Below are 126360 nucleotides of genomic sequence, written 5' to 3'. Positions count from 1 at the left end.
AGTGGGCAAATGGGAGATTTTTATGCGAAAATAGTTCTGCTTGCAATTGGCAGATTATTGGCGCTAAATTAGTTTCTCAAAGGATTATTGATGCATTTTCAGAATGGAGTTTGTCCATATTGGCTACTTTGCAATTGGTACCAGGTGTCCCTTGGAAATCTGGATCATGATGATGCAAGATGTATCATATGATAACATATATTTGAATTATAACGCAGAATGGTTGAAGTTCATTTGGAAGTGCGTCCATTTTTTAAATATTACTTTAGAAAAAGGAAATTATTTTAAAATATTCACCTGGTTAAAAATCACAAAGGGCTTTATATTCTTTACAATAAATGATTTGTGATGTAAAAGTTGCACTGAAAATATATTATTATATTCAATGTGCCTGATACACCATTCTGATAAAATCCTCTATAATCCTTTTAAAAATAATGCTGATTTGTAGGCACGCCTATTTTCGTAAAAATCTCACGTTTGAACATGATTCAAATTTCTCAGGAAAACTGGGACCGATTCCAAAGTGGCCAATACGGCACATTAGTCTTTTCCGAAATTGAGATCTTTTATCTCCATTTTTCAAATACAACTATTTTTGAAATGAATCTCTTATTTGACGGATTCCCCGGGGACACATGGAATCGATGCCAATACGGACAATCGTCTTTCTGGCCAATGCCATGTTTATTCTATTTCAAAATTGCGATTGTTTATCTCCATTTTGCGAGCAGAAATATTTCAAAAATTCTTCCTTTTGGTCATGATCCGGATTACCCGGGGACACATGGAATCGATGCCAAAATGGCCAATACGGTCAAACACTATTCTGACCATGTTCCGGATTCCCCGGGGACACATGGAATCGATTCCAAAGTGGCCAATACGGACAATCGTCTTTCTGGCCAATGCCATGTTTGTTCTTTTTCATAATTGAGATTGTTTATCTCCATTTTGCAAGCAGAAATATTTCAAAAATTCTTCCTTTTGGTCATGATCCGGATTACCCGGGGACACCAGGAATCGATTACAAAGTGGCCAATATAGTCAAACACCATTCTGAATTATGCCATGATTATTCTTTTTCAAAATTGAGTTTGTTTAGCTCCATTTTCGAGCACAACTATTTTTGCAATCAATCTCCCATTTGACCATGATCCGGATTCCACGGGGACACATGGAATCGATTCCAAAGTGGCCAATACGGACAATCGTCTTTCTGGCCAATGCCATGTTTGTTCTTTTTCATAATTGAGATTGTTTATCTCCATTTTGCAAGCAGAAATATTTCAAAAATTCTTCCTTTTGGTCATGATCCGGATTACCCGGGGACACCAGGAATCGATTACAAAGTGGCCAATATAGTCAAACACCATTCTGAATTATGCCATGATTATTCTTTTTCAAAATTGAGTTTGTTTAGCTCCATTTTCGAGCACAACTATTTTTGCAATCAATCTCCCATTTGACCATGATCCGGATTCCACGGGGACACATGGAATCGATTCCAAAGTGGCCAATACGGACAATCGTCTTTCTGGCCAATGCCATGTTTGTTCTTTTTCATAATTGAGATTGTTTATCTCCATTTTGCAAGCAGAAATATTTCAAAAATTCTTCCTTTTGGTCATGATCCGGATTACCCGGGGACACCAGGAATCGATTACAAAGTGGCCAATATAGTCAAACACCATTCTGAATTATGCCATGATTATTCTTTTTCAAAATTGAGTTTGTTTAGCTCCATTTTCGAGCACAACTATTTTTGCAATCAATCTCCCATTTGACCATGACCGGATTCCACGGGGACACATGGAATCGATTCCAAAGTGGCCAATACGGACAAACACCAATCTGAAAAATGCCATCATATTCTCTTTAAAATTTAGATTGTTTTTCTACATTTTTCAAGCACAACTATTTTTGCAAAACGTTTTTCCTTTTGATCATGTTCCGGATTCCCCGGGACACATGGAATCGATGCCAAAATGGAAAATACGGACGAACACTATTCTAAAAAATGTCACAATTATTCTTTTCCGAAATTGATATTGTTTTCCGCCATTTTTCAAGCACAACTAATTTAGAAACAAGTTTTCCCTTTTTACCATGTTCCGGATTCCCCGGGGACACCTGGAATTGATGCCAAAATGGCCAATACGGACAAACACTATTCTAAAAAATGTCACAATTATTTTTCCGAAATTGAGATTTATTATCTCCATTTTTCAAGTACAACTATTTTTGAAATGAATCTCCTTTTTGACCATGATCCGGATTATCCGGGGAAACTCGGAATCGATTACAAAGTGGTCAATACGGACAATCGTCTTTCTGGCCAATGCCATGATTATTCTTTTTCAAATTTGAGATTGTTTATCTCCATTTTGCAAGCAGAAATATTTCAAAAATTCTTCCTTTTGGTCATGATCCGGATTACCTGGGGACACCAGGAATCGATTCCAATGTGGTCGGTTTATTCAGAAGTCGGTTCTACCAATATTCTCTTTATAATTCTCAGTAAAATAATAATCCCGAAACTTTTGTTTTCGCCAGCATTGCACATCATTCGAATTTTGCCGTTATTTTTCGTTCTCTCTTTCCACCCGTGTCCGTGTGTGTCTGCTTGGTTGGTCGTCGTCGTCGTCGTCGCGACCAGTTTTGATGGACGATTTTTCTAAAAATTTCATTTATTTTGTACTAGAATCAAATAGTTTATATAAAACGTATATATTGCTATACATCATTGTCTTCGTTAGAATGTTGGCTACACCGACTTATATGTTTGGAATGCGGTTTTCGAAAAAATTGCAGTGTTTTTGCGAGTGGAAGAAAAAAAGTTCAGATTTTTTCCCTCGGGCGGGCAAATGAGGCCCACCTTAATAGCGGAAAACGGCAAAAGTGATGCGAATAGGTCGAACGGCTTAGAGTGATAAAATGGGTATATTTCCTCTATGATGTGATGAATTCGATTACACTGTTGAAAATATGATTCTAAGTTTATGAACCCCCCTTCTTCCTTCAGAACTAGCCAAAAATGTCGAATTGAAGATAACTACAAAAAGATGATTTTTTTGGTTTGAAAAAGTTGGTCGTTGTTGCTCATGACCGTTCACGGTCACCCACGACAGACACGGACGACAAAACATAGAGAAACGCAAAAAGTAACTTTTTCTAAACTTTTTTTCGTTAAATCGTGATAACTCGTAATGTTTATAAGTAAATCCCTTATGTTTATACATCAAAATTTTTGTAATTGTCTGCTCTACAACTTTGTGGAACATTGTTACACTCTAAAAAATAACCCAGCAAAGTTAGAAAAAAACACGAAATTTTAAAATGAAAATTTTTGTTCTAAATAAAAATAACCCTTCTGGGTCAATTTAGAGTAGAGTAAAGTACATTAAATTTCCCATAAAATGACATGTTCCAAAAAAAATTACAGCCGAGTAATGGAATTTTTTTTTTAAGTTTTTTCGATGGAAAATACGTTTTTTCGGGATTCTTAGTACTCCAATTTTACATAAATGTCCCTTTGACACCAAATTTCTATCTCACCACCGTTTCAGGCTGAAAATTGGCTCTTTTTCGCATGGTCACAAGATATCAAAAACGGACCTTGGATTCGTGGTTGGGGACAAAAGTTACCCTTTAGGACAAAGTTTCACGCAAATCGACAAAGGGTCGGGGTAACTGCTGTGTGAATTGGCGGAGAATTACCCAGATAATATTAAACCTTCTAAAATTCAACTTTTGTTGATCAACTAACAATGCATTTTTCTGCCTTTGTAATCAATGCAAGCTTGTAATGATTGTTCAAAAATATTTTAAATATTAGCGAAACCATGTTGACAGTCGAATACAAGCTGAATTTCGGTTAAACTTGCTGATTTTTACACAGTCGAAGCAAAGGAAAAACTTGATTTTATCTCGCAATAAGCAATACTTCACTTATGTATTTGAAACAGTCAGATTGTTAAGAGCTTGTATTTAAAACGTCAGAACAAGACTGGAGTTTTTTAAAGGTCAATAAACCAAATTTTCAGTTTTAGCTTTTGTTTGATTTTTAATAACCCTAACTCAAGGCGTTTTCAAAAACACCTAAAAGCAAAAGCTGGTAATTTGGTTTATTGGACCGTTTCAAAAAAAAAACTCCAGAAGTTTCTTAAAAGCATCCATTTCGGATCAATATAAGTAGAATATGCCCAATTTCGTAAAATAACATACGACTTTCGCCAAAATGTCTGAATGTTATGTTTTCCACATGATGAATTCCACCTAATTAGCTTTTTTAAAATGATTTCAATGAAATATTTCTCCATGGTTTGGCAGAAGCTAAATATTTTTAATCGAGATGCAGAAAATTGTGTTTTACTTGCCTGATTTACCTTCTGTCGCACAGGGTTTTTAACCTGTTTTTAAAATAGTAAATGGCTAAATTTGGGTCCAATATCTCTGGCATAGCTTTACTTTGGCCCACAAACATTGGATCTAAACAAAATTTAAAAATTTGAGTTGATGCACCAGTGATCTACTAGGAAGATTAGTAACTTTTTTACTGTACCGGCAAAAACTTATTCTCAAAAACAAAGATTTAATTGAAAATATTTATGTCAAATAGATAAAGGAAGTTTTCACTCTCTATCACATTATTTTCTTGCAATTTATTCATTGCTTAACTTCAAATTTAAACTTTTAAATGATGTTATTGCCACTTTGCTATTTTTCATATCTGACTGTTCTGACTGTTTAAAACTTATTTGTCACAAAACTGCTGATTTGAACGCACTTTGGCACAATCAGCCTTCAAGAATTTTTGTTCTCTTACTGCCCAATGGTGTTTTGGTGCACCATTTTGATAATGCTGTAAAAGTAATAAAACAAGTAAACATTTTAAATTCAATGTGCAAGGGCTGTTGAAAAGTTTCCAAATGACGCGTGAACATTCTTTTTTCATGGAAAATGCTTTTGTGACGGTTGTGCCCAAGTTGTGCCAGCTTGTTTGATTAATTTCCCAGAAATACTCGATTTTTGTTTACGTTTTGGTCTGCAAAAAATCTCGTACTTAATCAATGTTGGTAAAATGTTGTCAAAAGTAAGTTTATATGTTTCCACAGATAACATACGTTTTGGCTCGATTACTACGTTGAGTTAAAAACATGCAACGGTTTTTATCGAGAATGGCAAGCCATTCGTAGCGCTTTCGTCGCAGAGGAGATTTGACAACTCTCCCGCACTGCTCCCAAGTGTAAACAACAACATGGAAAAGTCCGTGGTTGGGCGTATTCTTTGATGAATCAGTTTTTTCAGCTACTTTGGAAATTATGAAAGCCATGACGTAACAGTAAATTCTTTTACACATTTTTCTATAACATCCTCAATATTGTGCATTTTTGAATATTCTTAACATTTTAATTCAGTTTTTAAGAAATTCACGATTTTTATAACTGTCCCAGCTTAGTTATAATAACTTTGAAGATATTGTTCTGATGACCCGAGAACTTTTATCTTTTTTCATTGATGAAACGGAGCTCCTCATTTCGCCACTTGCAGATGAAGTCGTTCAAGATTTGTTAAATTCTATGCGGTTGCTATATTCCAAGAATATAGAAAAGTGTTAAAACATGGAAAAGGAAGATTCACGCAGGATGTATGTTATTTCTGTTCAACTTCAGGCGGGTAAACGATTTAACACCTTTTTTCTCTAGTCACATAAGAAACCATTAGCAAATGTGCTGCGTTCTCCGAGAACAGGAACCAGTTAAATCTCGCTCGATGTTTACTATCGTAAGACTACACACAAAGAGGACTAGGCTAAGCCATAGAGAAGATAAACAAACTTTTGGAAATCGCGATCTTTAAAACATGCTCACAAACTTGAATAGAATGTATTCGATTTAGAGGAGAAGCGATTAAGTTAGTCGTGTATTTAGGCCGCTGGCTTCGAAGAGTATCTGTTATTATTACATGTGTATAGGCATTAGTGATATGAGCCAAAGCGAGTAGCTCGCCGAAGGAAAGAAATGAAGAAAAAATGTAGATTACGAATCTAAGTTTTTCGCGCTTTAACAATCTTATAATGGAATGTCGTAAGCAAAAGTATAAAAAATAAATGCAAGGTCAGGACCTGCTGGCAGAGCCAATGTTGTAGAGAATTCCGAGAGGAAGGATATTAAAAAGCTTCGATTCGATGCGCTGCCGTACACGAGGGATGTGCAGCAAGAAATAAAAATTGTTGTGTTAGCACTAGATTATGAAGTCGAGTGATTAAAGTTTTAATAAATATATGATCGATACAAAGCGTAGCTTTTTCTGTATTTAAACTGTGAAATATGATGGAAAATACGTTTTGAATCTCTTTCAGTCCAAATATATTTGAAAAAAGAGGATAAAAATAATAAAAAAAAACAAAAGATTCGTAATAAGTAAGTATTATTCTCAAGCGGCAGGTCCCTGAAAATTATAGATTGAAAGTTGAAATTTGTTAAATTAATTTATATCGGTCCAATAAAGGTACTTGGCTCAAAATAAACCATAACTCCAGAAGTGCACTGAGCCCACATCCCCAGTACAGGGATATTTTTAAAAACAATGGCAAAAACAAATTGCTTTAAGATCAGCGCTGATGAAATTGTACGATATTTTCTGGCATTTATTATGATCAATTGTATTTAAAGAGGATAAGTTGAGATTATCAGGAAATCTTAAATTAACTATCCTTACAATAGACAAAAATGTGGACTTTCCTGTCGCAAACGAATCAGATTTAATCAAGTTGGATTATTGATATATTCTTAAGTAGTATGTATTATCCAAAGCTGGGTAAGGCTAATTAGCACAACACTCTGACCGGAAAACAACAGCAAATTCCAACGGTTTCGCTTAATCCACCAGTTGTAAAATACCGTTGACTCATGCCGTCCTCCTCGATAAATGAAACAACGCCGCAAGCAAATTGAAACCACGCCAGCCATCACTTATCAGCACTGGACTTTGTTCTCGAGGTTGCACTGGCCCAGCCCGGCATCAAACAGCAGCCCCTCGGGGCACTCCCGGTCGGTGGCCACACCCAGGAAGCACTGCACAAACGCCCGGCAGGCCCCCTCGACGGCCACGTTCTTGAACCCACCCGGGGGACACTTGAGGCAACTGGCCTTACTGGGGTAATCGCACATCTGGGCAGCCTGGTTGAAGTGGAATCCAGCCGGACACTGGAACCGGGTGGCCACTCCGTTCGCGCAGGTTGCGTAGAAGCTACACCGAGCCGGGTCCGCCACAAAGCTTCCGTTGGGACGTCCTAAGCAGCTTTGGGCCGAGGTGGAACCGGCAAGGACCACGATGCTTACGAGCAGGAAAACTGGCAACACTGAAAAGAAGGTTTATTCCTTAACCACTTTGTTTTTAAAGCTTTTACTCAACTTACTCTTGATTTTTACGGCGAATCTTCAAACAAGTCCAGGACGTCCAACAACGGCAATTACAGTGTGATGAGGGTATGATACAGTTTGCAGCTTTTTGAGGAAAAACTAACAGGAAGTGGTATCACGCCGGGTGAGAAACATGCGAAAACTTTATCGCCCTGATAAAACTTGATAACGGGTACCTCGTACACGTGGTTTGACAAGTTACCAGACTGTTTTGGCGCCCTTATCATGTTTCGATAAGGGTCTAAACAGATTCCGAACAAATTAAAATGTATCGTCTTTGTGTTTTGAGCTATAACGTCATGAAATGAAATAAAATTGTGACAAACAGTTGAAGGAATGTCAAGTTTTGCAGAAATGTTACGGTTGCACAAAGGAAGGATTTCGCGTGAAAAGTCAGAATTGTCACTATCTTCACAAACCTCAATATTTGCTGTCAATTTACATTGTTTTAACACAAATTTATCAGACTTCCTGAAGATAAGTCGATAGTACAACGCACTTTTAAAATGAGATAAGGAATTTTCGATAAGATTTGATTAACAAGTCACGGGAACGGTTGTGATTTTACTTTTTGGCACCATCAATGGAACCGTATGTATTGCGCGTGAATAGATAAATTTTCATTCTGCTGCGAGTGTATCCCGCAGCTGCGAATATCGCAACGGCCTCTTAGTAGGCCTTTCTGAACATTCTTTAGCCCAGCTTCTATCAACAGCTGGAAGGTAATTTTCTCTATTTTTGGTATTTTTGTAGAGTTTTCAAAATAATATTTAAATTTTAGTGGCAAAATGTCCTAGATTTCTACTGCAGTTTGCAAGCAACATGCCTCAATTAGTACAGTGTACCACTGTTTTTACGGTTATTAATTTTTAGGACTAACGAAGATACTGCTGTCAAAGATTTATGCAAAATCCCATGTAACACGCGAACTGGATCAACTGAGAGGTCGTGCGTCGGCCACGCGTTTCCATGTTGTCCTTCCTGGGACAATCAAATCAAAAAATCAAACCGTCCTGGGACAGACTTGTTGAATCTTTAGTAAGGAAGGGACCTTCAATAGGCTTCAATTTTTTAATTGCTGCAGAACTCTGGCCAATCGAACTATATCCAGCACCCCCGTGTCAATTCCGTGTGTGTTTTAGATGGTTCCTGCATTCATTGCGACATGTCGATAATCTAATACATGCGATCGCTCGGAATTTACGTGATCTTTTTGCCAACTTATGCACCATTCTTCAACTCGGAACTTGTTAATTAAACTTTTTTTATTTGCTATCTGGAACAAATGAAATGTAAACAATCAAAGATGATCGATGTCAATGCAATCGATCACCTATTCGGCTAATGCAGCGGGGTATTCGGTTCCATTCATGGCAGTTATCATCTCTTCATGTGACGTTAACTGGCTCTCCAATGACTCGATCCTGTCTCCCATAGCCTTTACCAGCGCCAGGAGATTAGCGTTATCCTGCTTCAGTTGAGTCCGATGTTACGGATGCCTTCCGTTTTGGAGTTGATACCATTTTTCCGAAGTGTTTGACACTTGAACAACGTTTGCGGTTTTTTCAACTGCGCGATTTAGTCGCCGCCGCCTACAGTTCAGAACAGACGACCGCACATTGCATAGTAGCCAGAATCGCAAAATGTTAAGTTATCTTGCCACGCATAATACTTTGTGCGTAATCTACGCATAAACGCATGTGCGCTAAAATGAACTGATTTTGGCGGTTTTAAGGCTGTAAAACATTTCTACCTGTAAACTTTTATAAGCTTCGTTATGGCCAGCGCGTGTCGGTAGATAACATACACCAGACGTTTCGGTAAGCTTGTAAATTCTGAATTAGTCATATCCTTCTCTTGGAAAATCATGAGTTTTTTTTATAAAATTATGCTGAAATACCGTAAACTGGGGTCAATCGGGACACATGGGGCGAATTGGGACAGCAGTTTTAACCATGTTGGCGCACAATATTTTGATTTTTCTGGTTGGTTTCGGATAGAACAGACTCAGACCAACAAAATGTGTACATCCATTTCCAAATTTAAAAGCTTTAGGTGCTCTAAAAACGGCTGTCCCTATTCAGACTGTAGTCCCGATTCGCGCCAGATTACGGTACCTCAAAAATAGGGGATTTCCAGATTAGATTAAAACAATTCTTTTAGAATACGAGAACGCAATGGATAAAATTATTTTCAGGCTCTAGTTATTTATTATTAATCTTTGAATTTGTATTGCAGACACTGATATTTTTTTAATGTTTTGATATCGATTTGAACCGAACAAAAAGTACAAAATTGAAAAAAAATGTACTTGCAACATAAGAAATTAAAATGTTTGAGTTTTTTAAATCTTGAAATCGGCCAAATAATTACTGAGACATCGTCATTTGGTTACTTAACGGTGCACATCAACCAAAGCTTTTGCACCCAGTTTTTGGTCATAGACATTTTAGTATCTTCAAAACCACGGGTACTATCGAAATATTTTTATTCTTCCCTAAAGTACTGCCCACAAAGTAATTTACAACAAAGTTTGACAAATTTTACAATCTCATTATTGCAGGATTGGGTCCCTAAGTTTGACAATTTTGGAGTAAGAAGACAACAACTTCCTGCGTTGCTGTGTACCCTTAAACATACAACTTATCGGAGATTGCTAGGTATTACACTCATCCCTCATATTCGGAACAGTTTACAGATCGGCCAATGTTCAACAAATCATAGCAAATCGATAATTGAACACAACGATAAGCTTTTACCTTCATTTGAAAGCTATCCTTGCGATCATTCGAAAGCTGTATCGAACAGCTGCAAATTTTAACTTTTCTATCAAGTTTTTGAAGAAAAACATTAACCCATGAAAACCACAAATTCGGAACACTTTTTTCTTACGGATGTAAACAAACTTTGATTCTCTCTTGGAGTACATATTTTTTACAAAATAATGACTTCACTCACTGAAACCAATTAAACTCAAGCTTAGTGATGTTTTATGAATGGTCTGATAACTTTTTTTGTGAAAATATTAGTTTAATCCAGGTGTTCCACAATTGTGGGAGGCACAATAACATCCCACAATTATGGAACCGGCAATTTGGAAGCAGTGTTTTGCTGCTCTGAATAAAATAGTCTCGAAATGCAGTTTTTTGTCCAAAATGAACTACTTTTACTAGTGAAATAGCAAAAGAATGTCCAAATAAAGGTCCTTAAAATAGCAGGGGCAACAGAAAAAATGCATTTGGCATGCTATTGACAAATTATTACAAAAGTGTTCCGAATATGTGGGATGACTGTATCATGATTTTAAAAAGGTACATTTTATCAAAAAATAAAAAAAAACATAATTAATAATAATATGGAGTGTATAATAAAAAAAATCCAACAACCTTTGTTTTTATTATTTTTCCAAAATATAAAGAAATTTAAAGAAAGAAAGTAAAAAAAATGTAAACTTAATTTCATCCGAAAATTGGGCAGTATTTCACCCAAACCTAAGTAAGAATGCAGCAAAATGAAAGTTTTGCCGAAAAATGATTGTTTTTAATCATCAGCAGAGGTGACGTTTGCAAATGGCCAAGGGCTTAAAAGTATTATTTGGTTTGTTTTAAATGTTTACCATTTTTGTCAAGTCATCAACCCAATCAACATCACTAGGCTGTCCAATTTCGAGGTCATGTAGATTAATTCTTAAGTGACAGATTAAGATGTCAGTAACAATATTTTCTTCGACAAGAAAAATAATAAAATTCTTCACTTCAATTTATTTAAAAAGTTGCTTTTTTGAACAAATTTTCTAAACTCGCTCAGAATCAATACACAAATTGTTTCAATTAGATTTATATTGTCTTTATACGATAGGTTTTGTGCTAAGGTTAAGAAGCACAATATTTAAAAAATGCAAAAAATCAACTTAATTCCACCTGTGAGGAGCTATAACCTTAAATTTTGATCATATATTGATAGTGCATCCTGATCCTAAGACAAAACTGTATATGTAGTTATTATAGCAAAAGTGACCTTTGTAAGTAAATCAAAGAGGAGGTTTTGAGAAAGTATTTTATTATGTTTTCATGCCAATAATTTTATAAACAAAACGAGTTTTAAAAACTCAGGCAAAATTACGACTTTTTAACAATTTTTCCTAAAATTTAAATGTAAAAAAAGCTTATAAACTTAGTTAACTAAATAAAAACATTGATTTTCTTCTTTAAAGCTATATCAGCTACTTTAGTGATGGTACATTAAACGTACAAATAAAGTTTGAACATCTTAAATATGATTTCGACAAGAAAAATTATGACTATCAAAGTCACCCCGGAATTTAAACAAAGAATTTTTAACGTTACTGTTTTTCTAAACACTATTAAAAACTTTTTTTCAAAATAGTGCATGGACTTTGTGTGGCCTACCCTAGTACATGTTTTAAAAATAATAATCTTGAGAGAAACCTCACCTGTTGGAAAATATTCCAAAAACAAATTGAAATCCTATCAAAGTCACCCCGGTTTACGGTAATTGATACTAACAGATGCCCTGATGTGACTTTTAGCAGTATAGAGCTGTTGGGCACCCTTTAGAGCCATTAACAAATGTTATAAGTTACACTACTCGACAAAACAAAACTTGTGTCAAGGGATTGACGATATCTCATCGGTTCCTCAGAGAAAAGGCATCCCCGAATCCGATGCAATCGACAGAATTTGATTTTATGTCCACGCGGACTGACGAGAAGCTGGTAAATTTTTTAACATAAAAAAATCGAACAATTTAAAAAAAACTTGCGTCTCCTCCCAACTATATGAGCCATCTACAAAAATATGGAGGCGCCTGGTGCATAGCCATTTCCTTTAAGCACAACGGAAACAACCAATACAAATGTATAAAAAGTTGTCAAGTTCGGGGGGTCCACAGCTAGCATTTTTTGTACGATTATAAAAATAAATATTAAAAGTTTAAAATTAAAATATTTGAAAAACATTTTTTTTAAATATATTTGTTTACTAAAATTTTATGTTTCTCAAAGGTCTATGGGTACTTCGGGATGTCCATGGTAATCCAAGGACTCTCTAGAGTTAAGATCTATGAGTCTACCACCGTAACAAGCAAGAGGTCGTCGGATTTTGACCCCGGATCTTGTGCGTATAGCATCAGTGGATATGGTAGACTACTATATGAATGTGTTGGGATGTCCATGGTCATCCAAGGACTCCCTGGAGTTAAGATCTACGAGTCTACCGCCGTAACAAGCAAGAGGTCGTCGGATTTTGACCCCGGATCATGTGAGTATAGCATCAGTGGATATGGTAGACTACTATATGAATGTGTTGGGATGTACATGGTCATCCAAGGACTCCCTGGAGTTAAGATCTACGAGTCTACCGCCGTAACAAGCAAGAGGTCGTCGGATTTTGACCCCGGATCATGTGAGTATAGCATCAGTGGATATGGTAGACTACTATATGAATGTGTTGGGATGTACATGGTCATCCAAGGACTCCCTGGAGTTAAGATCTACGAGTCTACCGCCGTAACAAGCAAGAGGTCGTCGGATTTTGACCACGGATTATGTGCGTATAGCATCAGTGGATATGGTAGACTACTATATGAATGTAATGGGATGTCCATGGTCATCCAAGGACTCCCTGGAGTTAAGATCTATGAGTCTACCGCCGTAACAAGCAAGAGGTCGTCGGATTTTGACCCCGGATCATGTGCGTATAGCATCAGTGGATATGGTAGACTACTATATGAATGTGTTGGGATGTCCATGGTCATCCAAGGACTCCCTGGAGTTAAGATCTACGAGTCTACCGCCGTAACAAGCAAGAGGTCGTCGGATTTTGACCACGGATTATGTGCGTATAGCATCAGTGGATATGGTAGACTACTATATGAATGTAATGGGATGTCCATGGTCATCCAAGGACTCCCTGGAGTTAAGATCTATGAGTCTACCGCCGTAACAAGCAAGAGGTCGTCGGATTTTGACCCCGGATCATGTGCGTATAGCATCAGTGGATATGGTAGACTACTATATGAATGTGTTGGGATGTCCATGGTCATCCAAGGACTCCCTGGAGTTAAGATCTACGAGTCTACCACCGTAACAAGCAAGAGGTCGTCGGATTTTGACCACGGATCATGTGCGTATAGCATCAGTGGATATGGTAGACAACTATATGAATGTGTTGGGATGTACATGGTCATCCAAGGACTCCCTGGAGTTAAGATCTACGAGTCTACCGCCGTAACAAGCAAGAGGTCGTCGGATTTTGACCCCGGATCATGTGCGTATAGCATCAGTGGATATGGTAGACTACTATATGAATGTGTTGGGATGTCCATGGTCATCCAAGGACTCCCTGGAGTTAAGATCTACGAGTCTACCGCCGTAACAAGCAAGAGGTCGTCGGATTTTGACCCCGGATCATGTGAGTATAGCATCAGTGGATATGGTAGACTACTATATGAATGTGTTGGGATGTATATGGTTATCCAAGGACTCCCTGGAGTTAAGATCTACGAGTCTACCGCCGTAACAAGCAAGAGGTCGTCGGATTTTGACCCCGGATCATGTGAGTATAGCATCAGTGGATATGGTAGACTACTATATGAATGTGTTGGGATGTATATGGTCATCCAAGGACTCCCTGGAGTTAAGATCTACGAGTCTACCGCCGTAACAAGCAAGAGGTCGTCGGATTTTGACCACGGATTATGTGCGTATAGCATCAGTGGATATGGTAGACTACTATATGAATGTAATGGGATGTCCATGGTCATCCAAGGACTCCCTGGAGTTAAGATCTATGAGTCTACCGCCGTAACAAGCAAGAGGTCGTCGGATTTTGACCCCGGATCATGTGCGTATAGCATCAGTGGATATGGTAGACTACTATATGAATGTGTTGGGGTGTCCATGGTCATCCAAGGACTCCCTGGAGTTAAGATCTACGAGTCTACCACCGTAACAAGCAAGAGGTCATCGGATTTTGACCCCGGATCATGTGAGTATAGCATCAGTGGATATGGTAGACTACTATACAGCAATTCCCCACGAAAACAGCATGATTCGAAAAAAAAGTTCTCCGATCGGGCTCAAAATTTTTCTGGGGGATCCTTGGCTGAAATAATTAGACCCGTATTTTTTTGTTTGGCCATTAGGGTGACCTACGCCGTGTTAGGGTGGTCCGAAAAATGGCAATTTTCGTCGATTTTCGCAAAAACCACTTTTTAAAATCATATCTCCGCGCCATTTCATCCGATTTTAGCTGTCCTAGACGCAAAAGAAAGGTGATTAGTTTGGCTATTTGGGAAAAATAGTAAGAAGTTTCAAAATCTAGCTTAACATTTGAAAAGGTCATATGAAAACTTAAAATGCTGTTTTGAAGGTCTCGGGACCAAAGAGCCTATGTCTGAAAATATTTTTATCGGATTCCTCGGAAAATTTCACATAACATATCAAAAAATGGTGAAGTTATGTTTTCGATACTCTGAGTTACGATTTTTTGAAAATAAAAACTGTGTTTTTCGACGCGCCACGCGCAAAAATTGGAAAATGACGAAAACGGGGAAAAATCGACTTTTTTCACTAAAACTGCGATAACTTTAAAATTTCAGCGATGACCTATAGATGTTATGGTACCAAAAGTTGCGTCTTTTAATTACGAAAATTTTAGTACCCTAACATGTATAAGTCATCGCTGAAATTTTAAAGTTATCGCAGTTTTAGTGAAAAAAGTCGATTTTTTCCCGTTTTCGTCATTTTCCATTTTTTGCGCGTGGCGCGTCGAAAAACACAGTTTTTATTTTAAAAAAATCGTAACTCAGAGTATCGAAAACATAACTTCACCATTTTTTGATATGTTATGTGAAATTTTCCGAGGAATCCGATAGAAATATTTTCAGACATAGGCTTTGGTCCCGAGACTTCAAAACAGCATTTTAACCTTTTCAAATGTTAAGCTAGATTTTCGAAACTTCTTACTATACTTCCCAAATAGCCAAACTAATCACCTTTCTTTGCGTCTAGGACAGCTAAAATCGGATGAAATGATATGATTTTTGAAAAAGTAGTTTTTGCGAAAATCGACGAAAATTGCCATTTTTCGGACCACCCTAACACGGCGTAGGTCACCCTAATGGCCAAACAAAAAAATACGGGTCTAATTATTTCGGCCAAGGATCCCCCAGAAAAATTTTGAGCCCGATCGGAGAATTTTTTTTTCGAATCATGCTGTTTTCGTGGGGAATTAATGTATATAAATGTGTTGGGCTCCCTGGAGTTAAGATCTACGAGTCTACCGCCGTAACAAAAAAGAGGTCGCCGTTTGGCTAAAGTGGTAAGCAAGGACTTTTGTTCATCGTTCAAACTTAAATATTTCGATAACTTCACATCGATTGTAGATCTTAACTCCAGGGAGTCCTTGGATGACCATGTACATCCCATTACATTCATATAGTAGTCTACCATATCCACTGATGCTATACGCACATAATCCGTGGTCAAAATCCGACGACCTCTTGCTTGTTACGGCGGTAGACTCATAGATCTTAACTCCAGGGAGTCCTTGGATGACCATGGACATCCCATTACATTCATATAGTAGTTTACCATATCCACTGATGCTATACGCACATAATCCGTGGTCAAAATCCGACGACCTCTTGCTTGTTACGGCGGTAGACTCATAGATCTTAACTCCAGGGAGTCCTTGGATGACCATGGACATCCCATTACATTCATATAGTAGTCTACCATATCCACTGATGCTATACGCACATAATCCGTGGTCAAAATCCGACGACCTCTTGCTTGTTACGGCGGTAGACTCGTAGATCTTAACTCCAGGGAGTCCTTGGATGACCATGGACATCCCAACACATTCATATAGTAGTCTACCATATCCACTGATGCTATACGCACATGATCCGGGGTCAAAATCCGACGACCTCTTGCTTGTTACGGCGGTAGACTCGTAGATCTTAACTCCAGGGAGTCCTTGGATGACCATGTACATCCCATTACATTCATATAGTAGTCTACCATATCCACTGATGCTATACTCACATGATCCGGGGTCAAAATCCGACGACCTCTTGCTTGTTACGGCGGTAGACTCATAGATCTTAACTCCAGGGAGTCCTTGGATGACCATGGACATCCCATTACATTCATATAGTAGTCTACCATATCCACTGATGCTATACTCACATGATCCGGGGTCAAAATCCGACGACCTCTTGCTTTTTACGGCGGTAGACTCGTAGATCTTAACTCCAGGGAGTCCTTGGATGACCATGGACATCCCAACACATTCATATAGTAGTCTACCATATCCACTGATGCTATACTCACATGATCCGGGGTCAAAATCCGATGACCTCTTGCTTGTTACGGTGGTAGACTCGTAGATCTTAACTCCAGGGAGTCCTTGGATGACCATGGACATCCCAACACATTCATATAGTAGTCTACCATATCCACTGATGCTATACGCACATGATCCGGGGTCAAAATCCGACGACCTCTTGCTTGTTACGGCGGTAGACTCATAGATCTTAACTCCAGGGAGTCCTTGGATGACCATGGACATCCCATTACATTCATATAGTAGTCTACCATATCCACTGATGCTATACGCACATAATCCGTGGTCAAAATCCGACGACCTCTTGCTTGTTACGGCGGTAGACTCGTAGATCTTAACTCCAGGGAGTCCTTGGATGACCATGTACATCCCAACACATTCATATAGTAGTCTACCATATCCACTGATGCTATACTCACATGATCCGGGGTCAAAATCCGACGACCTCTTGCTTGTTACGGCGGTAGACTCGTAGATCTTAACTCCAGGGAGTCCTTGGATGACCATGGACATCCCAACACATTCATATAGTAGTCTACCATATCCACTGATGCTATACGCACAAGATCCGGGGTCAAAATCCGACGACCTCTTGCTTGTTACGGTGGTAGACTCATAGATCTTAACTCTAGAGAGTCCTTGGATTACCATGGACATCCCGAAGTACCCATAGACCTTTGAGAAACATAAAATTTTAGTAAACAAATATATTTAAAAAAAATGTTTTTCAAATATTTTAATTTTAAACTTTTAATATTTATTTTTATAATCGTACAAAAATGCTAGCTGTGGACCCCGAACTTGACAACTTTTTATACATTTGTATTGGTTGTTTCCGTTGTGCTTAAAGGAAATGGCTATGCACCAGGCGCCTCCATATTTTTGTAGATGGCTCATATAGTTGGGAGGAGACGCAAGTTTTTTTAAATTGTTCGATTTTTTATGTTAAAAAATTTACCAGCTTCTCGTCAGTCCGCGTGGACATAAAATCAAATTCTGTCGATTGCATCGGATTCGGGGATGCCTTTTCTCTGAGGAACCGATGAGATATCGTCAATCCCTTGACACAAGTTTTGTTTTGTCGAGTAGTGTTATTGATTTATTTTGACAGAATCACACAAAATAATATCAAAAAATAGCATTTTCACTGAAATGGTCAATTTTAGCAAAATTTTATTTATTAGGCGTATTCAAGAGGGACTTCCATCGATGATTTTGGCACAGGGTTGGATATTTTGAACTGTTTCCTTTTCAAGATAGAATGTTTTCAATTAAGGTAAATATTATTCCAAAAATACATCCATCATTGCAGCCCGCCTGTTCTCAATTATGGCGAACTGCAAAAAAGCATGAAACTTTCTTCTAAACATACTAAACTAAAACTATACTAAGTAAAAACTCAGTTTGTTTACCTAATACACTTTAGAAAAGCACCACTATTCTATGATATGTCGTATTTTTTGGGTCATACTGTAGAACAGCAAACTCAGCAAATTAGAAGGACTCACAAAGTTTTGCTCATGAATTTAACCTACCAGCAAGGAATGTATAAGTGGGTTATGTCACGTGACTGCTTCAGCGTTAAATACATTATTATTTTGTATATTGTGGCAAAATGTGACGCAGGAAACGGGGAAAAGAGATCGTCTAGCTTAAGCGTACACCTGATAAAAGCTAGAAAGCTGCGACTCTGTTTCGTCCGAAGATTGTAAAAGATGTGGTACAGCTTATCACGACTTATCGAAGGTCGATTAGATTACAGTATTCGTGTACCAGTTAAATTTTCGGAAATAATTACCGGGCCCCAGTACTTCGTAGATCGTTCGCAAAGATGGGTAAAATTTTCCAGCTGTTAGCCTCCATATGGTTGATAAACTACGCGCACGCTAAACTCCCCGAGGTCATAGATTGCTTCAGCTCATTAGTGGACACCTGGGAGCTTCGACCTCATCCCGCGGATTGCAACGCGTATATTTCCTGCATGAACAACATTGGCGTTGTGTTTCGGTGTCCTGAAGGTCTGTTCTACGATGCATTTAGGGTAATTTGTGATGTACCGGAAAAGGTGTCCTGCATGGCACCTCCTACGACAATTACCACCACCACGACTGAGGATGATACTACGCCAGCTCCGGTGGAACCAGCTAATCCGTGTAATTCGCTTTCTGAAGAGGGAGGAGAGGTGCCCCACTCCAAGCAATGTGGGTGGTTCGTCAACTGTGTTGATCAAAGCGAGGGGTTGACTTCGTTCTGTCCAGAAAACCTCCACTTTAATGCTTTGATGCAAGTTTGTGATATTCCCGAAAGAGCCCAATGTTTGCTGAAAGTTTGTAATGATCAACCGGATGGATTACTGGCCAGTAAAAACAGTTGTAAACAGTGAGTTGAACGTATTCCTAACAGATAACAAAACTTACTAATACAAAAATTTGTTCCAGATACATCGAGTGTCAATCGTCGAAAGCAACTCTACGGTCCTGCCGAGAGAGTGAAGTGTTTGATGAGCCCACGAAAATGTGTGTACCCGAAGACGATGCGAACCGTTGCCAGCCCCAGTTGATTCCTCCGGTTCCACTGGAGGTGCGAAACGCGTGCACTACAGAAGTGCGATCTCAAATGATAGGACATCCGGAGTACTGTGATGTGTACTACCGGTGCATAAAAGGAGGGCTTTCTGTTCGGAAGTGCCAAAGTGGGCTGTACTTCGATCAGGATAAAAGCGTTTGCGTGTTGATGGGAGAGCATGAATGTTTTATTTTTGGTGATAATGCAGATAGTTTAGTAGAATGATCGAATTTAGAATATCATAGGGTACATAATTCTTTGTCGTAAACTTAAATCAATAAGTCTGTATTATGATTTTTTTAAATAAATCATGACATAAAAAATGTCGAAAGTCTTTTAATAAAGATTTAGTAACGACTTGACTTGACTTGTTATTCAGCAAGGCTTCCGAATTGATCACATCCTTCATTTACTTATGCTGAGAAGTAAAATAGTAAGTGAGTGGAAAATGCCGACCAAAATGCTTTGGTCGTTGCACTCAGTATCATATTATCGTGATAGTGCTACCCTTTCAAGCCTATGACTTAAAAATCAAAAGTTACCAAACTAGCCTATAATTTTCGTACTGTCATTAGAATCATATTCGCATCATTAACCAAGAATTTTTTGAAAGGGTTAAAGAAATGGCATTTTAGGCTAAATTGAGGGAAGGATCTTTTGCAAAAAAGTTATGAGATTTTAAAGAAAAATATAGGGGTCAAATAACTACCCGAGCGTTTGAGTGTTAATTGTAAAAGTAGTCCATATCTCTGTTTAGAATAGCAACATCCCACAAGTAATGCGTGAACAGCAACGTATATACCACACCATGCAGGAATTTTGTAAGGCATTAGCTACTAAGTAAGTTGCTCTCGTGTGATTCATGGAGAGTTTGGCTTAAAGAAAGAGCAATCACTGGCTCACGATTCGTCTGGGCTAAAAGATTTAGAAGATTCTATGTACACTGGGCGAGTAATTAGTACGCAATTAATCGAAAGTGGAATTTATTTATCATTACACCGAAAAAAGTCAATTCTCGTAATCGTTAATTAAGTTCACGAATGTGAGAACCACGAAGGCATTTACTCATGAGTAGTGCGTCCATCCCGGGAATTCCCGGGACAAAAATCCCGAGATTTTTCCAAAACCGGGAATTCCCGAATCCCAGGATTTTTTAATAATTTGTCCCGAAAATTGGGTCCTAAAATGAAGCTTAGATTGCTGATATTATTGTTTACAGCGATTGAGCTTATTTTTCTGAGTACAATGACCCTTTGTACGACCACAAAGTATTTAAAATGGATTTTTAAATCAATTTTGAAAAATTAACCTCGCGGTCCTTCTTGACAGAAAAGCTCCTACTTGACAGCTCGTTCAAAGGGGACCATAGTTGATCCATCGAAAAAATGTTGTCTTGAAAAAAAAAAAAAAAAAACATTAAAATGAAAAAAAGTGATCAGAAATTGTTTTTAATCGTGTTTTTTACCGTTGTACATAAAAATTGAGATAGGGCTTTAGTACCCAATTCCAGAAATTGAAAAAAATCAAATTTTGCCCGGAATTTTTTTTTTTTTTGTAGAAATACAATAATAGTTGAACACATAACAATTTAAAAGCATTAAAATTTGTATTCGGCATATATCAGCAAAAATTTGGCTTATTAGTGAAAATTGTTAAATTTAAGTTTACAAATTCACAAAGTTCACGAATGTGAGAATCACGAAGGCATTTACTCATGAGTAGTGTTTTAAATTTTTTTTATTTATCTCTCTATATTTTTAAAAGACTGGTTATTATATTTATGAATATAAATAATTTCAAAAAATGAAAAAATAAATTATACAAAGCAGAATAAAAACAAAAAATATAAATTTTTAATTTGTTTTAAGGGGTTACATGCATCTAGAAAATGAAAAAAAACTTATTATAGAAAATTTATTACTTGAAAGATGATCACTCCTGAAAGCTTCATGAAGATATTTTATTATTAAGAGACGCCATGCGCAAAGCAAACTGTCAAATTTTGTGAACATTTTTTCCTCAAGATAGGATGGACCAAATTGGCAGAAATTGGGGAGAAGACTCACAAGACCACCCGTGTGCATGACGATGCCCGATTTTTGAATTTTGCATATTTGAAAAATGCAAGAATCAAAAGCTCTCTAGCTTTTATATGAAAAATAAAAACAAATATTTTTATCTTATTTAAAAATAAACTTTTTTAAATATCGGCCTTATTCAGGCACAAGAAACCCGTTTAACGAGTGTTCACCAAAATTAGGAGCCGATTTGGTCAAAGAAGTGTTGAGATATCGTGGCACCCATTTTTAAACTGCCAACTTCAACTTGTTATATCTCGGCAATGGTACAACCAAAAGTTTTCAATTTTTTTTGTTGATAGATGAAAATACATATTTTAATGTCTTGAAAATAGATTTGAAAAAGTTTAAATGTGTTCTCATACCAAACTCTGACATTTATGCCGATTTAAATTTATGTAACCCCTAAGCTATTTAGAAGCTGTCGTATATGTTTAGATTGAAGTGTAGATTGTCACCAATATAATTGAGCTGATTCTATGATTTTAATCTTGAAAACCAAACAAATAACATGAAAATATAGATTTTATGAATGTTTAAAAAAAATCCCGGGATCCCGGGAATTCCCGGGATTTCAAAAATATTTTCCCGTTTCCCGGGAAATTCAAAATCCGGGAAAATTGGACGCCCTATTCATGAGTATGGTGCATTTGCACTATAAACGTGAATATATTTTTTCATATTTTTTCGTGATTCTCGCATTCGTGAATTTAATTCACGATTTTGAGAATTGAATTTTTTTGGGTGATATTTGAAACGATTTTTATGTACTTACACACACTATCAAACAATGATTTAGAAATGTACAGATGTCCATTTAATATCCTCAAACTTAGTAAAGTTTGTTTGTATCTGAATCCAAACTACATAAAAGTAACTGAAATCCTGCGCAAATAACCAAAGCGGACTTGTTTTTATTGATTCTGGAAAGATTCCAGCTTATCAAGCCTGGTCCAGGAATTGATTAGATTACAGACAATTTGGAGCAGTTGATAGGTGGTTCAACCACGTCTGGTAGGTTAGTTTCTAGTAAATCGCCATCTACAATGGTTAAGTTGTTGTTAATAGTGTTTAGCGTATGCCTCACAGCATACGCAAAGAGCTCCGAACCTCCCAGAACCGTAGAATGCGTTAGCGAGCAGGTCGATGTCTGGGAGTTCCGACCATATCCGGCCGACTGCAATCTGTACATCATCTGCATGAACGGTGTTGGTATAGTGTTACAATGTCCAGACGAGCTGTACTTTGACCCGGAATCGGAGCTTTGCGATCTGCCGGAGAACGTGGATTGCGTGGCCGTGACGGACAGTCCACCGGAAACGGAGGAACCACCGACGCCACCTCCTACGGAAGAGCCTGGCTGTAATGACCGTTGTGTATTGCAGTCTTCAATTTGGGGTGGAGAGGTGCCCGACGCCAACGACTGTAGCCGATTCGTCAACTGCATGGACAACTGCAAAGGTGCAACCTTAACCTGTCCTGTGGGTTTGTACTTTAACCACCTACTGTCGGTGTGTGATTTGCCGGAACGATCCGAGTGCTTGCTGGAAGTGTGCGTCGATCAACCGATTGGACTTCTAGCTAGTGTGAACAGTTGTGGACAGTATGTAGAAGGTTCAAGTAGTTGTTTAAATCGAAATTTCTTAAAAATTAATATTGTTTCAGCTTCTTCCTGTGTCAATCGTCTACTGCAAGAGTTTTTACGTGCAGTCGCAATGAGATATTTTATCCAGTTCATGGATGCCTTCCTGGAGATCCGGCTCAATGCGAGGTTTGTTTAGGACACATTTGACTACCTTAAAACGGCAATATATATATTTCCCCTTTGTTTTCCAGCATCCTCTGCAGTCCCAAAGCATTCCGGATGCTCCCAAGGAAGTGCAAGAGAAGTGTGATTCGCAAGGCAGCAAATTCATAAGGCACCCCGAGCGGTGCGATGTGTTCTACCGATGCGCCAAGGGACAGTTGTTTGGCCGAATGTGTCAGCAAGGACTACTGTTTGACGAAACCGTAGGACTTTGCAATCTAGCCGATGAGGTCGATTGTGTTGAGGTGTAATGAAAATTGAAAAACAGAATCACATATTTTTATTCAATAATGTCTGGTTTTGTACGACCGAATATGAGGAAAGAAATGTAAAAACAGTATTACTGAATAATATTTGAAGAGTTATTACATAATCCGAACTCCATCCTTCCAGATCATTGGTGTAGATTTATAATTTGTTAATATAAATTTAACCATATTCAGTGCCATGCATTTTGCCTTCCTCACTGAGGCAAGGCTATAATCCTGCTCTAAAATTGAACTTTTTATTTAAAGCTCGAAAACCCACCTTGATGTATACATATCGACTCAGAATCGAAAACTGAACAAATGTCTGTGTGTATGTGTGTGTGTATGTGACCAATAATGTCACGCAGTTTTCTCAGCACTGGCTGAACCGATTTTGACCAAACCAGTTGCATTCGACTTGGTTTAGGGTCCCATACGGTGCTATTGAATTGTTTGAAGTAGTTTCGATAAGTAGTTCAAAAGTTATGTATAAAAATGTGTTTTCGCATATTTTCGGAAGTTGAATCAATGTTAGTAAACTGAACCAAACATCATCATGTTATACATTGTTAGTTAGGTAATTGAAAGACCTTTCCAACGAGTCCAAAACATTGATAATCTGGCAACCCTGTCTCGAGTTATAACCACTTAAGTGATAATTATGTACTTTTTTGTAGCCGGATCTCACTTAAATGTATGTAAACAATGTCCGAATCAATCATCCAACCCATCGTTGCTAAGGTAATCGAAAGACCTTTCCAACGTGTTTAAAACATTGAAGATCTAGCAACCCTGCCTCAAGCTATGACCATTAAACAATGCTGTTAATCGTTGAAATCAACGGCGTTTATATCATCGATGCCGTTGATCGTTGATTTAAACGTAATCGTAATCGCAGCCATCGTTGATTTATGGCCTATCTACAATCTCTTAACTTAGAAAATTTCACTTAGCTTAGGAGTTTGAATCAATGGAAATGAATCTGATCTTCTACAATGAAAAGGAATAAAATTAGAAACTTGACGTATGGTTTGGAAAATTTCAAAATCTACGGTAAGTTGACGTTTCCATATCAAAGGTAAACAAACAACTGCATAGCAACGTATATCAGCCCAGCAAATTTTCTAAGTTGATTGTGGATGACGGCCGTAAGTTGTGTACATTTTCTAAGTTTTACTTTACTTAACTATTCTAAGCTAAGTGATTGTAGATAGGTCATTAATCGTCAACGTCAACGGAGTCGTTGATTTATACGGCGTTGATCAACGCGTTAATTATCGATAATCAACGCGTTGATCAACGGCGTTCTTTTATAGTTTTCAAGAGTTTTATGAGGAAAGAACGATTTTTTCATAAATGTATTGATTGGGAAACATTCTTAAATAGATGTGACATGGTTGTTCGGAGATCCGGGTGTACCAAGAGAACCGAAGTGACCGGATTTTAAACGTAATTTAAGCGCTAGCTAATTGCTGGTCACTTCCATCTCCACTTTGGTTCCCAAGTCCAACCAGGATTTTTCTTATGTAAGTGAACCGAGGACGGACTATTGGGAACCGAGATATGGTCGGAATTACACCGGAATTATTGTTCCGGCGGGTTCAGTAAGAGTCTCGCGAGGCTAAATAACGACAGAATTTGTTTTTCTATGATACAATACTAAATTGACACCCATGTTCCAGAACCCAGATTGAGATCGGTCAAGATGTCAAACTTCATGACAGACCGGAGTAGCTTCCTGTAGTATTCAAAGAGTAAACAAAATATTTATGACCTACTGCGGTCGGTTTTCGGCACCACACGGAAGATTTATCTCTTGGGGTTGCTATCGAAACTCATTGATCACCCTCAGTAGGCTACTCCGGTCTGTCATGAAGTTTGACATCTTGACCGATCTCAATCTGGGTTCTGGAACATGGGTCATGTGGTCAATTCAGTATTGCATCACAGAAAAACAAATTCTGTCGTTATTTAGTCACGCGAGACTCTCACTGAACTGGCCGGAACTATAATTCCGGTGTTAATCCGACCATATCTCGGTTCCAAATTGTCCATCCTCGGTGTCATTTATATAAGAAAAATCCTGGTTGGACTTGGGAACCAAAGTGGAGATGGAAGTGACCAGCAATTAGCTAGGGCTTAAATTACGTTTAAAATCCGGTCCCCGAACAACCATGTCACATCTATTTAAGAATGTTTCCCAAACATTTATGAAAAAATCGTTCTTTCCTCATAAAACACTAGAAAACTATAAAAGAACGCCGTTGATCAACGCGTTGATTATCGATAATCAACGCGTTGATCAACGCCGTTTAAATCAACGACTACGTTGACGTTGACGATTAAATCAACGATGGCTGCGATTACGATTACGTTTAAATCAACGATCAACGACATCGATGACGTTGATTCAACGATTAACAGCATTGCCACTTAAGATGCCACTTATGAGCCCTTGAGTGATATGTGTGTTTTTTGTAATCCGGAACTTAACGAAATCAGACGAAATTTGTGTCCAAACCCATCATATCACATATCACCCATTGTTGGAAAAGAGTGAGGAAGGCACCAACCACATAGGTGGATTAAGTTAGTTTTTTCGAAATATCTTGAATAGAATATAGAGGTAATTTTCTACAAAATGTGTAGTTTTGGAGCTTTAGTGTGATTTTTCGAAAATTGTACAGTACCCCAAAAACTTTTTTTCTCGCTAAAATTAGATTTTCGTCAAATCTTACATGTTTGAAAACAAATGATAGCAAGTCCTTCTCTTGCCGAAATTCATTGTTAGAATATCCAATTACATCAAAATTAACTATAGTACAAAGAATAGTTGGAAGGAACTCCAAATCTCTATTAGGTTATAAGAAGTACGAAACTGTGAATTGATTATTTAGTAATACAATAAATTGAATTGAAATTGAAAAATGATTGCAAATCAAGTGAACTAATTTTATACACTTGTTATTTCGATTTTATCATTTATTTTCGTTTTTTTGCCTCCCCCCTCGACCTCAGGCAAGGCCGAGTGGCAAAAACCTTAAACATCAGATTCTTTAAATTATTAAACTCATCATGGTTTTCTCCTCCTCTCCAAAGCTTGACCAATAAAAAAAAAAACGAAACTATTGGCACTACGCCCCCCGGGGCATGGCCTTCCTCTAACGTGGGATTTCTGCTCCAGCGCCTCTGACGAGACAGGAGAAACCGGGACCGACGTTTTACTTCACCATCCGATAGAAGCTCAGTGGATAAGGCGGGAATCGAACCCGCGTCTCATAGCATCATCGGGATCGGCAGCCGAAGCCGCTACCCCTGCGCCACGAGACCCACCAAAGCTTGACCAATATCATATATTAATTAATGTCGGTTGCATCCATTGGTCATTGGTCGGATTGCAGCGGAATAATGATGATCTTATCTTTGAGTTAATATGGGTATCCGGCGCCGTCGCTCCGTGCCGTACTCAAACACTTAGGAGCCCAGGGCGGCGAAGTCCTTGTATTTAAAAGGAAGACACTGGTGGTTGGTATTAGCAATAGTGACCGACAGCTATAAAGTCAACTTCATTTTCATCTCTGAGTTGGTCGTATCCCCAGCACTGGCTGAAGGAATCTTGTCCACAACTTGTCCGGTAACTCTTTCAACGGATTTCTATCCGTGCAGATTAGTGTCATTCGATTTGTCATGGGGTATAGTTAGCCTCTATTGAAAACTATAAGGTTAAGTTACAGTGAGTCAAATATTTGTCCGTACCCCCCCGTACGGGAAATGTTTGTGATATAAAAGTACATAAAATTCGACTAAAGTGCCATGTTTTATACATCAATCGACGCGGCAGAATGTCCTCTTTAAGACACTGTCATTGGATTTGCAAAAAACTTTTTCTTGAAAAATACAAAAATTGTTTACTGAAAAAGTCAAAAAGAGGTCAAATAATTGTCCGTACCTAGTAAAAGTACCAAATCTGATCGATTTAAGTGAATTCATTTATGAAATGTTGTTTCAGTGTCAAATACTAGTACCTTTAGCCAGTTTGTGACAACTTTGAACTTCTGATAAGTTTGTTTAGTTAATTTATATTAAAATTGATTAAATTTAGTTTTTAAAGTAAAACTTGTCAAAACATTAGTTTATAAACAACTATTTTTATAAAATTGCTATTTTGTGTTGTAAGAGTCTCTATTGAACAAGTTTCAACAATATTTGTTCAAAATATACATTGATTTCATCTTTTTATTGACATTTTTCGACCAAAAATACTGTTTCGGAACAATACCGTTAAACAATCCGGATTGTCCCGGAACCGGTTCAACCTCGGAGAAATTTTGTGGTGATCAGATAGAGGACAAAAACCCACCTCTTGCAATTTGAAGCATCAATTTCGTCCACTACAGCCCGATTACGATTCCCTAGTCTGAAATTTGAAATTTTCAAATTCCCCAAGCAAAACATTCTGACCCAGAACGGTACAGAAATTCTCAGCACGGAAAGTGAAAATTTAAATTTTCAGACTAGGGACTCGTAATCGGGCTGTAGTGGACGAAATTGGATGCTTCAAATTGCAAGAGGTGGGTTTTTTTTTGTCCTCTATCTGATCACCACAAAATTTCCCACCGAGGGGTTATACCGGTTCCGGGACAATCCGGATTGTTTAACGGTATTGTTCCGAAACAGTATTTTTGATCGAAAAATGTCAATAAAAAGATGAAAACAATGTATATTTTGAACAAATATTGTTGAAACTTGTTCAATAGAGACTCTTACAACACAAAATAGCAATTTTATAAAAATAGTTGTTTATAAACTAATGTTTTGATAAGTTTTACTTTAAAAACTAAATTTAATCCAATTTTAATATAAATTAACTAAACAAACTTATCAGAAGTTCAAAGTTGTCACAAACTGGCTAAAGGTACTAGTATTTGACACTGAAACAACATTTCATAAATGAATTCACTTAAATCGATCAGATTTTGTACTTTTACTAGGGGTACGGACAATTATTTGACCTCTTTTTAAATTTTTCAGTAAACAATTTTTGTATTTTTCAAGAAAAGTTTTTGCAAATCCAATGACAATGTCTTAAAGAGGACATTTTGCCGCGTCGATTGATGTATAAAACATGGCACTTTAGTCGAATTTTATGTACTTTTATATCACAAACATTTCCCGTACGGGGGGGTACGGACAAATATTTGACTCACTGTAAGCCCTTTGAATTGTTACGCTCTCAAACAATCTTGAAGGTTGCTGATAGCGTAGATTTTTAGATAACTTGAAATGCTCATGACTGGGGCTGCAAATAATCGACGTGACATTAATTCAGTAATTCAGTTACTTAAAATACCTAAGTTACTAATATGTTGCAGTACGGAGCTTCAAAGTGAAGCTTTATCCAAGTCGTAAAGTGAACTGAACATAAAGTTTGCCATAAGGTTGGCACCAACCACTCACAGGTGGATTAAGTAACGTTTTATTAAGAATATTCAACAGAGAATCTTTTGCATGACAATGAACTCTATAATTAGAAATATATTACAATTGGCAACTGGATACCGTTTATCATTTATCATCCAAGGTTGGAATTAAAACCTTTTATCTGTTTCGTTGAAAATCCTCTGAGATAGCCAAAAAAATCTGTCATCGTTGCTCAAGTGCAAAAATGTTGCCTTGTGGTCAGTAATTTCCGAAATTCAAACCCATCCACTGGTGCCAAAATGACTGCAAAATTGATGTTAATTTTCGTAATAACTATCCTAGTATCTCTGGTAAAAGCTCAAAATTCCTGCGTCGGCCGACCGGATGGATCCCACGTGAACGATTTCACGGCCTGCGATGGGTTCTTCACGTGTGTCCGTGGCATGGCCGTCCCGGGCCGTTGTCCGGCTGGGTTCTACTTTCACGAGGAGAAACAAAAGTGTGATTTTCCGTGGAATGTGGTGTGCCTTTTGTGTGTTGATACGGAAGATGGCGGTGGTGAGGGATCTGGAGATGAGCCTGGTCCCGGTCAGAATCCGGATGGCCCGATGAGCTTCCCGATCCAAGGTGAATGTCAACGGTACACTTTGTGCATTAACGGACGAGGCTTCCTGCAGGAGTGCGGAATTGGGCTGCAGTTCAATCCGGTGGCCAGGAGTTGTGACTTGGAGGAAAATGTGCGCTGCGTGCCGAAGATTTGTCCCAATCATATCAATCCGAATGTGGCCACGTTTGTTCCACACCCGCAAGATTGTGCCAAGTACTACGTGTGTCTGTTTGGGGATGTCGTTGGAGATGGTCCTCAGCGTTGCGCTGGAGATCTGCTGTTTAACCCGGCTACCGGATGGTGCGATCTACCTCAAAACGTGGATTGTGGGGTAAGTGTGCAGAGGTGAACTTCTTCATTAAACGATTTCGATCAACATCCAACATCTTTCAAACAGAACAAAACTCCTCCCCCGCCGATTGCCGAGTGTCGACCAGACGAGGTGCACTACATTCCGTCGATGGATTCATGCTCGAAACACTACATCTGCTTCCAGGGCACCAAGATTGGCCCTGTGCAGTGTGCGACGGGGCTCATCTTTGACATCGTCACCATGACCTGTCAGATCGAATCGGACCGCACCGAGTGCATCCTGGACGGAGGGTCGATGCTGATGGATCAGTTTGTGTTTTGAAGTGAATTTAATGTTTGATATGATTGTGGTTAAGTACATTCATTTTCAATCCTAAGTGGCATAAATAAAAAAGCAAGGAATTTTTTTTTATTTAAATCCACTTATTTTTGCAAAATAAATAAGATAAACAAGTTAAATAAGAGTTTGTTGATACAGTTATCTGAAGAGAAAATCAGTCAGATCCAGTGTTGAAAATGAGTGACTGAAACTCTTCTTTATTTCCTCGACTATACGCTCTCACCGCTGAGTCTCTCAATCTCTCCGAAAACTGCAATGAATGAACACGAGACGGTGATTAGGCGACGAAAAGGAGAATGTCAAACGCGAGTGTGTAAACACAAAAGCGTGTTCGGTTTTGTTCTGCGTTGAAAATATTGCGTTGAAACTCATGGCGAGCGGGGGGGGGGAGAAGGGGTACGATTTCAAGTGTGCAAATATTTGGTGTGCAGTTATGATTTGCAAGGGTGGAGAATTTGGTGCAAAGTGTACAATATAACATTGAAGAAATTCAAAGAAATTCAAAGAAATTCAAAAGAATTCAAAGAAATTCAAAGAAATTCAAAGAAATTCGAAGAAATTCAAAAAAATTCAAAGAAATTCAAAGAAATTCAAAGAAATTCAAAGAAATTCAAAGAAATTCTAAAAAAACCAACAAAATTCTAAGAAATGCAAAGAAGTTCAAAAAAGTTCACAGAAATTTACTGTTTGGCATATTTCGAAAAATCGGTCCCAGTAAAATCAAATGGCATCTCGGGCGTCGCGAGATGCGACGCATACCTTTTTTCGCTGGGGCTAATTTTTTGAAAAAATGCTGAACTTTGAAGGTCTGGCCTACACGCCAGTGATGTTGAAAATAAACGCTTCAGTGGCCAAAGTGCCTCAAAAATTCCCATTTTTGAAAAAATCTTTTTGACGTGTTAAATCCCATTTAAAATTCAAATGCAAAGCGCCAGCTCCTGTTACGTCCAATCAAGCTCATATTTGGGATTTGGGCTCAGTATGCGCACCGAAACAAACCCCTGAATGTCCGTCCCTGAAGTTGCTATTTCTACAGATGCGGGAGATTGAGTAGGAGTCAGCTAATTTTCAATCACAATTTTGTATGGAAGTTTTTGTTGAAGTCAAAATCATAGAGTTGGGTCGTCTGGACGAATTAAGTTGCTTTCATATGCCTGTTTCAAACTCCTTTTCTAGTAAATCAAAGTTTTTTTACATGCAAAGGTACTCTTTATTCGATATTGATAATAATAATAAATCCTTACATAACGATCTACAGTCTCACAGGTGGTGTATCCGACGGAATTATACACTCCACTCCCTCGAGATCCTCCCGCTGGCACCTCATAGTGTTGATATCGAAGATTAGACCGGCCGCGCACGAAACCGGCCCCAGTTTAGTACCGTCGCTGCAGATGAAGTGCTCCGAGCAGGAGTCTAACGACGGAATGTTGTGCAGCCCGGTGGGGTTACACTCGAGTATGGACGGCGGACGCACATCGGTTTCACACTCCACATCATCGGGGAAGTTACAGCGGAGCAGGACTGGATCGAACAGCAGATCTCCGGCACATCGGGTAGACTCCTGAACAATCTGCCCACCGAAGCACATGAAGTAACTGGCGCAGTCATCCGGATCGGGAACCGCTTGTGGAATGTTGGGATTGAAATGGTTCCGGCAGACGCTCTGCTCACAGTCTGCCGTTTCTGCAGGTACGCACTGTTTCAGGGTTCTGTCGAACAGCAGGTTCTCACCGCACATCTGCAGATGACCCCGGCCGTTGATGCAGAGGGTGTACTTGGCGCACTCGTTTTCAATCGGGAAGAACTCTACACCTTCCAGGTTCCGGCTGATCGATCGTGCAGCTAGAGGTGGCTCCTCCAGATCAACCGGTTCTTCTGGTGTAGTATCAGGTCCCGTGCAAAGCAGACAAATGACGTTCCACGGGTGATCGCACATCTGGCGTTCCTCGTTGAAGAAGAATGCCGGCTCACACCGGCCCGGAACCGGCATGTTGCGGACGCATGTGTAAAACGCCTCGCAAGCTGTGAAGTCGTTGACGAATCGTCCATCGGGCTGGTTGGCACAGGGATTCTGCGCACTGACCAGCGACACCAAAAAGCCAACGGCAAGCACAGCCGCTAGCGAACTACTTGAACTTTTCCACATTTTAATTTTTCACTCGCCACACCTCTGAATCCCTTCGATTTTAGACTAGTAATGAGCAACTCGAACCGGCGATCAACCATTTAATGCATGTTGATTAGAGAACGGAAAGCTACCGCAAATCAATCGGTAGTAAATCAATTTGACCAGTAATCCTTCACAAAAACTCAATGATAAGAACTCGTGCGACTCGTGGCTTCAAACTTTTCAATAACACACACTGCGTGATATCTGGCCTAATTGCCTGCCAGTTAATACCGATTGTAATTAATTTCATTCAATATTCTCGAGCGGGAAGTCCACTGCTTTGGGGACCGGAAGGATGACGAGATTTCATTCGTGCTCAGATGATACGTTATCTAAACGTTAGATTGCAAATTTACAAATTTTGATATTTTTGATTGAAAAAGGAAATCAATAAATTTGTGTCAAATTAAGGTATTTTGAATGCTCAGAAATGAAAAAAAAAACTCTCTTGCGACACAAGTTTTAAATCATTTTAAAATATTGCAACATGGATTGAATTTATAAATTAGACAAAAATAAAATATTGAAAAGCACAGAAAGTTTCTCACAAATTTAATTTCCATGTTGGAAAATCAAACCAATAGTAACTATTGATGCAAGTTAGCAGTTTTTTACAAAATCAGCTAATTTCAAAGAAGCCATTTTGTTTCATTGGTTCACCCATTCAAGGACTCATACAATTTTGGCAAAAATCTGTATCTGTTGAAGGCATTTACTGATCGGTTTGGTGTCTTCAGCAAAGTTGTAGGTTTTAATGTTTAATCAAATTTGCAATCGCAATATACATTATAGAATGTTTGCACATTTCAAAACGCAGCCACCAGAAATATAATTTCAATTCCGATATTTAGTATTTTTGCCTTCCTCACTGAGGTAAGGCTATAATCCTGCTCGAAAAATGAACTTTTGAAAAACAGCTCGTCCCGATTTATGACCACTTCTGTGATATTTATGAACTTTTTTTGTAGCCGGATCCCACTTATTTGTATATAAACTTTGTCCGGATCCACCATCCGACCCATCGTTGGTTCAAAAAATCAAATTATTCGCTTTACAGCATTGCCTTGGCCATCTCGATTGCGAGATTTCTACTCGAAACTAGGTGTCCGAAGGCTTGAATGTTGAGGCAATCGCAAACCTCTTTTTACACCTTAGTTTCCATCCACCCCGGGATTCGAACTGACGACCTTTGGATTGTGAGTCCAACTACCAGCAACTCCACCAAGAGAGGACCCAGGGGGACGACTCCTACACCTGGACTGAGCTAACGACCTAACCTTTTTAGGTTAGTCCGAGGCCAACATTTACTTCCCGTCCGATGGAAGACTTGATCAGACAAATCTCGCCCCAAAATTTGCCACCGGGACCTTCTGGGATCGAACCCAGGCCGACTGGGTGAGAGGCAATCACGCTTACCCCTACACCACGGTCCCGGTCGAAAAACCTTTCCAACGAGTCCAAAACATTGAAGATCTGACAACCCTGTCTCGAGATATGTCCACTTAAGTGATATTTATGTATTATTTGGAAGCTGGATCTCAATTAAATGTATGTAAACTTTGTCCGGATCCACCATCGTTGGATAGGTTATCGAAAGACCTTTTCAACGAGTCCAAAACATTGAAGATCTGACAACCCTGTCTCGAGATATGACAACTTTAACCCACCGCACAGTGGGCGGAATCGGACTTAATTGATCAATTAGGTCTGATTTTGGGTCCAATAGTTTTACTCAATTATGTTGGCTTTAATAATAAATAAATAAAAATTATGTTAACGGCAGTTTACTTTGCACCTGGGAAAATTGGTTCTTCAAACATTTTATTTATTTCAAACTTTCGAGTGCAAATAGTCATTCTTATGTAAAATTGCCTGATGTTTACGATCAAATTAGTTACAAATTTTTAAAATCTGACCAAACATTCGAAAACGTCCTTAAACGATTTTATAGCAAAATTAGGGGTTAAATGGACCCTAGATGATTTTTGCGGTGCAAGTGGTTATTTATACTGGATTCCTGGGACATTTTCACATAATTTACGAGCATTTTGGATGGCCGCATAAAGCCTCCGCTCTAAATATAGAGCTATTTTCAAGAATTTTTTTTTAATGGGGAATTGGGGCAAAATGGACCCTTTGCGCTTCGTGCGGTGGATGAAACCATCACCAATCGATTCCCCGATTTTTTTTTTCGAAAGTTTGGAAAAAAGAAAAAAAAACTAGAATGAAATAGCCCAAGAAGCATGGAGATTGGACCTTCGGTTTCTGAAATACAGCAAAGAAAAAAAAACAAAAAGATACTTTAGAATGGAAGTTTTCCAAGTCTCATTCAAACATCTTTGATTTTTCTTGTAAAAATATCTCAGAAACTAATGGTCGTACAGTCATCCCTCATATTCGGAACAGTTTACAGATCGGCCAATGTTCAACAAATCATAGCAAATCTATAATTGAAAGTAATGATTCGCTTTTACCTTCATTTGAAAGCTTTTCATGCGATCTTTCGAATGCTGTATCAAATAACTGCAAATTTTAACTTTTATATCAAGTTTTGGAAGAAAAACTTTGACCCTTGAGATCCACAAATTCGGAACACTTTCTTCTTACGGATGTAAACAAACTTTGAATCTCTCCATGAGTATATAAATTTAACAAAATAATGACTTCACCCACTGAAACCATTTTTGAGGCAGTGTTTTGCTTCTCAGGATAAAATAGTCTTGAAATGAAGTTTTTTGTTCAAAAAGTACTACTTTTACTAGTGAGACAGCAAGAAAATGTCCAAATAGAGGTCCTAAAAATAGCAGGGTCAAGAGAAAAGCTGCATTTGGCATGCTATTGACAAATTATCACAAAAGTGTTCCAAATTTGTGGGTGTTCCGAATATGTGGAATGACTGTATTGTAAATGTCGAAATTGAAACAGTTGTGAGTGTAGTTGATTTCTGATCCTTTTGAAAAAAAAAAAAATAAATCTAAAATTTTGGAATCAAGACAAACATTTCAAAAAGACATATGCTCAATAATAGGCCCTTTCAAAATGTTAGAGTTTATTTCAAACACATGTTTTCGAATCGATTAGAAAACTTTACAAATCATCGTGGTCGTGATATTTTAATGCACTATCGTGCTATCATACTATACTCCCTGAAAATTGCTGTAAGTGTGACAATTGGTCAAAGGGATTTTAGTCAGAACGCGTTCGACACAAGTGCATGCCCGATTGCTATAAATCTTTTAATAATAACTCGGGACTTTCAATAGCTATGAGAAAACGAAGTTCCAAGATACATATGTTGCTTTGAAGTGCTACTATTGATAGAAATTATAGGATTTTTAATGTTTGTCGATGTATGTGCGGGGACCGTGGTGTAGGGGTAAGCGTGATTGCCTCTCACCCAGTCGGCCTGGGTTCGATCCCAGCAGGTCCCGGTGGCAAATTTTGAGAAGAGATTTGTCTGATCACGCCTTCCGTCGGACGGGAAGTAAATGTTGTCCCCGGACTAACCTAAAAAAAAAACAAAAAAAAAAAGGTTAGGTCGTTAGCTCAGTCCAGGTGTAGGAGTCATCTCCCTGGGTCCTGTCCTGGTGGAGTCGCTGGTAGGCAGTTGGACTTACAATCCAAAGATCATCAGTTCGAATCCCGGGGTGGATGGAAGCTAAGGTGTAAAAAGAGGTTTGCAATTGCCTTCGGACACCTAGTTTCGAGTAGGAATCTCGCAATCAAGAACGCCAAGGCAATGCTGTAGAGCGAATAATTTGATTTTTGAATGTTTGTCGAATCACAATTACCGTTTTAGTCCTTTGTACAGATAAACAAACGGTAAAGGATTCATCCAAATCGGGCAGCTTGATATGACCCCCAAAATAAAGTTGGCAATACAATAAAAAAGGCCAATTAAGTTGCGTTTGATTTGATTTTTTATAGAATTGAGATGACTAAACCATCTTTATGTTTGAAATATACCTCTCGACGAAATAAATTACTGTTGTAACGCACATACAAATTAAACTCATTGATTAATTATTTGTATTAACCTTCAAAACGGGTACGCAAAAAAAAAGTAGATTTTCCAATAAATTCAGTCTGCAGCAGGACTGTGCTATTATCTCAGGTTGGATTTTAAAATCTTATCAACTAATGCGCAGAAAAAAGCGGGAAGCAAGGGATCACCGGTCCCGCAGATTTCGCTGATAAAACTCGATAACGAAAGCCAGCCCGAAACTGGCCACCGATAATTGTTCGCATTCTTCTAGGGAGGAGGGGGACTTGTTTATCCGAGTTTTTTCGGAAGGCGAAAAAAAAGGTTACATGCCGTAGCGTACGCGTTCGCAATCTAGATATTTCTTGCGCGATGTTCGCGTATAAATGAATTGCTTTATCGCTGGTGGCCAGTTACTCCAGAACATCCACTCGAACCAGCACAACAGCAGAACATAGATTGGGTGATTTTAGGTTTTTGATTGCGGAAATTTTTGAGGATTTTTTTTTGCCAGTGTGAAACAAAATGATCAGTGAGTAGTTTGGGCTGAGGTTAGGTTTTGGGGGTCGTGCTGAAAGTATGATTTCTTGCAGAGTACCTTGTTGCAGTGTGCATCCTTGGGGGGATGCAGTTGGTGAACGCCCAGACGAATCCCTGCGAAGGAAAGGCCAGTGGTTTTGTGGCTCATCCTGTGGACTGTACCCGGTACTTCTCATGTGTCAACAATGTCGCCTACGAACGTCAGTGTCCCACAGTGTATCCGATTTTCAGAGCTGATACGCAGATGTGTGACTCGGGAAATCCAGCAGAGTGTGTCACTTGTCCTCCGGTGGGCATCCAACGGTTCCCAATAACTGGATCTTGTACGCGATTCGTGCTATGCCTGAATGGAGCTCAACATTTCAGCGAATGTCAGAATGGGTTGGTGTTCGATGCTACCTTAAGCCAGTGTAACCTTCCGGAAAATGCTCCGGTATGCCTGGATGTGCAGTGTCCCACCGTGGATGATCCCACCAATCCGGTGTTTATCCGTCATCCCACAAACTGTGCGATCTACTTTATCTGCTTGGCTGGTAGTCCCATTGAACAGAATTGTCCAACGGGAACCGCATTCAACACAGTCACAAACGTTTGCGATAGGGAAACCAGTGTCACGTGCCCGGCATCTTGGGTAAATTTGCAATAAACTAAGCTATAAATGTTGTGGTATTCAACGAATCATCACTACTTAAAGATACAATCTAACGAAGCAATCCCATAGACCGTCCCATTTTAACCCCTTAATCCTTTCCTCTCCTTCCCAAGCTACCCAAGGCCAGTTCCCTTATCCTAGCTCCCGAAAAAACTGCGAAAGCCAACGATCGGTGCGCTGGTAGATCGGGCATTTCCTATCTCCCAGATCCGGACAATTGTTCGCGTTACTACATGTGCCTGAACGGCAAAGAATTTAATGCAGCGTGCAGCTCTGGCTTGATTTTCGACACCATAAGCTCAAAGTGTAGTAAACCGGAAGAGTCCACCTGCGTGCGTGACAATCCCTGCTCAAACGCCGTCGGCGTTGAGTACAAACCCCACCAGACCGACTGTAATGCGTACTACATGTGCATGGGCCAATCGTTGTTCAAGCTTACCTGCTCCCCTGGAAACAGCTTCGACGTAACCACCCGAAAGTGTCAATCCCAAGCGAGAGCCACCTGCTACGGGCAGACCCCCCAGAACAACCTTGTCTGCGTAGGCATTTCCGGAGTCGGTTCCGTACCCGATCCTAATGATTGCACCCGTTACTACTTGTGCATTAACGGCCAAGGACACGCCCAACAGTGTGTCCCCGGGCTGATCTTTGACGTCGTAACATCCCAGTGCAACCGTCCGGAGGTTTCCGTCTGCGTCAATGAAGTAGTTTCCCCTCCAACCGCTGCACCAGCCGTCCAGATCCCACCAGTAACGCCTCCACCCTACGTTCCGGCACCGATTCCTGCTCCGATGCCCGCTCCGATCCCGGCACCCGTCCCCGTTCCCTCGTATCCCGGCACACCGTACTGCACCCCCGGTCAAGAATACTATCGCTCGCATCCGGACTGCCGGAAGTTTTACTGGTGCGTCTATGGAACGTTGCACGAGAAGAACTGCCCGCCCAACCAGCATTGGAACCCGGAGCGCGAGTACTGTGACTACGTGTGGAACGCCAGGTGCTCGGCCTATTGATTTGTGAATCAACCCAAAACGTTAGAATTCCCTTCCCGTAATGAGCTTTGTTGGCATTGTCAATACGTGAATAAACTAGAATAGTGAAGCATCCCAAAGCCAAAACAGATTATGACTTAAACAATCCTAGAAATATCATTCAGTGCAAATTCAGTAGAAACGATACGCAGATCTGTACAATAAATATCCACGAAACAAGCTATTGAATCTACAATCAATAAATCAAGCAGTCCATTCTCGTTTCTGGTGCTAAATCTACGACATTAAAACACATAGCTGTGATTGAAATTCTACATTTCTAAAATTTGGATGTCAAAGCTGGAAATAGTTTTCAAACCACCGTGAAAAAATAATAATGAAGATTTTGATTTGACATTGGAATTGACCTCGTTTCGTAGACAAATTCGGAATTTGCACGGAAAGATAACAAAACAACCAAATTCGCAAGTGTCAGTTAGCGATGTCTTCATCAGTCACCGTGATTGGCATGATTGTCTATTAAACGTCATGTAATATGACAACTGATAAGCTATGGTTGGGGATGGTGACGAATCAAACCTTCATACAATTTTATTTGTTTTTTAACTTTGTTCCGTAAACTGGGACGAAACGGGACACATGGGGCGAATAGAGACAGCCTTGTTACTGCACAATATTTGGATACTTCTTAATAGTTTCGGATAAAACAGACACAGAACAACAAAAATAGTGCATCATTGTAGCTCACAAGTGCTCTAAAACTGCTGTCCCTATTCAGACCGCAGTCCCAATTTACCATAGTTTACGGTAGTATTTGCAGTTTCTTGACTTGTACTCGGTATGAATATTTTAATACGAAATTAGTTTTTAAAACACATTCAGTTGTTTGTTTTAAACTCATTTTGCTCATAAAGGATAAAATGAAAGCTTTGTTTCCTGATTTAAGGCCTCGGAATACTACTGGAAGTTTTACGTGACATATCGATGCCGGTGTTCGATACATTGATCGAATTTAATGGACCATGCTTATTCATGAAAATGAGCTCTCAGTATATTTTGCTGGAGACGCACGGTGCACCGTGGATTTAAATTGGGAAATGGAATTTCGTCCATATCTCGGAACGCTGCTTGTTTCCCAAGTCCAAACAAGTATTTTTTATGTGTAACCGTTGGACACAGTTCAGTGACATTTACTTTTCAATATATTTCCGTAAATAGAACATCACACGACACAAGCAGTAAAGGGTTATCCGTACTGCTGCAAACACGCAGATCCTGACAGCGCTAAGTCAGGACTGCACGCAAAGTGGGAGGGAAAGAAAATGGTGGGGTTTCCCACCCAAATGAGAAGGTAATGTTTATCTCAGCCGTTTTAGCGTTTGTTACAAGTGTCGGAATAAAGTGTGTAAAGTGCACATACGCAACTGCCTGTGTGAAAAAAAAAAACTGGGAAAACTAGCACACTGTATTACAAAAATATTTTTTTTTGCATATTAACATCAACTTATCTAATCAGTCAGTTTATTAGTTTTTTTTACACTTGGTTACACTACAAAAAAAATATTTGTCCACAATTAAGCAAAATCACCTTCACCAATCTGGTTCCGTTCCCGGATAACACTGCACTTCTGTCTTGAACAAACACCGTCCCACAAACATATCGAAATAGTGCAGAAAGGGACACTGCTGAATCCGTACCACCGAGTCCCGACAGTAGAAATAAAGCGAGCAGTCAAAATCGTGAACCCGGAAAGCCGTCCCAATCTGGGGACACTGCTGGTTTGGTAGCAGGACCGAAACCGAGCCGGAAGTTGACAAATCTGGTGTGACCGTGGTTGTCGTTGTCGGTGGTGATGAACCAGCCGTTGTACTCGTTGGACTGTCGTAACAGATGTAATCTTCATCGCACAGCTCGGTTTTTGGATTATAATTTTCATTCTCTCGACACTCCAGTAGCGTTGCGAATCCGTTTGAACAGAAATAAAACAGTTTGCACTTTAGTCCAGGTATGAAGGCCAGTCCTTCCGGAGGACAGTTCACGTTCCGTTCGGTTGTAGATCCAATGGAAGCTCCAGTTGTGGAGTAATAAGTGCAGCTTACTGATAGCACCAACAAAATAGTTTGCTTTATTTTGATTAACATTTTCTTGAATAATTTCCTTATAATGTGCGATAAGGTTGAAGGCCTAACTTTCTTTAAGCCGTTCCACGAGCAGTTTAGTGGTTTTATATTTTCTGCGTGTTTTTAACCCAACCGGTTGTTATCAAAAACAAGGTTCAAATACTCCAGAAATACCTCAATGATTGATTCGACGCGTTCCAGCCAAGTGATTTTTGCACTTAGAAGAATTGCATATTTGGACCTTGATCGATTATGTTAGAAATTGTCTGCGGTCAGCTCAAGAGTGTTCATTGGAAAGTGTTATGAATCAGCGTTGCAAAAATAAAGAAGCACGTTTAAATTAAATCGTAGATGGAATAAGTGAATTTCAAAAGTAAATCAACCTAACTTGCAATATGTGATTTTATTGATTATCTATACATCTATAAAAAATCCTGAACTTATCAAGAATATTTCAATATTGATTCCTCTCTCTCAAATATTACAAAATAGTGGTCCTACAGAATAAAAAAAAGGAATAAAAATCATATTATATTGGTCTGCATTTTCAGAACACAAAGCAAAAAAAGTAACATATTATCCAAGAACTTCACAAGCGAACATTTGCTTCATTGGTTAGGGGGAAGCAGCTAACCAAGATTCGCCTATCAATATGCAATATCAGTTTTGTTGATTCGAACAGTTTTATTTGCTGAACAAACTTTAAATTGATAACAACCGTGACCATATAGATTTTTAACGAAGCAAAATGTTTCGTTTTTCTTTAAACTCAATTGTTGAAATTTTAAAGATTTAGTTTGCCATTTTGATAAGTGAGCACTTTCAGCTCAAATCAGGATTTTTTCTGGTACTTTTGTACCCGACCCTCTCCGATTTCAATGAAACTTTATAGACATGTTATCCTAGGCCTAAATAAGCAATTTTTATGTATATGGAGCTGATAGCACTCGAAAATAACATTTTAGAAGGGCGTAAGTTATTCAAAGATTTTTGTATTTTGCAATTTAAAAATTACTGTATCTCGAAGCCGTTGCATCCTATTAAAATGAAGTCAAAGACAAACTTATAGGAAATTGGACTGGCAATCTGGAAAAAATACACGGAAACAAAAATATATGCCCCTTCTATAAGAAGTTTTATTTACTTTAATGTTTAAAAGTTAAATTTTAAGGTAATGTCACGATTTTATTTTCGTTCAAAATTTTTAAGGAAATAGCCTAAGATGCGACAAAAAGACTGACGAAAAATGCAGGGTGGTATGTATCTCCTTAAAAATGGTCTTAACGACAAAATTTTAAAAAAACCGATAGTGGGAATCGATTCCCCAGACAATTTTACATAAAAGTTTCCATATTGTCCTAAGTCCAATCCATAGGAAGATACAGCGATTTTAAAAATAAAAATGTTGAAAAAATAGGTTTTTGGTGGTTTTTGCAATTTCTATATGCCAGACTTGATTTATAAGTATCGTGAATATTTTTACCAGAAAGTTTGTCCAATTTCCCATAAGTTTGCCTCTGACATTTTTTTTTTTAATTTGACTCGTTTAAATATTTACGTAAGCTTATTTACTATCCAGGTTTCTTTCTTTCACACTGAAAAAAATATTCTATTTTCAGTTATGAGCAACGTAATCAAACTTATATCTGTAAGCCCATACATACAATCGAAAAGCTTTTAACGGCAAACTTATGGGAAATTGGACGAGCTTTTTGGTTAAAATATTTACGAGACTGAAAAATCTAGTCTGTCATATAGAAATTGCAAAAAACCACCAAAAAACCTATTTTTTCAACAATTTTATTTTTAAAACCACTGTATCTTCCCATAGATTGGACTTGGGACAGTGATAAATATTGAAACTTTTATGTAAAATTGTCTGGGGAATCGATTCCCACTATCGGTTTTTAAAAATTTGGACGTTTAGACCACTTTTCAAAAAAAAACAGCTTTAGTAAATAATTTTTGAATTTTTTTAGGAGATACATACCATCCTGCATTTTTCGTCAGTCTTTTTGTCGCATCTTAGGCTATTTCCTCAAAAATTTTGAACAAAAAAAATTGTGATATACTCCTTGAAATTAAACTTTTTAACTTAAAAATTAAAAAAATCTCATAGAAGTGGCATATATTTTTGTTTCAGTGTATTTTTTCCAGATTGCCAGTCCAATTTCCTGTAAGTTTGTCTTTGACCACATTTTGATACGATGCAACGGCTTCGAGATACAGTAATTTTTAAATTGCAAAATACAAAAATATTTAAATAACTTACGCCCTTCTCAAATGTTATTTTCGAGTACTATCGGCTCCATGTGCATAAAAATTGCTTATTTAGGCCTAGGATAACATGTCTATAAAGTTTCATTGAAATCGGAGAGGGTCGGGTACAAAAGTACCAGAAAAATCCTAATTTGAGCTGGAATTGCTCATGTGTTGATTTCACATGTACTCATTTTTTTCTGCACATTCTCAATTCGAAGGGAAAGGGAAATGTTGACGTTTTCCAAATTATAAATTTAGGACTGAATAGACTCTAAGAACAGTTTGTTTGAAATAAATATGAGAATTTCAATTACTTCAGAAATTTCTTTTTATATTTTTTTAAGCTCGTTGAAGTCAACTGTTTACAACTGGTGCTGTAGAATGGATTTCGTTGAGAAAATGTTAAAACATTGTTTTAAATTACATGAGGGATTTGAGTATATATCAACCAAATGTTACAGGCAAAATCTTGATTGATAGTATCGTTTTTGAGAAACAGATTGAACTTATCAAATGTTTTCGAAGTATTTTGCTTAATGAAATGATTAAAATTGGGATTTCAAGGTATTTTCAGAAAATAGACAAAAATCAGAATTACAAAGAACCATCAATTTCAAATAACAACAGTTTTATACACTACAATTATTGGTGATCGTAATGAAAACCCATTAAAAATTAAAAATAATTTGAATACATAGAATTGTTTACAAAATGTGTTTGTTTAAATAAAGTTTTAAAATCGTTGCTTTTAGTATAGTAAATAGTAAAAACTTGTAACGGAACTGCACCAATTGTAACTGATTTATGACATCGAAAGTTATTAAATGAATGTTTGATTTAGTTATTCAACGTAATTATTTTTTGAAACCTCATGTCTAATTTTGAACTTTTGTTAATTTGACCTTCTGTTTTCAAAAGTTGTGGTACTCATCTAATGAGGGTATGAGCTCTCATGTAATAAAAATAGGATGTTACTACTGCAAAATAAAACGAATCAGGCAGTTATTTCAATTTATGTTAGGATTGATTCTTAAAAATCCTAAGAGTTGGCTTTAAAATGTGATAGAAAACTGATCTCGTTAAGATTTTACCAAAATATTTTTATTTTTTGACTTATTTGTTTTAAATTTTGACGTTGTTAATTGTTCAAACAATTCAATTAACATTCAGCTCGTCCCCGGAAAACATGTCGCTTGATTCCTCCGAACACAACGTCCCGTAAACATATCAAACTGATCGAATCCACACGACTGCAGACGCTCTACCCCGTCTCGACAGTAGTAGTACAGGGAGCAGTCCTGTTCGTGCATCCGAAAGGCCGTTCCCCGCTCTGGACAGGGCTGAGCCGGCGTCAAAACTCGAACGTTTTCCGAGATGGCCGACTCCTGGCACTGGTAGTTCTCCTCACACGATCCACCATACGGCTCGAGCTGCACCGGATTGTAGCTCCATCCTGGGCCACATTCCAAGATCACGGGATCATCAGCTCCACAGAAGTAGAACCGATTGCACGATCCCATGCCCGCTGTAAATGCTCCTTCCGGGCATTGGAAGCCGTTACAATCGTAGCTAGTGGTACATGTGCCGTAGTATGGATCGAAGTTTGTTCCATCGGGGCACTTTTTTTGCTCTGGGGTTCCATTGAGACACAGGACGAACTCGTTGCACACCGTTGAAGCTACCATCAGTGAACCGCTCGGTGGACAAACCGCCATTGTTTCTTCACCACAGTGGAAGAATGGGTCACAAAATCCAGTCTCTGGGGCGGGATTGAAGTTCATGTTGCTCGTGCATCTCACAGGAATTCGTGCTGCATCTTGTCTCGCGTCAGCTTTACACTGTATAAAGAAATCTTGGCCGCAGCTTTCCCCTGGTACAGCTTCTATGGAGCCCGAGGCGCAGTCTAGAATCGTTTCCAACATTCGCCATCCGTTACTGTTTCCTGGCAGAGTATTGGTGACGTTTAGTGAGACTTCATTGAGCTGATGTAGGGTTGCGGCTTGTATTCCCAAATATAAGCACATAGAGACAAATCCTTTTAAAAGAGTTGGATGAGCAACTAGTCTGATTTGTATGTTGAAAGTTCTTACCAAAGAGTTGCCAGTCCATGGCGCGATTTTTTCAGCAGGTCAGTTCAGTGAAGACTAATGACACAAAGCTTATGCTTGTTTTACTCTTCCTACGTTTGCTTATCTCGGTATCAAGTCTGGCTTGAAATGATTAGCAAAATGTGATTGATTACAAAATAATTTGTTAGTTTGTAGGGTTCATGGTCCGTAAAACAGTTTAAAATGAAAAGTTTTTTTAAATCTGTCAGATTTACATTAATGCGTCAGAATGAATTGAAAGTTACATACAGTATAATTTTAATATAATAAATATGATAGTTGAATTTATAGTATTTCGGTAAATTGCCCAATAAATTTGTATCAATACGAAAAATCAGAATCAAATTATTCGCTCTACAGCATTGCCTTGGCGTTATCGCTGCGAGTTTCCCACTCGAAGGCAATTGAGGCAATTGCAAACCTCTTTTTACATTTTAGCTTCCATCCACCCCGGGATTTAAACTGACGACCTTTGGATCGTTAGTCCAACTGCCTGCCAGCGACTCCACCGAGACAGGCAGGGAGACGACTCTTACACCTGGACTGAGCCGGGGCCAACATTTACTATGTTGTTTGTTGTTTGTTGTTTGTTGTTTGTTGTTTGTTGTTTGTTGTTTGTTGTTTGTTGTTTGTTGTTTGTTGTTTGTTGTTTGTTTATATAAACAAATTTTCAATATAAATAAATATACCGTCATCAGGGGTGACATTGGGTCTGAAGGTGTGAGATTGGGTCATACAAATTTCAGCATTTTGGTATGACTCAATCTCACCCCCAGACTAAATGTCACCCCTTATGGCGGTAAACTAATTTTATGATTATCAAAATTTGAAAACAAAATGTAAAGCAAAATGCTTAAACATCATTATAACAGAATATCATCAAATCAAAAACCATGAAATAAATTTTGCAATGGTCTTACTAGTCCTAGATACTAGATTGAATAATTTCCCGGGTTCAGAATCTCGTTTTCAGAATTTTATTTACCTTTATCAAACTTTTATTTTTTGTTGTATGTATATATTAGGGTGTTTCACCCAAACAAAAAAGTTCTCAGAATCAGGCAAACCGAAGTTCCTCTTGTAGAGGATACCCATAGGGACTCTCATGCCAAATACCAGCCCATTTGGGGCGTCGTAATTTTCAGTTAGCCGTCATAGCATACTAAGGACAATGTGTACATTTGAAGGGTGAATCGTTGGTTTTGGAGACACCGGACTTCGATCCAATGCGCACCTTGGGGACAGAATGGACAAACCTAATTCCTTCTGGAATTTGTTCATTGGACCATCCCCTACACACCTGTCTTTATTCCGAGTGAATTCATGTTGTCCCCAGACCTATAGGAACGATTGAACGAAAAGCATTAAAATCCCATAGTAGTTTACATGTAAACTTTAAACCGCTGGGGACAGGCCAATTCTCAACCAAATGGGCTGATATTTGGCATGAGAGTCCCTATGGGTATCCTCTACAAGAGGAACTTCGGTTTGCCTGATTCTGAGAACTTTTTTGTTTGGATGAAACACCCTAGTATATATCAATTGACTAATTTAGGAGATTTTAAACATCTTTGTAGGATTTTAATACTACCGAATGTTAGAGAAAAAAATGGTATCATACATAAAACAATTAGTCGCAAATTAACAAAATATGATTACGTCCAGCACGCTACATTAAACACACACGTCTTCTTCTCAACGTCATACCCGTGGTACGGCGAGCATCCTTGAACCCGTGCAAAACCGTCCCGACAGTAGATGAACCTTCGACAGCCATCCGGATGGGGCAGAAAATCGATTCCGTCTTCTGGACAACCGTACACGTTGTGCTCCTAAAATGACACCATCAATCAAGAAATTTGAACAAAACTTTTAAAGAACACTCATTTTTCTTACAGGACACGTCACTTTCGTCGGATCGTCACAATCGTTGCTGAGTTTGTTCCACTGCAGTCCAGCTGGGCACTTTCGGAGAATTTCCCTTCCATGGAAGCACAGAATGTACGCAGCGCAATCATCCGCCACCGGCAAGAACACCGGTTCTTCCGGATCCTCCTCGGGGCACCGTTTCCGATCCGGTTGTTCCGTTGTAGGCAGGACCGTCGTTGGCCCCTCCGCTGGTGGTGTCTGGGTAGGTGCTTCGGTTTCAAAGCCAGGCGGAAGTGGAACATCACCACAGTTGACATTCGCCGGAATGTCACAGCCCGCAGGATCGGGATTGAACAGCAGTCCATCCGGGCACATGCCTTCGTTTTCGTCGATCATACCTCCCTCGCAAATGAAGAACATGTTGCACTGAAAGGGATTCCGGACCTGGGTTCCATCTGGTTTGTCTTGGCAAATTTCGGGGTTGAAATCTTCTCCGTGCGATATCGAAAGCGACAGAAGTGATATCACAAGCAGGTGGAAGGTTTTGGGACACATGTTGTCTAGGTATACCTAACGATAGTCGAACGAGTACTAAACAAAACGACGCGCCGAATGACGTTATAAATGGGCTTTCCCATGCGATCGTTGATTGCTTGTTTATCGGCAATGTTTTCTGGATGTTCTACTTTGCTTTGCCTCGACACGCCAAAGCGATATCTTTTTTTGGGTGATCTAATGGAGGTGAGTCAATAGTAGGATGCAGAAATTGGTGTGCACTTTTAGGGTATTTGGAGCATTGATAAGCAAAATTTCATGGAATATCATGTAAACCACTTAGGTTATTTATGCCATAAGAATGAAACATCAGAAAAAAAGGTGCAGGTGGTTATTAGCCCGGGTCAAAAAGATTAAAGTTGCTCAAATCAAAAATTATATGAGATTGCCCGAAAGAGTACTCAAAATGGTGGCTCAGGCCAAAATTTCAGCCCATTTGGTTGAAAACTGGCTTGCCTTGAGCAGGAACAAGTTTAAATGGGAATTAACCCGTAAAACTGGAGCATTTATGTAAATTGCTCTGTACAAATCAGCCGTTAACAAATCGTCGCCATCGTGCTAACTTGTCGTACGTGCATTTTGGGCCAAATTGAGTTAAGAACGCCATTTTGTGCAGCTCACAATGCCTCACATTTTGACCTTCACAGATCCCCAAAATTCGATTTCAATCCTGAGATATTCAACAAAAACCGAAAAAACTCCGTGCATTTTTGTCACTTTACATATAAAAGTAGTTTCAATCTTGTCGTGCTATCTTGTCACTCCATGAAAATTGATGTAAGTGCGACAAAAGGCCAAAGGGATTTCAGGCCAGAAAAGTCAGGATGCGTTTGTCGCACGTACAAGCTAGACTACCGTAAACATTTGTAATTATAACTCGGGACTCCAGCAACCAACTTCAACCAAACTTTGGGACAATGCACAGAATGGTGAGCCAAACAAAACGTGTTTGTTATTGTTTACATTGCGTGCTCTCGTTTTTGAATATTCAAGGTCAAACATTAAAACGCGTTTTTCTCGGAACGTCAAAATGGCGGGTGCGACATGATAGCACGACGACGTCGAAATGACGACTTTTGCATACCATGGGGTCCTAGGGGATGGTCTGGGGAACAATTCCTCCGAAGAGTGCAAGACGATCCGAGGCCCCAGGTCTTGCCTTGAGCCGGATTCATTCCGGCGTCGCAGAAATTCTCATGGTCCCAGCAAAATGTATAGGGAAAAATCAAAGCACACTAAGAAGGCTGCCTCGATCAGAGGACGCCACATGGCAATCAGCCACCACGTGGCAGGAGGGTATAATCAATTTTTGCTTTTAAAGTAGTTTTGTTATTCCTAGAACACTTTATTCAGCCATCTATTTGATCAAAAAAACATTAAAAACGCAAAATGTAATTTTGAACCCGAATTTGAAGTAATTTTCCTGCCACGTGGTGGCTGATTGCCATGTGGTGTCCTCTGATCGAGGCAGCCTTCTTAGTGTGCTTTGATTTTTCCCTATACATTTTGCTGGGACCATGAGAATTTCTGTGACGCCGGAATGAATCCGGCTCAAGGCAAGACCTGGGGCCTCGGATCGTCTTGCACCCTTCGGAGGAATTGTTCCCCAGACCATCCCCTAGGACCCCATGGTATGCAAAAGTCGTCATTTGTTAACGGCTGATTTGTACAGAGCAATTTACCTAAATGCTCCAGTTTTACGGGTTAATTCTCATTTAAACTTGTTCCTGCTCAAGGCAAGCCAGTTTTCAACCAAATGGGCTGAAATTTTGGCCTGAGCCACCATTTTGAGTTCTCTTTCGGGCAATCTCATATAATTTTTGATTTGAGCAACTTTAATTTTTTTGACCCGGGCTAGTGGTTATGCTCTACATGACCAATATGACAAAGAACTTTGTACAAAACTCAAAAAAAAATTCTATTTTATTTTATATTTTTAAAACATTGCCTATGTATTTAATCCTAAATAATTTATTCCTATAAAATGTTTTCAATCTTTGGCACCTATGTGGAAATAAATTGCCAAAACACGAAAATATTTCCAAAACAAGTATGGTTCGGAAAATGTCCCCCGGAAGAACCTCCCAGAAGGAACCGGCCACTCTAGGTTATGACCACCACAATCAAAATGGTAATTTTCATGTCCAGTATCAAAAACCATGAATTTTGATACCCATATTGCCCCAAGTCGTATGGTTCGATTAATGTCCCCCCGGTAGAACCTTCCCGAGGGCACTGGCCACTCCGGGTGTGGCCAATCCGGTCGAAATGGCCATTTTCATTACCAGTTTAAAAAACCATGAATTTTTATACCCATATTGCCCCAAGTCGTATGGTTCGATTAATGTCCCCCCGGTAGAACCTTCCCGAGGGAACTGGCCACTCCGGGTGTGGCCTATTCGGTCCGGGTGTGGCCAATCCGGTCAAAATGACCATTTTCATTACCAGTTTCAAAAACCATGAATTTTGATACCCATATTGCCCCAAGTCGTATGGTTCGATTAATGTCCCCCCGGTAGAACCTTCCCGAAGGCACTGGCCACCCCGGGTGTGGTCAATCCGGTCAAAATGGCCATTTTCATTACCAGTTTCAAAAACCATGAATTTTTATACCCATATTGCCCCAAGTCGTATGGTTCGATTAATGTCCCCCCGATAGAACCTTCCCGAGGGCACTGGCCACTCCGGTCAAAATGGCCATTTTCATTACCAGTTTCAAAAACCATGAATTTTGATACCCATATTGCCCCAAATCGTATGGTTCGATTAATGTCCTCACGGTAGAACCTTCCCGCGGGCACTGGGCACTCCGGGTGTGGCCAATCCGGTCAAAATGCCATTTTCATTACCAGTTTCAAAAACCATGAATTTTGATACCCATATTTCCCCAAGTCGTATGGTTCGATTAGTGTCCCCCCGGTAGAACCTTCCCCAGGGCACTGGCCACTCCGGGTGTGGCCAATATCCTATAAATGTGGCCCCAACCCCATTGCCCCAAATCATTCTGGTTTTCATGTGACCGTCCTTACAATCTTCATAAGAACAGAATTCCTCCCAATTTAGTGCACAAACTGTGTCTTTCAATCCGTCTTTGTCGAAACCACGTTAGGCACTGAAATTTTCTGAGGCTAAGTGCTAGCTTAAATAGTTCGCATGAAATGTGGCAACAGTGGTGCAACATTTTCGCGTGACAGTTCCACGAAAACAGGAGAGGAGGCGAAATTTGCTAAGTGCTCTCAACCAATCAGCAGCCGGGATTTTTCCTGCATTCATTTTTTATTTTCATCTTAACTTTTGAATACTTTAACAAAGTTTTATCAACTTTGTGAGGTAGTCTACTTGCAATTTAGGACTTCCCTTTCTTTTGGTGGATAAAGCATGCAGATTGCTTGAATTGGGTGGAAGATATAAGCGTTTAAACAATTACACAAATCGTTACACGTTCGCTTCGCGAAATTTTGGATTGACACCCGTGGACAGTGCCCTTAGGACAAAGTTCTTTGTCAAAATCTCAAAAGAAAATCGTTAATTTTAAAAATCAACTTTTTGATTAATGAGAAACTTTTTCCAAACTCCTAAAAGATAGGCGTCATACGCGCACCTTTAAGTAAAAAAAAAACTTTGAAGGCCTATCCAGCTCCATCTTGGATTAAAACATTTAAAATTACTTTAGAATAGTGTTCTTGTTGTTGTTTATGAATAAAAATAAGACAAAAAGTTCTTGAAACTTTTCCTAGATTTAATCGAGTCTGGACTGAAAGGACAATCAATTATCTATCAAGATTCGAAAAAATATATATATATTTTTGCACAGTTTTATGTATTTTTCTATAACTATTTAATACTTCAATAAGCGTACATTTGCAAACAAAATCAAAGTCTATTGATGCTGCTAGTTTATTAAAACTCAGTACTTCTGATTAATTTAGAAATTATCCACTCATCGCCTCCATCTCAAGGCGTTCCTGCTCCCTAAGATAGTCTTCCAGCCAGCGAGGATCAATGTCGCATGTTTCAGTGTTTCCATAGCCGCACACTCCAATCTGCGGATAGAAGATGAAATCCGGTGGGCAGCTGTCCACCGAGGGTTGTCCAAGAACGCACACCACAAACTGGGTACAATCGCCGGGGTGAGGCAGGATATCGATCACAATTCCTCGGCAAATGTCACTCGGGATGTCTTCGGGAACTGGCGGGCGCGTTGGTTCCAAAGTGGTTCCAGATCCTTCCGTGGTCGGTTCCGTAACTTCTGCCTCGTCTCCCCAGCAGACCACGTTCTCCGGATGGTCGCACACTCTACGATTATAGTCGAAGAGGGTTCCTTCGGGGACACAGGTGATTTCGTCACTCTTAACTCCGTTGCGGCAGATGTGGAAGTTCGTGCAAGTTTCAGAGGGAATTATGCTTCCGTCCTCCTCTAGCTCACAGCGATCTGGGTTGTAGCACTCGACATTCTCCGGGTGATCGCAGACTTCGCGAACGTGATCGAACTTCGTTCCCTCTGGGCGACACTCCAGCTCCATCTCCAAACCATCCTGGCAGGTCACGAAGTAGGAACAATCGTTCAACGATGGGAACAAGGTATCATCTGGAAGATCAGTGCAGCGATTCCTTGAAGGGATTGGCGTCGTAGATTCCGTCGAATTACACGGCGGTCTGGATGTTGTTGTACTATTTGTACTGTTAGTACGATAATGGTCAATATCACCAAAGAACGATGCGCTTGTAATTGCTCCTGTGCCTAACAGCAGACACACGGCGAATAAACCCCAAGAAGTCATGACTGGGAATTTCCTTGTTTAGGGCTGTACTGAATAGTACCTTTGAGGTTTTGTGGTTTTTATACAACCCAATAATCTCTTGCCTAGGCATAGTCCGATTGGCTTTCTGTTATCGTTAACGGAGTGATTGATTCTGGCGTTCTGCAAAATGTTCCGCGAATTCACGTCAACCAAGGGGGCCCCTTTACTACCTTGAGCTAGGTCGTAATGATATGCCAACGATGGCGATTAGATTACTTCTTAGCTAGCAACGGGTCAAACGCTTTTGCCACTTGCATCGCTATGAATTTCTCCTCTAGTAAGGAAGTTCTCACAACACCGAGCCATAAACATTCTCGATCATTGAAAAATTGACGTCAACATCGCAGCTTATACCATCCTCCCGATAACGCATTTAATTTATTGCACGCCCTATCTGTTCAATTAACTGGTTCAGCAGTCGACGACTTTCTAGTGGATCGTTCGCCACTGGTACATTGCAGATAAGTAAACAAACAAAGATTTGGGAGACCATAAAGATACAACATATCACAAGCTACAAAAAACGGTCACACGATTTGGCGCGATGCTCGTGCGGCTTGTAAGAAGTATACTGTATAGTAACGAAAGACGTCAGTACAGACGTCTGATTATCCGGAGATTTTTTTTTACAATGTTGATACCATTGTGTGTAGTGCCGCAGTTATCAAATTTCTTCGCCCACGTGAAGTTAATCTTCGCTTTATGAGAGTGTTTCCAAGGTAATTCTCGGAAAACAACAGTCCTGTTGATTACAAGTAGCACGGGATTGTATACTGTAAACTAGGACATTGTACATGGTATTGCTTTAAAAATATTGGTTTGTCAACATGGAACAACAAATCTCAAACGTTTGTTTTATATTGAAAATTGATAGAAGGTGTGAACTAACAGGCTCTTGTCGCAAATAAACAATCAATAACAATTGATTTTTTTTTCATTGATTCTTACGTAGGGTAGAGTAGTCATCAATGAGACACGGGGAACAATGATAATATGGCTCTCACAAGTCGTAGTTTCAACCATTAAGGCTCATATTTGGGGGAAAGGTGTGTCTACTGGATACACGTCTGTCATAATAGTGGCTATGGTTATGGATGCTCCCTTGCAAAGTTATTCATAAATGTTTGATTCTGTAGTTTAAAAGTAAATTATGGCCAAAAAAATTACTTCGCCCGTAGGCTGCCACTAACACCAAAACTAAAAAAAATCAGATTTCTTTCGTCGTTCCATAGGCGATAAGTTGAGCTACAATGTCCTTTCATCAGATTTGAATAAAATTTAGTATACCCAGAATCCAGGGCTGTTTCATTGTTCCTCACTCCTTTCAGCCCATGGGTAACAATGAGACACTTTGATTTTTCTTCGATATTTTCTGCAGTGAGATAGTTGAATAAATCTGGATCTAGAGGTCGGAACAATCTCATATTTTGGTCAATGTTAGAGCACATTAAAGGAAAGAAAATGCAACAAAAAGCTCATTAAAATATGCTGATGAAAAAATTACAAAAACCGTTGAAAGTTAAAAACCAAAAGTGTCTCATTGATGAATACTCTACCCTATTTCTCAGAATCTGTTCACATGTTTCAATGAAGACTTTGCATCCAGCCTCTCTAGATTTATTAACTCCAACTGGGTTGTGTCCGGGACCGTGGTGCAGGGGTAAGCGTGATTGCCTCTCACCCAGTCGGCTTGGGTTCGATCCCAGACGGTCCCGGTGGCATTTTTCGAGACGAGATTTGTCTGATCACGCCTTCCGTCGGAAGGGAAGTAAATGTTGGTCCCGGACTAACCTACAAAGGTTAGGTCGTTAGCTCAGTCCAGGTGTAGGAGTCGTCTCCCTGGGTCCTGTCTCGGTGGAGTCGCTGGTAGGCAGTTGGACTAACAATCCAATGGTCGTCAGTTCGAATCCCGGGGTAGATGGAAGCTAAGGTGTAAAAAGAGGTTTGCAATTGCCTCAACAATCAAGCCTTCGGACACCTAGTTTCGAGTAGGAATCTCGCAATCGAGAACGCCAAGGCAATGCTGTAGAGCGAATAATTTGATTTTTTTTTGGGTTGTGTAAACTCTGAATTGTATTTGAACCCTCGTCTTGGCAGGACTTGGCCATGACCACAGTATATTTCAACTGAGACGGAATGAATGTTTGATATTAAAATGTCCATGAATAGATATCACTTTTAGATTTTTTGATATGGGATTTAGTTTTTAATTAGATTGATGAAAAGGGCGATATAAGTACTAATTAATTGCTTATTTTCTAGACATTTCCTGAAATTCTTCAGCTTATCTTGATCATTGCCACGCGCTTGTGATTACAACTGACCCTTGCACATAAAGTGTTTTGAATTGTGCGTGATCTAATTGCAAATGAATATTATCAAAATCCTCCATTGAATACAAATTACCCCAGACAACGTTGTTATTCGAGTGATAACAGCTATCGGAAATCCAACTGTACACCACCTTTGATTTATCAAGATTTGCGACTTAAAGCTCGTATTAAACGCCGCTATTGCTTTATTCAGTTTCATTCGTCAAAATCAAGTCGAAGGTTAACAATGAAAACCATCGTGAGCCTTGCGATCCTCGTGGCCTTCGTAGCCACGGCCAGCGCAAATCGCTGTGCTAACGAACCGGAAGGAACCGTGCTACCATCGCGAGAGTGTCAATTCTACGTGCTGTGCCAGGGAGGTCGTGAACACCAAGTACGCTGCCAACCCATGGGAACGTTCTTCGACGTGCGTCGGTTCGAGTGCGACAGTCGTCCGAATGTCGAGTGCTGGGATGGTGGAGATATTTCGACCACCGAACGTCCTGGAAATGAAACATCGACACCAATCCCTTCAAGGAATCGCTGCACTGATCTTCCAGATGATACCTTGTTCCCATCGTTGAACGATTGTTCCTACTTCGTGACCTGCCAGGATGGTTTGGAGATGGAGCTGGAGTGTCGCCCAGAGGGAACGAAGTTCGATCACGTTCGCGAAGTCTGCGATCACCCGGAGAATGTCGAGTGCTACAACCCAGATCGCTGTGAGCTAGAGGAGGACGGAAGCATAATTCCCTCTGAAACTTGCACGAACTTCCACATCTGCCGCAACGGAGTTAAGAGTGACGAAATCACCTGTGTCCCCGAAGGAACCCTCTTCGACTATAATCGTAGAGTGTGCGACCATCCGGAGAACGTGGTCTGCTGGGGAGACGAGGCAGAAGTTACGGAACCGACCACGGAAGGATCTGGAACCACTTTGGAACCAACGCGCCCGCCAGTTCCCGAAGACATCCCGAGTGACATTTGCCGAGGAATTGTGATCGATATCCTGCCTCACCCCGGCGATTGTACCCAGTTTGTGGTGTGCGTTCTTGGACAACCCTCGGTGGACAGCTGCCCACCGGATTTCATCTTCTATCCGCAGATTGGAGTGTGCGGCTATGGAAACACTGAAACATGCGACATTGATCCTCGCTGGCTGGAAGACTATCTTAGGGAGCAGGAGCGTCTTGAGGCTTTGGCAATGAGTGGATGAACATGATGTTTTGTGTTTTTGGGTGTGAAAGAAGAAGAATCGATGTTGTTTATAGCAGGCCTGACCAACCTTTTTGGCTCAAATGTCACATTTTTGGTCGTCAAAAATATTTTTTTTATGGTTCATTTCATGGAATCGGTTCACAGATGACCTCTGAAATTAACATTGACAAAAGATTGAAAAAATATTTTTTCATGTTGTTTCTATGTAAGTTTTAAGTGGAAAATTACTTCGGCACGCGGGCCAGATTAATTTTTGACGTTAAATCTAGATAAAAACGACTTGTATACATATTTTTCAAACATTTGGAAAAGCTATGTTTACAGGGCATCTGAGAACCGATTCCATCAAATAAACCATAAAAAAATAAACAATTTTAATTTTGACAGTCAAAATGTGAAATTTGAGACAAAATGGTTGGGCAGGCCTGGTTTCTAGTATTATAATAACGTATGAGATAAGAAAAATCGATTTTGCCTAATGTATTACAATACAATGAACTGAAATATTTTAAATTAAGGTAGTATTTTAAAACGTTAAATCATAAATAAATCGGTAAAATCATACTAATTATTTTTAAATAAATTTAATCGTACCCTTGTATCTGCACTAGTTTTTAATCAACAAGTCCACTACATATTGTGGTTTGGTTGAGCGTTTTAGCAGAATGCATTACTGTACATACTCATACGATCTATTCAATATTACCTCGCCACATCTTCTAAGGAGATTATTAGCCGGAATTACAAAAAAGCACAAATAAATGAATGTTTTTTACTGAATACAAAATTATGTTTTGTTTAGTTTTACCTTGAAATGCTAATTTTAACCAATTTTTCAAATAAACTCACTAGAAAAATTTATGAGAAGTTTAAAATTGTCACAAACTAGCTTTAAGTACTTGTATTTGATACAGCAACAACATTTACTTAAATAATTCACTCAAATCGATCAAATTTCGTAGTTTCATTAGGAGTAGTCGATATGTATACATAAAGGTGGGTCTAGGAGATAACTCCTTCAAGCATCACGGGATTAGTTTTTTTGGGTTAGTAGGATAAGGCATTGGCTTTTCGATGCCTCCCGAGCTACGATGCTATGGGGAGGACTTACCTTATATGAGCAATTCTCGCTGAAACCGTCCCACTAGATGCACATGTTCTCAAATCGTTACGGCAATGTTCTCATTCGATTCAGCGCACCAGCAAACCATTAAAACAACCTTCGATCCAATGAAAATGTCAGCCGTTAGCCACCTGTAAATAAAAACTTGTATTGAACTATGGATTTTTTCGAAAAAATGCCCTAATTTGGAGAAATGATATCTCCCAAAATACATTACCAAACATCAAAAAGTTATATATCGTTGGAAAGGTAATCGCGAGGGCTTTCTATCGAACTTTGAAAAACATTACAAAAATTATTTTTTCAAGGGTAATTTTAAGGGTTTTTGAGAAACTTACTCTTAATTTTGAATTTTGACCGTGTTCGCAACCACTTATCATTACGCAACCATTTTCATTCGAAAGATTGGAAGATTTTGCATAAAATCAACTTGAGAAAAGTAGTGTAATGAAATAGTTTTCGTATAGTTATTAACGGATGAAAGAAATTAGTAAAATTTTAGTTAAAAATAACCAAAGCTCAGACTTCAGAAATGAACCTAATTTACAGTCAAAACAAAGCAGGATTGTTTTTGAGCCGAATGTACAGTCATCTGAGGCAAATCTGGACATATAGGATGAATAGGGACAGCTATATCAACTATACTTTCACTTATCAGATCATATTTTTAAATTGATTATGTAAAAACATACATAAACAAACAAGTTTCTAAATTTTATGCAATTAAGTACTCTGAAAACTTATGTCCTTACTTAGACTGTAGTCTCGATTCGCCACATTTCAATGAAGTAATATTTTATGTACAGAATTTGTTTTGGGAAGATCTGCTTTATTTGTATAACCTCAATCGTGCACAAAAAAGTGCAAATTTCAAATCAATATTTTTTGATCAAGTTAAAATTGTATGGAGCTGTTGATACCATAAAAAAAAGAAAAAAAACTCGATTTTCGTCCAAATTGGACTAGATCCTTTTATTTGACACCACCCCAAAGTTTCACTTTTCTGCAAACAATTTTAAAAACCTTCATTGACAAACTGCGATATCTCTGAAACCGCAAGCCGTACAATGTCGAGTCAGAACTAATTAGACGTGGAATTAATAAGTGTAGTCTGTTTTTCAATTAAAACATTTTTCAATGTTTTTATGTTGCACAAATAAAAATTTTAAATTTGGTTTTTATATTGAGAGTAATTAAAAATTAAACTTAAATGAATCCCAATTTTTTTTACATAGAATGGAGAAGACGCACCTAGTGACAATCATTTTGTCACCGATTACCATAAAATATTTTTGATTCGTTGTATATACCAAATTGTACCCTTATCACTTGCTTTCAAAACGTAGTACTAGAATTCACCTCAAATTGCTTTTATGTCGAGTACCAGGCAATTACCCTAAAAAATAAGTGCGTAGCTTTGCCCCGTGTGTAGGGTAAAGGGATTTTTAACTTTTTTTTGTTTTAATTTTAATTATTTTTTCATTCAGTTTTCAATTGGGGGCAGTTTTTAATCTCAAATTAAGGTAAATTTATCGTAAATTGACTTTTGTCTTATGAAAGGGCGTAGTCCAATTTGGACGAAAATCGAGTTTTTTTTCTTTTTTTTTTATGGTATCAACAGTTCCATACAATTTTAACTTGATCAAAAAATATTGATTTGAAATTTGCACTTTTTTGTGCACGATTGAGGTTATACAAATAAAGCAGATCTTCCCAAAACAAATTCTGTACATAAAATATTACTTCAGTGAAATGTGGCGAATCGAGACTACAGTCTAAGTAAGGACATAAGTTTTCAGAGTACTTAATTGCATAAAATTTAGAAACTTGTTTGTTTATGTATGTTTTTACATAATCAATTTAAAAATATGATCTGATGAGTGAAAGTATAGTTGATATAGCTGTCCCTATTCATCCTATATGTCCAGATTTGCCTCAGATGACTGTACATTCGGCTCAAAAACAATCCTGCTTTGTTTTGACTGTAAATTAGGTTCATTTCTGAAGTCTGAGCTTTGGTTATTTTTAACTAAAATTTTACTAATTTCTTTCATCCTTTAATAACTATACGAAAACTATTTCATTACACTACTTTTCTCAAGTTGATTTTATGCAAAATCTTCCAATCTTTCGAATGAAAATGGTTGCGTAATGATAAGTGGTTGCGAACACGGTCAAAATTCAAAATTAAGAGTAAGTTTCTCAAAACCCTTAAAATTACCCTTGAAAAATAATTTTTGAAATGTTTTTCAAAGTTCGATAGAAAGCCCTCGCGATTACCTTTCCAACGATATATAACTTTTTGATGTTTGGTAATGTATTTTGGGAGATATCATTTCTCCAAATCAGGGCATTTTTTCGAAAAAATCCATAGTTCAATACAAGTTTTTATTTACAGGTGGCTAACGGCTGACATTTTCATTGGATCGAAGGTTGTTTTAATGGTTTTTTGGTGCGCTGAATCGAATGAGAACATTGCCGTAACGATTTGAGAACATGTGCATCTAGTGGGACGGTTTCAGCGAGAATTGCTCATATACAGTATGTAAAACAAGTATTTACACTCCTTGGGCACTATGCACATTTTGTGATGAAACGTGTAAACAATTTAAAGTTTGACAGAAACCTAGTACTACGTTCAGTTCAGAAACTCTTACCGAACATTTTGCTTTAAAAAGCTCACGAAAAGATGATTTCTATAAAAAGTTATATATTTAACAAATACTATTAGGGTAATTCTCTACCAACTCACACGAAATCGGGAAAAGTTGCCCCGACCCCTCTTCGATTTGCGTGAAACTTTGTCCTAAGGGGTAACTTTTGTCCCTAATCACGAATCCGAGGTCCGTTTTTTGATATCTCGTGACGGAGGGGCGGTACGACCCCTTCCATTTTTGAACATGCGAAAAAAGAGGTGTTTTTCAATAATTTGCAGCCTGAAACGGTGATGAGATAGAAATTTGGCATCAAAGGGACTTTTATGTAAAATTAGACGCCCGATTTGATGACGTACTCAGAATTCCGAAAAAACGTATTTTTCATCGAAAAAAACAATAAAAAAGTTTTAAAAATTCTCCCATTTTCCGACCTGGCTGAAGTTATCCTGGACGGTTATCCTACGGCCGCTAACGGCGGCCATCTTTATGGCATCCAGGATAACTTCTGGTTATCCTACGGCCGATTATGAAAAATAAAAATGATTAAAGGAAGTAAACATTATTTAAACAATTGCAAGGCTCAGTGTTAAAAAAATATTAAAATGAAAAACAAATAAAGATTAATGATGCAAAATTCAAATTTACAAAAAAAATCTGAAAAACCTAAATGCTCCCAAAAAGAAAAATGAATGAATGAAAATAAAAATTCAAATCCTCGTTTGGCCAGCTATGAGGGGTTAATACAATTATTTTAATAATGCAGAACATTATTACCTAGTTCTACAAGCATGTTTTTCAATTCGGCATGCTTGCCAAGTAATTTAAAAAATGTTTTCCGAACATATTTTAATAAATTTGGAATAAATTCAAAGAAATTCTCAAAGAACCTCGTAGGGCTAGCTATGGGGAGTTGATAAAATTATTCTAAAAATGTAGAACATTATTTCCAAGTCCTACAAGCATGTTTTTCAATTCGGCATGCTTGCCAAGTAATTTTAAAAATGTTTTCAGAACATATTATAAACAATTTGGAATAAATTCAAAGAAATTCTCAAAGAGCCTCGTAGGGCCAGCTATGGGGAGTTGATAAAATTATTCTAAAAATGTAGAACATTATTTCCAAGTCCTACAAGCATGTTTTTCAATTCGGCATGGTTGCCAAGTATTTTTTTAAATGTTTTCTGAACATATTTTAATAAAATTTGGAATGAATTCAAAGAAAATCTCAAAGAACCTCGTAGGGCCAGCTTTGGGGAGTTGATAAAATTATTCTAAAAATGTAGAACATTATTTCCAAGTCCTACAAGCATGTTTTTCAATTCGGCATGCTTGCCAAGTAATTTTAAAAATGTTTTCAGAACAAATTATAATAAAATTTGGAATAAATTCAAAGAAATTCTCACAGAACCTCGTAGGGCCAGCTATGGGGAGTTGATAAAATTATTCTAAAAATGTAGAACATTATTTCCAAGTCCTACAAGCATGTTTTTCAATTCGGCATGCTTGCCAAGTAATTTTAAAAATATTTTCAGAACATATTATAATAAATTTGGAATAAATTCAAAGAAATTCTCAAAGAGCCTCGTAGGGCCAGCTATGGGGAGTTGATAAAATTATTCTAAAAATGTAGAACATTATTTCCAAGTCCTACAAGCATGTTTTTCAATTCGGCATGGTTGCCAAGTATTTTTTTAAATGTTTTCTGAACATATTTTAATAAAATTTGGAATGAATTCAAAGAAATTCTCAAAGAACCTCGTAGGGCCAGCTTTGGGGAGTTGATAAAATTATTCTAAAAATGTAGAACATTATTTCCAAGTCCTACAAGCATGTTTTTCAATTCGGCATGCTTGCCAAGTAATTTTAAAAATGTTTTCAGAACATATTATAATAAATTTGGAATAAATTCAAAGAAATTCTCAAAGAACCTCGCAGGGCCAGCTATGGGGAGTTGATAAAATTATTCTAAAAATGTAGAACATTATTTCCAAGTCCTACAAGCATGTTTTTCAATTCGGCATGCTTGCCAAGTAATTTTAAAAATGTTTTCAGAACATATTATAATAAATTTGGAATAAATTCAAAGAAATTCTCAAAGAACCTCGCAGGGCCAGCTATGGGGAGTTGATAAAATTATTCTAAAAATGTAGAACATTATTTCCAAGTCCTACAAGCATGTTTTTCAATTCGGCATGCTTGCCAAGTAATTTAAAAATATTTTCAGAACATATTATAATAAATTTGGAATAAATTCAAAGAAATTCTCAAAGAGCCTCGTAGGGCCAGCTATGGGGAGTTGATAAAATTATTCTAAAATGTAGAACATTATTTCCAAGTCCTACAAGCATGTTTTCAATTCGGCATGCTTGCCAAGTAATTCAAAATGTTTTCAGAACATATTATAATAAATTTGGAATAAATTCAAAGAAATTCTCAAAGAACCTCGTAGGGCCAGCTATGGGAGTTGATAAAATTATTCTAAAAATGTAGAACATTATTTCCAAGTCCTACAAGCATGGTTTTCAATTCGGCATGCTTGCCAAGTAATTTTAAAAATGTTTTCAGAACATATTATAATAAATTTGGAATAAATTCAAAGAAATTCTCAAAGAACCTCGTAGGGCCAGCTATGAGAAGTTGATAAAATTATTCTAAAAATGTAGAACATAATTTCCAAGTCCTACAAGCATGGTTTTCAATTCGGCATGCTTGCCAAGTAATTTTAAAAATGTTTTCAGAACATATTATAATAAATTTGGAATAAATTCAAAGAAATTCTCAAAGAGCCTCGTAGGGCCAGCTATGGGAAGTTGATAAAATTATTCTAAAAATGTAGAACATTATTTCCAAGTCCTACAAGCATGGTTTTCAATTCGGCATGCTTGCCAAGTAATTTTAAAAATGTTTTCAGAACATATTATAATAAATTTGGAATAAATTCAAAGAAATTCTCAAAGAGCCTCGTAGGGCCAGCTATGGGAAGTTGATAAAATTATTCTAAAAATGTAGAACATTATTTCCAAGTCTTACAAGCATGTTTTTCAATTCGGCATGCTTGCCAAGTAATTTTCAAAATGTTTCCTGAACATATTATAATAAAATTTGGAATAAATTCAAAGAAATTCTCAAAGAACCTCGTAGGGCCAGCTATGAGAAGTTGATAAAATTATTCTAAAAATGTAGAACATTATTTCCAAGTCCTTCAAGCATGGTTTTCAATTCGGCATGGTTGCCAAGTATTTTTTTATATGTTTTCTGAACATATTTTAATAAAATTTGGAATGAATTCAAAGAAATTCTTAAAGAACCTCGTAGGGCCAGCTTTGGGGAGTTGATAAAATTATTCTTAAAATGTAGAACATTATTTCCAAGTCCTACAAGCATGGTTCTCAATTCGGCATGCTTGCCAAGTATTTTTAAAAATGTTTCCTGAACATATTATAATAAAATTTGGAATAAATTCAAAGAAACTCTCAAAAAACCTCTTTAAGCCAGCTATAAGGAGTTGATAAAATTATTTTAAAATAAAGAACACACTGTTGAAGTTCTATTAGCATGTACTTTTATTCGGCATGCTTAATTTCCTAGTAAATTGAAATATATTTTAAGAAAATGTTTAATAAAAATAATTTTGTTTTTCATTTTTAAATTAAGTTATCAACTTCTTATAGCTGGTCTCACGATTTTTTGTTTTGAATTTCATTGAATTTATTCAACATTTTAAAATATGTTCTGAAAACATTTTTAAAATTACTTGGCAAGCATGTCGAATTGAAAAACATGCTTGTAGGACTTGGAAATAATGTTCTACATTTTTAGAATAATTTTATCAACTCCCCATAGCTGGCCCTACGAGGCTCTTTGAGAATTTCTTTGAATTTATTCCAAATTTATTATAATATGTTCTGTAAACATTTTTAAAATAACTTGGCAAGCATGCCGAATTGAAAAACATGCTTGAAAGACTTGGAAATAATGTTCTACATTTTTAGAATAATTTTATCAACTTCCCATAGCTGGCCCTACGAGGTTCTTTGAGAATTTCTTTGAATTTATTCCAAATTTTATTATAATATGTTCAGGAAACATTTTGAAAATTACTTGGCAAGCATGCCGAATTGAAAAACATGCTTGTAGGACTTGGAAATAATGTTCTACATTTTTAGAATAATTTTATCAACTCCCCATAGCTGGCCCTACGAGGCTCTTTGAGAATTTCTTTGAATTTATTCCAAATTTATTATAATATGTTCTGAAAACATTTTTAAAATTACTTGGCAAGCATGCCGAATTGAAAAACATGCTTGAAAGACTTGGAAATAATGTTCTACATTTTTAGAATAATTTTATCAACTTCCCATAGCTGGCCCTACGAGGTTCTTTGAGAATTTCTTTGAATTTATTTTAAATTTTATTATAATATGTTCAGGAAACATTTAAAAAAATACTTGGCAACCATGCCGAATTGAAAAACATGCTTGTAGGACTTGGAAATAATGTTCTACATTTTTAGAATAATTTTATCAACTTCCCATAGCTGGCCCTACGAGGTTCTTTGAGAATTTCTTTGAATTTATTTCAAATTTTATTATAATATGTTCAGGAAACATTTTGAAAATTACTTGGCAAGCATGCCGAATTGAAAAACATGCTTGTAGGACTTGGAAATAATGTTCTACATTTTAGAATAATTTTATCAACTCCCCATAGCTGGCCCTACGAGGCTCTTTGAGAATTTCTTTGAATTTATTCCAAATTTATTATAATATGTTCTGAAAACATTTTTAAATTACTTGGCAAGCATGCCGAATTGAAAACATGCTTGAAAGACTTGGAAATAATGTTCTACATTTTTAGAATAATTTTATCAACTTCCCATAGCTGGCCCTACGAGGTTCTTTGAGAATTTCTTTGAATTTATTTTAAATTTTATTATAATATGTTCAGGAAACATTTAAAAAAATACTTGGCAACCATGCCGAATTGAAAAACATGCTTGTAGGACTTGGAAATAATGTTCTACATTTTTAGAATAATTTTATCAACTTCCCATAGCTGGCCCTACGAGGTTCTTTGAGAATTTCTTTGAATTTATTTCAAATTTTATTATAATATGTTCAGGAAACATTTTGAAAATTACTTGGCAAGCATGCCGAACTGAAAAACATGCTTGTAGGACTTGGAAATAATGTTCTACATTTTTAGAATAATTTTATCAACTCCCCATAGCTGGCCCTAGGAGGTTTTGACTGTTCAGTTAAATCCTTTCATTTATTTCTGAGGAGCCTTGGGATTTTTCAGAATGTTTGAATTTATTTAATTTTGAATCCGTTAGCTAAATTATTCACCTTTTTTAAGATTTTGGAAAACCAAACTATGTTATTGTTTAAACAGTGTTTAATTTCTTGAATCATATTTATTTTTCATAATCTGTCGTAGGATAACCTAAAGTTATCCTGGATGACATAAAGATGGCCGTCGTTTTTAGCCGTAGGATAACCTCCCAGGATAACTTCCCATCTAAGAAAAAGATGGGAAGTTATCCTTTGACAGTTATCCTACGGCCTACAGCCGCCATCTTTATGGCGTCCAGGATAACTTCCCCGGGATAACTTCCACGATCTCATTTTCCGTTACTCGACTGTAAAAAATTTTGGAACATGTCATTTTATGGGAAATTTAATGTACTTTTCGAATCTACATTGTCCCAGAAGGGTCATTTTTTCATTTAGAACAATTTTTTTCATTTTAAAATTTCGTGTTTTTTCTAACTTTGCAGGGTTATTTTTTAGAGTGTAACAATGTTCTACAAAGTTGTAGAGCAGACAATTACAAAAATTTTGATATATAGACATTAGGGGTTTGCTTATAAACATCACAAGTTATCGCGATTTTACGAAAAAAAAGTTTTGAAAAAGTTACTTTTTGTGTTTCTCTTTGTTTCGTCGTCCGTGTCTGTCGCGGGTGACCATGAACGGCCATGATCGATGACGACCAACTTTTTCAAAACTTTTTTTCGTAAAATCGTGATAACTTGTGATGTTTATAAGCAAACCCTTATGTATATATATCAAAATTTTTGTAATTGTCTGCTCTACAACTTTGTAGAACATTGTTACACTCTAAAAATAACCCTGCAAAGTTAGAAAAACACGAAATTTTAAAATGAAAATTTTGTTCTAAATGAAAAATGACCCTTCTGGGACAATGTAGATTCGAAAAGTACATTAAATTTCCCATAAAATGACATGTTCCAAAATTTTTACAGTCGAGTAACGGAAAATGGAAGAATTTTAAAACTTTTTAGTGTTTTTTCGATGAAAATACGTTTTTTCGGAATTCTGATTACGCCATCAAATCGGGCGTCTAATTTTACATAAAAGTCCCTTTGACACCAAATTTCTATCTCATCACCGTTTCAGGCTGCAAATTATTGAAAAACACCTCTTTTTTCGCATGTGCAAAAATGGAAGGGGTCGTACCGCCCCTCCGTCACGAGATATCAAAAAACGGACCTCGGATTCGTGATCACGGACAAAAGTTACCCCTTAGGACAAAGTTTCACGCAAATCGAAGAGGGGTCGGGGCAACTGCTGTGTGAGTTGGCGGAGAATTACCCATTATAAAAATCAAAAATGGTGCAAAAAAAAAGTTTGTACACCTTTCGAAAAACTAACATAAATAATGTTATTTGCAATTGCAAATGAAACATTTTGAAGTTGGTATAACATTGTTTTGGGGATCTTTGTATCGATAGAATAGATTTTCCGTTGGAGTTTCGTACCAACCCGGAATTACGTCGTCGGAAAATCCACCGGCATCATAACCGGTCCACGATTCACAAGTCAACCTATGTGGCATCGGAAAGAGCATAAAATTTACGATCTTTTGATACCCAGACATCTAGGTGTTCTATAAAACCCACGGACCCACGGAATTACTCCGGGTTGGTACGAAATTCCAAAGAAAAATCTATTCTATCGATACAAAGATCCCCAAAACAATGTTATACCAACTTCAAAATGTTTCATTTGCAATTGTATGGTAATATATTGACATTTAATTGAATTAAAAGTTTTCAAAATTAAGTATAGATAAGTTTTAAATAGAATTTCCAGAGTTTTATAAGTTTTTATGCTAAGTAGTTCGTAAACTTTAAATTGAATCCAAATGATGTTTTTAATCAGTCAAAAATGCCTATTTGGAGTTCGTAGACTGGATTTATGGTGATTTGTCAGAATTTCATTTGATAAACGAGTTCTTTACCGTGAAAATTTTATTAATTATTCGAAAAGTTAATGCACAATTTACCCGATGCCGTGCCTCCTGATCAACGATGATACAGGAAGGGATTTTAAAATCACAATCAATGCAATCTTAATTAAAGCACAAAAAAATACAATCACTGAATATGACGTTCGTAACATGAATAATCCTGCAAGGCAGGCGCGCTTCTCCACCGTCCAATATCGACTGAAGCAGGCAGCACAATTAACACTAATCACTGAAAAAAATACTTAGAGAAGTTTGCCATAAATAATCAATCTTATTTTTTAATGTTTTACGTAACGTTTCGTTGATTATATAGCCTCTTAAATTTTGATTGACCTTTTCAGGCTGCAACATTCTTGATAAACCTGTCTTTTTTGCATGTTCAAAAATGGAAGGGGTCGTTCCACCCCTCCGTCACGAGATTTCAAAAACGGACCTCAGATTCGTGATCAGGGACAAAAGTTCACGCAAACTGAAGAGGGGTCGGGGTAACTTTTTCCGATTTTGTGTGAGTTGGTAGAGAATTACCCATGCATAATGTTTTTAAAAATGTTTTACCTGTTCAGTTGGTTTGCAATTATTAGTTTCCAATATTTCTTTATTTTTAGTTGATTTCAACTGATATTTTCAACGTATATTTCCATTGAAATATTGAAGTTTAAAAAAAATAGTTTTTTGTCCCCTTACATAAACTTTGATAAATATTTGCAACGGCCTTACTTGTTTCCAAGAGTACAGAGAAAAAAAGGTCATAAATTTTAGTTTCAGGTTCAAAAAGAATTGTCATCCAAAGACTAGCCGAGAGTACTCTCTGAAAGATTTCTGCAAGGATTTTTGGTTGCACAAAAAACAAAATACGCCCTGAAATAGTAAATCAAAACAAACTGTTCTCTAGCGGAACCATTTTCATTTTAAGCATTATTGAAATTTTTCTAAATACCGTCACATTGTGACGGCGACACATTATGTCTAGGGGATGAGATTGGGTCATACTCCTCAGACCTAATGTCACCCCTGTACACCGAGTTGAATGAATAATCAGTACTCATGATACAAAGAGAAAAAAGAATTCCCAAAATCGTGAACAAGCGTTCATGAAAATGGGAACCATGAACAAAGTGTTCAAATGCCATGGTACGTTTTTGAAAATCGTACAATGGGATTTGAAAACCTTCTTCGTGGTTCCCATTTTCATGAACGCTTGTTCACGATTTTGGGAACTCTTTTTCCCCCTGTATACTTTTTAATATATATTTTTGAAGATAATCTTGTAAAATCACTCAAAAGTTCAAATGCTGACTTACCAATTGTCAAGCTCAGTACACTTTGGTAAAGCTCTTTATGATGTGTTTGGATTGATTGTACGGATCAAACGCAGATTTGCTGGCTTTGTATCTGACGAGGTTGAAAATCTTATCTGCCGAACAAGATGAATGCTCATGGTGCGATAGACCAGGAAAAATGTTAGCGCGTGCAGCTTTATGAATGTTTCAATTTTTACAGCCGATATGAGTTATCACGAGCTGGGAAATCCAGTCTTGCGTTGGGATGTTTTTCTCAGAAATCATGAGGGATTTTCGAACAATATTTAAGAGAAGCATTTTTTTGTGGTAGGTATCATTTCAATTCAGTTCTTTAAACGATCATCATGAAAACGATTGTGTGCTTGCTTGCGTTGGCCTTCGTGGCTTCAGTCAGTGCTCTCCCGAGATCAACGAACCGTTGTGCGAACGAACCAAGTGGAACTATCCTGCCATCCCTTCAGTGCCAGTTCTACGTCGTCTGTCAGAATGGTCAAGAACACCAAGTGCGCTGCCAACCCATGGGAACCTTCTTCGACGTTAACCGCATGGTCTGCGACAGCCGTCCAAGTGTCACCTGCTGGGATGGAGTGGTCACTACGACGACGACCACCACCACTACGACTGAGGCTCCGGTGACCACCGAGGAATCAACCACTGTCGAACCGACTACCGAAGTAACCGAAACCACCGCTGAAGAAATCGTTACTGAAGAAGCCACCACCGAGGAAATCATTACGGAAGAAGCCACCACTGAGGAAGTCCCGGAGGAAACCACCGTGGAGGAAATCGTCACGGAGGAATCTACCACCGGTGAACCTGCCACGACTGCTGCTCCACCAAACTTTACCGAAATGTGCCGCGGGGTCGTCGTTGACATTTTGCCCCACCCAACGGATTGTACGCAGTTTGTGGTCTGCGTTATGGGCCGTTATCAGCTGGAGCAGTGCGATGAGGGTCAAATTTTCTACCCGATGGTGCGCGTTTGTGGGGTTGGAAACCCAGACCTGTGCGAAGCATAAGATCTCTTCAGTAAATTAAGTTCGCAGTTTTTAAATAAAATTAAAAATCATATTATAACATCTGGTTTTCTTTTTCAATGCTACTATTTTCATTAAAAAGTTATGATGCAATATTTGATATGATATAATATTATAATATTTAATACGTTTGGTATAATTTCACAACTCTTAATGCTGTATTGGCCAAAGTTTTATTTTTATCATAAATTGTTACATTTCTCTTGACCTCCTGATCATTTTGATCAACTTTTGTAATATGTACGTCCACGTGGTTTACAAATGGCCCCTGAAGTTTTGGATGCATTCAACAGGTATTTTTCCATATTCATAAGTACAAGCATAGGGCACCCAAGAGTCAATACCGTTGGAATTGATGAAGTTTTAGGGAAATGCAAGCAATTTAGAGATTTTTTATGTTTTTTTTAACCTCAAACTTCAAAGCCCGTTTACCCCACTTCCACTTTGTCGTAGAGGGCTCATATTTGGCATGAGTTCATCTCATGTATAGACAAACAAACGCTGAAAGTTTCATCTAAATCTGAGCACCTCGATACGACCTCTATAACAAACCGAGCAAAATCAAATACTGCCTCTTTAGTAACTCCTACTCAATCAGAAAAAAAGAACGTGGCCCCGCTACCCGCTATCATCTCAAGCATGTGAAACAAAAAAAAAACACATGAAAAATAAGTTTTCATTCTAGTGCGTCCATCCCGGGAATTCCCGGGACAAAAATCCCGGGATGTTTCCAAAACCGGGAATTCCCGAATCCCGGGACTTTTTAAATTTTGTCCCGAGAATTCCCGAAATTAGATGAATAGTTCAATACTTAGACTCGATAAGAATTTTATTTATTTATTTATTTATTTATTTATTTATTTATTTATTTATTTATTTATTTATTTATTTATTTATTTATTTATTTATTTATTTATTTATCTTCGTCTTGGTAAAGCATTCATATTTGTATTCGGCATGTATCAGCATTAATTTGGCTTGTTAGGGAAAATTGATGAAAATTTAGTTTACAGATTCGCCTTGCGCTTTTAATATTTTCTATTGAATTTTATTTATTTAATGTTCTGATTGTTTTGATTGATTTTAGTTACAACAGGAATATTACAAAACAATTAGTACACCGATTTCCAAATTTATTGCTCTAAAATCTCCTGTATCTATTCAGACTGCAGTCCCGATTATCTCCAGTTGGCGGTAGTGACTTAGGGATAATTTTTAAAATAAGTTTTAATATATAACATAAAATTCTAAACTTATCTAAAGTGTTGTTGTTTTAGACAGTTTCAATGTAATTGTTTAAGCTTTTGTAGTCATGTTATATAAATAAATAAAAAAGAAATATATATAAAATTGCGGTTCATTCAAATTCCAAAGCACATCAAAAAGCGATTTTAATGTGTTTTAAGCTATCTTAAAAACTGCTGTCCTTGTTAAGATTGAAGTGTAAATTATCACCAATTAACAGTATTGAGTTAATTCTGTAATTTTAGGCTTGAAAAACATAACAAATATAATGAAAACATAGATTTTATTACTGCTTCAAAAATTTCCCGGGATCCCGGGAATTCCAGGGATTCCAAAAATATTTATCCCGTTTCCCGGGAATTTCAAAACCCGGGAAAATTGGACGCCCTATTTCATTCCGATTTTTTCAACCACGTGCTCCCATTGCTAATAAGTTCCAGTGACAGGAGACATGTTTATTCCGGGAATCCGAAATATTCGAAAAATTCGAAAAATTCCGATAACCATTCTCGGAGTGGTCAGGTTAGACTAGAAAAAAAAATACAAATTGTCATATCATTCAATTACTGAAGTTCGATATGCAACATGATGGGTTATCTTGAAAAATTCAAGAGGGCCCTTCTTTGGATAAGCAAGACCCGCTCTAATTATTCTTTTACTTTTATTGCTCATACAACCTCCGGGCTATGAGCTGTCTCCAGATGCGCTGCCACTCTCCAATTCCGCTGCAGAATTGCAATTGCAGATGATTTCCAAGGGGTGCGCATGGTCGCTTCAGATAATTTCATAGCATTTATAAACGAAATTCATAATTTTTTTTGAGTAGGAACTTTGCACTGATTTAACTCTGTCTAATAAAGCGAGTTCAGGGATCCCAAATCTAAAAAAGTTTACTGGTTGATATCAAAGGTGTCGAGTTGTGAAACTGATCAAAATTTTCAATTTAAATTGGTATTTCTTGCACATCTTAAAGCTTTAGTAAAATAATTGAGCGAGTGTATTTGGGTGTCAAGCTGGTAGTTCAATAAACCTTAAATCATGCAATGTCCAACTTTGGAATTTTTAAACAATAATATAGCAATAATTCAACAACAATCCGTGCGTCTCATACGTTTGTACTTGTCCATCTCAAACTTTTATTCATATCTTAATTTATTTTTCGTCATATTCGAAAATAATGTTTCACTTTGCGCCTGTTTTTCACTCAAATAGATACTTTTTATGACTCATTCAAATTGTCAAGTGAATCATGTGATGTCAGTAGCTATAAGGTCCTCTGATTGATTGTATGGATTGATGAAGGATTTGTTTGTTTACTTATCTTTTGATTTGGAGCACCTTATCAGGTTGCCACGAGCCATGAACACTAGGGTGACAAGAAGACATTTTTGGGAGTTGGGAGAAAAAAAATATTTCTGAAATTTTAATAAAATTAAATAGCTTATAGAGTGGAAAAGCACTGTTAACTAATATTGCAATTTCTTATTATAAATATGCTAGTCCTCAACAGTGGTCTTATATTATTAAGTATTACGAGGCTTGTTTGTAGCTGCCCTTGGATTTTAAATGGGATAAAACTCGTGAAAATCGTGTAACATTTTTAGGGCTTAGACTCTAACTACAAACCTTTTCCAAACCAAATGTATAGCAAAAACTAACATAATCCACCTATGTGGTTGATGCCTTCCTCACTTTTTACCAACAATGGGTAATATGAGTGGTTTGGACACATATTTCAGCTTTTTTTAGATCCAGAAAAATAAGTAGACAGATTCAACTTAAGTGGTCATAACTCGAAACAGGGTTGCCAGATCTTCACTTTTGAGGACTCGTTGGAATGGTCTCTCGATTACCTAACCAAAGATGGGTCGGATGACGGATCCGGACATCGTTTGCATACATTTAATTGAGATCCGGCTTCAAAAAAGTACATAAATATCACTTAAGTGGTCATAACTTGAGACAGGGTTGCCAGATCTTCAATGTTGTAAGATCGTTGGAAAGGTCTCTCAATTACTAACCAACGATGGATCGGATGACGGATCCGGACAACGTTTGTATACATTTAATTGAGATCCGGCTTCACAAAAGTACATAAATATCACTTAAGTGGTCATAACTTGAGACAGGGTTGCCAGATCTTCAATGTTGTGGACTCAATGGAAAGGTCTTTTGATTACCTAACCAACGATGATGGATCCGGACATCGTTTACATGCATATAAATGAGATCCGGATTTATGTGAAAACACATTTTTATGCGTAACTTTTGAACTAGTTATCGAAACTTCAAACAATTCAATAGCGATGTATGGGACTCTAAACCAAGTCGATTGCAACTGGTTTGGTCCAAATCGGTTCAGCCAGTGCTGAGAAAACTCAGTGAGAATTTTGGTCACATACATACATACAAACACATTCACACACACACAGACATTTGTTCAGTTTTCGATTCTGAGTCGATATGTATACATGCAGGTGGGTCTTCGAGCTTTTAATAAAAAGTTCAGTTTTAGAGCAGGATTATAGCCTTACCTCAGTGAGGAAGGCAAAATCTAACCTACGCGTATAAGGAATCGTTCGCAAAAATTACCAAACTGCCAAATATATTGCAATCACTGGCGGTAGCAGGAGGGAAGTACGCTCAATTCAACATATTTCTAAATGTTTGCAGTGAAGTAAATGCGCAATTTTGGGCATAAATTTCCTTTTTTTTCTAGTCACTCTAATATGAACGAGGAGATGTACCATAGAAATACCGGCGCGTGCAGATTCCTTCGTCCAAATTTTACAACCGATACGAGTTATCACCGGATGAATGGGCTCGGATCAATATTTAAGGAGGAGATTCCCTCCAACAGCTACTGTTTGCTTCCAGCTTTTCAAAAGTGTAATATGAAACTCCTCGTGTGCTTCCTTGCGTTGGCCTTCGTGGCCACGGTTAGTGCCGTGCCAAGATCAACTGACCGCTGTGCGGACGTACCGAACGGAACCGTCTTGCCGTCAGTCCAGTGTCAGTACTTTGTCGTTTGCCGAAGAGGATTTGAGCACCAAGTGCGATGCACTCCCATGGGAACCTTCTTCGATGTCAACCGGATGGTGTGCGATAGTCAGTCGGATGTCACGTGCTGGGATGGAGAAGAGGCAACAACGGAAGGATCGGAGACCACCGAGGGAACCACTACCGATTCCAAGTCCTCGTCGGAAGAAACTTCGGAAGAAACGTCGGAGGAATCAAAATCTTCTTCTTCATCATCGTCATCATCTTCTTCTTCATCATCTTCTTCCTCTTCTTCCTCTTCTTCATCGTCTTCGGAAGAGTCAGATGAAACCTTCTCCCACGTTCAGCAAATCGCGTAAAACTAAGTTTTTCAAAATAAATCATCAATCTTTGATGTTTTGTTTACCCAAATATACTTCAATGAGTTTAATTGATTTCTGGTATCTAATTGCATTTGAGATGACAGTCAAGATTCTGGACTTCAGAAGTTAGTGAATTTGTATTTCAATTTAGTTTAGCTCCCAAGGGTCGAACTTTGTTGGCAAAACGAAACCTTCTATTCAAAATCCTCCAAGTATGTATTAGCGTACTATTATGTTTCTGAAGATTCGAATGGGAAGAGCATGTATTCGCATGTATTTTTATCCTTGGATTTAGTGTATAAGCGAGTGACGGAGGGGCGGTATGACCCCTTTCATTTTTGAGCGTGCGAAAAAAAGGGGTGTTTTTCAATATTTTGCCGTCTGAAACTGTGATGAGCTAGAAATTTGGTGTCAAAGGAACTTTTATGTAAAATAAGACGCCCGATTTAATGGCGTACTCAGAATTCCGAAAAAAACGTATTCTTCATCGAAAAACACTAAACAAGTTTTAAAAACTCTGCCATTTTCCGTTACTTGACTGTAAAAAGTTTTGGAACATGTCATTTTAAGGTAAATTTAATGTACTTTTCGAATCTACATTGACCCAGAAGGGTCATTTTTTCATTTAGAATAAAAATTTTCATTTTAATGTTTCGTGTTTTTTCTAACTTTGCAGAGTTATTTTTAAGAGTGTAATAATGTTCTACAAAGTTGTAGAGCAGACAATTACTAAAATTTTGATTTAACGCGATTTTACGAAAAAAAGTTTTGAAAAACATCTCTTTTTTCGCATGTTCAAAATGGAAGGGGTCGTTCCGTCCCTTCATCACGAGATATCAATAAACGGACCTCGGATCTGGTTCAGGGACAAAAGTTACCCCATATGACAAAGTTTCACGCAAATTGAAAAGGGGTCGGGTCAACTGCTGTCTGAGTTGGCGGAGAATTACCCACATGTTCTATTTTATTATGTCAGATCAAATTCCAAAAATATTAATTATGATGAAAATAAGTAAATAAACATAGATAAGCTCGCAAAATTAACAATTTTGTTGGTTTTCACAGGTTCATTCCTAGAACTGGATGATAACCTATGATAACCGAGCAACGAGTTTGCGCGTGCAATTTTTTTTAACTGAAAAGATTTATTATCAAACGAACAATGAGTCGCAAAGCAGATGAATTTTCTTAGAAATAAAAAATGTGTTGGGATAAATATATAAGAGCAAGATTTCTGACGTTGAGTATCACTTGAATCTAGTGACCGAAACGTTCAAGATGAGATCTTTTGTGTTAATCCTTGCCCTAGCCCTTGTGGCTACAGTCAGTGCCGCGCCGAAATCAACTAACCGTTGTAAGGATGTCGCGAGTGGAACCATCATGCCATCCCTCGATTGCCAGTTCTACGTCGTCTGCCAGCAGGGTCGAGAAATGAAGGTGCGCTGTCAACCCATGGGAACCTTCTTCGACGTCAACCGCCAGGTTTGCGACAAACGCCCAAGAGTCACCTGCTGGGATGGGTCTGAGTCATCCGAGAGTACGGAGGAGACAACCGTTGCGGAGCAAACTACCACTGAAGATGCTACGACGACGGCAGCTTCGAAGGAATCATCCAAGGAGTCCTCCAAGGAATCGTCCAAGGAATCGTCCAAGGAATCGTCTAAGGAGTCATCTAAGGAATCTTCCAAGGAATCTTCCAAGGAAACATCTGGAGAAAACTCGGACGAAACTACTACGACTGGCACCGATGAGACAACTTCAGAGTCTGCCCAAACCGAAATCGTTACGGAGGAGGCAACCACCGGGGAACCTGCCACGACTGAGGTGGCCACGACTGAGGTAGCCACGACTGAGGTAGCCACGACTGCCGCCCCGCCAACCGTTGCCGAGTTGTGCCGTGGTATCGTAATAGATATTCTGCCTCACCCAACGAACCCCAAGCAGTTTGTGATCTGTGTCATGGGCCGTTTCCAGGTGCAGCAGTGCAACGAAGGTCAAATTTTCAAAGCACTTGTGCGTGCTTGTGGCGTTTGAGTCGTTGATTGATTTTCGAGAAATGAACACATTTCGTGTTATTCAGTTACATGATGCAAAATGATCACAATGAATTTTTGAAAAGAAAAAATCAAAATCGAATATTGTAGTGGATTTGGTCATTTAAACAAATAAAAATTACATGCAAAGATAAGAGAAATTGTTCTACATTTTGGGGACACTTATACACCACGTGGAATGGGGAGAGGGGTTTAGCGATTGTCCACGCTTCATACAGCAAATATTTGTTTTATAAAATTACCGAGAAAGTGTCCTTGTGATTTTTGTTGGCTCTAACAATCGTTTTACAAAATATCGATTGCTGCTAACAGCTCGTTTGAGACTTTAAAAATGCCGTTAACTAAAATTTTTGTCTATGTTTGAGCGATTCTCAAGCTAAAAACGAGTTTCGGAAATTAGAATCAGCCTTTATTAGGGTTCGGGATGCGAAGCACAATACGCCATTTTGATTTTAAAATACCTTAATTTTTTTTTAAACATGACGACAGTCATAAACGAATATGCTGCCTCACTTTGATGACAATTTAAATTTTTGACTATTTTGAACCAGCTTAGGGCTACAATAACAAAAATTACTTGTTTGCGCTTTTCTCACAAATTCGAACTTTAATTAAATTTATACTTTCCTTTAAAATTATTTTTTCATAAATATTGACTTCCAAAAATTTTTTGAACATTATTTTTGAATTATGCTTCTGATGTTTTTTAAATAATCTGTTTTGAAGCAATACAAATTTGTGCAGCTTCAATAGGGCCTTTGCAGAATCACGAAACATGAACCTTAGTTAAGTACACTTGATACAATGTTTTGATTACAAACTGAGAAGAATTAATTTAAAAGATACCGTCAGTAGGGGTGACATTCGGTCTGGGGGTGATTTTTTTACGGATTTTACCATTTCTCAGGTTCTTCTCAATGAAACTGAATTCTGTTAAAAGGTTTGTGTAGCGGACATTTTAAGATGACTTCGCTGAAAAAATCTTGCTTCTATAACAAATCCTGTTATTTTGGCAGCTGTCTAAAGTTGAGGTACGTTTTTGGCCAAAACTGACCTCTCAAAAATCATTTTTCTAATATTTTCTAATTTTTGTTGGAATTGCTCGAAAACTACCCAAATGTTTGAAAATATCCACTTCAAACATTGTTGCATGTCAATAACGTCATGATTCAAATTCCCGGACGCTTCGAAACCCGGACACTTCAACTTATTTTATCAATTATTTGGATATAAGTTCGCATTATGAATGTCAAAACTGTGTTCTTTGATGCATTCTAACATCAACTTTCATTTAAAGTTTGTTTGAACGCTGTAGTTAATGCAAAAACAATTAAATAAAATAAAATTAAAAGTTTACCAAAAATGCGAAACATTTCACGTGAAATATTTCATAGGCGTCCGAAGCACCGGGTTGGCAAAGCAGAAATTAATGTTTTTGATTTGCTTAAATTCTAGCGATTTTTTATATAAACTATCGATTGTTTTGATGTTAAAAGCTTATTTGAGACCTAAAGAATGCCATTCACTAACATTTCACTCCAAATTTGTGCGATTCATAAGCAAAATCGAGTGTCTGGAATTCGAAGCAAAAGTGTCCGGGATTCAAAGAACAACAAGTCATTTTTAATTTTCAAATTCTGATGAAAAATTGTTAGAAAAGACATATTTTGCATGCATTCCCTTAAAAATAAATCCTGATGATATTTATACATTTCCAACTTATTACATGATTTTTTGCCAGCTATAACAAAAATAATATAGTACTAAGTGTTCGGATTTCGAATCATGACGTTACGATACCCTCGAACAAGAAACACTGTTGGATGACCTGTTTTTACAATATCGTTGTATTTGAGCATCATTTTAGTTTCATTTGACCCAATGTCACCCCCTCTAAGGGGTGAGATTGGGTCAATTTTCAAACTATTGGAATTTAAGGTAGTGTTCATCAAAATCCACCATATTTTGGGAAAATGTTAGTAAACTATCGAAGAACCAATCTACGTTGAAAGATATTCGATATTATTTAAATTGTTTTTGTTATTAAGAAATTACGAGAGGTGTATCATTTTTGACCCATAGTCACCCCCACTGACGGTACTAATAATTCTCATACAGCAATTCCCCACGAAAACAGCTTGATTTGAAAAAAAAGTTCTCCGATCGGTCTTAAAAATTTTCTGGGGGTTCTTTGTCCAAAATAATTAGACCGGTAATTTTTTTTGTTTGGCCATTAGGGTGACCTACACCGTGTTAGGGTGGTCCGAAAATGGCAATTTTCGTCAATTTTTGAAAATAAACACATTTTTAAAAAAAAATTCAACCGATTTTAGCTGTCTTGAGCACAAACGAAAGGGTATATGAAAACTTAAAATGCTCTTTTAAAGGTCTCGGGACCATAGAGCCTATGTTTGAAAGTATTTTTATCAGATTCCTCGGAAAATTTTACATAATATATAAAAAAATGGGGCAGTTATGTTTTCAATACTCTGAGATACGATTTTTTTTAAATTAAAACTGGGAATTTCGACGCGCCGCGTGTTAGAAACCCCCAGGAAAAAAATTGAGACCGATTGGAGAACTTTTTTCGAATCATGCTGTTTTCGTGGGGAATTGCTGCATATTAATAACATTGAGGGAGACTGTAGAGCAATTCTACATTTCTGAAACAAACGAGTTTTTGTGCACGATCATAAGAAAACAACACTTTATTTTTTTTTGTTTATTTGTGTATTTTTTTCTGCCATTAAATCATATGTTTGTGGTCATTTGGTTTAACATTTCTGATTCAATTATTTGATGTCACTTTTGGTTTCTGAAGCTGCATAAAAAGTAGTTGACCATTCAAACAGCACAAGCGCGCACCAATGTTTTGAAAATTTGACCTTCTGGGCACTGCTGCAACTGGTAACGACCGAATATGCACACAACAAACTGATTGGAATCCGTTGGGTGGGGCAGAACATCAACCAGGACACCACGGCACATTTCGGCAAAGTTTGGCGGAGCCGCAGTTGTGGCTGCTTCAGTCGTGGTAGATTCCTCCGTGATGATTTCCTCAGTGGTGACTTCCTCCGTAACTGCTTCCGTAACTGGCGTAGTCGTAGTCAATTCCTCGGTGGTTACCGGAGCCTCGGTTGTAGTCGCTTCAGTTGTAGTAGTGGTAGTGGTGGTCGTCGTCGTAGTTGTGGTTGTAGTGAGTTCCGAGCAGCTAGTACTGGGACGTTTGTCACAAACCATTCGGTTGATATCAAAGAAGGTTCCAAGGGGTTGGCAGCGCACCTGAACTTCTTGACCTCTCTGGCAGACGACGTAGAACTGACATTGACGCGACGACAGGATGGTTCCGCTTGGTACGTCCTTGCAACGGTTAGTGTTTTTCGTTTCACCAGAGCTTTCTCCCGATTCATTCGATGAATCCGTAACGGTGGTCTTTTCCGTACTTTCGGCAGACTCAGTTGAAGTGTTGCCATCCCAGCAGGTGACCTTTGGACGTTTATCACAAACCTGGCGATTCACGTCGAAGAATGTTCCAACTGGTTGGCAACGCACCTTCATTTCCTGACCCCGTTGACATACGACGTAGAACTGGCAATCGATGGATGGCAGGACAGTTCCGCTCGGGACATCCGCACAACGGTTTAGGGATTTTGGCGCGGCACTGACTGTTGCCACGAAGGCTAATGCGAGGATGCTCACAATATAATTCATGTTAAACGATTAAGAAACAGGAATAAAATGATACTCTTCCGGAGGAATCTCGCTCTTAAATGATAATCCGAGATCTCTCCTTTAATCTCAGAAGTATACCAGCAGGTCTGCGACATTCATCAACTGATAAATCTTCTCACAGTTTTGTTTATCATAACACGTTGATTCATTCCTTTGACCAGATAAAATTATCTAGAAAAGACTTGCGCATTTTGTTTATGTTTGCTCATTTACCACCAAAAAGTACGTGATTTCAACAACCTTCAACTGCCCACATTTTTATATTCCCAAGAATCCCAAGAACTTTTCTTGAACAGGTCTTGCTTATTTTTGCTTGTTGATCACATTGATTTCAACTGAACCATTATTTTAAAATTTGCTTAAAGTAAGTTAAACAATAGTCTCTGGGTGATACCAATTCTTTTCCAAAAATATTAAATTTTCCTAAACATCTGCAAAATCATATGGAACAAGTTAAAAACTTCTAAACTCATGAATGCTTTTGAAAATATGATTTTTCATGGATTTTGTTTAAAGAATCCTGCTCAGATGCGGATTCACAGAGAGTTTACAATTTCTGTTCGGATTAATTTTCAAAGTGACGTTACAGTCATTTTGAGTCTTGTTAGAATTAGTTTGCAAATTTGATAAAAAAAATTAATCACAAGCCAACGTTACAACATTTCGATGAAAAAAGTGTTTTAAAATGCATTTAACAACAATCCAGTTGTTTTGCAATCATTAGTTTTCAATAAATTTAGGGTGAGTACGGATTTTGAAAAGTTCTCAGATCAAGTTCTGGTGTGGTTTCCCTTGTAAGGCATACCCAAAGGGACTCTCACGCCAAATTTTAGCTCATTTGGATGAACCTGGGTTGTCTCAAGCGAGTTCTAGTTAACAAATTTTGAAATTTTGAATTTTTGTTCAATCACTCCTACAGGCGTGGGAAAAAAAGGTAGAAACTTCTAGGATGGCCAGAAATGAGCGGAATCGTCGGGAAAACAACTTTCCGAAGAGACAAGGTCGATTCGTGCAACCCTCATGGGGCTCAATGGCAATACATCCAGGGTTTTCGGAACTAACAGGTTTCTTAAAATTTTCCTTTGCATGCTGTGCATGCTTGTTGAACACCGCGACGCCACATGTCAAAAATCTACCACGTGATTGTAAAATTTGCACCATAACAGTTATTTTTCTTATTTTGAGGTTTAGAATACAGCTTGTATCAGGATTACCATAAATGATAATTGTAGTCCAAAAAGTAATAAAAAGTCATATTTTATAGGCAAGCCAGTTTTCAACCAAATGAGTGAGCATTGAGCCTGTACTAAAAAACTGCAAATCTGGCATGCCTGGTATAGACAGACTCTTTTGTTCACGTAAATAAACATTAATTTTGCGGGGCTGTACATTGGAATTTCAAAAAAATTCAATATATTTTAGAAGGATTTTTAACGTGCTAAATGTAGACATAATCACAGGTAAATGCATTTCAAATGATTTTCAGTTGATTCATCTTCTATTTCCATTGTAATTTTTGAAGTTTTTCGAAAAAATGCTTTTGCCTCCCGATTTTTCGGAGCAATTTGAGGAAGTGTGGCGGTGGCAAAAACTTTGAATAATATTTTGCAACGGACTAAGGAAAAACAATCACATAACATTTAAAAAATTAAAACAGAGGCATTTTTGAGTTTTTCGGTTTTTAAAAATCATATTGTTTAAAAAAATTGCAACACCATCAGTCAAAATTTGATAAAAATGACACTTTTTGCAATCTTGATTTTTTGAATAAGGATAATGACAAATGAATATTATTTATACAATTTCATCTTGAGTTTTTCGCTTTTTTTAAGGAACCGATTTTTGATAGCATTGTTGTAAAAAAAGTTGTCACAATTGTTTTAAGAAATATATAATTGAGCCAATGATGTAAAATGGCACTCACAAAGTTTGAGCCTGACCAATATTTAAATGACTATCGTTGTTTTACATTCACATTTTTTTACATATCAAAATTGCGCATATTGCAGCAAATAAAAATAACTTAAATTGTTTTTTTTTGTTAATTCTCAGCTAGGAAACTGACATCATCAATTCAAAATGTTTCAAAGCAGCATGTTAAACAACCCAAATCAATAGGAAATGAAATAATATCAACCCCATAAGTTTATCTCGAAGTTTGAGATTACAATTTACGACCCATTTAATAAGCTAATCAGGCCAAAACAATGAATGAACGTGATGCGATAAACTAGAAAAGGTTTAACGCGTGAAAAATTTCTACTGATAAACTTATCACCAATGGGAAAATCCTTTTATTGCTTTAGAAGATATTCATCTGAAATTTCGAGAGATTTCTGAACAATATTTAAGAGTTAGGTTTGTTCTGTTAGAGATTATTTGAATTCAGTGCCACAATCATTCAACATGAAATACACTCTGCTGCTCATTGCGCTGGCCTGTTTGGCTACGGCCAATGCCATGCCAAGATCATGGGATGGCGAGGAGACCGAAATCACCGGTTTTAAAAAGGGCAGTTCTTCCGAGGAGTCATCGGAGGAGTCTTCAAGCTCGTCAGAGGAAAACTCCTCAGAAGAAAACTCATCTGGCAAAACCACAACCACAAGCGCTACCTCCGCTACGGAGGAACAGGAGTCTACCACCGGTGAACCGACCACAACTATAGCCCCACCAAATTATACCGCAATGTGCCGAGGTATCGTTGTCGACCTTCTGCCGAATCCAGTGGATTGTACTCAGTTTGTGCTCTGTGTCATGGGACGGTTTGAGGTAAACCAGTGCGAAGATGGTCACATTTTCTATCCCTCGGTGCGCGTTTGTGGAATTGGAAGTCCTGACGAGTGTGAAATTTGAACTTTCTAAAATAGGAAAATACGTGCCTATTTTATTGTGAAATTCATCCGCTTCATATAAACTTTAAATACATTTTTCATGATACAATTGAAACAATAAAAAAGGGATTTTTATTACAAAAGAATTATGTCACTTGAAAAGCAAATCGATTATTTTTGGGATATATTCAATAATACCCTGTTTCAGACTTTCCGTTCACCCTTCACAATCTTTGTTGCATAAGTTCCGTCCGGCAATCGATGGTTCATAAAGTTTACAGCGTGAGTCTTCAGTATCAAAAAGGCCGCCTTGCCAATAAACCCCTTTGGTCAATGCGTCGGAACCAAATTATGGCCGGAATTAGATTGGTGGTCACCGAAAAAGCTGCAGTCACGCAATGATATTGCTGCTTAAAAGCGCGGTTTCGGTGTAACTGCAAAACATTTGTCACCTGCGGTTCGAACGTCAGGATGAAGAGTAAGTTTGTGTCAATTAGAATCTTCGTATTACTTACTAAGTTCAGGAAATCTCTCAGGATCTATAGTACAACTACTAGCTTTGCTGGTGCTATCAGTATCGTTCGTAACCGCCCAAAGCAGAGGCTACGATGAAGTTTGCTTAGGCGCCAACACCACGTACGTGGCAAGTCCGATCTCGTGCGAGTATTACTATCTTTGTCTGGATGGAACCGCGTACGGATACAGCTGCGATGACGGCAAGTGGTTCTCGACGGAACTCCAGGCTTGCGTTTCTCCCGAAGAGTCAGACTGTGAAATCGAGCAAGCACCGGAACTTCCCACCGCTCCACCACCAACGCCTTCTCCAGTGTGTGACGGTGTTCCTAGTTACACATATGTCCGATCCATGGAAACCTGCCAGTACTATTACATGTGCATTGATCAGGTTGCGTACCTGCTGTCCTGCCCTAAGGGATTCTGGTTCAACGTAAGTTTTAGTTAAGTTCATAGTGAAAAAAACTCTGGTTTTACAAAACTCAAATCTTCCAGCAAGAAGCTCAACGCTGTGGAAACCGCTACGAGTTCGAATGCGACCTGGAACCATCAACGCCGACGCCACCTCCTCCACCACCAAATCCATGCGCCGACCAGCCAAACTTTGGCTTTATCCAGGATCCCAGCTACTGTTACCGTTTCTCGATGTGCATGAACGGCTATCCCTTCCCGATGGTCTGCTGGGATGGACTCTGGTTCGACTACGAAGCCCAGACCTGCGTTGATCCGTCCGAGACGGAGTGTGGTGCCACTACTCCTCCACCGAATCCACCCCCACCAGCTCCGGAGATTTGCCGTGACGTAGAGGACGGCCTCCGGGTGCTTCATTACAGATTCTGCAACGAATACTTTACCTGCAACGGTGAGGTAGGAACACCGACCATTTGTCCCGACGGCGATTGGTTCGACGAGCAGAGTCAGGCTTGCGTGCACCCGATGGACGCGTACTGTCCCCACGGCGGCCAGCAGAGACCTCCGACGCCGAACGTGTGCCGTGGTGTGGACGATGGGGATCTGGTTCCGGCACCGGACAGCTGTTCGTACTATTACGTCTGCGCCAACGAGGAGGGCTACCGCGTGGCGTGTCCGCCGGATCAGTACTTTGATGTGTACCGTCAGTCGTGCGAGTACAGTGCCATCTGTAATTTGTGAATATAGGTTCAATCAATGTGAAGTTGTATGACAATAAATGCTTGGTTCTATGTAATCAGTTGAATTTGGATTCCAGCAAAAAGTTTGAAGACAATTTGATCCTGCCGCGGCCCAAACTGCTTTGCTGAAACTATTCTGAAATGCTCTTGTATGTAAAATATTTAGCATTTAGCAAGGTTCGCGTATGACCTAACTGGGTAGATCCACACAGGCAATCATTAAAAAATTACATTCATACTCAAATTTAGTTCTCGGCTTTTCAGTCCCAGTAGCAAGTAATACGAAATTTTGTTTTTAATGCCGATGATTTCATTCATAAATTACGTAAATTGGAGTCGGGCATTTTGGGGACGTGGGTCGGAGTCGTCAAAACTTGAATAGCTGGCGTCGGAGTCAGAGTCGGCTAAATTTCAAGAGCTGGAGTCAAGGTCGCAGTCGAAAATTACCAAAATTTGTTAGGGACCATCCATAAACCACGCGATTGTCTATATGTCTATACGATCCATACAAAAAAGTTTTTTTGTATGAACAATTGCCCACGAGGGAGGGGGGGGGGGTGGTTATAAATTCCCAAAAAAAAAGTTCACGTGGTTTACCCAAATTTTCACGAAAAATAAACTTTTTATTATTGATCACTAATTTTTTTTCAAAGCAGCTCAATTTACAAAACTTCATGACTATTTTATTTTTTTTTTTCAGTCTCGTTTAATTTGTTGACATTTTTCAATTTAATTTATATTATGGTTCAAGAGATTTAACAAACGCATGTTTGGAATAATTAAAAATTAATAAACAAGTTTTTGTTTCGCAAAACAATTTTTTTCGTCAGATCTGACATTTTATGAAAACTAATGATAGCATTTCACCTGTACGGGTGAAAAGTGCATTTTCCAATGGTTTTATCATTTAAATGTTGAAATTCTGCCTTGAAATTTTAATTATCAACAATCCCATTTGCAAAAAGCCTTAACCGAAAAAAATCTGGGGTTTTTAGCCGATACAATTAGACCCGTATTTTTTCATTGGACGTTAGGGTGACCCATTAGGGTTTTATATGATTGTATGGAAAAAATAAAGTTGTTCAAATTTAGCGAGCACAGCAACTTTAAGTTCCTTTTGAGGTCCTTAACAACTCCCCAAAGTATAGGAACGATTGGTTAAGTCCTCACTTTGCTTAAAGCGATTCAATTTTCTATGGGAATTTGTATGGGACACCCCATTCTTTTGGATTTTGATATTCATAAAATCCACGTTTCACGCTGTACTAAAACCAGATTCATATTCGGATGCTTTGGAAGGTGCTCCTCGTGGCGCGGTGGTTAGCGGCTTCAGCTGCCGATCCCTAAGTTGCTATCGGGCGCGGGTTCGATTCCCGCCTTATCCTCCTGGCTTTCTTCTATCGGATGGGGAAGTAACACGTCGGTCCATTTGCGTAAAAGAGGTTTTGGGTGACTCACCACACATAACTTTCGTTAAAGTGGATTGCTTTTTTTTGGAAGGTGCTCCACAACTTTTCCCAAGAGAGTATGGTGCTAACTTGCTCCTAAAAAAGATACAGCGTGTTCAAAACTCGTCTAAAACGTGTATTTTGCTCGGAAATCACGTTTTAGACGAGGACCTCGATACGACCTCTAGAACAGGGGTGACCAAAATGAGTTTCAAATTTGGCTCAAAAACTTTGAGTGCCCCTGCTCTAGAACAAACCGAGCAAAATCTACAAAATTATGAAATTGTATACTGCAGTTTGTAAACTGCCTTTTAACCAATCGTTCCAAAACTTTGGAGAGTTGTTTAGGACCCCAAAAGGAATTGAAAAAGTGCTGTGCTGGAAAATCGATTTTGATATTACACCCTAATGACCCATACTGTGCCAAGGTGGTCCCAAAATCGGCCATTTTCGTAAATTTTCGCAAAAACCATTTTTTTCAAAAAATCATTACTCCGTGCCGTTTCAACCGATTTTAGTTGTTCTGACCATAAAAAAAATACGGGTCTAACTATTTTGGCTACCCTTAGAAAAAATTTGAGTCCGATCGGAGAACTTTTTTTCGTTTTAAACCCTTTTCAAATGGAATTAAATACATTTTGAATGTTTGCATCGGCTTTATTATGAAGATGATCCAATACTAAGAGGGTGTCGGAGTCGGATTCGACCATTTATTTGAGATCTGAAATCGGAGTCGTTTGAAATAGCAGCCCTGGTTGCCGATTCAAATATAGGGGAAAGTGGTGTGACTTGATCCCCGGGGACACTTGATCCCAAGCCTGTATCTCGTAAGCATGTGGGTAAAACAATTAGCTTTGTTCTAATAGGTTGTGCGAAATTGAGTAAAACTCATTGTAGAAAACAAAGAAAAAAATTAAAAAATGTTTAGATTGAGTTACACTCATTTTTCTAAAAAGTGCTGCAAAAAACTTCCAAGAGACTTTCTTTGTTTTGATAAGTATAGAAAACACTCAATAATTATTCAAAAAAATAGTTTTTATACATGACTATTTTAACAATCAATTGTTTAAAAAAGTGCGTTTAAGGAGACTTGATCCCTGCATTTTTACAGTCACTGGAATCAGCCTCAAGATTAATTAATTGGGCTGGGTTTTCGTACATAGTTTCCTTTAGTATAGTTGTACATAACTTTCTGCAGTTTGAACCATTTTTCAAAAGTTTTGTAAACAAAAATTACCAACTTTTGCAAACATGCCCAATTTTGTCTTAAAAGAAAATTTTAGGTTTTTAAATATTTTGCATGCTAAACTTAGGCCGATGCAAATATTAAAAAAGTTTTGTCCCTCGGCCCTAGCCGAGGTAAAGGGGGGGGGGGGGCAAAAAAAAATATAAAAATTTAAATAACAAGCCATAGTCTTCACATTTAAATGAAAAAAGTGTTTTAAAATGCATTTTGCACTAGTTCAGCTGTTTTGCAATCATTAGTTTTCAAAAAATCTAAGATCTGACAAAAACAAAAATTGTATCGAAAAATAAGGTTTTGCATCGAAAATTTTCAAAAAATCTTAAGATTTTTTAATAAACCCAAACATGCTAAAAATGATTTTAAACGCAGAAGAATGTATTTTAATTTGATTTCAGCTGGTTGCACTTGAATTTTCATTGAAATTTTGAAGTTTATTGTAAAAATATTTTTTTTGCCCCCTGATTTATCGGGCCAATTTTGAAGGGGGGGGGTGACAAAAACTTTTAAAAATATTTGTACCAGTAGCGTGTCCCAAAAAAACACGAAGTCGAGGAATTCAATGTGCTCAGTTCTCAAATGATAGAAAATCATGTTAGAAACAACTCTCTCATACATGAAAACTTTCGGAAAAATCGTTTACCACGTTCCCTGGGCATTTTTTTGAAAAAAGTCAGTTTTTTCGACAATTTCACAAAATCTGCTTAGAAAAAATGGAAAATTTTAAAATTTCAAATAGCCTATACCATTAAATGATGGTCTGTGGTCCAATAAACAAGTTATTGTATCGATTTGGCCTTTTAAAACCTTTTTTTCACTTTCCCGGTAGCTTTTATGTCGAAAAATACGAGTTTTTGCTTTACTTTTTTTCAATCTTTTCCTCGGTATTGAACACAAAAATTTCCTCATATGTGAAAATACATGCATCTTGTAGGAAATTTTCCGCCGAAGATTTTCGTCTAAGCAACTTTGAAGTTTCATCAACTCTGAGCTGAGATATTCCAGTTTTTGTGAAGAAAGAATATTGAATATTTGAAAATGTTGATATTAATCATCATTGGCATACAATATTAGGGATAATTTAAGCCTAATTTGAAGTGCGGCTGTATCGCATAACTCATATTTAGAGCATTTTGCATTTAAACCAATCGATGCACGTTTGCTGTGTTTCCATGGATACAAATAAACAAATAACAAATCGATGCATCTGTGCTCTCTTATGCTATCTAGATAGGAAAACCAGTAAGCTTAGTACAAGAGCACAGAGGCATCGAAATATATGGTTCGATTGTACGGGGTTGGCAATTGTCCACGCTCCAACCAAAAAAGTTTTTTTATGGACAATTGACCATGAGAAGGGAGGAGCTGAGATTTAAAAAAAATGTCTACGTGATTAATGGATGGATCCCTATAGAATAAATTCCAAATATTAGTGATATTTTTAATTTACCTGAACATCGGATTTATCAACAGGAGTTATAAGAAGGGAGTGTAAACGTTACGTTGTGGTTCAGATCACGGAAATGCGTACAATTGAACCTTATATTTGTTATTTGTTTATTTGTATCCATGGAAACACAGCAAACGTGCATCGATTGGTTTAAATGCCAAATGCTCTAAATATGAGTTATTTGCTAAAAGTAATTCATTCATTTAGCACGTAGTGTGCCATGAGAAAACAAAACCAGGTGGCCCTTAGTATTGAAGGATGAACCAATCATGTTTAAAAACAGATGCGATACAGCCGCACTTCAAATTAGGCTTAAATTATCCCTAATATTGTATGCCAATGATGATTAATATCAACATTTTCAAATATTCAATATTCTTTCTTCACAAAAACTGGAATATCTCAGCTCAGAGTTGATGAAACTTCAAAGTTGCTTAGACGAAAATCTTCGGCGGAAAATTTCCTACAAGATGCATGTATTTTCACATATGAGGAAATTTTTGTGTTCAATACCGAGGGAAAAGATTGAAAAAAAGTAAAGCAAAAACTCGTATTTTTCGACATAAAAGCTACCGGGAAAGTGAAAACAAGGTTTTAAAAGGCCAAATCGATACAATAACTTGTTTATTGGACCACAGACCATCATTTAATGGTATAGGCTATTTGAAATTTTAAAATTTTCCATTTTTTCTAAGCAGATTTTGTGAAATTGTCGAAAAACTGACTTTTTTCAAAAAAATGCCCAGGGAACGTGGTAAACGATTTTTCCGAAAGTTTTCATGTATGAGAGAGTTGTTTCTAACATGATTTTCTATCATTTGAGAACTGAGCACATTGAATTCCTCGACTTCGTGTTTTTTTGGGACACGCTATTGTACCAGCCTTATTATATTTTGAACAGAAACGTACATTTTTAATGTGAAAATGCTGAAAGTTTATAGCAAATTAAAAGTTTGGATGAATAAGAAACATTTTGCTAAAGATTTCTTCAAAATGTTGAAAGGGGGATCAAATTACCCCCAACATTTTGAAAATGCCGGTTTAAAATATTTTTTTTTAAATGCTTGGCATGAGAGAGTTTTTCTGATGAAATACCCTTATCAGCCAAACATAGTTGAATATTTAAGCTTTCAATTCATGTAAAAAGTTAAACGTTTTGTGAGAAATTGACAGAGTAATGTGCGATACAAAAAAGGGGATCAAGTCTCCCACTCTCCCCTAGTAATAAAGAAATTTCAAAAATTTACTTTTAAATTGTTCGAAAATCTGTAATTGAAGAGGGGATTTTCTGATAGATTTTCTATCTTAGGCAAACTTAAGGGACTAGTCCGGCAAAACAGGTGTGATTTGTGAAATTTTATTTTTGCAATTCCGTCGTGAAACTACTTACTTTTCCTGTCATTCTTGAACGATGACTACTTTTCTGGTACTTTTCTGTACCAAAAATAACAGAATCGAATAGCAACACTTTTCAAAATAAATGCACTCAAATGGGTGCTGAAAAGTTGAACTTTCAGCACTTGTTTCGAAAAGTAATACTTTTCAACATTATTTTGTTTTAAACGGTTAATTGACAAAATTCATGAGCATTTGACTTATAATTCCACTCAAAGGGTGTTTTTAGGAATTGCAAAAAATGTTGTATGGAACTCGTTGCAAAAATTGATTTTTCAGCCCTTGTCATATTTATCCAACTCGGTGAACCTCGTTGGATAAATGTATGACTCGTGCTGAAAAATCTTCTTTGCAACTTGTTGCATTAACTACTATTTTCCCATTTCAAAACAGCACCTTGAAATTACGAAATGATTCAATGTTTCCTTGATACCTAGGTGTATTTTGATCTTTGAATTTTTGTTTCATGCATATTTCCAATTGAATCCAAAAGCATTGCAATTAGCACAACAATTTTAAACACACGGTTTACTTTGTTTTTCGCTATTGATTTATATTTCAACCAAATCTTATCTCAATATACATCCTTTTTGTATGATGAAATAAGACAGTGTGAATTCGTCGATCATTCGCAAGATTTTCCGTTTTGAAAATTGCTCAAAATTTGCAGTAATTATGGGGTCAAATGACAATTGCAACATAAGACCTAATCAAATGATTAATGAATCATTCTTCTCTCCCGTTGAATAATAGAAATTACCCTTTTGGACACATCATTTCTCAATGCACCAAATTTAACATTTCCTCAAACTGCTCAGCACGTCACCAGCTATACTGAGCGAAGGTAAAAATGTGATTTACCTTCATTGAAGAAAACGCTTCAAAACAACTTCCAGCAACGTTTCCGAACAACTGATTTCAATTTAGATATGAATTCATTACCGATTTTTTCTTCGGCCGTGAAAGGTATAAGTATACCCGGGGACAGCTTCGGCACCATTTGTAGGTGTTTTCGAATATATTGAAGTTGAAGTTCTTTGGAAGAGTTTCGAAAATGTTGAGTGAGTTGTTGTGGTACTTGGAGGTAGATTTTGAATAATTTATTGTTTTTTTTTCTATAGTATATAGTTTAGTCCTTTATGGACTCTTAGCACAATTGGCTAAGGCTAGATATATATCCGACAATGTAAGTTTTACTGATGTGGATTTGATAAAAAACTTTTTCAAACAGAGCTTCCTCTAGATATGTTTAGCAATGCCCAACGGGCAGAAGCTGCCCATAACCGGTGACTGCCAGGCGTACATTGTTTGCGAGTACAATACCGAGAGCGTCCGGCGGTGTCCGGGGGGAACACTGTTTGATCCGATTACACACGTGTGCAACTGGGCCTTCATGGTGCATTGTGGACAAACTCCCACGCTGGCACCGAGTTGGCAGCCACCGACTCCTGCCCCCGTACCGGTCACTACGGCCCGGCCAATCGTAACGACGAATCCTCCGTACATCCCGACGAATCCACCCTACATTCCGACGAATCCTCCGTACATTCCAACGGCACCAACTCCAAACCCCACCACCGTCCAGACAACAACGGTCCGACCAACCACGACGGTTCCCCCTCCAGTGACCACAGTGGTGAGCGTAGTTCCGCCGGAAAACAGTCCCTATCCGTACTGCGACAGCGATGGTTTTTACTTCCTGCCTCACCCGTCGGCCTGCGAAAGCTACTACATCTGCGCGTACGGAATGCTGGTTCTGCACAGCTGCGGACAGGGTGTCTACTGGAACACGGAAACCAACCAGTGCGACTTCCCAGCCAACACCAACTGCACGAACCTACCGAACCCAGCCAAACCGGAAGATTCTACCCCTTCAGCAGGAACTACGGCCAGCTCGAAGCTTCCCAGTAAGATCAATGTTGTGTAACGCAAACCTAATCTAAATCCTAATCTTGTCCCGACTTTTACGCAGATTGTCACGGACCGGACATATTCTACCCCAGCACTGAGGACTGCGCCAAGTACTATATCTGCATCGGATCGTCGCCGATCCTGATGAGCTGCCCGGCGAACTACCTCTGGAATGCCGACACCTCCCAGTGTCTTCAGCCGGAGCGGGCTCGCTGCTCGAGCTTGATCGTGTAGAAGGATTTTTTTATTGTAAGATTTACTCTGTAGGTAATTTATTCCAAGATGTGTAATTAAGAGTGAACGATGTCATCATTGAGATTTTCATAAAGTGTGTACAAATGTCTGTGTTTTATTATGTCTAAATACTAGACTTCCCGTCAATTACTCCGGTCGCAAAGGATCATAGCGGAAACATAAAAATTTACTGAGCTGTGATGGTCTAACCTATGCGTCATCCAGTATGACTTATCTGCTCTAATTGCTGTAATTGTAAACGCTATGGCAGTCACGCCGTTGTACCGTTTCCGGAAGAAATTTACGGTGGGAATTTTCGTCTTTTACATCTCCGGATCATGGAAAACCTTCCAGCTACGAGGATAAACAAATGTTTTTAAACTGAGCTTTTGGCACTCGTGCAGTTTTCTTGCTTTTCACAGTTTTGAATTGTTTTTTTTTTTTTTAACAAATCGACGTCGTCGTGCTATCTTGTCGCACCCGCCATTTTGACGTTCCGAGAAAAACGCGTTTTAATGTTTGACCTTGAATATTCAAAAGCGAGAGCACGCAATGTAAACAATAACAAACACGTTTTGTTTGGCTCACCATTCTGTGCATTGTCCCAAAGTTTTGTTGAAGTTGGTTGCTGGAGTCCCGAGTTATAATTACAAATGTTTACGGTAGTCTAGCTTGTACGTGTGACAAACGCATCCTGACTTTCCTGGCCTGAAATCCCTTTGGCTTTTTGTCGCACTTACATCAATTTTTATGGAGTGACAAGATAGCACGACAAGATTGAAACTACTTTCATATATAAAGTGACAAAAATGCACGGAGTTTTTCGGTTTTTGTTGAATATCTCAGGATTGAAATCGAATTTTGGGGATCTGTGAAGGTCAAAAGGTGAGGCATTGTGAGCTGCACAAAATGGCGTTCTTAACTCAATTTGGCCCAAAATGCACGTACGACAAGTTAGCACGATGGCGACGAAATACGTATGCATTTACAATAATGCAAAGTGGTTGTTCTAGTGGAGTTAAAATTCAAACTTGTTTAACATAGTGTAACATAGACTGTTCTGAATGAAATTAACAACAACAACATGTTCTTTGAACAAGTAATGGGATTGTTTACTAAACAGGACATTTCACCAAATCACTGCAACACTTTATTACCTGTCTGGGGGAGTGTTCAAGATGTTTTTGTACATACAATTTTTATAATCTCGTGATACTTTCCACGAAATGTCAAGAGCAAGAGTGCTAACATTCTTTTTCGGAATTCACGCGTCATGCGGAAGATTAGCACTCCAATTGCCCAGACACTAAAACAACGAGATAAGATTACCCTTTTCATCTGGGTGTCGTTCCTCGGTATAAAAGCAGGATAATCTTACTTGTGTCGCAATAGTATTCTCCTCATCAAAGGCGCAAAAGACGTTTAAAATGTCTCAAAGTAAGTAACGGACAATGTGTTAGACTTATCATAACTTGACTTCCGTTCTTGGATCCTCCACAGAGCTCGTGATCATTGGCCTTCTCGGCGTTCTGTTCGGCACGTGCGCTGCCAACGTCTGCATCGATGCCGGACTGGAAACAACGGATGGCTTCCTGCCCAACGCGACCGATTGCACCATGTACGTCAGCTGCTTCAAGGGACTCCCGTACGACATGGCCTGTCCGATCAATTACTTCTTCGATCCTACCCTGGTGAAGTGCAGCGCCACGTACGTCTGCCCCGCTCCGAGCACGTGCCCGGAAACCGGAATCGTCAAGCAGCCCGTGGCCGGAGTCTGTGCCGAGTACTCGTTGTGCATTGACGGAACGGCCTACCCGAAGACGTGCGCTGCTGGACTGGCCTTCAGCGAGGCTAAGCAGAACTGCGTGTTGGCTGCAGATGCCGGGTGCATCGAGAACAAGTGCGCCACCATTACGACCGATCCGAAAATCTACGGTGATGATGTGTGCAGTGCAAATTACTACATCTGCGATAAAGCTGGGGAACCGATTGCCTTTACCTGCGATACTGGACTCATCTTCGACGCAACCGTATTGGATTGCATTGTTGGAGAGTGCCCAGTCGTGTAAAAGTCGTGATTGAATACGATTTGTGCATGGCTACAAATTGACTTCGTTGTACTGAAAGCTGGATGCATATTTGTAATAAACAAAAGTATTATCTTTAACCAAATTAAATGTATTTACCTTATTAAGCTAAGATTAAAATAAATTTCTAATCGGAAAATGCATCTCTTGTTTGTCTCTTGTATTGCCTTAGAAAAAACTTCACGACTCATTTGTCCAGAATTACTTTTTTTCTGTTGTATAAATCAACCAATCATTTGTGTGAACATTCTCTATTCATAAATAAGCATCTCCATAAATTGTACAATTTTGGTTTATATGGACAAATAGTGCTAGCCACTCCTTGTACTAATTGCATGAAATATTCAACTTCTATGCAATAGCGATGAACTTACCTAATTCTTTATCAAACTCTCAATAAAAACGTAACTTAAAGCCTTGCAACCACCCACTACGAAAGCTTTGGCTAACACTTACTTTAGAGAACCTTCAAAAAGAAATGACACACAACAAAATTCGCTCTCCCGTCTCTTTCTCGCTCATGTGCTTCTAAACGAAGGAGCTCGCTTCTTCTCTTGTAACCTATGGTATTTGCATCCCAAGATTAGTGCGATCGTTTGTTTCGCGGCACGTTACGGAGGGAGCACTTGAGCAGGCTTGCGGGCAGAACGACCTACTAGCGTAGCTGTCCAGCCCCTAAGGACGCTACAAAAGCTGCACCGCTAGTTGCGCTAGTCACCGCCAGGAGCGCACGGTAGACGCCATCCCGTAGAAAAGCCGTCCGACGATCTGGAGATCCGGACGCAAGCAGGAGGAGCCTGCGTTGATTTGTGGACATCCAGGTATTTACCGTTGCTTTTTCCCAATCTATCGCCGTCCAACCTCCCTCCACCATCGCTAATTTCCGTCCCCATTGTGCCCACAGAACCCCTCGGTGTTCGTACGCTTCGCGTATAGGCCGGCGCAGACGCATCCGTTCCGGTGTGGGAACCGCCCTCGCGACACCGCCATTTTGGTCTTCTGACCAACCGTCGCGAGATAAGACGCCAGCCTCGCCAGCCGTTACACCAACCGACGCCGGAAACCAGGCAGACCGGTGGATTCGTCCGCCGTAGTCCCAGAGTCCGTCAACATACTTGGGAGCGTCGAGGCAGGTGGCGCAAAAGAGGGTCGAGTTTCCCTTTCCGATTCCGGATTAACATGCCTACCCTGAGGCAAAGAGGGGGGTATCACTAATGCTGGGATAAGCCCTCCATAGTTTATACTCTCTCAGGTTCTCTAAAAGACACTATAGAGGTATATACGTGAGCATGTATTCCGTATACATACACGAACAAGATTGAGGTTAAATTTTGTCCGACCAGCAAAATCAAATGGTGCGCTAGTGTGCGTACGAGAAACGTTATAAAGCTCTATACATCTGAGTGGTGCCATCTATGATAAATTTAATGAACCATTTGAAAGCACTGAAGTGTTTGTGTGCGTGCGCTGAGCGGAAAGTTCCGACAGCTTTCAAATTATGTAAATAATGACCCTTTTTTGTATCCACCAAAACAGTTTTTCAAACATAACTCTTAAAGTACTGCACTGCCCATGATCGCATAAATGTCCCATATGCATTTTCATCGCTTTCAACCCCAATTGTTGTCAAACAACAAGGGGTCACTTTGTAGTTTGACACCCATTTTAACACAGAACTTATACTTTCTGTCAAACGTTTGGTTTGATAGTAGGTGTGAGTCCTGTGTAAAAAGTGACAGTTTGTTACTTTTTAGTTAGACCAACGGTGCACAAACTGAAATGAGACCATCCACTAGGGTTAAGTAAACCTACATAAATCATCTTCATGTTTGATTCAAAAACTGAAAATCTCAGTTCGCAATAATGCTCCGATCGCATCTTTATTTTTCTATATTCTAAAACCAATTTTAGGAAAAAAAATATTTTTTTTTTCGAGGGCGCCTCTCTGAGGCAAGGCTATAAAATCACTAAAAATTTGAACTTTTTAAATAAGCCTCCAAGGTATTCACGTACCGTAAACCGGGGTGACTTTGATAGGATTTCAATTTGTTTTTAGAATATTTTCCAACAGGTAAGATTTTCCTCAAGATTATTATTTTTAAAACATGTACTGAGGTAGGCCACACAATGTCCATGCACTATTTTGGAAAAAAATAATTTTTAAATGGTGTTTAGAAAAATAGTTACGTTAAAAATTCTTAGTTTTAATGCCGGGGTGACTTTGATAGTTATAGTTTTTCTTGTTAAAATCATATTTAAGATGTTCAAACGTTATTTGTAGGTTAAATGTACCATCACTAAAGTAGCTGATATAGATTTTAAGAAAAAAGTCAATGTTTATATTTAGGTAACTAAGTTTATAAGCTTTTTAACAAAATACATATAAATTTTAGGTTAAATTGTTAAAAAGTCGGAATTTTGCCTGATTTTTTTTTAAACTAGTTTTGTTCATAAAATTATCGATTTATATTGCATTTTATACTGAATTCGAAGCACGAATCACAAGTTTTCACATTTTACATGAAATTTGTTCAACTGAAATTGCCTATAAATTCGGAGATATATTTTTTAATCGTGTTTCAAAAACACATATAATTTATTATTTACAAACTCATTGAACCTTCTCCTGCGGAAAATTGTCCAAAGAATCTGAAAATGCATTCCGTTTTTCGATTTATAATCATGTTCATTGAGAAAATCATGACACTCTGAGAAGTTAAAAATAATGACTTTCATCAACATTTTCTTAACTATAGTTAACTAACTTTTTAAACTTTTCAAAATTTTATGGAAAGTTCTTCTTGAGGTACTTTGGACACTTCTCTACCACGGTCAGTATGTTTCTAAACCATTCCTTACGTATTTTAATTGTACTCTTCATTTTGCGGAAAAATCGCAAACCTATCAAAGTCACCCCGTTTTACGGTATACATATCGGCTCAAAATCAAATTCCGAGCAAATGTCGTGTTGATTGACGTAGAATTTTGTTTCTCACTCATTTTTCTCGGAACTGGCTCGACTGATTTTGTCCGGATCTATGTTTTTGGTTTTGTCTTCAGGTCCTTTAAGTATTTTTTTAATTTCATCCGGTTTGGTGCACTGCCCATTTTCGTATAAATGTCCCATATGCAAAAACAGCAAGCTGAGAAAAGCGCATTTGAAGTTTGTCGCACACATAAGGCTAAGTGTAAAGTTTTTGCGAAAAAAACTAAATTTCCTCCTGATTTCTAGAACAAAGTACTGGATGTTGTAGGCTTTTCGGAAAGAGCACACGATTTTGAACCAAACTGCATTTGGGGTCAAACCATCGAAGTTTCGGTGTACCTGCAAGATCCATCATTCTGTACAAAGAAGAAAATTGTTGGCGCGATCTTAAAAAGTTGTACGAGCATCTACCTTGAAGAAGGTATTCCTTTTGGCTGGACATGCGCAGTTCAGATTTGCTGTTCCAAAGATATAAGGCTTTGAAATATCAAAATGAACGTTAGGTGAGTAGTTCTCGTGATTTTCGCAAATTATTTCTCGATTTTTTTAATTTGCATTTGCTGCAATTTTGCTGGCTGAAATGCTTAGGTAAATAGATGAAATTTTCTGATCAATTTGGTGTCTTAGGTAAAGTTGACGATAATAATTAGGATTTCTTAGTAAATATATTATTTCATCAAAAAAATTACAGAAACGCTTCTAATACATTCTATTCTTATGTGTCTAAGTGCTAAAAAATTTTTACAGCTGTATAACGGAAAATGATAAAGTTTTTTTTTACTTTTTAAGTGTTAATTTTGCGATGAAAAATACGTTTTTTCGGAATTCTGATCAAATCAGGCGTGCAATTTTACATAAAAGTCCCTTTAACACCAAATTTCTATCTAATCACCGTGTTAAGGCTGCAATTTATTGAAAAACACCTCTTTTTTCGCAAGTTCAAAAATGAAAGGGGTCGGACCGCCCCTCCGAGATATCAAACGTTAAGAAATAGAAAACATTTTTTTCCTGTTTTTAAATCTTTGCATGGTAATATAAGCAAGTAAGGGTCGCACAGTAAAACCTCTTTTTACGCGATGGCGTTACGCTTTTAACTTCGTCGATTTCACTTAAAACATACAATATTTTTGCTTCAAAAAGCGTTTTGTAGATCTGAACAAACTGTTTTTAAAAGATTGCAAAAATATTTCGTCGTTCAAGAGAAATCGAAGAAATGAAAAAGCGTAACGCCACCATGTAAAAAGAGGTTTCACTGTTTCAAAAAATCAAAATATAGAGAATTTTCTAAGTCATATTTCAAAAAATGAATAACTGCGACTTTTTTCAAAAAAGTTACCTGAAAATGGCTATGAATTGAAATTTCACTCAAGTACTTTTTAATTGCTTATTTGATTTTACATCGAAAAATGAAGTTGAATTATTGAAAAAATATATTTTTTGAAAAAAATAGAATTGATTTAAAAATTCACAACTCGGTCAACTTTACCGAAGACACCAAATCGATCGAAAGTGCCTTCAAAAGATACATATATTCGAATTTTCTTATATCATTTTTGTATGGGCAGCTGCCAAAGTTGTATGGAAAATTTTATTGACAAACTAAAGATGCAAAATGGCCCCTTTGGGCATACCGAAGACACCAAAAAAGTTTCAGTCTGATTAAAATATTTAAAAATTCAAATTAAAAAAAAGACCGATTTCGTAGAGCATTGCTCTCATTTGATCCATAGTGCATAATGGGGCAAAATCAGGATTCTTGGGTTTTTGCAAAAAAAGTGATTTTTGAAAAAATATCGATATCAGCTTTAAAATGCATTTCCACTGATCTAAAGCTTAAAATATCGTTAGCCAGCAACTGCTTTTGGTTTATTTTGCTGAACATTTCTTTATGGTTTAAAAACATCAACAGTATTGCTTTGCCTAGAATGCTTAAAATTGGTATATTTACCCTATAAATGTATTGAAGATTCCATGAGAAGAATCCATGAGTATGGATAACTACTGCTTAATCTGTAAACTGTAAACTGTAACGTAATGAAAATGCATATGGGACTCTTTTGTAAATAGAATGCTTAGAGCTCCTAAATTAAATTCAATTGAAAGATTCACAGTTTCAGAATGGAAATTTACATTAAATCCTGGCAACTTGGAAATAACTCTTAACTTAAATTGGGATTGCAAGTGTCGAAATGAAAAGAGCTATACTTAAATATTATTCTAATTTTCATGTTTAACTCAAGATGTTAAATTGCTGCACTGATCATTAGCTTGGTTCAAAGATACATTAAAAAATATAAAAGTGTTTAATTTCGATCGCATCATGCGGAATCTAAGTATTATGGCCCATTACACATTTAGTTAAGACTTAGTAGGTCCAGTTTTGGCCTGCATTAGAATGGAATTTAAAAAAATTTTAATTATTTTTTTTCACAATTTAAGTATTCTTCTAGAAAGTGTTCTTTAACCCGATAAAATTTTCTCTTTATTTTATTTTTTATTTTTTTGGTTTATAACATCGCAATGCGCTAAAATTTAATCTTGAAAAGATACAGGTTAATTTTTTGAGCTTTTTTTTTTAATTTTTCAAAAAAATAAATCCAAAAAAAATCCGAAACATCTTTTTAGAACAATTCCTAGCGCTTTTGGATGTTCTACAAAGTTGTTCCCCGGATCTGACCAAAGGAAATTTGATTTATTTTTGGGAAACTTTCTCTAAGAAGATGTTAAAAGTAAAAAAAAAAATAAGCTAAAATTTTCAGGTGCTCTAAATTAAACACTTTTATCTTTTTCATATATTCGTGAACCACACTACTGATAATTCATTTTTATTGGTTTTCTTATAAAAAAAAGGGAGGGCCTCTTGGCGCGGTGGTTAGCGGCTTCGGCTGCCAATCCCTAAATTGCTGTGGGGCGCGGGTTCGATTCCCGCCTTATCCTCCTGGCCTTCTATCGGATGGGGAAGTAAAACGTCGGTCCATTTGCGTAAAAGAGGTTTTGGGTGACTCACCACACATAACCTTCGGACGCCTAGAAATGAGCAGAAACTTGCAACAGAGACCACAAAAGACCCGGGGGTCTTTAAAGAGGATTATTTTGCTTTTTTCGCCCTTCATACGGCAGTAATTTAAAGATGCTCCCTTTATGTCTGAGCCACTGTAATTCAAGGCAACCGCTACATAGGTCATCCTTGTGGCCCTGTTGGGTCAAACATCAAATCAAATCAAGTAAAAAAACTTCCTGAAGTCCGGTTATTTTTAAAAACATTCGAAACCAATTAGCCCTCCTTGCTACGATATGCACTTCTGCTTTAATATGTTTGCCAATATCTGAGCCCAACAACGACGTACAAATACACCAAAGCCCGTAGCTGTTTTTATTTCCATCTGAGTTCTGACCAAGTGGCCGCAACCAGCAGCGATCATCGCACATGGGCGCTAATGACAACAAAAAGTGTCTTCCACCTTCATTCCCTCCCCAGTAACTTCCAACGACCGTGTCAGTTTACGATCATCGTCATCATCACCACTGCGCGGTGTTCACGCGGTATTGCATCATCGCGACCGTAACTTCGCTGAATAACTGCCGAGACTTGGCACGCGGGGTTTAAGCCCTACTAGGCTCATAAAAAGAGACTCGGTTTTTATTTTTGGTGTCTGTTTATCCATATTTGTTGATTTTGATTCCTCTCCGAGTTCTCGCAGTTCTCTGTGTAGATGTCTCACCGTTGAGCTTTTTTTTCGGGAGGTGCTCGTACTGCAAAAACCTGCCGTGACGAAGTGGCCCAGAGAGTGTGGATGCTGCGTTGCTTGCGGTGAAGTTTTGGGATCGATTCCCGGAGGGTTAATCGTATAGAGTGCTCGACCTCGATGCGTTTGTGCAGTGTTCTGACCTCCTCTTACGTTGCATTCCCACCCAGAACCGCCGTCAGCTCCAGTGACCTAGTGAGCAGGTTTTGTACAACTTCTTCTTCACGCAATTATTCGCCGAAATGCAAGCGATTTGCCGTTTTACCGTTGCTTCTCCACAAGTTTTGGCCACGCGAGTTTGGCACACGTTCAGTGGCGACTTGCCAGACTTGGTCGTCGGTGGGCGTGTCATCGGCGTGTACGGCATCAACAATCCGTACCAGTACCGGTGAACAACAAGCGGTAGTTCCTCTAGCGTGCGAAACTGAAAGTACTGCAGGTCGCGTGGCGTCAGCTGATGTACTGCGAGTCTCCAAGTGGTGCGTAGAGCTGCGAGCTTCTGTTTTTGGAACAGATCGCGTACTCTTCTACGCTGTGAAGGTGTGAGAGATTGCGGTTTCTGCCGCTACTCCGCGAGCCGGTTTGTGATTCAGCAGCGTCACGAGATGCAGCGCAGTGAAGTTCGTCGTCATCGTCGGGGCTTGACGACCCTTTAGTTGCGCCGGGCGTTACGTGAGGGTGTGCGGGGTTTGGTGACTTCGATTCTTTATCAACCGTTTGGGGTGTTGTTGTTATGTGTATGATAACGGTGGTAGCTTGATAAACGCACCCCGCACTCGAGAGGTACCTGCACCCTACGCGAGCAATATAGTGTGATTTTGGTGAGATTCTTCGAGAGCTTTAAGTTGTTGGGAGTGTTACCTGGCCGGTTGATAGTGAGCTGATAAGTTGAAGAAGAACGGCGTACCGTGTATCAGACGGTGGTGTTCGTCAAGGTGCTGAACGATACAGTGATGAATGGAAAATAATTGTTCTGAGCGAGGGTAACAGCAACGCGACGTGAAGGTGTTACTTTATCGCGGAGAATACGTGCTGATAGCAAGGAGACGGTGGAAGTGTTAATGGTTCTCGACAAAACAAAATCTGAAATAGTTAATATTTTTTCGATTTTTTGCGAATTCATTGTCAAAGATGGTATTTTCTAATGTTATTTTTCATAAGTTGGGGGTAATTTGGACACCTCTTCAGAGATCCATTTTCTTCGAATATGAAGTGCAGACGGCAATGTAAATGGCAATAACCGTCTTAGCTATGGCCAAATGGTATAGAAAAACCACTCTGTGTCAAATATGAGAAAAATCGGTCAACATTTACCCTTAGTTACTCAAGGGTGAAGTTTGTATGAAAAAAAAATAGAAAAATTTATGAAAAGCCAAATTTTCTTACGGGTTTGTCTGCAGAGCGTGGTTCTTTTATTCAAATATTCTCAAAAATGAGAATCTTTTTGTTGACTTAATGTTCTACAATTTTATCGGACTTGCCAAAGTTATAAAACTCGATTCTGAAAAGTTTTTATCGATTTAAAAATGTCATTTTTGCATGAAAAACATTTTTTTCACCAAAATTAGACTCGAGTATCAATGGGTTAATCCGATTTCGCTCAAAATTTACCCAGATGCTTAAAATAACCCAAAACCCCCTTTTCCGCTTGTGGAGCAGGGGATCATTTTTCCTGGCCACCCTACTGTACACAGCAAAAAATCCGATGGCAAAATCGCATGCAAAAGCATGTACATCACCTTCGTCAAAATAAACACTTAATATTACACACTGCATGTACAATTTTTACAAAAACAAAAAAAAAGTGGCAACCGACGGGAATCAAACCCAGCACCAACAGTAAGGACTGGTGCCTTAGCCCACTCGGCCATCAGACCGAAGAAACGCTGTAAGAATAAACGCATATATGAGCTTGACATTTCGGTCAAGTAGGTTTCCCATACTGACGGGCTATATATTTCAGGGTGTAAAATTACATAAGCTTGCATAAAATAATGCAATATTTATTTTACACCCAGGCTATTTACACGCAGCTGGATTACTACTTTTTTAGCTGTGTAGCGAGGTTCAAATCCCGACATGGACCAACACAACTGGTGATCTTTTCCCTTCTGGAATCGATTGCTTAGTAAAGGGAAAGTAGTGCATCGTCACAACTGGACCTTATCACGACACCTTAGGGAGGCGACCTATGGAATGTTAACATTAACCTTAACATGTTAACATTAAGTTGAGAGTAAAACTGCCACTGAATCCGCATTGTAAATGTCGGTCCCGATACTCTTCACGGGTGTTCCCCTCGGGAACTGGGAAAGATTAACTTTTTTAACCCCTAAAACATTTTAAAGAAATCAAAAAACATGGATTTTGGTCCCTGCCAACTCACACGAAATCGAAAAAAGTTGCCCAGACCCATCATAGGATTGCGTGGAACTTTGTTTAAAGGAGTAATTTTTGTCCTTGATCACGATTGAAAAATCCATTTTACGATAGCTCACGACGGAAGTGCGGTATCTTTGAACATGCGAAAAGAGGTGTTTTCAATAATGTGTAGCCTGAAACTGTGATGAATTGGGAATTTTATGACAAAGGGTTTTTTATGTAAAATTTGAGCCCGATTCAATGAACTCAGAATTCCGGAAAACCTTTTTTCTGACGAAAAAATACAGACATAATTTGAAAAATTCTGTCATTCTTCGTTACTTCGCTGTAAAAAAATTAGGGTCGTGTCATTTTATGTGAAATTTAATGAACTTTTCGAATTAGCAATAACCCAGACGGGTCAATTTTTCATTTAGAACAAAAATTTTCATTTTAAAAACTCCTTGTTTTTTTTAAACTTTGTTGGGCTATTTTTTAGAGTGTAACAATGTTCTACAAAGTTGAAGAGCAGACAATTAAAAAAATGTTATGTTAACATAAGGAGTTTGCTTCTAACTATCACGAGTAATCGCGATTCTACGAAAAACATTTTTTTTGAAGATGTGACAATTTCCATCTCATCTACATTTCATGTTTTTTTTTTTTTTCAAATGTTCAGAAATTTAAGGCTCCTCCGTCACGAGATATAACAAATGGAGCTCGGATTCATGATCAGGGACAAAAATTATCCAATAGGACAAAGATTCACGCAAATTGAAGAGGGGTCGGGACAACCGATCTCGTGAGAGTTGGCGGGGAATTACCCAATTTATATGAAGGGGGTTCTTTCAAAAACCACCCTTTCTACAACCAACCAGACATTGCTCAGACATGCTAAGAATTTAATTCTGAGTTTATAGAAAAATCTGGATCTTGAAACTCTAATTAAAAAGTTAATATTTTGAGTAAGTTTATAGCCCTTCTTCAGTAAGGTGGAAAGGCAATAAGTTAAAAAATAGTCAATGTTTGTATACCTGAAGATGTTTAAAGTTATCTTTCTTACAAATAACTTTCTAAAATTTGCATAAACTGAAATTTGTTTTGAACTATCTGCCATGAAAGTCCAACACAAATTATTCCAAATTAATAGCCCATCAAAATGCCTTGCCATAAACCGTTTCCATTCGTTTATTTCGAGAACCATTGCACAGCCGACCACCATCGCTGCTTCAGCAACCAACAAGTTAGTCGGTGGCGAACTTAAAAGCACACTTTTTTTTATCATTTCGTGGTACCTGTTCAACACTTCTCCGGGCATTCCGCGCGCCCGCGATAACGCTCTTCACTTGCTGCTGCTGGATGTTTGGACAAACATTTGGCCACGACGTTGACGACGGCCATGGTGTGATACGGTACGGAGAGCGGCTCGAGCAAATGAAACAACAATTAATGGGGAAAACAAACCGTACGCATGTGTTTACTCCCACAGCGAGGGGGAATGTCTCCAGGAAATCGGAAAATTGATTTTTGTTTGTTACTTAAATTCAATTTCAGCTGAATTATTTAAAACATAAATTCTTGAAACTAAATCTCACGATTTTACAGTACAAGATGAAACTTTAACCCAAATGTTTTATTACTTTATTTTTTTTTTGTTAACTGTGTAATTTGCCAGAGAATTGCCCATTAACGTACGGTTGATGTGTGTAATATCTACGCGAGCGTCCCTTACCGGAACGATCCATCAGCCCCCCTCCCTCTGCTGGAGAACCTGCTGTACAGCTGTGAACTAGCCGAAGTGTTACCCGCTGACTGACTGGCCTGGTCTGGTCAGCAAAAAATGCAAGCAAAGCTACCCTCTGCCCACTGACTGGGCGAAGAACTGTTGTTGTATACCGCTAAGCCGCTATCGCACCTCCACAAGCTGTTCGAATGACATGTCTTGGTCAAACTGTTGCCTCCACACGACCGGCCAGCTAAAGTAGCGTTTTCTTCCCGTTGTCCCAGCTCCAGCTAACGTGCGATGTACTTCGGTATGGCACCTGAATGATAAGGAAAAGTTTTTCTGTCGAGTCTGAATTGCTTGCCGTCGCCACGGCTTGTGTACGAAGAATTCTTACGTGGAAGCTTGGGCAAAGTTGTTTTGTGGAGTGTTGGAAAAGTTTTCTGTGATCTTGAAAATTTAGGGGGGAAAACCATGAACCGTTCGCGAGGTAAAAGTCAGCGGAAAGCTTCGAAAGTGAGCGGAAAGGAAGCACCGCGTCCAAGTGATCAAACTAGTGAGAAGAAGTCCCAGCGTAATGGGAAAAGTGGTGGAAAGTTTAAGGACGTCACGGCCAAAGTCGATACCGGGCGGGGTAGTGAACCACCGAAGGTGGTTGAAACCAGGAAGATTGAAGAACCTGTGCCGGAACCGCCGGTGAAGATGGAACGCGCCAATAGTTTCTTTCTGACTCGGAAGATTTCCAAAATCTACAACAAGCTTAGCGGAAGTCGTGAGAGTTTGTCTGGGGAAGAACCGGCTAAGCCGTACCAGTTCACGAGAAGTTTGAGTCTGTCATCGATCCAACTGAAGAAGAGCTACCGAAGAAGCCAGAACGAGTCCAACCTGGCGAAGCTACACGAAGATGCTATCCTGGAACACGGTGAAGGTAGTGAAGAAATCGCCGCTGCTCCAGCAAACCGACAATCCGTCCCAGCAAAAATTGATCCTCCAAAGCTGGAACGCTCCAACAGTATCCTAGCCTCGTTCCGTCGCAAGATCAGCTTCCGCTCGGACAAGAAGCTAAAACCTCCCGCAAAGTGGAACACCTCCCTTCAAAACCTCCGCCAGGAGGACTTCATGGTCAGCTACGACGATCTCAGCTTCGTCGACTACGACCAGTTCAACCAGTACGAAGCCAGCCTGGAACGTCGCCTTAGCTCCAGTCAGTTCGACCTGGCCCCAAAACGACCCGTAGATCAACCCCTAGAAACCACCAACGCTCCAGTTATCAAACGGCGCCAAAAAACCGATCAAGACCTCCGTCGAAAGACCCTCGTTCGGCGTAGCTTCGAGTTCGAAAACAACCTGGACCAGGACAAGAACCTGTACCGGAACAGTTTGGATGGCGAAAAGCTGCGACAGTTGAGCAAGCTGAACCGTAAATCGTTTCGCTGGAGTGCGCACATCGAGCGGGACGTCGATGCGCTCTACCTGGACAGTTTGGATCAGCTGACGGTGGATTCACCGGATGGTGGCGGACTGGGCCATGCCAAGTCGGCGGAAGGATTGCTGATGAGTGGTAGCGGAGGAGGGGATGTGTGTGATAGTGGGATGGTGGATGGGGAGGGGTTGCAAGGAAGAGTTAGTGGTGAAGGGTTTAGTGGGGATAAGAGGCGCAGTGTAAGTGTGGGTTATGTGAGCCGAAGTCAGAGCTTGAGAAGGGCAAGGTCGTGGAGTGATGCTGTGGAGGGAAGTGCGAGGGACAGGATTCTGGATAAACAGGTGAGTTCAAAATCCACTTCACAAACCACCCTTGTTGCAGTCTGTAGCAGTATGCTTTTGAAATCCCTTTGCACACAGTAAAAGCTGGATTAGCTGATATCAGAACGACACCGATAAAGGTTGGAATTTCGATTAGGGATTTGGAATGCAATGTTTATTGGATTCGTTGTTACTCTGGTTGAATGTCATGATATCGAGTTGGCTGAAAATTGAGTCACATTCAGATTGACTCAGACTGTTAAAGCAGATTGTTTATGTGATAAACAAAACATAAATTATGGTATTTCTTATTTTTCTTTTTGCAATCGAGATGTCTAATCAAAATCAATTTATGAGACTTTAAAAAATATGTTAGAACTGTATCTTGAAAAGGGATTTCCTGTTCGATTCATCGTTTTAGGCAATGTTTTCGGTGTTGCCCCTTTCAAAAATAAATTCTTTATCCCAAGTTTACAGATTGCGTTTGTTTTCCAAACTGCCATGGAATTTTATTCTTGAGATTTGTCGATAAAAACCTCAACTTGTTTGCTTAAAAAAAATGAAAATTACAACAAACGCAAAAATCCATGCATTGTTTTTCATGAACAGATTTATTATGTTCCTGAAATCTTCAAATTTAATCTAACACTAGCACAGCCATCATTTTTGCGATTACTTCCAATATACTTCTTTTCTAAAAGGCCAGGCCAACTACGTAAAGTTAACCGCAAAGATGATTCGTTGAATAAGATTGAGTTTGAGCATTTATGTTCAAACAACTGTACAGTTCTGAATCTGCAGGGGAGGAAACGTGGGGATCAACCATTCACGGTTCTGTTTGTTGGAGCAATAAATCGTTGGGAGCACCATGCTAAGAAGTTTAAGGACCCTCTGGAATGAGACATTGTTTATGATTTTTTAAAAGCTCATTTTCAGTACAGGATTATAGCCTTACACCAGACAGGAAGGCAAAACTGGTGAAAACTCTGTAGTAGGAGTCGTACACTCACGAACGAACGGACATGACACCAGGAACAAATTTTCTTCAAATTTCTGAAGCAAACTATCACTTGCGCCATCTACATTCGAGTTGTCGAAGTAGCATCGCGCGATGATTTCTCAAATGTCTTATTCAATAATTAGTTAAAACATTTAGCATTAGTATGGTGCTAGAAACAGTTTTTTGGCATTAATTTTGTCTTTATGATTCTATGTAATTTATCATGAATACTAAAATTGCCAAAATTTTTATAGAAATGGTATTTTCAAAATAAATTCATACGACCATTTAAAAAAATGCCCATGAGTTAGCATCATCGGCTGGCTTTGTTTAAGTTTTAAACCACGTGGCGCGAAGATTTTGACATAAGCGATCTCGCTCAAAAAGCGTTTTTCGGAATTTCAAAACTCATTGCAATGCTTGATTTATTTCAAAACTCGTAAAGATCCAATTAGGTAAACCTCGTTGTATAAATATATACGACTTGTGCTGAAAACAATCTTCTTTTTGAATCTTGTTGCAAAACCTACTACACTCAAACCCCGATGTTTTGACATTAACTGTTGTCAAACGAACGGGGTCACTTTTTAGTTTGACACCCCTTTTACACGGAGTTCACGCACGCTAGCATAGTGTGCGTGAGCACCGTGTAAAAAGTGACAGTTCGTCACTATTTAGTTTGACTTTGTCAAACCAACGGGGTAAAAACTAAAAAGTGACCAACCACCGGGGGTTGAGTGTATTTGGAAATTATTCTTCAGCGAAACGTTTGTTTCCCCCTTTTGGTTTGATCAACAAAAAACCAAAGCAGTGTTGAAAAGTATTACTTTTCGATTCAAGTGCTAACAAGTTCAACTTTTCAGAACTCATTTAAGTTACTGAATAAACTTTTCAGTACTTTTTATTTAATTTTTGATGTTTCGTTCAAATTGTACGTTCATTGACATTTCGAAATAAAAAAAAACAACATTTTTTGCAATTCCGTCGTAAAACTATTTACTTTTCCTGTCATCCTCAAACGACGAAACAGCCTACTTTTCTTTATCAAAGATAACAGAATCGAATATTAACCATTTTCAAAACAATTGCTGAAAAGTTCTACTTTTAAGCACTGAGCACTAGTTGTTTGGAAAAGTAATAATTTTCAACTTTTTTTTTTATTTAAACGATTGATTGAATATAAAAACATTTGACTTACCTTGTTCGATAAATGTACGACTCGTGCTGAAAAAATCTTTTTTTTGCAACTTGTTGCATAAACTACTATTTCGTCACTTCGAGTGCTTCGAGTAGCTATCCAATGATTGTGAGTTAGAATTTGAGGTGGAAAAGTACTAAGTTTTGAAAGAGTTGATCTTAATATTTCAATCTTAAATTGTCTGAACTACTATCATGAAAAGTCAAAAAGAATACACGATTAAGAATTTCGGATAGTTTGAGTCAAAACGCAGAAAGCTCCAGTACGGTTTATTCCAAATAGTGTGTAGTTGTCTGGTTGATTTTTATGAATTTATATGTTATATTTCTTCGGGTGGGTTGTTCGTTTCTGTTCTCTACTATCCACTCTATTGCAATTTGAAGGTGTAGCTTTGCCGATTAAAACTTCCAGTGAAACTTATTTAATCTTAATCTACCTTTATTTGGTATACTTATGAAAAAATTGTCGTAAATTGTAAACTTAGTAAAACAAAAAAAGGAAAAAAAACCTAAACGCTAGAAACGAAACTTTTCACTTCGTCTTCTCTCCTTATCGGACTACCAAAAATTACGTATGAATAATGACAGTTTTTCCTCCTTACGTGCTAAAAAGGCCACCCTCTTCGAAGTCTGCGCCGAGACTTCTTCATCATGATAAAACGTAATATTTCAAGCTTACAATCTAGCCCTGCTGGGGTAATGTGCTGAAGTTGCCGAAGTACTCCTGCTCAATTTAGTACTTGCTGTTCTCGTGCTTGGCGTAGTGAATGAACGCCAGGACGGAATCGGCCAGGTAGAGAGCACCGGTGACAACGCAGAGCGATCCCATAGCCAGACCAGCCTGCAAAAGACGAAAAAAAATATCCGTAAGAAATGGTCAAAGTTTAATTGGACATAATGGGAGTTCAGGAGGGTGTCTTACCGTCCGTTCCGAGGTAATTTGCTGGAAGTCATACTCGGGCTGGAATCCGTGCCAGTAGTGCAGGGCTGTGCCACCGACGGCGATCCACATAAACGTTCCGACCACGTTCATGATGGTGTCCGACAGTTCGCGCTTCAGCTTGGTCGTTCCGAAGCAGAACGTAATCAGCTGGACCGAGGTGTAGATGAAGTAACCGACGAACACTCCCGATGCTACGATTTCCGCATCGGGACTCTTTTCCTCATTGAGGTTCCAGGTGCCACCGACGCCGAGGAAGTCGCCGCCATAACCGGTGCGGTAGATGATCAGGATCACCAAGTTGAGTGCCTGCGGTGGGATGGAAAGTTGATTCGTTATGAGTTTAGTTTCTAAATGGGGTTTCAATGAAATTGGACTTGAAATTTGTCATAATTTGAGTTGATGATTTGGAATCTCACCGTGATATCTAATGTGTTCAAGCTTTTCATTCCCCATGCGACCTCTCAAAAAATCTTCCCAAATTGAGACGAGCACCTGCCCAACCGAGTGGAAAATATGCCGGAAAATTCCCACGTCTCCGGTGCGACACCAAATATTTGTCGTTACGGCTTTTCAGAGGTGGCGACGAGACAACAAACATTCAAAGTACTTCACACCACCACAAATTAATTCAGTCCCCACGTGGGCCAAGCCTCCGCCCCCACTTGGCGGGAAAACTCCGAGAACACACACACACACACACACACACACACACAAAACACCAAGCTATTCAAATATTTAAAATGCCACACCGGAGATCAATTTGCATAAACACATTCCCTTAATTCACTTTGGGGATGCCTTGGTTTTGGCGAAGGTTGGTGACAGACCGTAGCTTTGGGGGGAAACCCTTTTTCCACACCCTTCTTGGGCTACGAAAAATCCCACCGGCGAGCTTACGAAAATTAATGTCCTATTTGGAATGTGAAAGGTAAAGCTCTCTTTCTGTACGAAGTGTGGAACTCTCTAAGAATAATTGCCCTGGTGTGAAAAGTTTGCGAAATTTATGGCTCCCGTTGAATTGTCATTATTGCAAGTTTCGGCTAATGAAGCATTCCTGGGAAATTAAAAACTTTTTAAACGCAATAAAAGTTATGATTCCACCAAGACTAAGCTGTTGAGGAGGCAAATTTTGCGTCACTACAGCACTCGGTGGCACCTTAAGATAGCGAAGTTTGGGCGGGTTGATGAATCAACTGTTTGCTTTGGGCGCGATGGCTCATCACTCCTATCAAGTGACAAGTCTCGGTAGGGAGTATGCTTTATCGCGTTTTTGTAAAATCTTGCACTGGTTTGAAGCATGTGGATGGCACAATTTTAATGCTTTGGAATTTATCACTGAAAGTATGTGAATCGAAATATTTTGGTTCAGAATGTACATATTTATTAACACTGGAACGCCCAACGCATGTCCAACTTACACGGACGCCCAAGCCTCCCAAAAAAGTTAGAACGGTAACTTCAACTCGCTGGTTCTCAGGCATAACTCATCCAATCGAAACGATTACTATTTCCAATTATTTGTGAGAATGTCCAGATGATCCTAAAATTTTGCAGACTTTGAAATGTATGGGGAGGGGGGGAGGCAAAACCTATTGGGTCCATGTTGATATTTTTTTACCTATAAGGGTAAGTCACTTAAAAATCCAGTCAAAATAAAAAAAAACACAAAAATGCCATAAGACAAAATTTCACCGATACAATATCTGAACACTTCAACGGTTTTAAACAAGCATTTTGTTTAAAATATTTGTAGATTTCCGGCTAAATAAACCATGGTTGTTAAATGGCATGGATAAAACATTATTAAATTTATGTCATGTTCTAACACAGATACGTTCTTTCTTTATAACAGAAAGTTTCAAAAAGAATATGAGAAACGCTTTTTAAACCTGCAATAAAAGAAAGCGGAGAGCAGTTAGAGTAATTTTATATTTAAATCTCTGTACATTATTTGCAACCTTCCATCGGATGAGGAAGTAAAATGTCGGTCCTGGCCTTGGTTGTTAGGCCGTTAAGTCATTTCAAGTGTAGGAGTCGTCTCCATGCCATAAGTACAAACAACACACCAAACCAAGCCTACTCCGGTGGAATCGCTGGCGGCGGTATGACTTGTTATCCAAAGGTCGTCAGTTCAAACACTGGGGTGGAAGGTTCCTTGGAGTAGAAAGAGGTTTGGGTGCTCTCCTCATTCAAGCCTTCGGACTCCTAGGTCGGGGGTCGTTAATGTGGATGGTTTGAATTTTTTTTATTTTGACGTTTACTAAAATACTGATGAATTGCATAAGAGTAATTCTCTGAAATATCGGTCATTCGTTTTTATTTTGTATTTTTTAAATCGGCTTAAACTTTTTTGGTACCTTTGGTATGCCCAAAGAAGACATTTTAAATCATTACTTTGTGCATATAATTTTCCATACAAATTTGGCCGCTGTCCATATAAGAATGATATATTAAAATTCAAAATTCTGTATCCGAGGAAGGATTTTTTGATCGATTTCGTGTCTTCGGCAAAGTTCTAGGTATGGATATGGAATACACTGAAAAAAAGTTATACACGGTATTTTTTTAAATTTAAGACATTCGTGAAATTTTCCGATCTTTTCGAAAACAATATATCAAGACTAACATTTAAAAAAGGCGTGACATTGAATGTTTGGCCCTTTTGAAATGTTATCCTTGATTTAAAATTTTTGAAAATATAGTTTTGTGGAAATATCGGAAAATTTCACGGTTGAAACATTTAACAATTGAAAATCGGACCATTATTTGCTTAGATATCGACATTAGAAAAAGGTGGGCTGCTTGGGTGAGACTTAGAAAACATCAATTTTCCTATTTTCAAACCTTTGCATGGCAATATCTCAGCAACTAAAGGTCGTATCAACAAAGTTTAAAGCAAAATATAGAGAATTTTCTCAGCTCTTCAATAAAATGTTTTTCAAAAGTGGGCAAACATAGGCACTTATTTAAAAAAATGAAAAACTGAGACTATTTAAAAAAGTTACCTAAAAATGGTTATAACTTGAAAACGGTGCACTTTATCAAAATTTCACTCAAGAACTTTTTGATTGAAATTTAAATTTTACATCGAAAAATTAAGTTGAAAAATTTTTGCGACCAGTGTTTCGATTTTTTTTTTAAAAAGTCAGTATTGATTCAAAAATTTATAACTCGGTCGAAGATTTTTGCCCATTCTGAAAGTTCTGAAAAATTCTGAAAATCCCCTAAATCATATTAGAAAAGTTTTAGTTTTTGCAAATCAAGTTTTAGTGACAAAAAGTGAAATTAAATATCACAAAAAAATGTTACCGTGTATCATTTTTTTCAGTGTTGTCCTTATCTATACCAACAACTTTGCCAAAGACACCAAATCGATCAAAAAAATCATTCAAAGATACAGATTTTTTTTTTCATCTATCATTTTTGTATTGACAGCTGCCAAATTTGTATGGAAAAGTATATGGACAAATTAATGATGCAAAATGGCATACCGAAAGCACCACAAAAGTTTCAGCCGGATTAAAAAATACAAAAATTAAAATTGATAAAAAAAGACTGATTTTGTAGAGAACTACTCAGTAAAAAAATATATTTTGGTCATAAATGACGTTTTTTTTCGATTTCAATTAAAATACTTTTTTTATAAGGATATTTTTTTAAAACATTGCAATGTATTGATTTTTTCTGGAATTATCAACGTTTAAAAAAAGCTAGAATGCTTGATTTGAATTTTTCCTAACCTTTTAGAATAACTTAAAATGTTATTGCTATAATATTACTGATTGTTTTGTTATTTTTGTCGTTTAGGATGTGCTTCTTTTTTAAGGGTTTTTTAAGCAAATTAAATTCCTAAAATATCGTTAAAAAGGATGGCTGAATCGTGATTCCCATTCTTCAAAATTTCAAAAAATTAATTTCATATTTTTAATCACGAACATTTTGTGTTGGGGGTTATACTTTGATTTTAAACAACTGCTCTTTTTTTCAGTAATTTTCCTTTACTAAATTTTTGCTTAAATAGCATATTTGAGAGCACCTTGAAGTTAGCGCGAAATTTCAATGTTTTTAATGTGGCATACAGTATTATTTCAATATAAAGGCCGCGAAAAACACAACACACACATAAAGGAGTCGCAATTATTGAGAGTTCAATGTTAAATTCGAAGTAAAGTGCTGCCAACTCACTCACACCATCAAAACAAATGTGTTCAGTAGATAATTGAAACCGTAAATCTTCTACAGGGATCAAACATCCAGTGGTGGTTGAGACAACTAAGTCATTGAGTTAGTTTGTTAACTTTTTCATGAATATGAACATAATTCTCTCAGCTTGAGGTTTTTATTCTCCTGGACTGCCTTCCCAGCTTTGGGTTCATATGACATTTGTTATTTTCATGATTTTCATTTATTAAAGAGAGTATCTTTCAACTATGGTTGTGATCGAGAATTTTAATACTATATTAAAAGTTTCGTGAAAATTAAGTCAAAATAAATATGGTTTAAGCAGTTTCATTTAAAAATTCTTCGAATTATAACACTATGTTGCAAAGCGATCAAATTTACGTGACGTCAGGCACATTTATGAAGCAGCTTTTCAGTTCAAACACATGCCTTAAGCCAATTTGTTTCGATAAAATTAAAACATCTTAAATTTTGTGTGCTATGAAATGATGTGGTGACTTCATATTACAACGAAAAACATCATTGAGTTATTGATGATTGTGAGTCAGTTTATTATTTCCTGATTAAATTAAATTGATTGATGAATGATATATTTTAAGAAAAGCTAGCAATGAAAAAGTAATCCACGATAAACATATTTATCAAAATATAGTTTTACTAGTAGAGCCATTAACCCTTTCAGCCCTTCATTTTTCAAAAATATTTGATGGTTGTCGATGGAAAAATGCTTCTTTTGATCATACGAAAATTATAGGTTGGCTTGGAAATTTTGATTATTGTGTTATACAAGACCCATCAGGCCTGAAAGGGTTTAATTCAGGGGTGCTCAAAGTTTTTAATGCCGGGCAAAACTTAAAGCTCACATGAGCTTGCGGGCCAATTGCAAAAAATGAATGGAAATTACTTTATTTCAATCTGTAATACAGAAAAACACAATTTTTGGGGATTTTGCCTTCCTCACTGAGGTAAGGCTATAATCCTGCTCTAAAAATGAACTTTGTAAAAAAACGTCGTTGACCACCTTCATGTATACATGTCGACTCAGAATCGAAAACTGAACAAATGTCTGTGTGTATGTGTGTGTGTATGTGTGTGTGTATGTATGTATGTGACCAACAAACTAGCTCATGTTTCTCGGCACTGGCTGAACCGATTTGACCCGAACCTGTTGCATTCGACTTGGATTAGGGTCCCATAGATCGAGTTTTATACAGATTGAAGTTTCGATAAGTAGTTCAAAAGTTATGTATAAAAATGTGTTTTCACATATATCCGGATCTCACTTAAATGTATGTAAACTATGTCCGGATCCACCATCCGACCCATCGTTGGTTAGGTTATCGAAAGACCTTTCCAACGAGTCCAAAACAATGAAGATCTGGCAACCCTGTCTCGAGATATGGCCCCTTAAGTGATATTGATGTACTTTTTGGAAGCCGGATCTCACTTAAATGTATGTAAACTATGTCCGGATCCACCATCCGACCCATCGTTGGTTAGGTTATCGAAAGACCTTTCCAACGAGTCCAAAACAATGAAGATCTGGCAACCCTGTCAAGAGATATGGCTACTTAAGTGATATTGATGTACTTTTTGGAAGCCGGATCTCACTTAAATGTATGTAAACTATGTCCGGATCCACCATCCGACCCATCGTTGGTTAGGTTATCGAAAGACCTTTCCAACGAGTCCAAAACAATGAAGATCTGGCAACCCTGTCAAGAGATATGGCTACTTAAGTGATATTGATGTACTTTTTGGAAGCCGGATCTCACTTAAATGTATGTAAACTATGTCCGGATCCACCATCCGATCCATCGTTGGTTAGGTTATCGAAAGACCTTTCCAACGAGTCCAAAACAATGAAGATCTGGCAACCCTGTCAAGAGATATGGCTACTTAAGTGATATTGATGTACTTTTTGGAAGCCGGATCTCACTTAAATGTATGTAAACTATGTCCGGATCCACCATCCGACCCATCGTTGGTTAGGTTATCGAAAGACCTTTCCAACGAGTCCAAAACAATGAAGATCTGGCAACCCTGTCAAGAGATATGGCTACTTAAGTGATATTGATGTACTTTTTGGAAGCCGGATCTCACTTAAATGTATGTAAACTATGTCCGGATCCACCATCCGATCCATCGTTGGTTAGGTTATCGAAAGACCTTTCCAACGAGTCCAAAACAATGAAGATCTGGCAACCCTGTCAAGAGATATGGCTACTTAAGTGATATTGATGTACTTTTTGGAAGCCGGATCTCACTTAAATGTATGTAAACTATGTCCGGATCCACCATCCGACCCATTGTTGGTTAGGTTATCGCAAGACCTTTCCAACGAGTCCAAAACAATGAAGATCTGGCAACCCTGTCTCGAGATATGACTCCATAAGTGATATTGATGTACTTTTTGGAAGCCGGATCTCACTTAAATGTATGTAAACTATTTCCGGATCCATCATCCGACTCATCGTTCGTTAGGTAATCAAAAGACCTTTCCAACGAGTCCAAAACATTGAAGATCTGGCAACCCTGTCAAGAGATATGGCTACTTAAGTGATATTGATGTACTTTTTGGAAGCCGGATCTCACTTAAATGTATGTAAACTATGTCCGGATCCACCATTCGATCCATCGTTGGTTAGGTTATCGAAAGACCTTTCCAACGAGTCCAAAACAATGAAGATCTGGCAACCCTGTCAAGAGATATGGCTACTTAAGTGATATTGATGTACTTTTTGGAAGCCGGATCTCACTTAAATGTATGTAAACTATGTCCGGATCCACCATCCGATCCATCGTTGGTTAGGTTATCGAAAGACCTTTCCAACGAGTCCAAAACAATGAAGATCTGGCAACCCTGTCAAGAGATATGGCTACTTAAGTGATATTGATGTACTTTTTGGAAGCCGGATCTCACTTAAATGTATGTAAACTATGTCCGGATCCACCATCCGACCCATCGTTGGTTAGGTTATCGAAAGACCTTTCCAACGAGTCCAAAACAATGAAGATCTGGCAACCCTGTCAAGAGATATGGCTACTTAAGTGATATTGATGTACTTTTTGGAAGCCGGATCTCACTTAAATGTATGTAAACTATGTCCGGATCCACCATCCGATCCATCGTTGGTTAGGTTATCGAAAGACCTTTCCAACGAGTCCAAAACAATGACGATCTGGCAACCCTGTCTTGAGATATGGTGTACTTTTTATTCCGGATCTATAAAATAGATGAAATTTGTGTACAGCTATTGATGGTAATGAGTGAGGAAGGCTCTAACCACATAGGTGGATTAAGTTAGTTTTATTTATAAGATAACGAAAAAAATCCAACATTTTTGTTCAAAAAAGCATTCAATCATGTGGTACAAATTTATTAATAAACAAAACAAACAAAATGTAAAAAATATTATTCGTTAGATTTTAAAATTGTTAATTTCATGCCAAAAATTTTATCAGTATACACAGTGTTTTTGTAAGGATTTTTAAAACACCACGGTTCGGTCAAGGAATTATGCAAAAGGATATTTCAACAATACTTTCTCCAATTTCGTAACCAAATGTCAAGAGTTCAAATCCCGAGGTGCTTTATTGGAGCAAAATTAGTTTGAGGCCTAGTCTTTAAAAAATGGTGAAATATGATTTTTTAATTAATATGGAACTTTGATTTGATGTTACTTTGATCAAATTAGCAATTTGCTAATAAATAATAGATATTTGTTCGTTCAATCGAAGTCGAATATAAAATGATAATTATTTTTATGTTAAAAATATCTGTAAAAGTTCTTTAAAATGTTTGAACTAATCAATTCACAATCACTTTACAGATTGGTCAAAGGGCCATTTTACGTGATTATTCAAAATGGGCTCGCGGGTCACAAAAAATCACCTCGTGGGCCACATTTGGCCCGCGGGCCATACTTTGATCACCCCTGATCTAGGACAAGTGATGAATGCTATTTGCATTGAAAGTTTATTTAAATTCAAGCATGGCACAACCTGTGTTAAGCTATAGATCACGATTTTGTGCAATATTTGTTAGTTTACAATAACATAATAATATTATTTGATTACTTCAGTCTGATTTGCACAGATTTGTCCAATTTTTGCACTAAGGTTTGTTTTCAGTAAAAGTATCAAAGCCAACATTTGATTCTCAATCAGTAATCCTTGCATTGTCTAGCGTGCCCCACTACACGTTGAACAAACAACAAACGTCGATGAGTAATCCAATTTTTGCCAATAAGCTTCCCGCCGCTATCAATTCCAACCACTCATGTCAATATCTAGCACTGATAACTGGATTTTTTCGTTCACTTATTTTTACTACCGCAGCATAAAACCCAACATCACTTGAAACTCTCTCACTACCACTACCACGCCACGCACCACAATTTCCGTTATCTGGGTGTGGTCGTTATCAATCCCACCTTTAGTATCGCCATTTTTTTCATTCCCCCCACAACCTGTACTAATGATGAAACTTTTCCCACTTTGCGAGCGCTATGAACCTCCTCCAACTCAACTCAATCAGGTCAGGCAGGTTTACTCATCATTGATTCACTTTGTAAACCAATCTACCACACCACACAGCTCAACGACTTTCACTCCTGAGGGGGAGGGGGGGTTCGATTGCACCACCATTTTCACCGGAAAAAGTCCGTTTCAGCGGCTACTGCGGAAAAGCTCTTTCCACGTTGGGAAATTTATTGCACTCGAGCAACGGTCGTGCTGTTTTTTTTTCGTTTCTGCCGTGGGAAAATCGACAAAATCCCCAAACGACAAAGCGGGTGCGGAAAAAGTCGTTCCCAACTTTGACCGACGTCATTGTTGAACTCGACTTTTCAATGAGGTTCTAGTCTATAAAATCAACCGTTCGTTCTCACCAATTTGAACACTTTGATGAATATCGAACCAATCGTTTCAGCGGACACCATTTTGTCCTGGATTTGGGGGCACCCTGGAACTGTGTCAACGGTGTAGTCCTGGAGGCTGGAAAAACCTAAAAAAAGAATGAGGAAAACCACCAATTAGAAAAGCTCGTTAGGGAGTAGTTTCGTCCTCTCAGATTGGGGTTAAGGTTACCTTTAATCCTGAATACGTCAAGCAGGAGTGCTCCGGTGGACAATTGAATCGATTCTGAACGTTTTCATCGCACCTCGGCGGTTTCGAGCAGAAACGATGTGGCTTATCTGTGCACCATTACCACCATTGAGGCAAGTTGCGGAGATAAGATAAGGCACGAGACTTGTGATATCTGTACTAGCTGTGGTCGACCGTGGAATGTTACTTCACATCATGAAAGGCATCGTATAACTGGGTAACGGGAAGACGACTATCATGTTTGCCTGTTTCGATCGAGGTGGTGACAGGTGTGAGGCAATTTCTGGTGAGGTTACTCATTTTGGTTACACAAACGCACAAGCACACCACCACCACCAGAACAGGTGTAATGGTTGTGGTTTGTGCGGTTTTGGTTGTTTGTGTGGATGAGCAAAGGTTTTGAACCCAGATAAGAGTTAACTAGTCATCGGAATTACTGTGAATTGGGTAATGTCTGACTCTGAATGGAAGAGCCAGAAGGAGGTGGAAAGGGGCAACCCTTTAAGTTCTTAAATCTTGTTTTTGTTATGTCAATTTAGTATAACTAAATGAAGAAGCTTTGGAAGGTTAATTAAAACTGGCTTTGGGTTATCTTGCCTTCGATCGAATAAGTGAACCTGCTTCAAACTAAGCTCAACGGATGGTTCAATATGCCATTCATCCCAGTCTGCACACAGAATTGAAATGCCATTAAAACCTACTAAATATTTATAACCCATAACATATTTCACCCAGAAGAACCTTCCACAAATCTTCAAACCCGAGAGCCAATAACATTGCACGTTTTAATCATTTCAGCCGTCAATTTCATTGAGTTGGCTCGGCGGGTCATCGAAATCCCCATTCATCTCGGCCTCAGCCAACCCAGACGCCCAGGTTGATCAATCTCAAATTGGGATCTGGACGACGACGGGGCAATTGAAATGCAAATATTACAGAAACATTAATTTCAATCACATAAGTGAACCGGAGGGAGGTCGATATGCAAAACGAAGGGGAACGCAGGTCGTCTTGATTGTAAACTTTTTGCTTATCAAGGTGGAGAGCGAATAAATAATTCATTACTTGGTATTCTGTTAGGCAATGGTATGCTGCTGATAGCATTAAGTTGTATCCTTATCAAGAAATATGAAAAAAGGTGCCGGTTAGAAGTCAAAAAACTTCAATTGATATTTACGGTCTGCTTTCCGGAAAATTTCATCAAAAATTTTGATTCCAATGTTTCAACCCGATTGGATTCAAATTCTAGAATTCCATGTCATTTGAATGCCTTAGCATTTTATATTTATGTTTAGAAACATCTTGAATTTTCAGTTTATATTTCAGGAAACAACTTTGATGAAGACTGCGAAGTGATTTGACTTGTCGGAAAAAAATACTGAATTTATACTTCGTTAGCCAGAACTCCAATTTTTTGTACTTGCTGAGTTATAGACAAATTCATGCTTTACTAAAAAAATATAAACATTTCAATAAGGATAAACAAAAACAAAAAAAGCGTAGAGTCTTATCACAATTAAGGGAACACAGTAACCAAAGAAGTTGTTGTCTTCTTATTCCACAATTGGTGAACTTACGGACCCAATCCTTAAATAATTTGATTATTTAAATTGAAATTTTTTGTTGCGAATCTTTATGAATATTGTAGCTTAGGGGATGAATAAAAAAAGCGATGGTTCCCGTAGTTTTCAAGAAACTAAAAAATCTGGGTGCCAAAACTCTTGTTGATGTCATCCCCTAAGCTACTGTTTCCATAACGATTTAAAACAAAATTTGTCAATCTTTATATCAAATTATTTCAGGATTGGGTCCTAAGTTCATCAATTTTGGAATAAAAAGTCAGTGCACCCTTAAATAGATAGATATTTTCAGGAATGGGAAGTCATGGGCTCTAGAACAAAAAATCAGAAAATTTAGATATATCTATTATAAGTAGGCATAGTGATTTTTCACGCTCGAAAATTGCAAATTTCACGGGGACCTCAATTTCAAAACACCAAATTTCACGCAAATTTCGCGGAACTCCAATTTTCAAAAAAAAAAAAAAAAAATTTTGTTAGTTTCTGAAAAACTTAAAAATCTCAACATTTCTTCAAATGGTTCATATCAACTTGACACACATATATAATCAAGCTTTTTAATTGAAAACTAATAAAATTTCTTTTCTTTTTGGATGAAATATGTATTAAGTTGTAAGGGTGGTACAAATTTTATTTAAAGATTTTGTCTCATCCCCCCTCCCCCTCCCTTTAAAGTTGGCTAGAAAAATCAGGGGACAAAACAATTTTTTTTCGAAAAACATAAAAATTCTAATGGATCAGCTGAATAAATTTAAAATTCATGCCCCTGCGTTTTTCATTCCATTTTTAGAATGTTTGGGATCATTTTAAGAATGTTTGGGTTGATTTGAAAATCTTTCGAATTTTTAAAATTTTCGATGTTTGTTATCGCAAATTGTTTTTTTTTTCTAATCTAATCTAATCTAATCTAATCTAATCGAACACAAGCGCAGCCAGTCCGAAGAAAGCATCCGGGAAGAACTTATGGTTAGATTACGCCTCAAGTTCCTTCTTGTTATTATTAATGATTGCAGTACTTTCGAGAACCCCCGAAGTGTATTCCACTTAGAGCGTCCAATTTCCCGTCCCGGGAAAAAAATTCCCGTGAATTCCCGGGATTTCCCGGAAAAAAATATTTCCCGTTTCCCGGAAAATTTACAAATTCCCGAAATACAAGCAGAAGTATTCATTTTCCTACCTTTTTGGCACCAATGTTTTGAAATCATACAAATAATAGTAATTGGAGAACCTGATTTGATTTTATTTATTTCTGTATATTTCATGTCAAGGTTTAATTCAGATAATATTTATTTCTGAAGCATTCACCACTAGGACTATTGTTTGCTTGCTATGTTTGATTATATGTTGAACCACAAAACATACACTGTTATGGAATGAATATAAACTATTTTAGTTTTGACAACCTTTTTCAATGTTTTTTTTGTAATATCATTTGAAAATAAGATATTTACATTTTTCGGCCAAGATCAGCATTGAGATTTGCTTGACTTTTTTTACCTTGAACATGTTGGATGGAAATTGAACTGATATATTTAAATTATTTAAAAAGGTTTGTGTGAGAAAAAAATGGTTTCGAAGTATTCGAGAAATTACAGATTGAAGCTATAAATTTATTAAGCACGTGAGCTACCAAGGACGTAAGAGGGTTATATATTAAAAAATATCGTTGAATTACATTCAAAAACTCAAAATTATCTTAATCTAATTAATTTATTAGGCTGAATACCATATAATTAAAATCATATCATAAAACCATGAAAAACCATCAAAAAACAACTTCGTATCATATGAAATTTACCCTAAGAATGCATCTATATTTCAAAAACTCGCTCCAAATATTTGAAAACTTAGAGTTATGATTTCATGAAATAGTGTTTCAAGTTAAAAAGCGCTAGAAATTAGATTTTTAAGGTGAATTCAATGATTATTCATTTATTCACAAGTTGAATTTTTTGGTTTTTTTTAATTTTAACTTTATGGTCACTGATACAAATTTAAAAGCAATGTTATTGTTGTGGAGCATAGATTTTCACTATCCAAACACTTTGATTTAAAAAAATCCTTCGCAAAAAAAATACTAATAATATTTTCTTTCATTTGGGACGATTTGAAAGATTTAAAAATTAGAAAGTTTATATATTTTTTCAAAGTTGCATGATTTTTTACAAGCAGTTAAGCCATTAATTGACCCTCACACTCATTTTGACCATTAAAGCTGCTGTTCTATACAATTTCGTTGCAAAAGATTAATCAGAAACAGGAATAGAATAATTTTCGTTGAATGTAAAATTTCCCGGGAATTCCCGGGATTTCCCGGGAAATTTGTTAAAAATTTCCCGTTTCCCGGGAATTTTGTAACCCCGGGAAATTGGACACTCTAATTCCACTCATTAAAGCGGCCCGGCCTACTGCGTTGCATTAACCGCATGAGACAGATTATATGAACGGATCCCACATTTCATAGAACCATCAGGGGAAGAAGAAGAAGCCGGGGACATACCGTACCAACCGGTTCGAGTTATTTATAGATTATAATGGTGTGTGGTTCGTTGGGGAAGGGATTGTTGTATTATATAGTAAATGACCTTGTGACATTTCAACACTACGGGTTAATTCACTCAAGGAGTATTAATCTCTTGGTGGCCGAATGTCTAGAGCATCCGACATCCAATCTAAAGGTGTGAGTTCGAATCCCACCTGATTCTATGCGTTTTTTTGTTCATATTCAAAGTTCAATTACAGTTGAAAAGTTTCAAGGAGACCAGTCGGGAATCGAACCCTGGACCTTCCGCTTATGAGGCGGGACCCGTAGCCATTAAGCCACGGGCCGGTCTCTCGCAAATTGTTTTTTTTTGCTAAAATTTTTGTTTTCGTCGAATCTTACATTTTTTTTGAAAACTAATGATTGCAAAACTACTGAACTAGTGTAAAATGCATTTTAAAACACTTTTTACATGCAAATGTTGAAACTATGGCTAGTCATTTCAATATTTATATTTTTTTTTTTTTTTTGCCCATATTTGCATTCAATGATTCGAGAAAATTGATGAATTTCACGAATTTAACGCCGTCTACAAAACCGTCGAAAATCATTAACCCTATATTAGTAATAAAACCAGGATATTCATTCGCTTAATTGGGTCCTAAAATGAAGCTTAGATTGCTGATATTTTTGTTTACAGCGATAAAGCTTATTTTTCTGAGTACAAAGACCCTTTGTACGACCACAAAGAGTTTAAAATGGATTTTTAAATCAATTTTGAAAAATTAACCTCACGGTCCTTCTTGACAGAAAAGCTCCTACTTGACAGCTCGTTCCAAGGGGACCATAGAGTTATCTACGTGCGCATGTATTGCATGTACGTACACGAAAAAAAGTGAGGTTAAATTTTGTACCAGCCAGCAAATCAAATGGTGCGCTAGTGTGTGTGAGATCGGGCTTAGATAGCTCTATAGTTGATCCATCGAAAAAATGTTGTCTTGACAAAAAAAATTTTGCGTTAAAATGAAAAAAAGTGATCATAAATGGTTTTTAATCGTGTTTTTTACCGTTGTACATAAAAATTGACACAGGGCTTTAGTACCCAATTCTACAGTAGTTCATATCATTATTTTTATTCTTTTTTGAGTTTGATGAGTCATTTTATGAAATATTGTTACATTTTCACACAAGCATAAAATTTCACGGGATTCCGTGGACAATGCCAAATTTCGCGGATTTCACGCTGTCCGCGAAATCGCGAAATTTCACTAACCCTAATTATAAGGAAGTGATGGTCTCAATCTGTCAGCTCCCACAGTTTTGTCTCACTTTCTTGAAATGTTCCAGGTGTTTACTTAGACATGTGTTTCATAATTGAGATTAAATCTTTGCAATTTTTGAAAACTTAACTCTTGGTGACATTGAAGGGCAGGAATGGAATAATCGCAAAAAAAAATTTTTCGCTTGCGAACTTTCTTCACCGCGAAAGAGAGAGGAGGCGTAACTCCGAAAAGAAAAACACTCCCGAACTTTTCTAAGAAAATCAATCAGTTGAAGATTTTTTGGGAATTTCACAAAAATCAATTTATTTAGATTTTTTTTACGTACATTGTTGACCTTCGAGGAGAACCTTCTTAATTTTGATGAAAATAATTTAAAATGGGAAAACGTGTAAAACTTTCAAAATCTTGTTCAACTTATAGCAAAAAATCATTTATTTATTATAAGTATACATTAGGGTGACATTAAAAATTGAAAATTTTAAGAGAAATCAGTTAAGATACAAGGGTTGCTTTTGTCGTTGTAGTTTGTATTGGAAACCGCAATATTGTATGGGGAAAAGCAACAATATCAAAATTACACCAAAAGGTAGCGATAAATATGTCGGATCTTTGGCAGGTGTAAGATGCTTTAGTCAAATTTTATTTAAAAAAAAACAACTTTGTCGAAGACGGCAAAACGATCCGAGTTAACCCTGAGGAGTTATTATCGGTTTAAAGAAGACGTTTTTGTGTGAAAAGATTTTTTTTGCACCAGCATTAACAATATTGTTAATGCCGGTGCAAAAAAAAATCTTTTTAAAAAGTGGCCCTTAAACCTGGGTGCTGAAAAGACAGAATGCGTAACGTGATTTTCGAATGCTCCTCACTACTACAAGTGCACTACTACTGTAAACATAAACAAAGTAGAAGGCTTTGTTCATGCTCAAGCGTGACATATTTTTTGCTGCTGAAGTGACTGGTTTTGAAACATTTTGAATCTGTTGATGTTAAAGTTTTCGCTGAAAAATTAAGTGCTTCGCGCATTTTTTGTTCGTAGACTAAACGATGGGCGGCCAACATATGCTTTTTTTATTTTCCATGTGACGATAAATTGCGTCAGAAGTGGGTGGAATTTTGTGAACCAGAAGAACAACCGAATGGATGTTCCGAGATTATGTATCTTTGTATTTTAAGATTTGTTGACTTCGAATACCTCAAAAGTTGGAATATTTTTTTAATCCTGACAAAATAAATTATAGATCGATTACAATACTTGCCATTTCTTGGTACACCATATTCTTTTTTTAAGTCACCTTTTTTTAAACGATTCTCGATTTACGCAACTTTTTTTAAGTCATGACTTAAAAGAAGAATGTCCATGACTTAAATCGAGAATATGACTTAAATTAAGAATCTTTGAGAATTCGTAATTTTTCGGAGAGTTTTCAAAATGTATGAATTGTTTGTTTTTTAGTAATGATATTGAAACATGTAAGCATAGTTTTGGAACATCTGGGATGTTATAGTCCATCCGAAACTTCCGGAAATTTTGAGCAAGAGGTTTACTAAAGAAACAAGTCGAATCTTCAAGATATTGACTACGGATCCTACCCAGACTACTTTAGTCAGTGTGGTAGGCTACAGTGCATTGTTGTAAGAACTTATTGGGATGTCCTGGGTCATCCAAGGACTCCTTGGAGTTAAGATCTGTGAATCTACCGCCGTAACAAGCAAGAGGTCGACGGTTTTTGAACCCGGAACATACCCGCATAGCTTCAGTGAGTATGGGGGACTACTTTGCTGGAGTGTTGGGATATGCTTGGATGTCCTGGGTCATCCAAGGACTCCCTGGAGTTGAGATCTGTGAATCTACCGCCGTAACAAGCAAGAGGTTGACGGTTTTTGAACCCGTAACATACCCGCATAGCTTTAGTGAGTACGGTAGGCTACTTTGCTGGGGTGTTGGGATGTGTTTGGATGTTCTGGGTCATCCAAGGACTCCCTAGAGTTAAGATCTGTGACTCTACCGCCGTAACAAGCAAGAGGTCAACGGTTTTTGAAGCCGGAACATACCCGCATAGCTTCAGTGAGTATGGTAGACTACTTTGCTGGGGTGTTGGGATGTGTTTGGATGTTCTGGGTCATCCAAGGACTCCCTAGAGTTAGGATATGTGACTCTACCGCCGTAACGAGCAAGAAGTCGACGGTTTTTGAACCCGTAACATACCCGCATAG

The 126360-nt window shown here is 38.0% G+C and overlaps 15 protein-coding genes across 15 annotated transcripts; 8 read left to right on the top strand and 7 right to left on the bottom strand.

Moving 5' to 3' along the window:
* Positions 1-6585: 6585 nt before the first annotated feature.
* Positions 6586-7601, bottom strand: LOC119767574 (peritrophin-44-like). The gene is made up of 2 exons (XM_038256473.1): positions 7424-7601; positions 6586-7366 (listed from the first exon to the last, which is right to left on the bottom strand). Coding segments are annotated over exons 1-2 (387 nt in total). The 5' UTR covers positions 7425-7601; the 3' UTR covers positions 6586-6980.
* Positions 7602-17936: 10335 nt separating this feature from the next.
* LOC6035463 (peritrophin-44) lies at positions 17937-19720 on the top strand. The gene is made up of 2 exons (XM_001845597.2): positions 17937-19177; positions 19237-19720. The coding sequence occupies exons 1-2, from the start codon at positions 18630-18632 to the stop codon at positions 19586-19588; spliced, it is 900 nt and encodes a 299-aa protein (XP_001845649.1). The 5' UTR covers positions 17937-18629; the 3' UTR covers positions 19589-19720.
* Positions 19721-22388: 2668 nt separating this feature from the next.
* LOC6035462 lies at positions 22389-30277 on the top strand. The gene is made up of 5 exons (XM_001845596.2): positions 22389-23044; positions 23107-23212; positions 23278-23496; positions 29127-29855; positions 29922-30277. The coding sequence occupies exons 1-5, from the start codon at positions 22488-22490 to the stop codon at positions 30156-30158; spliced, it is 1848 nt and encodes a 615-aa protein (XP_001845648.2). The 5' UTR covers positions 22389-22487; the 3' UTR covers positions 30159-30277.
* Positions 30278-31362: 1085 nt separating this feature from the next.
* On the bottom strand, positions 31363-32401 carry LOC6035460 (peritrophin-44). Its single transcript, XM_038251116.1, has one exon. It carries the CDS (start codon positions 32323-32325, stop codon positions 31429-31431), a length of 897 nt encoding a protein of 298 aa, XP_038107044.1. The 5' UTR covers positions 32326-32401; the 3' UTR covers positions 31363-31428.
* Positions 32402-36680: 4279 nt separating this feature from the next.
* Positions 36681-84099, top strand: LOC6035450. The gene is made up of 11 exons (XM_038250447.1): positions 36681-36863; positions 36925-37502; positions 37637-38532; positions 54671-55752; positions 68509-69098; positions 73289-73755; positions 75091-75755; positions 81938-82362; positions 82791-82857; positions 82916-83325; positions 83388-84099. Exons 1-11 carry the CDS (start codon positions 36857-36859, stop codon positions 84042-84044), a joined length of 5844 nt encoding a protein of 1947 aa, XP_038106375.1. The 5' UTR covers positions 36681-36856; the 3' UTR covers positions 84045-84099.
* Positions 44017-45067, bottom strand: LOC119766520 (protein obstructor-E-like). The gene is made up of 2 exons (XM_038251117.1): positions 44989-45067; positions 44017-44933 (listed from the first exon to the last, which is right to left on the bottom strand). The coding sequence occupies exons 1-2, from the start codon at positions 45005-45007 to the stop codon at positions 44065-44067; spliced, it is 888 nt and encodes a 295-aa protein (XP_038107045.1). The 5' UTR covers positions 45008-45067; the 3' UTR covers positions 44017-44064.
* Positions 46530-47489, bottom strand: LOC6035458 (peritrophin-1). Its single transcript, XM_001845592.2, has 2 exons — positions 46903-47489; positions 46530-46838 (listed from the first exon to the last, which is right to left on the bottom strand). Exons 1-2 carry the CDS (start codon positions 47428-47430, stop codon positions 46662-46664), a joined length of 705 nt encoding a protein of 234 aa, XP_001845644.2. The 5' UTR covers positions 47431-47489; the 3' UTR covers positions 46530-46661.
* Positions 51287-52258, bottom strand: LOC6035457 (protein obstructor-E). The gene has a single exon (XM_001845591.2). It carries the CDS (start codon positions 52209-52211, stop codon positions 51363-51365), a length of 849 nt encoding a protein of 282 aa, XP_001845643.2. The 5' UTR covers positions 52212-52258; the 3' UTR covers positions 51287-51362.
* LOC119766523 (endochitinase-like) lies at positions 68434-69183 on the top strand. The gene has a single exon (XM_038251120.1). It carries the CDS (start codon positions 68463-68465, stop codon positions 69135-69137), a length of 675 nt encoding a protein of 224 aa, XP_038107048.1. The 5' UTR covers positions 68434-68462; the 3' UTR covers positions 69138-69183.
* On the top strand, positions 75008-75950 carry LOC119766522 (probable cell wall protein PGA41). The gene has a single exon (XM_038251119.1). The coding sequence runs from the start codon at positions 75041-75043 to the stop codon at positions 75794-75796; it is 756 nt and encodes a 251-aa protein (XP_038107047.1). The 5' UTR covers positions 75008-75040; the 3' UTR covers positions 75797-75950.
* Positions 78523-79592, bottom strand: LOC119766521 (integumentary mucin C.1-like). The gene has a single exon (XM_038251118.1). The coding sequence runs from the start codon at positions 79525-79527 to the stop codon at positions 78661-78663; it is 867 nt and encodes a 288-aa protein (XP_038107046.1). The 5' UTR covers positions 79528-79592; the 3' UTR covers positions 78523-78660.
* A 6484-nt stretch (positions 84100-90583) lies between the features above and the next one.
* Positions 90584-91833, top strand: LOC6035448 (mucin-2). The gene is made up of 4 exons (XM_001845583.2): positions 90584-90640; positions 90701-90765; positions 90823-91486; positions 91552-91833. Exons 1-4 carry the CDS (start codon positions 90634-90636, stop codon positions 91722-91724), a joined length of 909 nt encoding a protein of 302 aa, XP_001845635.2. The 5' UTR covers positions 90584-90633; the 3' UTR covers positions 91725-91833.
* Positions 91834-93078: 1245 nt separating this feature from the next.
* Positions 93079-93896, top strand: LOC6035447 (chondroitin proteoglycan 2). The gene is made up of 2 exons (XM_001845582.2): positions 93079-93161; positions 93225-93896. The coding sequence occupies exons 1-2, from the start codon at positions 93152-93154 to the stop codon at positions 93791-93793; spliced, it is 579 nt and encodes a 192-aa protein (XP_001845634.1). The 5' UTR covers positions 93079-93151; the 3' UTR covers positions 93794-93896.
* A 7465-nt stretch (positions 93897-101361) lies between these two features.
* LOC119766068 lies at positions 101362-108957 on the top strand. Its single transcript, XM_038250446.1, has 3 exons — positions 101362-101478; positions 104912-106391; positions 108952-108957. Exons 2-3 carry the CDS (start codon positions 105102-105104, stop codon positions 108955-108957), a joined length of 1296 nt encoding a protein of 431 aa, XP_038106374.1. The 5' UTR covers positions 101362-101478; positions 104912-105101.
* LOC6035445 (protein snakeskin) lies at positions 108824-118875 on the bottom strand. The gene is made up of 4 exons (XM_038257463.1): positions 118784-118875; positions 118585-118700; positions 109490-109816; positions 108824-109408 (listed from the first exon to the last, which is right to left on the bottom strand). The coding sequence occupies exons 2-4, from the start codon at positions 118633-118635 to the stop codon at positions 109301-109303; spliced, it is 486 nt and encodes a 161-aa protein (XP_038113391.1). The 5' UTR covers positions 118636-118700; positions 118784-118875; the 3' UTR covers positions 108824-109300.
* Positions 118876-126360: the final 7485 nt, after the last annotated feature.

This window comes from Culex quinquefasciatus, chromosome 2 (genome assembly GCF_015732765.1).
Source record: "Culex quinquefasciatus strain JHB chromosome 2, VPISU_Cqui_1.0_pri_paternal, whole genome shotgun sequence".
In the NCBI taxonomy this organism is placed as follows: Eukaryota; Metazoa; Arthropoda; class Insecta; order Diptera; family Culicidae; genus Culex; species Culex quinquefasciatus.
This window is presented reverse-complemented; position numbering and strand designations above follow the sequence as displayed.

What these genes read in the sequence shown, in the direction of transcription:
- LOC6035463 (XM_001845597.2), top strand. Translation starts at nt 18,630, where the DNA reads ATGGGTAAAATTTTCCAGCTGTTAGCCTCCATATGGTTGATAAACTAC. An exon ending in AGTAAAAACAGTTGTAAACA is followed by an intron (nt 19,178 to 19,236) that starts GTGAGTTGAACG and finishes AATTTGTTCCAG; the next exon opens with ATACATCGAGTGTCAATCGT.
- LOC6035462 (XM_001845596.2), top strand. Translation starts at nt 22,488, where the DNA reads ATGGTTAAGTTGTTGTTAATAGTGTTTAGCGTATGCCTCACAGCATAC. An exon ending in AGTGTGAACAGTTGTGGACA is followed by an intron (nt 23,045 to 23,106) that starts GTATGTAGAAGG and finishes ATATTGTTTCAG; the next exon opens with CTTCTTCCTGTGTCAATCGT. An exon ending in GAGATCCGGCTCAATGCGAG is followed by an intron (nt 23,213 to 23,277) that starts GTTTGTTTAGGA and finishes TTTGTTTTCCAG; the next exon opens with CATCCTCTGCAGTCCCAAAG.
- LOC6035460 (XM_038251116.1), bottom strand. Translation starts at nt 32,325, where the DNA reads ATGTGGAAAAGTTCAAGTAGTTCGCTAGCGGCTGTGCTTGCCGTTGGC.
- LOC6035450 (XM_038250447.1), top strand. An exon ending in AACGCCAGGTGCTCGGCCTA is followed by an intron (nt 38,533 to 54,670) that starts TTGATTTGTGAA and finishes GAGTGATAACAG; the next exon opens with CTATCGGAAATCCAACTGTA. An exon ending in TTCGAACGTCAGGATGAAGA is followed by an intron (nt 82,858 to 82,915) that starts GTAAGTTTGTGT and finishes GAAATCTCTCAG; the next exon opens with GATCTATAGTACAACTACTA.
- LOC6035458 (XM_001845592.2), bottom strand. Translation starts at nt 47,430, where the DNA reads ATGTGTCCCAAAACCTTCCACCTGCTTGTGATATCACTTCTGTCGCTT. An exon ending in CGACGAAAGTGACGTGTCCT is followed by an intron (nt 46,839 to 46,902) that starts GTAAGAAAAATG and finishes GTGTCATTTTAG; the next exon opens with GAGCACAACGTGTACGGTTG.
- LOC6035457 (XM_001845591.2), bottom strand. Translation starts at nt 52,211, where the DNA reads ATGACTTCTTGGGGTTTATTCGCCGTGTGTCTGCTGTTAGGCACAGGA.
- LOC119766523 (XM_038251120.1), top strand. Translation starts at nt 68,463, where the DNA reads ATGAAAACGATTGTGTGCTTGCTTGCGTTGGCCTTCGTGGCTTCAGTC.
- LOC119766522 (XM_038251119.1), top strand. Translation starts at nt 75,041, where the DNA reads ATGAGATCTTTTGTGTTAATCCTTGCCCTAGCCCTTGTGGCTACAGTC.
- LOC119766521 (XM_038251118.1), bottom strand. Translation starts at nt 79,527, where the DNA reads ATGAATTATATTGTGAGCATCCTCGCATTAGCCTTCGTGGCAACAGTC.
- LOC6035448 (XM_001845583.2), top strand. An exon ending in CTAGATATATATCCGACAAT is followed by an intron (nt 90,766 to 90,822) that starts GTAAGTTTTACT and finishes AGCTTCCTCTAG; the next exon opens with ATATGTTTAGCAATGCCCAA. An exon ending in GGCCAGCTCGAAGCTTCCCA is followed by an intron (nt 91,487 to 91,551) that starts GTAAGATCAATG and finishes ACTTTTACGCAG; the next exon opens with ATTGTCACGGACCGGACATA.
- LOC119766068 (XM_038250446.1), top strand. Translation starts at nt 105,102, where the DNA reads ATGAACCGTTCGCGAGGTAAAAGTCAGCGGAAAGCTTCGAAAGTGAGC.
- LOC6035445 (XM_038257463.1), bottom strand. Translation starts at nt 118,635, where the DNA reads ATGGTGTCCGCTGAAACGATTGGTTCGATATTCATCAAAGTGTTCAAA. An exon ending in TCATCAAAGTGTTCAAATTG is followed by an intron (nt 109,817 to 118,584) that starts GTGAGAACGAAC and finishes ATCCCACCGCAG; the next exon opens with GCACTCAACTTGGTGATCCT. An exon ending in AAATTACCTCGGAACGGACG is followed by an intron (nt 109,409 to 109,489) that starts GTAAGACACCCT and finishes CGTCTTTTGCAG; the next exon opens with GCTGGTCTGGCTATGGGATC.